Below are 129,035 nucleotides of genomic sequence, written 5' to 3' on the forward strand. Positions count from 1 at the left end.
ATGAAGGAGGGGTGAAGGGAGAGGGGGGATTTTTGCACCACTCTGCAGGGTAATGCTGGGGGAAGTGGATCTTCTGAGCTTTCAAACTGAGATAAAACCAAAGAGAGAAGTTGACTATTGCTCAGTGTCAGTGTGTGTGTTACACAAGGGATGTGGGTTGGGGAGGAGGAAGAGGGAGGGGGGAAAAAAAAAAACCAAAAACCAACCAAAAACACCAAAAAAAAAAAAAAAAAGAGGCTGAAGATTAGAAAAAGCAGCTTTTACAAAAACCACTAAAGAATGCATAAAGTGACCCTTGCACTTGTTGGTGTTGTTGGTTTTTTTCTCTTTTTTGTTCTTGCAAACAGATGAGGTGCTGCAGGGCAGTGGCCACAGCACTGATGTAAGACTTGTGTAGTTGCATACAATGTTGGACTCCAGATCTGGAAAAGAGCAAATGGATTAAAAAAAAAGGAGTTAGAAACAAGGATCATGGAATCCCAGACTGGTATGGGTGGAAAGGGACCTTAAAGATCATCTGGTTCCATCCCCCCTGCCATGGGCAGGCAGGAGGTGAACTCCATAAAGGATCTTCTGGAGACAAAGCATCACCTGGACAAAGGGATTCAGCAGCTTGGTTGGAAGGAGAGAAGCCATGGCAATGCTGGGGGTGGGTAATCATTCATAGAATTAATTAATCATAAAATGTGAGGGGTTGGAAGGGAGCTCTGGAGCTGATCCAGTCCAACCCCCCTGTCCCAGCAGGATCCCCCAGGGCAGGACACACAGGAACACACCCAGGGGGGGTTGGAAAATCTCCAGAGAAGGAGACTCCAGAACCTCTCTGGGCAGCCTGGGCCAGGGCTCCCTCAGCCTCACAGGGAAAAAGTTCTTCCTTCTCTTTCTGTGGAACTTCCCATCTTCCAGCTCCACCCCATTCTTCCTTGTCCTGTTCCTGGGCACCCCTGAACAGAGATTGTCCCCTTCCTCTTGCCCCCCAGCCCTCAGCTATTGATGGACATTCAGCAGATCCCCTCTCAGCCTTCTCTTCTCCAGCCTCAACAGCCCCAGGGCTCTCACTCTTTCTTCCCAGCAGAGATGCTCAAGTCCCTTCAGCACCCTCCCAGCTCTCCCTTGGCCTCTCTCCAGTAGATCCCAGTCTCTCCTCAACTGGGGAGCCCCAAACTGGAGCCAGGATTCCCAGTTTGGTTCCCTAAGGCAGAGGGGGAGGAGAACCGCCCTGGATCTGCTGGACACACTTTTCCTGATGCCCCCCAGGATCCCACCAGGACACATTGCTGAGCCCTGGGGAATTTCCTCTCCACTGGGACTCCAAGAAGCTGCTTCCCAGCAGGATATCCCTGGATTTGCACTGGTGGTTGGAGTTATTCCAGCCCAGGTGAGGTAGGGCAGAGTAAAAGCAGCACTTACATGAGTTGGCATGTGGATTTACCAGTGGGGGGGGACATAGCTGTAGGTGGGGGTTCCTTGAGCCCTGTACGTTGGCACAGAAACTGGATGTGCTCCGATGGCAGTGTGTTGTGGGGTGGTCAACAAGGTTCCTGCAAGGAGCCAGAGAAAGAAAGTTAGCAAAGGTGAGAGCTCAGTCAGGAGGGGTTAAAGAGTTCTAAACCCACCTGAAGCTCCAGGATGTTTTCCAGGCTACTTTCAGCCCTGAACTCCTCTTTTTCCAACCTGCCTTCTCCCTAAAGACCAACCTGCTGACACCTTCCACCTGCTGAAGGCACCAGGCTAAACTCACTGCAACCATCTGAAGTGTCTGGGGCCCAAAGTGGAAGGAATGAGAGTTATAAAAGATCAGGAGAAATCCCCAGACTTCCATGGGGAAATCAAGATGAGCTTTGCCACTCATCTCCCAAAAGCCATGGGAGATCTTTCCCTTCGTTTGAAGCCTCAGAGCTGAGAGCTTTGGGATGCAGGAGAAGGAGGGATCCTCTCCCAGAAGATTTGCCTGGTGAAGATTCTCTTTTTCATCTGCAGCTGATACCAAGAGAGATTTCAGGTGAAAATTATCATGGTGCCATCAGCAGATGAGGGAAAGGAGAACACAGCCCCAAACGTGATGGGTGCTATCTGGGTGCTTGAAGCAACCCAGAACCACAGAATATTTCAGTTGGAAGAGACCTCCAAAATCATCCAGTCCAACCTTTGACCCACACCATCATCTAACTACTAAACCATCTCCTTAAGGACCAGCTCCAAATGCCTCTTAAATGCCTCCAGGGATGGTGACTCCACCACTGTCCTGGCCATCCCAAGGCCTGACAACCCTCTTAGTGAAAAAATATTTCCTTAAATCCAGCCTAAACCTCCCCTGGTGCAGTTTCCATCCATTCCTTCTGGTCCTCTCACAGTTTACTAAGGAGAAGAGGAATTTTCCTCCTTGCTCCAACCTCCCTTGACGTAGTTGAAGAACCATAAGGTCTCATCTCAGCCTCCTCTTTTCCAACCCCAGCTCCTCAGCTCCTCATAGGACTTGTGCTCCAAACCCTTAATGAGCTTTTTTGCCCTTCTCTGGACAACTGTACACTCCATTTCTGGGTAACTTTACAAATCATACAACCACGGAATCACAGAAGGGTTTGGAATGGAAAGGATCTCAAAAATCAACCCTTTTGCAGTGAGCAGGGACATCTTCAAGCAGACCAGGTTTGCTCAAAACCTCATCAAGCCTGACCTGGAATGTCTCCAGGGATGGAGCCTCCAACAGCTCTTTGGGAAACCTGTTCCAAGGTCTCACCACCCTCATTGTAAAGAATTTCTTCCTAAAATCTGATCTAAGTCTCCCCAGCTCTAGTTTAAGACCCTTCCCCCTCATCCCATCACTCCATGTCCTTGTCCAAACTCCCTCCCCAGCTTTCCTGGAGCCCCTTCAGGCACTGGAAGATGCTCTAAGGTCTCCCTGGAGCCTTTTCTTCTCCCAGACACCCCCAAATCTCCCAGCCTGGCTCCAGAGCAGAGCTGCTCCATCTCTCCCATCATTTTTGTGACTTCCTCTGGACTTGCTCCAACAGGTCCCATCTTCTGGTGTTGAGAGCTCCAGAACTGGACATGGATGATACTCTAGGTGAGACCTCATAAAATCAGAGGGGCAGAATCACCTCCTCCAGTCTGCTGGCCTCATTTCTATTGATGAAGCCCTAAGGCAATTCTAAGCCATCCCATGTGGTTTGATTTTCAGTATAAGCCCCAGGAAATCTCTCAGAGTGGTTCTTGTCCCAGCCAGGCTGCAACATCTCTACTTGCAACAGGGATTTCACCCCATGCCAGGATCCTACTTCACAGCTCAGGCAGGCACAGAGAAGGTGGATGATGGATTTCTGGGCATAATTCAAGATGTAAAAGTAACAATTTTTAAAGAGAGAAACACAGGGCTGGGAAAAAAAAAAAGCCAACCCATATCCTCACTTAATGTCCTCTCAATTAATTGCAGGTTGAAGCAATCCTGCCCATAAACTGCAGAAGATTTGGGATATTACAAATCGTGGTTAATGTTCAGTTCATCAAACGAAAGCAAGACCATAAGTATGGCAAAAAAAGGAGCCTGAGAGTAGAAATACAACAAGATTTGAAGAAGGACAAACCTGGTGTCCTGGTTTGGGCCAGGATAGAGGTGATTTTCTGTCCTGTACTTTTGCTTTTAACTGAGTCTCTTTAAGTAGTTGCACTTGCTGAAATGAACAGCAAGTTTCTCAGACAGTGTGTGCTTCTGGGATTGATAACACGATGTTTATAGTTACTGCTAGAGACTGGTGTGCAGAGCCAAGGACACTGCTCAGCTCTGAGGGAAAACTTTTACCCTCCAGAAGGAGTAAAGAGATCCCACCTGAGCCCTCCTTTGGGGAGGAACAGACAAAATAGATGCCAGAATCAACCAAACAGACTATTCCATCCCATATACATCATACTTAGTATAAATTTGAGGGATCACAAGGGCCAAGCCAGACTTCTGGATTTCCGGATTTCCTGATTTCCTGCTTCCCTTCCTTCACCCAGCATCCTGGGAGGATCCCATCCATTCCTCTGCCTCTGCTCCTGATCCATCCCAGCCTGAATCTGTGTGTTCCTGCCTCCAGCTCCCAACTGCTGCTGACTCCAGGATTCCAGCCTGGATTTTCCCAGGGCTGCCCTGCAGCCTGGGTGGTGCCGTGAGAGTTATTGGGGAAAAAGGGAGGAGGAATGTGGTTTCCATTTTCCTGTCTATTTGTATAGATTGAGTCATTTTTCCTATTTATCATTCCTGTTTCATTAAAGTTGTGTGGTTTAGTTCCCAACCCATCAGTCTCTCTCCCTTATTCTCTCTCCTTTCTTTATCAAGGAGGAGAGAGACATTAATAGAGAGCAGCTGTTATTTGGTTTAATTGCTGTCAGTGTTAAACCCTGACACCTGGTTAATCCTCTACCTATGGAACACCCAGATAAAAGAATAATAGCTTTAAGGATGTGCATCCCTCTGGAGTCAGCCAAACCAAAGGTCTCCTCTGCTATCCTGAAACCTGAGCTAGATCAGCAGCAAATTCATTGATTTTTGCCCACAAAGAGGTGGTAACCAGCCAGAAAAAAACTACCAGAAGCAGCTGCAATCAAGGCTGCAGGCAGGATGTTGGATACACAGAGAATTTTTCATCCAGAACAAGTCTCTTGCCTGGGTTCTTTGGACCCATCCCACCCAAAAAGACGAAACCACGGTTCAAAACTTGGAAAGATTTAATTTTTTTGTTTGTTTGTTTGGTGGTTTTTTTTCCTTCTTACCTGCTGACATTGCCATGGTGGTCCCAGCAACCATCCCCATGGCCACACCATTGGTCCTGGGTGCAGCAACTGGGGCTGGGTAGATGGCTGAGGGGATGCTGTTGGGCTGCACCACGGTGGTGTGATGGATAACGTGAGGCTGAGCCGCGTACACGGGTTGGGTGTAATAAGCTCCCTGTTGGAAAAGGGGGGAAAAAAAAGAAAACCAAACCACATCATCTTGGGCATTCAAAAGCATTCAAAGCACTGATTCAAGCCTGGGTTTTGTTTAGAGACAGCCAGAAGCAGGGATCATACCATCAGCAAGGAGTGGAGATGCAGGTCCTGCTGTGGAAGGAGCACTGGGGGATTTTGGGGATGGTTTTGGGGTTGGTCCTGCTGGCAGCACAGCCCCACACCTTCCTCTCTCTGCTCCAGGTGGGAAATTGGAGCTTCCCAAATCCAAACCACAAGCCCAGAGCAGCTCCACTGTGACAGTTCTTCACTTTTTGACTTCATAGAATCATGGAATTGGTTGGGTTGGGAAAAAAACCTTTAAGATCATCCAGTCCAACCATTAACCCAGCACTGCCAAGGCCACCACTGCCCTGGGAAGCAGAAATGAGGCAACACCAAGTCCAAGGCTTCCTCCACCTCAAGCTTGCTGCTGGCCACCACTACCAGGTGGCAACCTCCTGCTGGGGCTGGGATCAGAGAGAAACCAGGGATGGGTTTGGACCACGACAGCTTATGCAGCTCTCACTTGATAGAAGTGGAAGGAGAAGAAAAAAGGTAAGAAAAAGGAGATGTTTTGGTCTCAGAGAGGCATGGAAAGACCTCTCCATGAGGTTGCAGTTGCTGGAGAAGTTGGTTATTTGGCATTAAATAGGAGGGGGAAAGCCAGACTGCTCCAAAGAGCTTATGATCTTCAGTGGCAAGGGGCATCAAGGTGATTTCCAGAGGACATCTGCCCTAAATTGCATCCCTGTGGAGGATCATGGCCCCAGCATGTAGCTGGAGGTGGTGGCAATGCAGGAGCAGAGAAGATGGTGCTGGAAACCCATCCAGGTTCTGGAGGAGGAGCTGCTCCATGAGGACACGGATCTGGATCATCCCTGGGGTGAAGTGACACAGGGGATTTTCCAGAGGAGGTGGCAGGAGGAGGATGCAAGTCAAGTGAGATGCCAGTGGCCACCAGTGAGTGGACCTTGTGGTGACCCCGAGCCATCTGGGGCTCTGAGGAAGAGGAGTTCTGAGAGCTGGTGAGAGTGGGGAAGAGATGGGGGCAGGGACCATCCAAAAGCCAGCAAGCCCTGGCAGTCAGGTGTGGGATTTTGGGGGAAGGGACCTGATTCCCAAGCTGACCAAGCCAGAAGGATGTCACCATGTTGACTCCATATCTAGACCATGCTAGACTCCAACCCCCATGCTAGGGCAGGTCTCATCCAGAGGATCCAACCCTTGGCATCCCAAAGCTCCACCACGTGCCCCTCCATCTCAGCAGGACGTGGGTGCTCAACCCCAGGAGGTAACAAGGAAGCCCTGCAGGAATTTTGGGCTGTGTTTCCACATGGCTGAGCAAGGCAGGGAGGTGCTGTGGTGGGTACCTACCTGGGTGTACAGGTTCTGCTGGGGATAGGCACTTCTGATGGGGTACATAGCAGTTTGGTACGGATTCGGAGACGGCGAGTAGGGAGGAGGGGCATTGTTACTCTGGGTTGGTGGGACCTTGTAGGGAGTCCCTGCAGTGTACCCTGGAAAAAGAGAAGAGCAAGTTAGGGTGAGGATTGACCTGCAGAGCTGGTGAAAGAATCCCAGAATGGTTTGGTTTGGATTGGATTGGAAGGGATCTTCAAGATCACCCAGGTCCAACCCTCCCGCCATGGGCAGGGACACGTTCTCATGGTTGCTCCAAGCTCCATCCAACTTGGGCCATCCCACACATCAGCATCCTGAGATGCTGATTCCCAAGCTGACCAAGCCAGAAGGATGTCACCATGTTGACTCTACTGCACACCAACCCCCATGCTAGACCAGGTCTCATCCAAAGGATCCAACTCAAAGCATCCCAAAGCCCTACCACGTGCCCCTCCATCCCACCAGGACATGGGTGCTCAACCCCAGGAGGTAACAAGGAAGCCCTGCAGGAATTTTGGGCTGTGTCTCCACGTGGTTGAGCAAGGGTTGCTTGCTGGGCATCACTCAGAAGGGAGGAGATGCCTCAAAATACACTTGCATCTACTGACATGCCATGAAACCCACCAAGTCCTCCAAGTCCAGCATCCAGCCCCTGGTTAAATGAGGTTTAGGTTGGATATTAGGAACAATTTCTTCCCCAGAAGGCTTGCCAGGCCCTGGCCCAGGCTGCCCAGGGCAGTGGTGGAGTCACAAACCCAGGAGGGATTTCAAAGCCCTGGAGCTGTGATGCTGAGGGTGATGTTTTTTTCCTGAAATTCCAAAAATTTAAATCTTGAAATTCTGAAAATTAGTTGTGGCCTGGGCAGTGTTGGGTTAACACTTGGCCTTGATGCCCTTAAAGGTTTTTCCCAACCAAAACAATCTTATGATTCTAGTTTTTTCCTTCTCCTCCCCATATTTTTGTCATGCCACCTTTACTCATGGTGTGATCATAGAATCACAGAATGCTCAAAACTGAAATTTAACTGCTGGGTGCTCTAATTTCATAGCATGTTTTGGTTGTCCCCTGCCTACATCCCCAAGGAATGACCAGGAAACAGCAACACTGATGATCCAAACCTTCCTGTGAGGTTGAAAATGATGGATGCCTTTAAATATAAATATTATATATTCATTTATTTCATCAAAGTGGACATTGCCAAGCAGTCTCCTCCCCTGCAGAGGAAAACTGAGCCCATCAGCTCACCTTGCAGGTGGGACAGACAACCACAAATGATGCTCAAGCACCTTCCCTCCCATCCTGCCACTAAGAGAAGCTCCTCAACCCAGCATCCCACCAGGCTCCTTTGCTGGAGCTTCCAAGTCCCATTTTGACACTTTCCCAAAAGTCTCAAGAAACTTTCACTTTTCTTGCAGCATTTGGGAGATGCTGAGTTTATGAGGACAAAAAAAAAAAAGGAGGAATAACTTCCAAAATGTGGAAATTTATCCCCCAAAATAAAACCTACCCTCATAAAAACCAACCTCTGGGATAATGTGTGGTCTGCTGGCTCTGGAGGTCTCTTGGGGGTTTTGCTGCTGTTTCCATTAAGTTCTGAGCTCTCTGGTGTTTCTATAATTATACTGTCCTTCCAGGAGGAGCCAGTGGTACCAGTTCAAGCTTCCCTAATGCAAGTCTGATCATATTTATCTTTCTTTTTTAAAGGCTTTCCCTGGAGTGAAGACATCCCCTAAGGATCTCTTCTCCTCTGCATCCTTTCAAGGTACCCTTTTACCTGTTGCCTTGAATATTGTGTTGACTTCTATCCCCTCCACTAATTTTGCTCTCCCAAATAACAGAATCATTGAATTGGCTGGGTTGGAAGGGACCTCAGAGATCATCAAGTCCAACCCTTGATCCTCTCCCCCCGTGGTTCCCAGCCCATGGCACTCAGTGCCACATCCAGGCTCTTTGGAAATAGCTCCAGACACGGAGAATCCACCCCTTCCCTGGGCAGCCCATTCCAATGCCTGATCACCCTCTCCAGAAAGAAATTCTTTCCAATCTCCAACCTAAACCTCCCCTGGCACAACTTGAGACCATGGCCTCTTGTCTTGCTGAGAGTTGCCTGGGAAAAGAGACCAACCCCCCCCTGGCTCCAACCTCCTTTCAGGGAGTTGCAGAGAGTGAGGAGCTCTCCCCTGAGCCTCCTCTTCTCCAGCCTCAACACCCCCAGCTCCCTCAGCCTCTCCTCACAGCATCTCTGCTGGATCCCTTCACCAGCCCACTTGCCTCCTTTGGACCTGCTCCAGCACCTCAATATCCTTCCTAAACTGAGGGTCCCAGAACTGGACACAGGACTCAAGCTGTGGCCTCCCCAGAGCTGAGCACAGGGGCAGAATCCCTTCCCTGGACCTGCTGGCCACGCTCTTCCTCAGCCAGCCCAGGATGCCATTGGCCTTCTTGGCCACCTGGGCACACTGCTGCCTCCTCTTCAGCTTCCTGCCAATCCCAGCTCCCTTTCTGCCACTCTGTGCCCAGCCTGCAGCTCCCCATGGGGTTCTTGTCTTGAACCTCATCCCATTGAGATCAGCCCAACTCTCCAGTCTCTCCAGGTCCCTCTGCAGAGCCCTCCTGCCTTCCAGCTGATCCACACTCTCCCCCAGCTTGTGGTCATCTGTGAATTTGCTGATGATGGACTCAATCCCCTCATCTAAATCCTCACTCAAGATATTAAACAGCACTGGGCCCAACACTGATCCCTGGGGGACACCACTAGTGACGGGCCGCCATTTTGATGCAGCCCCGTTCAGCACCACTCTCTGGGCCCGGCCCTCCAGCCAGTTCCTAACCCAGCACAGAGTGCTCCTGGCTGATCCATGGGCTGACAGCTTTTTCAGGAGAATCCTGTGGGAGACGGTGTCAAAGGCCTTGCTGAAGTCCAGGTAGACCACATCCACTGCCTTCCCCTCAAATGAAGGGTTTTAAGCAAGTCTGTCATAAAACTGTGTGATTCACTTTTTGTTACCTGGCAGCAAAGCACCAGAAGAGCAAACACAGCACCTCAAGGACCAAACCTACCCTGAGGTCCAGGGATCCCTGCCCCAAGGACGTGTGGTGCCTGAATTCACCACAGGAGCAGAAGTGGAGACTCCTCCATCACCAAGTCACCCAAGGAAGTCACCTCCAGCCTCACCACCCTCCTGTTTTTCACTCTTATGGATGAAGTTTGTTTTTTTTCTGTTCTGAACTCATTTTTTTTTCCAAACCAAGCCCTTGGAGGCTGCCAGCTCCCAGCACCCCAGCTCCATGTCCTTCTGAGGAGCACCTGGAGATGTGGAGCAGCTCAAGGCCACGTGGTTTTCCCTTTCCCTGAATGTTAACACAGGCTGAGGTTTCCCAGCTGCTGAATCTTGGACAATTTAGCTACAATATTAAAAAAGGTATTAAACATCAGAGTCCAGACAGATGTCATCTGCCATGTTTATAAATTAGGGGAGGGAGGGAAAAAAAGAAGAGAACAATTTGCTGATAAAAACGAGGCGTAATCAAGTTTTAATGACAGGAGATGATGGATGCTCCTCTAGGAAAAAAATGTTTGACAGCTAATTTTAGAGCCTGGTTATGACTATCTAACACCTTATCAGGATTAGGAGGTTGGCCTGCCTGAGCTTCCCCCACTCTGCAGTTCAGCTGGGGTTTTAAAAAGCAATAGTGAGCCTTTAAGCTCCAACTTCTATTAAAATTGCTGATTAAATGCCTCGTGCCCCTCTAGAAAATCTCAGCCTTCTTGATCCTGCAACACAGAAGTGCCCTGAATTGCTCAGATAAAATTTTCTACCATAGCACAAAGGCTTTGGGGGCAGGGGGTGGTGTGTGTGCAGGAAGGGCTGAATTCTGCATCACCATCTCAAGGTCTTCAGCCTGGGGACACATCACCCAGGAGTGCAGTTCAGGCTGGGAATGAAATGTCCCCAAGCCCATCCTCTGGAAGCAAGACCAAGCTGCAGGGGTCTGGTTGAGGGAAGTGTGGATCAGCTGGAAGGCAGGAGGGCTCTGCAGAGAGACTTGGACAGACTGGAGAGTTGGGATGATCCCAATGGGATGAGGTTCAAAACGGCCAAGTGCCGGGTCCTGCACTTTGGCCACAACAACCCCAAGCAGTGCTACAGACTGGGGACAGAGTGGTTGGAGAGCAGCCAGGCAGAAAGGGACCTGGGAGTCTGGATTGACAGGAAGCTGAAGAGGAGCCAGCAGTGTGCCCAGGTGGCCAAGAAGGCCAATGGCATCCTGGGCTGGCTGAGGAAGAGCGTGGCCAGCAGGTCCAGGGAAGGGATTCTGCCCCTGTGCTCAGCTCTGGGGAGGCCACAGCTTGAGTCCTGTGTCCAGTTCTGGGCCCCTCAGCCCCTCAGGAAGGAGCTTGAGGTGCTGGAGCAGGTCCAAAGGAGGCAAGTGGGCTGGGGAAGGGATCCAGCAGAGATGCTGTGAGGAGAGGCTGAGGGAGCTGGGGGTGTTGAGGCTGGAGAAGAGGAGGCTCAGGGGAGAGCTCCTCACTCTCTGCAACTCCCTGAAAGGAGGTTGGAGCCAGGGGGGGGTTGCTCTCTTTTCCCAGGCAACTCTCAGCAAGACAAGAGGCCATGGTCTCAAGTTGTGCCAGGGGAGGTTTAGGTTGGAGATTGGAAAGAATTTCTTTCTGGAGAGGGTGATCAGGCATTGGAATGGGCTGCCCAGGGAAGGGGTGGATTCTCCGTGTCTGGAGCTCTTTCCAAAGAGCCTGGATGTGGCACTGAGTGCCATGGGCTGGGAACCACGGGGGGAGTGGATCAAGGGTTGGACTTGATGATCTCTGAGGTCCCTTCCAACCCAGCCAATTCTAGGATTCTATGATTATCAGCCTCCTTTAGAACACACACCCTGGGTGAGCACGGGCAAATTTGGCCTAAAAAACCCTTTCCTGCCCCATATCTGCTGATTTGGAGATGTGAATCTCACCCAAGCAGAGAGGTGCAATGAGGAGAAGAAATCCCATCCAGGCATGGGTTGAACTCCAAGGAGATTTTGCCAAATAATACCTAGGTTTCTCGGAATGACAAACTGAGGCTTTTCAAGTATTTACAACTTCTTTACATCTGGCCTGGCATGAAATGAAGTGTGATGTGAAGCCCATGCACCACATCTGGGGTTGAGCCTCTCCTTTATAGAAAGCCTGGGACATCCCTCTCCCAGGATCAAGTCTCTGGGAGGCTTATAATAGGTTTATTTTTAATCATTCTATTAATTAAAAAAAAAAAAAAACAACAAAGGAAATATTTCTTCCCTCTCTCATTCTCTAAATGATTTAATTTAGCAGCAAAAAGGCAGCCTGGAGCAGGTAAATGCTGAGGAACTCTTCAACCCAAATGCTCATGCATGAGTGCTCTGGTCCCTGCCTTGCAAAAACCGTGGGTCCTGGAGAGTTATTTTAATATCTCATATTTTTTTTTTGTCTCCATACATGAATTTCTCCAGATTCCAGGGGTGTTTGGAAGCTTGATTTTACCATTTTGAACCCAGCAGCACTCCCACCCCAGGCTTGCAGCACATCTCCCACTAACCATGCTCCAGTTTTAGCAGGCAAAGTGAGGGCAAGAATAGGCAGGAGCAGCTGGGCAGAGCCAGAAAACACCCCCCATGCCAGGGGAAACACCCAGAGCCTTATCAGGGAGTTTATCACCCCTCCTAGAGGCACTTTTTGGGCATAAGATTACAAGGTTCCACCTGGAAAAGCCTGCTTGACTGCTATCCCTAAGCAGCATCTCCTCCTCCTGCCTCTCCTCAGCCAGTTTGAGTTAAAAGGTGGGAATTTCACTCAGGGTTCTTGAAAATAATAATTTTTTAAAATTATTTTGGGATTTTTTCACCTTCAAGGGAAAGAGAATCTCATTTTTTTTCCCTGCACTCAACCACAGACCATCACCACTGCAGACATAAACCTGCAAACAACCTTGGGTTGCTCCTGAGGACCAAACCATCAGCTTAAAAGAAGCCTTCACCCTTCTCCACTTGACTTCCACCTCTGAAGGAGCTCCAGGAGGATTGGTGTTCTCCTTTTCCTGCTCCTTCATGGTTACAATCCATGGAACCAGAAAGAAACAGGGATGATGCTTTGTTGTCAGAACTAAGAAGGAAACTGCAGCAACACAACACTCCCACCAGGCAGTTCTGGCAGCAGAAAGTGATGGATCTGCTACGTGGCACCCCTAAAATCTCCAACACCCTCAATGAGTACCCCTAAAACCTCCAACACCCTCACCTGCACCTCCACGACCACCGAGGATCTCACGCCTGATCCCAAAGAACCCCATCCCCCCGAAAAAAAACCCAAAACCCACAGGAAGGGAAGGCCGAGGGGCAGGAAACAACCAAGTAAAACCCCAGAAGAAAAAGGTTTATTTACTGAATGCTGCAGAAGAAGCCTGATAAGTTCTGTTCTCGGTCCCGGTGTCCACCGGGAGGTGGAAGGTGCCCTCCGTGGCACAGGAGGAGGAGGTCTGGGGCCAGGCTTGCTTCATCAGAAGTGTAGCTTGAGTGGAGATAGAGAAGAAATGTCACACACAGAGCAATGAAGAGACAACTTCCCCCATTTAGGTCACATTTAAACCCCTTTTCCTGCCCTCTTCCTTTCCCCTCCCTGCCCCCCCGTGCTTTTTCCGGACAAATCGTTGGGAATTTCATACCCTAGGTCCTCTCTCCCCCCATCCATGGAGGGGATGGTTTGCAGAGGGCATTGCAGCAAACCAGTTTCCTGCCCCAAATGACTGGTTTGCTGAGCTAAGGGACCTGTAGGAAGATCTACACCTGGAGGATGTGGCCAGCAGAGCCACCACTCCCCCCTCAGATGTCACTGTCAACCTCTGTCCATAGGGACCATCCACATGGATCTCCTTTTTCTCAGCTGGAAAACAAGCTCAGCTTGGTGGGCAAGGCCTTTTATGGACAGTAAAACCCTCTGAGATGCTTGCATGGCAGGTACCACCAGTAGGCAAGGTACTGGTGGTTGTCACCATCCCATCACAGTCTTGGGTGATCCTTAAAAAAACTCTGGAAAAGACAGGCAGGAGAAGAAGGCTTTGGGCAGGTCACCCTAATTCCCAGTTTGCAGGAAAAGTATTCAAGGAAGCCAAGCCAGAAGAATCTCCAAAGCCAAATCTCACGGGGTAGGAGAAGGGAACCAGCAGAACTGAGTCACTTTGTGGGTCTGAAATCTTCTGAAAAAAGGAAAAAGGGCTTAATTCTGACTTCCATAACCATCACCACACCAAAAACTTTCTGAAGCATCTCTATGGAGAAGGCAGATCACTAACACAAGCCTTACAACCAGGTTACTCCTTGGGGTTGGAGCCTCTAAGCCTCTTTTTCTTTCTCTTTTCCTTTCCCCTGAAGCCAGGAAACTCCTGACTTTGTTCCAGACTGATCTCAGTGGTGGATCTCACCATCCTTGGTTTAAGTCCCACCACCTCCCAACTTTTGAAAGCCTCAGCCAGTTCTTCCTGCTTATTAAGAGCAATTAAGAGAGAAATTAACTCCAGGTTTCCCATGCAGGATGTGTTTTGCACACCTAGCTACTAAGGAAAGAAAACCAAGACAGGGTTGGTCAATCCTCAAGAAATCACCTCTTGATTAAACCTTGGTGTGAAGTTATGGAGGGTAAAGGAGGTCAAGTCAGTGCCATGGTCTAGCAACCGCAACGGTGGTTCAAGGGTTGGACTTGATGATCTCTGAGGTCCCTTCCAACCCAGCCAATTCTATGATTCTATGATTCTAAGTGATGCAGCTGTTGGAATCCAAGAAAATCATTGATTCATGGCACCTGTAAAGGAATTTTTTGTGAACACAGAAGGTGGAGTTTTGGTGTGCCCTCCCTGCACCTCTTTATTGATCTCATCAACATCTCCAGAAGGTTGGAGGGCAGGGTTGTTGTCCCCTTGTCCCCTTTTCCCTGCTTGGGGGGCACAAGGGGAAGGCAGGATTTTCCTAGAAGTATGGTAAAGAGATGTGGGATCAGATCTGCCAGCTCAAGAGAATTCAGAGAAGCAAAAAGAGAAGGACTTTTGGGCAAGAGCAGAAGGGAGGTCTGATTTTGGGGGGTAAGAAACTGGTTCTGACAGCAGAACCAGCCAAGCTTGGACAAGGTCATTTTGGGGCAGAAAGAGGAGGTTTTTGGGAGGCCTGCAGGAGGACTCAGTGGGTTCCTTGCCCTCCCATCACCACCACATAAAGATATTTTAAAGCTTCATTTCCTAACATCTTCTCCCAGGCAAAGGACTGAATGCTAAACCCCACAGAAAGGACTCCATGACTTGGTCAGGGCTTGTAAATCCTTTTTGCATCCCCCCCCAAAAAAGGACAATGATATTTCAACCCCCTCCAACACTTTCTCAGACTCTGGATTAACCATCTTTGAAAACACCACTCTAAATCTGGAGCACCACAGGGCTGGAAGTTGGGGACAAAGGATTGAAGAGGCCATGGAGGGATCAACCCAGAAGAAGAAACCCTGCTCTAGGTTTGGTGCTCCAGGAAAACCTCCTGAGATCCCTCTTGTAATGAGGGACAGAAATAAAGGAGCATGGAGGAAACCCAGCAGTGATGTTTGACTGGATGGTAGGGCCTCCATCAGCTCTCTGGAGATGTTTCTGGGTGCAGGATCTGGCTGGATGATGCTCCACAGACTGCTGGAGACATGGAAGCTCCCAACTTTTTTCAAGAGAAAATGAGATTTGTGAGCTGGGAGAGATTGAGAGACCAATTTCTGCTTCAATCAAGCACTGAGCACGTTCTGCTCCAAGCCTGTGCTCCCTCCTGAAGGTTTATGGGTTATTAAGGATTTCCAGGCTGCCTTGCTTTATTTTCCATGGTACATTGAACTCCTGAACATCACACTGGAGAGCCAAGCCCCAGCACTGAGACAGAAATATTCCCTCACTTACATCACTCTTCAAAATCAGATTTATTTTTGCCTTGGAAATTCAGCCAGGTTTTCATCTCCCAGATTGATGAGACAATTTATTGTGAGGTGAGATGAATCCTTCCTCTGTGGTTTCTCCTCTCCACATTAGACCTGACCACAAAATTGAGGCAATTTGGGTCTGAGATGGAAGGAGCTTTCCACAGCCATGCATGTCCTGTACATTAAATCCTGGATCCTTGGAGAATCCATCACTTAAAATCACACCAAAGGTGACCCAAGGAGGATTCTAGGAACATGAACATCTCCTGCTCCTTTGCAAGGGCTACAATTCACAGAGGTTACAACCCAGCAATGACTATCACAGAAAGTTTGGGTTGGAAGGGACCTTCCAGCTCCTACAGTTCCAACTTACATGGGCAGGGACCCCTCCCTCCCTCTTTGTTGATTTTTCTACAAAGGAGGGAAAATCAGAGCCATCCAGTTGCTGGAATGTTCAAGGACACATGGGAGAACATATTGCCTGCTCCTTGCTAGATCATAGAATGGTTTTGGTTGGAAAGGACCCAAAAGCTCCTCCAGTTCCAACCCCTTCCATGGGCAGGGACCCCTCCCACAGCCCAGGTTGCTCCAAGCCCCATCCAACCTGGGCTGAGACACTGCCAGGGATGGGGCAGCCACAGCTTCTTTGAGCAACCTGGGACAGGGGCTCAGCACTCTCAAATTCAAGAATTTCTCCCTAATGTTTAACCTGTATCCCCCTTCTTTATGGTTTAAAACCCTCCTTGTCCCATCACTCCATGTCTTTGTCCAAAGTCCCTCCCCAGCTTTCCTGGAGCCCCTTCAGGCACTGGAAAATGCTCCAAGGTCTCCCCAGAACCTTCTCTTCTCCAGACTGAACACCCCCAACTCTCTCCCCCTGGCTCCAGAGCTTCTCCAGCCCCTGGATCATCTCCATGATGTCCTCTGGACTCCCTCCAACACCTCCATCTCCTTTTTTGTGCTGGGGATTCCAGAACTGGACACAGTATTCCTGGTGGATAGTACTACCTAATATCTGATATTACTACCTAACATCATTTAAGGTCTCCATCCAACCAGGGTCTTCTGGGTTTGGTTTAGACTCTCACCTCTGCTGCTCATTGAAAAAAAAAAATTAAAATTAATTGAAAAATGCAATGGAGTTTTTATCCATTATCTGTGGGACAATCCGGTGGTGGGAACTGGGTGAGCAATGGGTCCCTGCAGCACTGGGACTGGTAATGTTCAGGACAAAATGAAGTGGAAAAGAGAAAGAGCAGGAACCAGATGTGACTGAAGAAAATTCCATGAATTAACTGGAGCACAGAATCACAGTGAGAGGATGCAGGAGATGATGCAGTGTCCAGGACACAGATGCTTCTTACTTCCATCTGCCAACCTTTTGGTGGTGGATACAGCCTCAAGACTCATATAAACTTTGAAATAAACTTAATCCCTCAGGTAGCCCCATTCCTCTGTGCCTCAAAACATCAGTGCATAGTTCCTAGAAATAAAATTCCTAGAAATAATCCCTATCCATGCAGAGTTCCTAGAAAGCTTTAACAACCCCATGCAGTGCTACAGGCTGGGGACAGAGTGGTTGGAGAGCAGCCAGGCAGAAAGGGACCTGGGAGTCTGGATTGCCAGGAAGCTGAAGAGGAGCCAGCATTGTGCCCAGGTAGCCAAGAAGGCCAATGGCATCCTGGGCTGGCTGAGGAAGAGCATGGCCAGCAGGTCCAGGGAAGGGATTCTGCCCCTGTGCTCAGCTCTGGGGAGGCCACAGCTTGAGTCCTGTGTCCAGTTCTGGGCCCCTCAGCGCCTCAGGAAGGAGCTTGAGGTGCTGGAGCAGGTCCAAAGGAGGCAAGTGGGCTGGTGAAGGGATCCAGCAGAGATGCTGTGAGGAGAGGCTGAGGGAGCTGGGGGTGTTGAGGCTGGAGAAGAGGAGGCTCAGGGGAGAGCTCCTCACTCTCTGCAACTCCCTGAAAGGAGGTTGGAGCCAGGGGGGGGTTGGGCTCTTTTCCCAGGCAACTCTCAGCAAGACAAGAGGCCATGGTCTCAAGTTGTGCCAGGGGAGGTTTAGGTTGGAGATTGGAAAGAATTTCTTTCTGGAGAGGGTGATCAGGCATTGGAATGGGCTGCCCAGGGAAGGGGTGGATTCTCCGTGTCTGGAGCTATTTCCAAAGAGCCTGGATGTGGCACTGAGTGCCATGGGCTGGGAACCACGGGGGGAGTGGGTCAAGGGTTGGACTTGATGATCTCAGAGGTCCCTTCCAACCCAGACAATTCTATGATTCTTTGATTCTATGATATTCACCCCACCTCAGGGGACCCACTCATGTCCCTTAATACTCAGTGGGCACCTACAACAGAGGATATTTCCGAGCAGTTCTGCATGGAAATGGGATGGACTGTCCAGGGAAATGATGGAATCATCACCCCTGGAGGTGTTTAAGGAGAGGTTGGATGTGGCTCTTAGGGCCATGGTCTACCCAACGGGGTGGTTTTAGGTCACTGGCTGGAATTGATGATCTCAAAGGTCTTTTCCAACCTCAATAATTCTGTGAAAGATGCTCATGCTTTCCCCCTGCAGAGCATCGTGTCCTCCAGGGAAGCAGGAATGGAGGCTCAGAGCCTCTGTCCCACAGCCTTGAAAAACCTTGGAATGTCCCAGGGTCACTTTAAAAGCATCCATCCCACTCCACCAGGGCACTGAAGCAATGGCTGCAGAAGCTGCTTCTCTTCTGCATTATTAATAATGCAGTTACAGCCTGAGCCAGCCATCCAGCTAAAGAGTGAGTGCCCTACTTTCAGGAAAAAATAAAATAAAATAGAAAAAACCAGAATAAGCTGTAATGAAGGAAGCTAAAACAAAACAACCAGCTCAGGAAGACAGATTGCCTGGGAGGTAACATAATTATATATATATTATGTCTCTTCTTAATGAAGAGACATATTATTTTCTAGTATTTTATTTTTATATTATTTTTTCAGCTGGCTTGCCTTGTGTCTCTGGGGGCTCATTTTCACATCCTTGAAAGGTGTTTGGTTTTTTTTGGTTTTTTTTCCTTAACACTGTCCTGAATAACCAGGGCTTCCTGCAAGCACCAACATTTGTGATGCTTTGTGTCTCCTCCTCTTCACAAATTTGGGAAAAGGCAGCAGGAAAACGACACAAGGCAGAAACTTGGGCTTGGAAACGACCTTTAAGATCATCCAGTTCCAACCCTCTGCATGGGTAGGGATCCCTCCCACAGCCCAGGTTGCTCCAAGCCCCATCCAACCTGGGCTGAGACACTGCCAGGGATGGGGCAGCCACAGCTTCCTTGGGCACCCTGGGACAGGGGCTCAGCACCCTCACCCCAAACAATTTCTCCCTCCCATCTCCTCTCCATCTCCCCTCTTGCAGCTGGAAACCCTTCCCCCTCATCCCATCCCTCCAGGCCCTTGTCCAAAGTCCCTCCCCAGCTTTCCTGGAGCCCCTTCAGGCACTGGAAGATGCTCCAAGGGCTCCCCAGAACCTTCTCTTCTCCAGACTGAACACCCCCAACTCTCTCAACCTGTTCCAGGCTCTCCCCACCCTCAGATTCAAGAATTTCTTCCCCATCTCCAACCTCAATCTCCCCTTTCTCTCCAACTTTTAACCTATTTCCCTTCTCCTCTCCCTACCCCCCCGTGTCCAAAGCCCTCCCCCAGCCTTCTTCATAGAATCAGAGAATTTTCAGGGTTGGAAGGGACCTTCCAGCTCCTCCAGTCCCAACCCCTGGATGGGCAGGGAACCCTCCCACAGCCCAGGTTGCTCCAAGCCCCATCCAACCTGCCCTTACAAACTTCCAGGGATGAGGAATCTTCCACCACCTCTCTGGACAACCTGTGCCAGGCTCTCCCCACCCTCATGGTGAAGAACTTCTTCCTAACTTCCAATCTCCATCTCCCCTCCTCCAGTTTGAATCCATTCCCCATGTCCTATCCCTCCCTGACATCCTCTCAAGTCCCTCCCCAGCTTTCTTGCAGCCCCTTCAGATCTCTGAAGGTTGCTCTGAGCTCTCCTTGGAGCCTTCTCCTCTCCATCCTCTCTCTTTCATCCCAAAAAGATGAAAATTCGGTCTGTGATTCATTTTCTAATGATCCCAAAGGATTTCTGCCAGCAGGTACCATCCACCTCCACGTGGATGGATCTTGGTGGATGAGATGTGTTGGGGAGCAGCAGTTCTGCTGGGACCATCCTTTCTGCAGCAGGGAAGCTAATGGATCACCATCCAGAATTCCCTAAAAATACATTAAAAATTAAGTTTGCTGTACCCCAAAGATGGAAAAATTCAAGCTGATTCTCTCCAATTTGGGGGTTGTTTGATGGATGGTGTGAGCCCCAGCAGTACATTCTTCTCCCCTGGAGATTTTTTTCATATAATCAGAGAATGGCTGAGGGTGGAAGGGACCTCAGAGCTCATCTCCATGCCCAGGGACACCTCTCATCCAGACAAGGATGCTCCAAGCCTCATCCAACCTGGTCCTGAACACCTCCAGGGAGGGGGCATCCGCAACTTCCCTGGGAAATCTGTTCCAGAGTTATTTCCATCCTCCTCTATGACAGGAGCTGATTCAATTTGAATAAAGGTTCCCCACAAGGATACAGGTGACTGCTTTGAACTCACCCACTGAACCACAGCATCACTTCACCTCAATTCCATTTAACACCATCGAGGATGCTGCCCCCTCTTCACGTGTACCCATTGCTGGCAGATTTTATGGAGTTTGTTTTGCATTTGTTGCATTTAAACCAAAAAAAAAACCTATTAATTTTTCTCCTTGAACTCTGTTTTCCATAAAGAAGTGATCACTGGAAGTGGGAAGTCCTGAGTGCTGCAGCCCCTGTCTCCTCCCCAGAATTATTAATGTGGCATCAGGCCTGCAGCAGAATCAGGACCTTAAAAAAAAAGAATTAAATAAAAACTGGCAGGAGAGTGGAAGAAGCTTGAAAAAGCCTCTAAAGCACCAGGATTCCTTCTGCAGCCTCTGCTCTCCATTTGAAGATCACTGAAACATCAAATGTTGGAGAAGGATTCTGAGATGCTCAAGTCCAACCATGACCCCAGCCCTGCTGAGCCCACCCCTAAACTGCAGAACCAGAGAATGGTTTGGGTTGGAAGGGACCTTCAAGATCACCTGGTTCCAGCCCCCTGTATGATAAATCTGTTTGCTCAAGGTCTCATTCAACCTGGCCTTGAAAATTTCCAGGCAGAGGGAAACCAAAGCTTCTCTGGGCAAAGGACCCATCTGATGGCTGTCTCACAACTCCTACTCCAGTGAATTCCTGGCAGGAAGGGGTCCCTGCCCATGGATGGGTTGGAACCAGATGATCTCTAAGGTCATTTCCAGCCCAAACCATTCTGTGATTCCATGATTCTATGAGTTGCCTGCCATACATAGAATATTGGGGTGTCCTTTTCATAAAGACCAAGATGGACAAACACTTGTCCTGTGCCATCAGGTAACACCTGGCCAAACATCAGCTTTTGTTTGATGCTTCTCTAGACATAGATAGAGTCATTCATAGATCATCCAGTCCAACCCTGAACCCAGCACTGCCAAGGCCACCACTGCCCCATGGCCTCAGCACCACAGCTCCAGGGCTTGGAAATCCCTCCAGGAATGATGGGGACTCCACCACTGCCCTGGGCAGCCTGGGACAGGGAATGACAACCCTTTCCAGGGAGAAATTGTTCCCAATATCCAACCTAAACCTCCCCTGGTGCAACTTAATGCCATTTCCTCTTGTTCTATCACTTGTTCCTTGGGAGAAGAAACCAACTCCATCTCTCTCCATCCTCCTCTCAGGGAGTTGTAGAGAGCCAGAAGGTCTCTTTTGGGGAAAAAATTGTTCCCAATATCCAACCTAAACCTCCCCTGGTGACACTTGAGGCCATTTCCTCTTGTTCTATCACTTGTTCCTTGGGAGCAGAGCCTGACCCCTCCTCACCCCAACCTCCTCTTAGGGAGTTGCAGAGATCCAGAAGTTCTCCCCTCCTTCTCCTTTTCTCCAGGCTGAACACCCCCAGCTCCCTCAGCTGCTCCTGCTCAGATTTCTGCTCCAGACCCTTCCCCAGATCCATTCCCCTTCTCTGGACACACTCCAGCCCCTCAATGTCCTTCTTGTCACAAGGGACCCAAAACTGACCCTGGGTCAGAAAACTCCGTTGAGATCACCAAGTCCAGATAGGGTCATAGAATTGTTTTGGCTGGAAAAAACCTTTCAGATCATCCAGTCCAACCCTGAACCCAGCACTGCCAAGGCCACCACTGCCCCATGGCCTCAGCACCACAGCTCCAGGGCTTGGAAATCCCTCCAGGAATGATGGGGACTCCACCACTGCCCTGGGCAGCCTGGGACAGGGAACGACAACCCTTTCCAGGGAGAAATTCTTCCCAATATCCAACCTAAACCTCCCCTGGTGACACTTGAGGTCATTTCCTCTTGTTCTATCGCTTGTTCCTTGGGAGAAGAAACCAACCCCTCCTGACTCCACCCTCCTCTCCGGGAGTTGTAGAGAGCCAGAAGGTCCCTTTTGGGGAATAAATTGTTCCCAATATCCAACCTAAACCTTCCCTGGTGAAACTTGAGGCCATTTCCCCTTGTTCTGTCAGTTGTTCCTTGGGAGCAGAGCCCAACCCCTCCTCACTCCAACCTCCTCTCAGGGAGTTGCAGAGATCCAGAAGTTTTCCCCTCCTCCTCCTTTTCTCCAGGCTGAACACCCCCAGCTCCCTCAGTCATTCCCCATAAAATTCCTGCTCTCTCCTCACTCCTGGCATCTCCCTGCTTTATTTTCTCCTCTCCCCTGGGCATCCCTGAGCCTCTGGGCTGAGCCTCTGCCATCTTTCTCCTTGGCTGCACACGAACAAGCTGAGGGCTCTGAATGTGCCTCCTACGAGATAAATCTCCAAACAGCAGGCAAAAAAAAACCCTCTAAAACAACCCCAAACAAACCAACAAACCACCACACAACTAAACCCCACCATGCTGTTAAATTGCACTGATTTCCAGTGAAATTGTGCCCAGGGAGGATGGAGGTTTCTGCACCAGAGGAGTGGGGTCGTGGAGCAGCAGTTTTAATCTCCATCATTTCTCAGCTAATTTAGTGCTTCTGTTGTGTTCCACACTGGAAGGTTTTTGTTCTCAGTGCAAAATGACCATTCAGCTTTCTTGGACAATAGGAAATTATTAAAAGCTTTTTTTTTTTTTTTTTTTTTTTAAGGAATTATCAACAGGGAAATGAAATGTAAACGTTGAAGGCTTAAGCCTTGAGCTGTGTAACAAAAAGATCTGGCACAAGGTTTTGGGGAGGGGGGAAAAGACACAAAAATGATCAGAGGATTTAATTTATTTTTTTTTTTAAAAAAAAGAAGCAAGTCAATGAAGATTAGGATAGCACTTCAGAAGGGAGAGTGGGGGGGAAAGTGAACAAAAGGCTGCCTGGCACAAAGAAAATTGACCAAGGGCTTAAGTTTCCCCTTTCACAGCGTGCAAATGGAAAGCACCAGACAATTATTTGCATTGCTTTGAAAAAAAATCGTAATAATAATAATAAAAAAAATTTAAATCAGGATCTTGAGCCTTAATTAATCTGCAGAACTGCTTGCTGCAAAGAATTGTAGGGAGAAAATCTAGTAGGAATCAAAGCATGGGGGAGGTTAAGCATCTTTAATGAGAGAGAGGACACCCACAGCCACAGCTGCCAGGACAAAGTAGGGGAAAAAAAAAAAAAAATCAAAGTCTTGGTGGGTTTGTGTTCATAAAAGCTGCTGACTAACGAGGTTTGGGGAGGATTATTCCAGAGCAAACAATCAGGAGGCAACTTCTGAAGGTCAAGCTGGCTGTGTAAAGGGAGGAGAAAGCAGGGATGGATGGACAGACTGGAGCTGATTGATTTTTTGGGGCTTGTTGTTGTGAGGAGGAGGATGCAGGATGGAGATGCTGTCCAAAGGAGGACAACCAGGCTGGTGAAGGGACTCGAGCACAGACCCCATGAGGAGAGGCTGAGAGAGCTGGGGGTGTTCAGCCTAAAGAAGAGGAGGCTCAGGGGAGAGCTCATCACTCTCTGCAACTCCCTGAAAGGAGGTTGGAGCCAGGGGGGGGTTGCTCTCTTTTCCCAGGCAACTCTCAGCAAGACAAGAGGCCATGGTCTCAAGTTGTGCCAGGGGAGGTTTAGGTTGGAGATTGGAAAGAATTTCTTTCTGGAGAGGGTGATCAGACATTGGAATGGGCTGCCCAGGGAAGGGGTGGATTCTCCGTGTCTGGAGCTATTTCCAAAGAGCCTGGATGTGGCACTGAGTGCCATGGGCTGGGAACCACGGGGGGAGTGGATCAAGGGTTGGACTTGAGGATCTCTGAGGTCCCTTCCAACCCAGACAATTCTTTGATTCTATGATTAGGAGAGACCCAGAGTCCACTAGTGCCACAGGAAAGCAGGGGACAGTAAAGACACAGATGGCATGGGGGATCCAGACACTCAAGAGGACACAGCTGATGGCATTCTACCATCTACATCTACATCAGGAAAGGAGGAGAGAAGGCCAAGCAAGGGGAAGGAGAAGGGAGAAGGAGCATGAGGTATTCAGAAAATATTAAAAGCCACCAATGCTCAGAGACCACAGCAATGAGGACAATAAAATTCCTGGGATTAGGATTAAGACATCGTTTGAAGTGCTTTGCAACGTGGAGAAACCATCCCCAGTGGAGAGGGTGAAGTGAATGGAAGAGTCAGATAGGAAAAAACACAACACAGGCCCCTTCCCTGGAAATTATTTGCCAACAAGCACATGGGAACTGTTGGATTTTGTACACCAAAGCAGCAAAAGGCAAATCCTCCTTTTCAGCATGATCCATTTTGTCTGGATTTTTACCTGGGGCGTAGCCGGGGCTGCTGGTTGGATACATGTTTGGGTTGTAGGCTGGGGCAGCAGTGGGATAACCCGTTGGATAACCTGCAAAGAGAAAGAAAAAAAAAACAGAAATTACCCTTCCATCAGCACAGAGAGAGAAGAGGATCCCTGGAAAGGAATAAACCATGTTTGTGAGCAAAATGCTGGATTCTTAGGTGGCCAAGGCACTGGTAGGACCATGCACGTGTCCTACAGACTCACACATCATCAATGCTTCCCCTTTATTCCTCTAGAAAAAAAGGATGATAAGCAGAACACAGAATGAAGGAATGGTCAATGAGGTCTGAAGAAAAGACTCAAGAAAAATACAGACCCTGAATGCAGAACTCAGCTCCACAACCCCACCAGCACAGCTCAATTGGAAAGGTTCTTCTGGGGTCCCCTTGCAGCCATCCTAGCGTGGGCATCACAGCACTTTGCATCCTAAGAGCAAAGCTCAGCACCCAGCCTGAATCCTTGGTGCTCAGCACTTCCACAAACCACAACGTTTTAGAGGCACAGAGTCAATGGTTTGGGTTGGAAGTGACCTTAAAGATCACTTTCCAAAGTTCCAATTCCTCTGCCATGGGCAGGGACACGTCCCACCAGACAAAGGTGCTCAAGGCTGCATCCAACCTGGCTTTGAACACTTCTAGAAACTTTTCCTGCCTCTTAGGGACTATTTAAAAGATAATTTATTAAATCACAGATTAATTGCTTCAATTTTTCCCACCTAAATATAATCCAGTGTCCTATCTGATAGATAGCAGGCATTTTTGCCCCATCACTTCAGATGTTCATAGAAACCCAAATGGGTTTGGGTTGGAAGGGACCTTAAAGATCATCCAATTCCAACTTCCATGCCATGGGCAGGGACCCCTCCCACAGCCCAGGTTGCTCCAAGCCCCATCCAACCTGGGCTGAGACACTGCCAGGGATGGGGCAGCCACAGCTTCCTTGGGCAACCTGGGACAGGGGCTCAGCACCATCACAGTTAAGATTTGCTTCCCAATTTCTTTCCTCCACTCTAGGTGCTCAGCCACCCAATTAAAAGAACAGAAAAGACCTTTCAGATCATCCAGTCCAACCCTGAACCCTGCACTGCCAAGGCCACCACTGCCCCATGGCCTCAGCACCACAGCTCCAGGGCTTGGAAATCCCTCCAGGAATGATGGGGACTCCACCACTGCCCTGGGCAGCCTGGGACAGGGAATGACAACCCTTTCCAGGGAGAAATTGTTCCCAATATCCAACCTAAACCTCTCCTGGTGACACTTGAGGCCATTTCCTCTTGTTCTATCACTTGTTCCTTGGGAGAAGAAACTAACCCCTCCTCATCCCTTGGGAGCAGAGCCCAACCCCTCCTCACTCCAACCTCCTCTCAGGGAGTTGCAGAGATCCAGAAGTTCTCCCCTCCTCCTCCTTTTCTCCAGGCTGAACACCCCCAGCTCCCTCAGCTGCTCCTGCTCAGATTTCTGCTCCAGACCCTTCCCCAGCTCCATTCCCCTTCTCTGGACACACTCCAGCCCCTCAATGTCCTTCTTGTCACAAGGGACCCAAAACTGACCCCAGGATTTCAGGTGCAGCCTCCCCAGTGCCCACCCCAGGGGGACAATCCCTGCCCTGCTCCTGCTGGTGGCCACACCAGTGCTGATACAAGCCAGGATGCTGGGGGCCTTCTGGGCCACCTGGGCACACACTGGGTCATATTCAGCCACTCTTGACCATCACCCCCAGCTCCTTTTCCTCCAGGCATTTTCCAACCACTCTTCCCTAAGCCTGGAGCATTGCCTGGGGTTGGTGTGACCCAAGTGCAGGAGGTGACACTTGGCCTTGCAGAACCTCAGACAATTGCCCTATGGATCCAGTCTGTCCAGGTCCCTCTGCAGAGCTTCAACCCATCAATCCAGCTCATCCACATCCCTCTGCAGATCCTTCCTCTTTTCTTGGCCACTTGGGCACACACTGGGTCATATTCAGTCACTCTTGACCATCACCCCCAGTTTCCTTGGGGCACTTTCCAAGTTTCCTAAGCCTGAAGCATTGCCTGGGGTTGGTGTGACCCCAGTGCAGGACCCATATCAGAAGTTCTCCTCCATGAAGACCACAGAAAAAAACCTCCACACCATGGTCTGCTCCCTTCTGCTTTTGGTTACTCTTCTCCCTCCATTTCTTGGAAGTCTTCCTAAGGGAAAACAACAACTCCCAAACAACCTCCTGGCTTCTTCCTTGCTTCTGGGAAGAGAAGCATCACCCTTCCAATAGACCAAAAAGGACATTTTAGCTTTTCCCTGCTGGAGGAGAGTTTGGTTTTCCTGTTTCACAGCCACCTCCCTGGTTTATCCATGCATCTCCTTGGCCTTGGTCCCAGAGCAAACCCAACCACAGACAAAATGACCCTTGGAGAGGTTTTTTCCATGCTAAGCTCCACTGACACTGCCTGCTGGTTGCCAGCAAAGGCTGGAAAGAGGTAATTAGCAATCAATTCACACTCCATCTTTTTATTATTATTATTATTATTATTATTATTATTATTATTATTAATCTTATTGTTATTTATTAAATAAAATAGTTGGGTCTTTCCTCCCCCTTTCTGAGCAATCTCTTTGCACGTTTCTAAAACCTGGCACCCAAAGACTGCAGCAAAAACTTGAGGTTCATTGGAATAAACCTCATTCAACACTCATGACCACTGTACTGGAATAAATGTCTGCATGTTCTACCCTCTCATTTTCATCAGTGATATATTTGGCTTCTAAATCAGGTTAATTAACAATTGCTGTAGTTAATGCTGGGTAAGCAGCAGTTCAACAGATTTGTTTTATGCTTTTTTCCCTACATAAAACTGTGTTGTTGTTGTTGTTGTGCTCAGGAATTCCCACAGCCTTTTAGCAATCAAAAAGCTCCTCAGAAAGTTATTTGCAGATCCTGTGATTGCAAGCAGCACATCAGTGATGAAGATCTTAAATGCCAAATATCCCTGCCTACTCTCCACTTCATAATATAACTTAATTATTTCTTTTCCAGGACTTTTATTGCTTTGGAGGTCCCCATAGCCCTCTCAAGCTCCCACTTTGCCTCCAGACCAACCTGGACAGGGGTGTTAAACCAACCCCATAATTCTGTTTCTACACAGATTTTACCTCCTTGGCACACAGGAGCTGATGGCTGTGTCCATGCCATGATGTTGGGAAGGAAGTCAACCACTGAAAATCACAGAATCATGGAATGGTTTGGGTTGGAAGGGACCTTTAAAGCTCATCCAGTCCAACCCATAGGCAGGGACATCTCCAACTGGATCAGGATGCTCAGAGCCCCATCCAACCTGACCTGGAATGTTTCCAGGGATGAGGTTTTCTCATGGAAACCTGGGCCAGTATCTCACAACCCTCATTATAAAAAAAATTCTTGCTTGTATCTGGTTCAAATCTCCCCTCTTTTAGTTTAAAATTATCCCCCTTGTCCTATCACAGCATCTTCCCTGATGGCATCTTGATGACACCCTCTTGGGGCACCAAGAGCTCCTTCTGGTCCTTGCTGCTGTTTCATCTCCCCACAGAAATCCTGAACCACAGAATCTTCACCATCATGGTTGGAAAGGACCAAAGGATCTTCAAGATCATGAAATCCAACCATCAGTCCTACACCAAACCACTAAATCATCCCCCAAAGTGCCACGTTCCCCTCTTCTTTGATACCCAGAAGGATGGAGACTACACCACTACCCAGGGCAACCTCCAATAATCCCATGAACTGCTTCAGAAGTCCTGGATAACCCCTAAATAATAGTCCTCCTATCAAAACCTGTGACAAATAGAGTTCTGTGCCCTCTGAGATATCACCAGCACTTAACACACCATCAAACTCAGGAAAAAAATCCCTTCTCTTTTACTGGGACCAACACTTTCAGCACCAGGTTTAGATGCTCAAAACCAAGCCTGAAATAAATCAAACCACAGGAAAACTGTGGCTTGGGGGAAGTTTTTCCCTCCAAAAAAAAATTCTTGAAAGATGTCACTGTTATTCCAGGCAGAGGAACCATAAATTTAAGTTTCCTTTCTCTTTTTTTTTTTTTTTTTCTGGGGTGGGGGTAATTTTTAACCTGCTAGGGCTGCATCTTGCTTATTGTGGTGGCTTTTGCTGTTTTGAATGAAAGTTATGGCCATTGGCTGAGTAGTTTCAGATAAAAACTGTTGCTATCAAGGAAGATTTAATAGCTTCAGATCCACTCTGTCTTCCCCTCTGATCTCAGGCACTTTGATAAGTGCTGACCTCCAGCAAGAAACCTTCTCCTTTCTATTTTAAGGGGAAACAGAGATGGGAAAGGTGCAGGGAAATTAATGTGGTTTAGTCCTTTTTTGGATGTACTGAAAGATAAGGAAGTAGCAGAATCTGGGGCAATTTGTGCCAGGGGAAATGGGCTTGTAAATTTAAAACTTAATTTTAATTTAACCCCACTGGGTTTAAAAATACACAAGAAGTGTTTATACCTTAGATTGGCTTCTGAGGTATAAGGATTTATGTTTGTTGGCTCTTCATAGAGAATGGTTTGGGTTGGAAGGGACCTTAAAAATCATCCAGTTTCAACCCCTGCATGGGCAGAGACCCTTCTCACAGCCCAGGTTGCTCCAAGCCCCATCCAACCTGGGCTGAGACACTGCCAGGGATGGGGCAGCCACAGCTTCCTTGGGCAACCTGGCACAGGGGCTCAGCACCCTCAAATTCAACAATTTCTTCCTAAGATCTCATCTAAATCTACGCTTTTTCAGCCTGAAACTGTACCTCCTCATCCCATCCCTCCAGGCCCTTGTCCAAAGTCCCTCCCCAGCTTTCCTAGAGCCCCTTCAGGCACTGGAAGATGCTCCAAGGGCTCCCCAGAACCTTCTCCTTCTCCTTCTCCTTCTCCTTCTCCTTCTCCTTCTCCTTCTCCTTCTCCTTCTCCTTCTCCTTCTCCTTCTCCTTCTCCTTCTCCTTTCTCCTTCTCTTCTCCTTCTCCTTCTCCTTCTCCTTCTCCTTCTCCTTCTCCTTCTCCTTCTCCTTCTCCTTCTCCTTCTCCTTCTCCTTCTCCTTCTCCTTCTCCTTCTCCTTCTCCTTCTCCTCCTTCTCCTTCTCCTTCTCCTTCTCCTTCTCCTTCTCCTTCTCCTTCTCCTTCTCCTTCTCCTTCTCTTCTCTCTCCTCTCCTCTTCTCCAGACTGAACACTCCCAACTCTCTCAACCTGTTCCAGGCTCTCCCCACCCTCAAATTCCAGAATTTCTTCCCCATCTCCAACCTCAATCTCCCCTTTCTCTCCAACTTTTAACCCAGTTCCCTTCTCCTCTCCCTACTCCCCCGTGTCCAAAGCCCTCCCCCAGCTTTCTTGGAGCCCCTTCAGATATTGGAAGGTTCCTCTGAGCTCACCTGGGAGCCTCCTCTTCTCCAGCCCCATCCAACCTTTTCTCCAACACTGCCAGGGATGGGGCAGCCACAGCTTCCTTGGGCAACCTGGGACAGGGGCTCAGCACCCTCAAATTCAACAATTTCTTCCTCATATCCAATCTAGACCTCTTCTCCTTCACTTCAAACCACTTTCCCTTGTCTGGTCAATGCAATAAACCCTTCTCCACCTTTCTCAGATCCCCCTTTATGTACCGAAAAGCCACAAAAAGGTCTCTCTGGGGCCTTCTCCAGGCTGAACACCCCCAACTCTCTCAGACCACACAGCAGAGCTGCTCCAACCCTCTGATTATTTTTATGACCTCCTCTGGACTCATTCCAACACCTCCACATCCTTCCTGTGCTGAGGACCCCAGAACTGGACCCAGGACCCCAGGGGGGTCTCACCAGAGGAGAGGAAAGGAGGAGAATCCCCTCCCTGTCCCTTCTGCTCACACTGCTGGGGATGCATCCCAGGACATGGTTGGTTTCTGGGCTGGCAGCACACATTGCAGGTTCATGTCCAGCTTTTCATCCATGAGCACCCCCCAAGTCCTTCTCCTCAGGGGTGCTCTCCATCCCTTCGTCCCCCAGCCCTTTGTGGGTACCAAAGATTCCACCCACTTGGGTGAAAGACTTTGAACTTGGTTTTGTTGAACCCCATGAGTTCCTCAAAGCTTCCCAGATCCCCCTGGGTGTCACCCCTTCCCTCTGGTGTCCCCAGATTTGAAAAAATTGATTGAATTTATAGAAGACAAAGCTGGAGATGCACCATCAGAGTACTCTTTGTCAGGGAAAATCCTCCTTTGGTTCACCAGCATCCTCACCAGGCTGCAAGGTTGTAGATGAGGTTCAACACAGCCAAGTGTTGAACTTTCAGATCATCCAGTCCAACCCTGAACCCTGCACTGCCAAGGCCACCACTGCCCCATGGCCTCAGCACCACAGCTCCAGGGCTTGGAAATCCCTCCAGGAATGATGGGGACTCCACCACTGCCCTGGGCAGCCTGGGACAGGGAATGACAACACTTTCAGGGAAGAAATTGTTCCCAATATCCAACCTAAACCTTCCCTGGTAGAACTTGAGGCCATTTCTTCTTCTCCTACTGCTTCTTACTTGGGAGACCATCCCTCCCCTGGCTCCTATGATCCTATCTGGTGGAAACAACACCCCCTCCATTCACTCTTGATGTCTTACAGCTCTTTCAGCTCAGCCACTGATGTCTCCCTTTCCAAGCCCACATTTCCCTTCTCCCTGCTGCTCCTCTCCCCTCATCACCCACAAAACCATTTCTTCTTTTGATTCCTCCATTAGTTGTGATTTTTTGGGGACAAAAACCCATGGCCAACCAGCCTGTCATGGATCCCTTCCCTTGCCTGCTGTTGGGCACCTGGATGAGTGGGAGATGCCCATGGCAGAGGGGTTGGAACTTTGATGAACTTTGATGTGAACTGTGATGATCTTTGAAGTGCCTTCCAGCCCCAACCATTTTATGCTCTCTCCTCATTCCCTTTCTTTTTACCACTGTTGTCTCTTGACCAAAATAAATACCAACCCCTGGAGCTGGTTGGTTGCTCTGTGGTTGCAAAGATCCCAGAGCTCCTTTCCAACCCAAATGGTTCTGGGATTCTGGTCCACCTGCAACTTCATGCCATGAACACAGTGAGATTCCAGCTCCAGATCACAAACAAAATAATCAGGAGCATCTCAATAACACCCCAGCCAATGCAGCACTAAAAAACCCAGGAGCACCAACCAGGTCTCTGCAGGACTTGGGTACTCTTGAAACTCTTGAAGAAGAAAGGAAACTCAATTTGCTGCTTTCAGCTGGAAAACCCACGTGGCTTGGCCCACGTTTCAGCCTCCCAGCAGTGCTGGGGTGACTGAATTGTCACTTCTGACACTTGATTTTCAACACGTGGCATTTAATTTGTTCCCACAGAGTTTCTGCTGCCTGCTATCTGATTAACACTTCTATTGCTACAAGCAGCCTAAATTAATTTACAAGACAAAATACTCTTCTTTTTTTTTTTATTCCTAGCAAATCTCCAGCAGTGATAGACTCCTAATAGCAGCCCTATCACCAGGACTTCTTCAGGGACAGATAATAAAGTCCTTTATCTAAGTGCAGGACACAGCTCTGTAAAATCAGCCTTCGACCCAATGAACACCAAGGACTCCAGCTCAGACACTGGCTGCAATATCTCAAGAGCTCATTAACCACCCCCATTCCATGGATTAAAAGGCAACCACATAAAATTGTCCCTGTTGTGTCCAAGATGGATAAATCCAAATCATAAAAATCATGATTAAAAAATTTCCTCTTTGTGTCAGACCTGAACCTAACCTCTTTCTGTTTAAAACCCTATGTTCTATGTCCTATGTCCTACAACAAATATCCCTGTTTAAAAGTCTCTCCCCATTTCCAGGACTGTGAAGATTTTATGGGATGGCAGGCAGACGTCCCAGGAGGGGAGGCAACTCTGAACCTGCAGAGGAAAAGATGAGGAAGGAAAACTTCTTTCAGTTTTGGGGTCCTCATGGACATTGAGGGGCTGGAGTGTGTCCAGAGAAGGGGAATGGAGCTGGGGAAGGGTCTGGAGCAGAAATCTGAGCAGGAGCAGCTGAGGGAGCTGGGGGTGTTCAGCCTGGAGAAAAGGAGGAGGAAGGGAGAACTTCTGGATCTCTGCAACTCCTTGGGAGGAGGTTGGAGTGAGGACAGGTCAGGCTCTGCTCCCAAGGAACAAGTGATAGAACAAGAAGAAATGGCCTCAAGTTGCACCTGCAGAGACCTGGTTGGTGCTCCTGGGTTTTTTAGTGCTGCACTGGCTGGGGTGTTATTGAGATGCTCCTGATAATTTTGTTTGTGATCTGGAGCTGGAATCTCACCCTATTCGTGGCATGAAGTTGCAGGTGGACCAGAATCCCAGAATCATTTGGGTTGGAAAGGAGCTCTGGGATCATAGGAGCCAGGGGGGGTTGGTCTCCCAAGTAAGAAGAAGTAGGAGAAGAAGAAATGGCCTCAAGTTCTACCAGGGAAGGTTTAGGTTGGATATTGGGAACAATTTCTTCCCCAAAAGGGACCTTCTGGCTCCCTACAACTCCCTGAGAGGAGGTTGGGATGAGGAGGGGTTGGTTTCTTCTCCCAAGGAACAAGTGATAGAACAAGAGGAAATGGGCTCAAGTGTCACCAGGGGAGGTTTAGGTTGGATATTGGGAACAATTTCTTCCTGGAAAGGGTTGTCATTCCCTGTCCCAGGCTGCCCAGGGCAGTGGTGGAGTCCCCATCATTCCTGGAGGGATTTCCAAGCCCTGGAGCTGTGGTGCTGAGGCCATGGTTATGGTTAATAGTGCTGGGTTAACACATGGTCTTGGTGACCTTAAAGGTCTTTTCTAGCTGAGAAAAACTCCATTATCCTGCTGAAAATAACTTTCTTTTCATGACCATTTCCTTTGGATTGCACAGACTCCCAAGGAAGCACCATTGGAACTCATGAGAGTGGGAGAGGCAACTTGGGAATGAGAGGGGATGAAGAGAAACCCCTCAGCTGAGGCTTTGATGCCCTGGGCATGTGCTGTGGTTTATTTGTCTCCATTTCACAGGCTCACAATATTGACAGAATGAGGTCCTGTCTGCCTGGAAAGATTTTCCCAGCTGGGGCTCAAAGTCAAGGGATGGCTCCTGGGACCTCCCTGCCCTGTGGGGCTGGGGAATTCTGCTTCCTTGGGAAGCAGGTCACAGTCATAGAATTAGCCGGGTTGGAAGGGACCTCAGAGATCATCTAGTCCAACCCTTGACCCACCTGAGCAGTTCCCAGACCATGGCACTGAGTGCCACATCCAGTCTTTTTTTAAATGTCTCCAGGGACGGAGAATCTACCACCTCTCCGGGCAGTCCATTCCATAGCCTGATCACCCTCTCCGTGAAGAAATTCTTTCTAATATCTAACCTAAACCTCCCCTGGCACAACTTAAGACTGTGTCCTCTTGTCTTGTTGAAGGTCGTCTGTGAAAAGAGTCCAGTTCCCACCTCGCTACAGCCTCCTTTCAGGTAGTTGTAGACAGCAATGAGCTCTCCCCTGAGCCTCCTCTTCTTCAGGCTGAACAGCCCCAGCTCTCTCAGCCTCTCCTCATAGGGCCTGTGCTCGAGTCCCTTCACCAGCCTGGTTGCCCTCCTTTGGACCTGGTCCAGGACCTCTACATCCTTCTTAAACTGAGGGGCCCAGAACTGGACACAGGACTCGAGGTGTGGCCTAACCAGCGCTGAGTACAGGGGAAGAATCACCTCCCTGGACCTGCTGGTGACGCTGTTTCTGATCCAGGCCAGGATGCCATTGGCCTTCTTGGCCACCTGGGCACACTGCTGGCTCATGTTCAGTTTCTTGTCAATCCAGACTCCCAGGTCCCTTTCTGCCTGGCTGCTCTCCAACCACTCTGTCCCCAACCTGTAGCGCTGCATGTGGTTGTTGTGGCCAAAGTGCAGGACCCGGCACTTGGCCGTGTTGAACCTCATCCCATTGGGATCATCCCAACTCTCCAGTCTCTCCAGGTCCCTCTGCAGAGCCCTCCTGCCTTCCAGCTGATCCACACTTCCTCCCAGCTTGGTGTCATCTGTGAATTTGCTGATGATGGACTCAATCCCCTCATCTAAATCCTCACTCAAGATATTAAACAGCACTGGGCCCAACACTGATCCCTGGGGGACACCACTAGTGACCGGCCGCCATTTTGATGCAGCCCCGTTCAGCACCACTCTCTGGGCCCGGCCCTCCAGCCAGTTCCTAACCCAGCACAGAGTGCTCCTGGCTGATCCATGGGCTGACAGCTTTTTCAGGAGGATGCTATGGGGGACAGTGTCAAAGGCTTTGCTGAAATCCAGGTAGACGAAATCCAGGTGATGGATTTCCAGAGAGCTCTGAGCTCTTACATGGAACCTGGGGGTTGCCTGATGCCATTCATGAGCTTAAAGCTGTCTGGGAATCAAAAAAGATTCCAAACCAAAAAAGATTTAAGAAATTGAGGGCAGCTTTGGACATGTTGTCTTCATTTTGTCTTATTTAGAGAAAACCTCCTTTCTGACCATTTAAAAGCCCAATCTAGTTCCAAGCTATTAGCCAAGAGCCACAATTCCAATAAAGCCCCAAATCCAATTTCCATTCTTAGCTCCATCTCAATTTTACTTCCTTACCAATATCCAAAAGAAACCTCCCAGGTTCTTATTGGAGCTGTCTGTGTTCAGGACACATCTACATAACCAAAACTCATCTTGAAAACTCCAAGCAACTGTCCAAAAATATTAGTGAGATTGTTTGATTACTTAAAGGCATGTACTAGAAATAAACCCCAGTGACAGAACTTGACAGATTGTCAATCAAAATAAGGCAAGAGACAAGTGACATCTCCTCTCCTAGGCTGAGACAAGGCTCTGTGGGAAAGAAGTTCTAGAAAACTGCTTAAATCACTCAATCTTAATAGTCCCAAGAATTATTTACTTCATTCTCTATCAGACTAACCCAAAGAAAGACACAAAATTATAAAATAAGATTTTTTTGTTGCTCTGAAGAAAGCATAAATCTTATGTACAGAAGACACCACAGTTGTGGGGTTTTTTCCTGAAAACACTGAACTCTGGCTCTATTTTATCCAGTAATGTTCCCCAGGGAAATACATAGCTGGAATTTAATTTCTTTATTCATTTAGAAGGAATTTAAAATAAGTTATGATAGGAGAAGATTGCTAAGCTTCCAGCAGTCCAAGTCATATTCCTCCTATTCTCCTTAAGAAAAGACCTGAAGAATTATTCTTATTCTTCCTCCAAGGGATTCCACTTGTGGGAAGAATCAGCTGCAGCCAAAGTCAGGCATGGAATCCTAGAATCCTAGAATGGTTTGGGTTGGAAGGGACCTTAAACATCATCTACTTCCATGTGCAGGGACCCCTCCCACAGCCCAGGTTGCTCCAAGCCCCATCCATCCTGGGCTGAGACACTGCCAGGGATGGGGCAGCCACAGCTTCCTTGGGCAACCTGGGACAGGGGCTCAGCACCCTCACATTCAGGAATTTCTTCCTAAGACCTCATCTAAATCTCCCCTCTTTCAGCCTGAAACTGTCCCTCCTCATCCCATCCCTCCAGGCCCATGTCCAAAGTCCCTCCCCAGCTTTCCTGGAGCCCCTTCAGGCACTGGAAGATGCTCCAAGGGCTCCCCAGAACCTCCTTCTCCTTCTCCTTCTCCTTCTCCTTCTCCTTCTCCTTCTCCTTCTCCTTCTCCTTCTCCTTCTCCTTCTCCTTCTCCTTCTCCTTCTCCTTCTCCTTCTCCTTCTCCTTCTCCTTCTCCTTCTCCTTCTCCTTCTCCTTCTCCTTCTCCTTCTTTCTTCTCCTCCTTCTCCTTGGTCTTAGCTTGACTCAGTCCTGCCTCTGGTTTTCTGTGACCACAGATGCCATGGGCAGGGCAGGAGAAAGGGCCTGGTGGTGCCACATGCCATGGAATCATGGAATGGGTTGAGTTGGAAGGGACCTTCAGGATCATTTAATTCCAACCCCTGGATGGGCAGGGACCCCTCCCACAGCCCAGGTTGCTCCAAGCCCCATCCAACCTGGGCTGAGACACTGCCAGGGATGGGGCAGCCACAGCTTCCTTGGGCAACCTGGGACAGGGGTTCCTCAGTCCCACAGGAAAGAACTTTTTCCACAGATCCCATACCCATCTCCCTTCTTACAGCTTTAAACCCTTTTCCCTCAGCAAGAACCAAAGAGATGCTCAAAACTCTACTGGAATGTTCTGGTCTCTTCAGCTGCTTTCCCAGTTTATTCCTTCCATAACATTTGTATTTTCAGACAGGGGGTAAGCACAGCACTAAATATTTCCATGGCACAGGACCCTGCTCCTGAGGAGGAACACTCAGCTCAGACCCAAAACACCTTAAGATGTGGGATGAAAACTCCTTTTCCTCACATCAGTGACTTCACATTCACTCAACCTGAATTCCATCTTTATTCTTGGTTCCTCAAACCTCACCAGAAAACTCTGCAAACCTTAGCACCCAGCCCTCACCTTTATTGCACTGAATCATTTCAAATTATCCCCATGCTTGGCCTCCTTCCCTTTCCAAGGTCACTTCTGAAAGTCCTGAACAAACCCAACTCCCACCAATGCCCTCTGCCAAACACCAGGACCCCCTTCCACCAGCAAAACCTTCCATTTTCTCTTCAAACCCCTCTTTTTATCTTTTCATAAACTACTTCTCCTGAAAGGACCTTCCTTCCCCTCCTGTGATGTTTCTCTACAGATCTTTGCTGAACCCCTTGGAAATTCCAACTCCTCCTTCCAGGGCTTTCTTTGGAGATCAGCAGGAGGTTTGTGAGGCTGCCCCAAGACTGATCTGCTTCTTCCCTTCTTAATCTTTGTTAGTTTTAATACTTTTACTTCAAAAAACGATGAAAAATATGTCATGAGGATGAAGGACAACGACTTCATTAAGCCCTGAACTCAGCCAGTATCTTCAATTTAAAGAAAAAAAGGGAGTAACTCTTCCTCTTGTTGACCACAGTGACTGCACCTGACTCCTTTTTCACCCTGCCCAGAGGTTTCTTTCTCTGTCTCCTCTTGAATATTGTAGTAAACATTTTCTGAGGCTGTGATAACATTTGGAAGGGCAGCAGGGGAGCACTGCAGGTGAGGAGATGCCACAGCACAGCTTCTGAGATGGCAGCTGAGCTGATCCAGGATGACAAACCAAAGGGATGCTATGGGCAGGGAAGTGATGGGGTTGCCTATTTTCTCAGAAAAATTCTGTTCTCCTTTGTGTACTCGAGTCAAAACCACTTAGCTCACCAGCAGAAGTTGCCTTCTGCTCTTGCTGGCTTGCAGATGTGCTCAGTCCATCTATTTTTAATGGAATAATTACTTATATTCTCAACACTGAACCTGAATTCCTTGATCTGACCTGAAAGCTGCACTGAGGTGCAGAGGATGGGAGGAAAAAAAACTGCAGGAAACTGAGATTTGAGGAGCTGGACATGAAAGAGGTCATCATGTTCTGGGAGGTGTTTCTGGAAGGTGTTTCTCCACCTTCAAGTGAAGGTTTTATGCTGCAACCCTGATGCAGAGATGGCTTCACCCTGGTGAATTTTAAGCACCCCTTGAGATCCTTCCTTACCCAAGGAGGACACACAGCATCCCTGTGGCCCCAGAAACAGCCCTTCTGCTCTGACAAGCCAGGAACCCAACCAAAAAAAAACCCCACATGGTTTCTTACACGATGCTATGGAAGTCCAAATGATTTTCCCCCAAATTCTCCATCTCTCTGCAACCTTGCAGAGGGTGAGGAGAGCCTCAGGCTTTGAGAAGCTGCTGCTCCTGGTCCCCTCCTGCTCTGGCAGAGTTTCTATGGCAACTCTGGATGGGTTTGGAAAGGAGGATTTCTGGCAGGCTCTTTCTGGAGGAGTTGGTGATGGAAATGCAGGCAGGCAGAGGAGCAAGTCCGTGCTCTCCGTGCCTTCAGGTTATAGGGTATGGAAGAGAATTTACAGCAACTGCTCAGAAAACAGCCCTTTGTGATTTCCAAAATGCACTTGTTCATCTGGCTAATCTTCAATTCATCCTTTTCAGCTCTGCTCCCAAGCCAGGAGGAAAAAAAAAAATAATAAAAAAAAAAAAAAGAAAGCATTTCAAGCCTTGGTGTTTTGTTCCAGATGTAATTTCTGCTCCATCCCAGTCTGGTGTGTGCAAAACCTCCATGCTTCCAGCTGTGGAAAGGGAACCAGTGTGCATCTCTGATGCTTTTTTGGACTTGGTAAATGGAAATTTCCTCCTGTTTCAGATCTATCCTGATTTCTTTCTTCATCCTGGCTTGTGTTTGTGACAACTGGGTCCAAAATATTCCTTGTTTCAATGCTGGCACCATCTGGAAACAGCTTCTCATGCCCCAGGGTCCTACAGAAATGTCAGAAATCAATCTGTCCCTGCAACTTTGTGATGTGAAGAACTTTGCCATGGGAAGAAATGGCTTAAAAGGCTGGAAGAAGAAAAGGAAAACCCAGTTTCACAGCCAGAGAAGCCAAGACAGCAAGTAATGGGTTAGATCACCAGAAACTGGAAGCTGTGCAGAAGATGCCCCTGTTTGGGCTCTTTGGCACAAAACCATCCTCCCACTTCATTTCTCATCCCTCAAAGTGTTGTAGAGGTGTATTTGGGATGTCTTTTTGGGCAAATCACCATGTTCTGCACAGGAGGGTTTGTTGCTACAGACCTTATGGAGCTGGGACTGTGTCTATCAGAGGAGGTGAATGTTGAGTAACCACAGATCAGAAGGTTGGAAGGGACCTCAAAGATCATCTGGTCCAATCCTTCTTTTCCCACAATCCTTCCTTTCCCACAGGATTCTCCTGAAAAAGCTGTCAGCCCATGGATCAGCCAGGAGCACTCTGTGCTGGGTTAGGAACTGGCTGGAGGGCCGGGCCCAGAGAGTGGTGCTGAACGGGGCTGCATCAAAATGGCGGCCGGTCACTAGTGGTGTCCCCCAGGGATCAGTGTTGGGCCCAGTGCTGTTTAATATCTTGAGTGAGGATTTAGATGAGGGGATTGAGTCCATCATCAGCAAATTCACAGATGACCCCAAGCTGGGGGGGGAGTGTGGATCAGCTGGAAGGCAGGAGGGCTCTGCAGAGGGACCTGGACAGACTGGAGAGTTGGGATGATTCCACTGGGATGAGGTTTAACATGGCCAAGTGCCGGGTCCTGCACTTTGGCCACAACAACCCCATGCAGTGCTACAGGCTGGGGACAGAGTGGTTGGAGAGCAGCCAGGCAGAAAGGGACCTGGGAGTCTGGATTGGCAGGAAGCTGAAGAGGAGGCAGCAGTGTGCCCAGGTGGCCAAGAAGGCCAATGGCATCCTGGGCTGGCTGAGGAAGAGCGTGGCCAGCAGGTCCAGGGAAGGGATTCTGCCCCTGTGCTCAGCTCTGGGGAGGCCACAGCTTGAGTCCTGTGTCCAGTTCTGGGCCCCTCAGCCCCTCAGGAAGGAGCTTGAGGTGCTGGAGCAGGTCCAAAGGAGGCAAGTGGGCTGGTGAAGGGATCCAGCAGAGATGCTGTGAGGAGAGGCTGAGGGAGCTGGGTGTAGCGGGAGGAGCCCTTCTTGCTCCTAGGGCTGATCCTGAGGCCTCGGGGCTTAGCCCATTCCTGGACGATGTCCTAGGGCTGTTCCTGGGGCTCCGGGATCTACCCCTTCTTGCCTGCTCCTGGGGCTCCTTGAGCTGTGGGCTTCTCCATCCTCACTGAAGAGTGAGAGCTCTCTCTGTGGGTGTCAGCTGCTCTCTTATTGGCCCCCTGCTCCTGCACATGCTCAGGAGGGAGGCCAGACACAGGTGAACCCACACCCACTCATCAATAACTCAGGGCACCTGGTCCTGTCTCACTACAGCTGGGGGTGTTGAGGCTGGAGAAAAGGAGGCTCAGGGGAGACCTCATCACTCTCTGCAACTCCCTGAAAGGAGGTTGGAGCCAGGGGGGGGTTGGTCTCTTTTCCCAGGCAACTCTCAGCAAGACAAGAGGCCATGGTCTCAAGTTGTGCCAGGGGAGGTTTAGGTTGGAGATTGGAAAGAATTTCTTTGTGGAGAGGGTGATCAGGCATTGGAATGGGCTGCCCAGGGAAGGGGTGGATTCTCCGTGTCTGGAGCTATTTCCAAAGAGCCTGGATGTGGCACTGAGTGCCATGGGCTGGGAACCACGGGGGGAGTGGATCAAGGGTTGGACTTGATGATCTCTGAGGTCCCTTCCAACCCAGACAATTCTAGGATTCTATGATTCTTGGCAAAAGCACAGCAAGAGGTGTTAGAAATGCTTCTTTCAGGCAGTAATGTCAAAGGATGAACAACAAGGTGTTTGCTTGGAAGAGAAGAGATGGCAGGAAGCTCTTCACCTGGCCAGGCAATGCTTAGGGTTCCCTTATTCAAGGTGTTTTGAGTTTAAATCTACACACCTTAAAAATTATATTCATGGTGCCCTGTCAAAGCCAAGGTCCCAAGCATGGGGGGTCTGGTGTCTCCAGAGGGTGATAAAGTATTAACACAACAAAAACTGCCCAGTAATTGAGTCTGTCCAATAGCACAAGCTTTGATTCATTTCTTATCTCAGCTTTTATCTCCATATTCTCATTCAACATTGGCAGCATTCTCCTGATTTCAGCATCTGCACCCTTAAAAAAAGATCTTGGGGGGCTCCAGGAAAGCTGGGGAGGGACTTTGGAAAAGGACCTGGAGGGATGGGATGAGGGGGAAGTGTTTTAAACTGGAATGGGGGAGATTTAGGTTGGATATGAGGAAGAAATTCTTGAATTTTAGGGTGGGGAGACCCTGGTTGCCCAGGTTGCCCAAGGAAGCTGTGGCTGCCCCATCCCTGGCGGTGTCTCAGCCAAGGTTGGATGGGGCTTGGAGCAACCTGCGCTGTGGGAGGGGTCCCTGCCCATGGAATTTGGAACTGGAGGAGCTGGAAGGTCCCTTCCAACCCAAACCAGTCTGGGATTCAATGACACTGAATTTCCTCTTTCAACTAATTCTAGAATCATAGAATCATAGAATTAGCCGGGTTGGAAGGGACCTCAGAGATCATCTAGTCCAACCCTTGACCCACCGGAGCAGTTGCTAGACCATGGCACTGAGTGCCACATCCAGTCTTTTTTTAAATGTCTCCAGGGACGGAGAATCTACCACCTCACCGGGCAGTCCATTCCATAGCCTGATCACTCTCTCCGTGAAGAAATTCTTTCTAATATCTAACCTAAACCTCCCCTGGCACAACTTAAGACTGTGTCCTCTTGTCTTGTTGAAGGTCGTCTGTGAAAAGAGTCCAGTTCCCACCTCGCTACAGCCTCCTTTCAGGTAGTTGTAGACAGCAATGAGGTCTCCCCTGAGCCTCCTCTTCTCCAGGCTGAACATCCCCAGCTCTCTCAGCCTCTCCTCATAGGGTCTGTGCTCAAGTCACTTCACCAGCCTGGTTGCCCTCCTTTGGACCTGTTCCAGGACCTCTACATCCTTCTTAAACTGAGGGGCCCAGAACTGGACACAGTACTCAAGGTGTGGCCTAACCAGCGCTGAGTACAGGGGAAGAATCACCTCCCTCTAGTAATAAGCAATTCCCTGTTGATCACAACAAGGTTACAGCATCAAAACATTGTTCAAAAGAGGCAGTTTTAAAGGATGGACCTAGAGATTTTTCATCCTTGAAAGCTAGAAAAGATTTTTTAAAAATATTATAAAATATTTGGGGTTGCAAGAAGAGGCCAAGCTTGATTTAAACTTGAGTTTAGGGCTCACAGCATCCTTCATTTGGATGTGGAATTTAAAACTGCTAATTAACTTTCAAATGTCCATATGGTCTTTTGGACATTTTGGACACAGACCAGCCAAGTGAGTTGCTCTCAAACACATTAGTTTTAGACAAACACAGCAGCAGATGGAACACACAGAGAATATTAACAAACCCAGGTTTTGGGTGTTAAAAGGCTTAATGGGTCTCTCACACATCTTTGGGCCAGGAGATTAGATTCAAATTGTGCTTGGGGGAAGCTGAGAATACATAATATTTGAACTGGCAAAACTCCACAGCAGTGTTTAAGAAAAAGCTCCAGTGAAAATAAAATCTCATTTCACCAGCTCAAAAGTGCAAAGGTTTTTTTTTTTGTCTCAGAAAGAAAGGAAAAATCCAGTGATCCCACAAGGACCCCTTACTCCAAGGTCTTTATTCATCTTCCTCACCACCACCCCAATGAAACCCAGCACCAGATGTAGCTTCTGCCCAGCCCAAAAAAAGCCAAGGAGGAAGAGCAAAGGCACTGAAATCAGAGGGTTAGGCAGCATTTCTTGTTCATAAAGTCAATTTTTCAATCCTATTACATCCTAAAGGAGTGTATCTCAACCATCCTCTTGCCCTACATTCCCTCTCCTAAAAAAAGAAACTCATTTTAGGAAATGTTTTAATTAGACCTATGTTTTTGCACCAGCTGTTCTGGTAGAGCTTAGAATAAAAATATAAATATATTTAAAAAAAAATAAATAAAATAAAATACCTCTTCCCACATCTTATAAATATTTCAGTCCCTGCAAACAAAACTTCTCCCCAGAAACTACCAACATGTTAAAACCCAGAGCTGTGGGGGTGACAGCCCAGGGATGTTTGAGCACAGTACAGTTTTCATTTCCTTGCCATAAAACAATGATTTCTGTGATCGTCCAACTCAGCAAAGCAATTACAGCTAATTAAGGAGATTACGTTTTATGGTTGAGGTGCATTCTCCTGCTTGCTCAAGCAAATGTGATGAATTATTGGCAGCTCTTCTTCTGCTTGCTTTGGACAGGGGGAAGCAGTCAGGGCTTGTTGAAAAAAACATCATGGAATGGGTTGGAAGGGACCTGAAAAATCATCCAGTTCCAACTTCCATGGGCAGGGACCCCTCCCACAGCCCAGGTTGCTCCAAGCCCCATCCAACCTGGGCTGAGACACTGCCAGGGATGGGGCAGCCACAGCTTCCTTGGGCAACCTGGGCAACCAGGGTCTCCCCACCCTCAAATTCAAGAATTTCTTAATAAAAATTTCTAAATCTCCCCTTTGGCAGCTTAAAACTCATCCCATCCCTCCATTCCCTTGTCCCAAGTCCCTCCCCAGCTTTCCTGGAGCCCCTTCAGGCACTGGAAGATGCTCCAAGGGCTCCCCAGAACCTTCTCCTTCTCCTTCTCCTTCTCCTTCTCCTTCTCCTTCTCCTTCTCCTTCTCCTTCTCCTTCTCCTTCTCCTTCTCCTTCTCCTTCTCCTTCTCCTTCTCCTTCTCCTTCTCCTTCTCCTTCTCCTTCTCCTTCTCCTTCTCCTTCTCCTTCTCCTTCTCCTTCTCCTTCTCCTTCTCCTTCTCCTTCTCCTTCTCCTTCTCCTTCTCCTTCTCCTTCTCCTTCTCCTTCCCCTTCCCCTTCTCCTTCTCCTCCTTCTCCTTCTCCTTCTCCTTCTCCTTCTCCTTCTCCTTCTCCTTCTCCTTCTCCTTCTCCTTCTCCTTCTCCTTCTCCTCAGCACCCTGAAATTCAAGAATTTCTTCCTGATATCCAACCTAAATCTCCCTTCTTCTGGTTTAAATCCATTCCCAATTGTCCTATCAGTCCCATCAGGAAAAATCCCAAGGCTTGATTGACATTATCCAGGTGCAATATTTGATAGGGATAAATGGAAAACCTTGGCAAACTCTTGGGATGGGTGATGGACATGGAGACATGAAGGAAGAACTCCTCCAGCATCATCCCCCAAACCCATAAACTTGGCCAGCAAGGCTGAGAAATGTTACCTGAAAAGCTAAGAAATCATTAAAAACCCCAACACTCTCTTTTGGGATCTAAATGGGTGGTTCCAAACCCACATTCCAGAATGGTCCCACCTATGGGAAAGGATCCAGGCACTTATTGTGGTTCTCTTTTCCACTAAGTGCAGGAGGAAGGTGAAGTGGGAGATTAATGGTAAAAAAAAAGAAAACACAAAATGCTTTGTGTGGGGTTTATCAGCTGGAGATGTGGAGAAGGGAGGAGTAGAGAGCACACAAGGTGTGGGAAGCTTCACCAAAAGCCATGGGATGAAATCCATGTGGAAGAACAGGAGAGCTTTTAGTAACAGCCCTTGAAATATTCACAAAAAGGAAAACAACCTCTCCTAAAATGCAAAACACACCCATGGGTGCTGCAGAGGTGGTAGATGGGTACCCATGATGCACACAAACCCAGCAGCTCAAACCAAGCAAGAATTAAGCAAATAATTATCCTGGTTCTGCTGTCATATGCAGTTCACATTTGTTGCAGTCTTTTGACACCAAAACTCAAACCTCAGAGGCACCAAAACAGTCCCCAGGATCCAGATTTCCAAGAATTTTTGGTTTCCCCATTCCTGGCAGTGTTGGAGGCCAAGCTGGATGGGGCTTGGAGCATCCTGGTCAAGGAGAAGTTGTGTCCAGGGCAAAGGGGTTGGAACTGGATGAGCTTTGAAGGTTCCTTCCAACCCAAACCATCCCAGGATTGGGTTGCAGTTCACGTTTTTTGCAGTCTTTTGACACCCAAACCCAAATCTCAGAGGCACCAAAACAGTCCCCACGATCCAGATTTCCAAGAATTTTTGGTTTCCCCATTCCTGGCAGTGTTGTTGGCCAAGCTGGATGGGGCTTGGAGCATCCTGGTCAAGGAGAAGTTGTGTCCAGGGCAAAGGGGTTGGAACTGGATAAGCTTTGAAGGTTCCTTCCAATCCAAACCATTCCAGGATTGGGTTGCAGTTCACATTTTTTGCAGTCTTTTGACACCCAAACCCAAATCTCAGAGGCACCAAAACAGTCCCCAGGATCCAGATTTCCAAAATTTTTGGCTTCCCCATTCCTGGCAGTGTTGGAGGCCAGGCTGGATGGGGCTTGGAGCATCCTGGTCAAGGAGAAGGTGTGCCCAGGGCAAAGAGGCTGGAACTGGATGAGCTTTGAAGGTTCCTTCCAACCCAAACCATTCCAGGATTGGGTTGCAGTTCACATGCAGTCTTTTGACACCCAAACCTCAAAGGCTCCAGAGTAGTCCCCAGGATCCAGATTTCCAAGAACTTTTGGCTGCCCCAACCCTGGCAGTCTTGGAGGCCAAGCTGGATGGGGCTTGGAGCATCCTGGTCAAGGAGAAGGTGTGCCCAGGGCAAGGGGGTTGGAACTGGATGAGCTTTGAAGGTTCCTTCCAACCCAAACCATCCCAGGATTGGGTTGCAGTTCACGTTTTTTGCAGTCTTTTGACACCCAAACCCAAATCTCAGAGGCACCAAAACAGTCCCCAGGATCCCGATTTCCAAGAACTTTTGGCTGCCCCAACCCTGGCAGTGTTGGAGGCCAAGCTGGATGGGGCTTGGAGCATCCTGGTCAAGGAGAAAGTGTGCCCAGGGCAAGGGGGTTGGAACTGGATGAACTTTGAAGGTTCCTTCCAACCCAAACCATTCCAGGACTGGGTTGCAGTTCACGTTTTTTGCAGTCTTTTGACACCCAAACCTCAAAGGCTCCAGAGTAGTCCCCAGGATCCAGATTTCCAAGAATTTTTGGGTGCCCCAACCCTGGCAGTCTTGGAGGCCAAGCTGGATGGGGCTTGGAGCATCCTGGTCAAGGAGAAGGTGTGCCCAGGGCAAGGGGGTTGGAACTGGATGAGCTTTGAAGGTTCCTTCCAACCCAAACCATTCCAGGATTGGGTTGCAGTTCACATTTTTTGCAGTCTTTTGACACCAAAACCCAAATCTCAGAGGCACCAAAACAGTCCCCAGGATCCAGATTTCCAAGAATTTTTGGTTTCCCCAACCCTGGCAGTGTTGGAGGCCAACCTGGATGGGGCTTGGAGCATCCTGGTCAAGGAGAAGGTATGTCCAGGGCAAAGGGGTTGGAACTGGATGAGCTTTGAAGGCTCCTTCCAACCCAAACCATCCCAGGACTGGGTTGCAGTTCACATGCAGTCTTTTGACACCCAAACCTCAAAGGCTCCAGAGTAGTCCCCAGGATCCAGATTTCCAAGAACTTTTGGCTGCCCCAACCCCAGCAGTGTTGGAGGCCAGGTTGGATGGGGCTTGGAGCATCCTGGTCAAGGAGAAGGTGTGCCCAGGGCAAAGGGGTTGGAACTGGATGAGCTTTGAAGGCTCCTTCCAACCCAAACCATTCCAGGATTGGGTTGCAGTTCACATTTTTTGCAGCCTTTTGACACCCAAACCCAAACCTCAAAGGCTCCAGAGTAGTCCCCAGGATCCAGATTTCCAAGAATTTTTGGCTTCCCCATTCCTGGCAGTGTTGGAGGCCAGGCTGGATGGGGCTTGGAGCATCCTGGTCAAGGAGAAGGTGTGCCCAGGGCAAGGGGGTTGGAACTGGATGAGCTTTGAAGGTTCCTTCCAACCCAAACCATTCCAGGATTGGGTTGCAGTTCACATGCAGTCTTTTGACACCCAAACCTCAAAGGCTCCAGAGCAGTCCCCAGGATCCAGATTTCCAAGAACTTTTGGCTGCCCCAACCCTGGCAGTGTTGGAGGCCAGGCTGGATGGGGCTTGGAGCATCCTGGTCAAGGAGAAGGTGTGCCCAGGGCAAGGCGGTTGGAACTGGATGAGCTTTGAAGGCTCCTTCCAACCCAAACCATTCCAGGATTGGGTTGCAGTTCACATGCAGTCTTTTGACACCCAAACCTCAAAGGCTCCAGAGCAGTCCCCAGGATCCAGATTTCCAAGAACTTTTGGCTGCCCCAACCCTGGCAGTGTTGGAGGCCAGATTGGATGGGGCTTGGAGCATCCTGGTCAAGGAGAAGTTGTGCCCAGGGCAAAGGGGTTGGAACTGGATGAGCTTTGAAGGTTCCTTCCAACCCAAACCATTCCAGGACTGGGTTGCAGTTCACATTTTTTGCAGTCTTTTGACACCAAAACCCAAATCTCAGAGGCACCAAAACAGTCCCCAGGATCCAGATTTCCAAGAATTTTTGGTTTCCCCATTCCTGGCAGTGTTGGAGGCCAGGTTGGATGGGGGCTTGGAGCATCCTGGTCAAGGAGAAGGTATGTCCAGGGCAAAGGGGTTGGAACTGGATGAGCTTCGAAGGTTCCTTCCAACCCAAACCATTCCAGGATTTTGTGATGGCTCAGGACCACAAAGCACACCAAGAAATCCCAAAACACCTGAAATACTTCACTTAGGTTTTCAGAAAAAGGATAAAACTGAAGGGCATTGCTGTGTTCTCCCATCAGCCTGCCTGAGGCATCACTTTTCCACCAGAAACCCAAGGCTCATCCCAGAAAATTCCCAGTAATTCCCTCTGGCCCAGGAGGCAGCTCCTGACACAGCCCTTGGGTCCCTCTCTGCATCACTTTTAGAAGGGCTCAGGGTTGATGTTGAGGGAAGATTTTGTGACTTTAACAGCTTTGGGGGATTTTATGCCATGATCCCAGCTGATGTCCTCTGAAGAATTAAATCCAGAAGTTGAGTTCTTGGCAAAAGACACAAGAGACTTGGGAAATCTGTACTGAGTCATGGAGCTGCAGGTAGGGAGGGTGGCTTAAAAATAACACAGCCACCAGGCTGTCTGGGAACTAAGATAAAAAAGTCACCAGTTCCCTCCAGGAATAGCAAATTATAATGGAATAGGATGGAAAAGGGAAGGAAATGAAACCAAGAAAACATCCAAAGTTTGAGGAGTGGAAGGCATCATGTCAAGCAAAATAAAAATCAGATGGTTCACGTCAGGTCTGTGAGCTGCTGAGGAGAGAAATGAGCTTAAAAAAAACAAGAAGAAGGAAAAAAAAGCAAAAAAGAAGAGTAGTTATGGTTTGGGGCTCAAAATAGCAGCAAACTTTGGTGTACTCAGCAGAACCTGAGGGGTTTAAATGAGGAGCATAGGGGAGGACAGGAAGGAGCTGTCTGGAGGAATCTTTCAGGTGGTATTAAAAATTGCTACCAAAAAAAAAAAGCCAGGAGTAGAAAACTACCATTAATTCACCACACAAAAAATACATTTCATAAGGAAGAACTGGAGACACTTGAAACTGAGAAAATATCAACACAGCTCCGTAATTATGACTTTCTCCTACAGCACTTGATGTGGGAAGCTCCAAAGCATGACTCCTTTTCCATGTCCCTCTCCACACCTCCATCCAGGTGAGGATTATCCCAATCCATGGATTTGCTGGTTCATCATGGTTAACCCCACAAAACCATCCTTCAGCTCTGGACACCAGGACCATCAGCCTGACCTCAGTGCCTGGCAGGGTCATGGAACAGATCATCCTCAGTGCAATCACACAGCACCTGCAGGATGGGCAAGGGATCAGACCCAGCCAGCACGGGGTGAGGAAGGGCAGGTCCTGTCTGACCAACCTGAGCTCCTTTTATCATCAGGGGACTGCCTGGGGATGAGGGGAAGGCTGTGGATGTGGTCTGCCTGGACTTCAGCAAGGCCTTTGACACCGTCTCCCCCAGAATTCTCCTGAAAAAGCTGTCAGCCCATGGATCAGCCAGGAGCACTCTGTGCTGGGTTAGGAACTGGCTGGAGGGCCAGGCCCAGAGAGTGGTGCTGAACGGGGCTGCATCCAAATGGCGGCCGGTCACTAGTGGTGTCCCCCAGGGATCAGTGTTGGGCCCAGTGCTGTTTAATATCTTGAGTGAGGATTTAGATGAGGGGATTGAGTCCATCATCAGCAAATTCACAGATGACACCAAGCTGGGGGGGAGTGTGGATCAGCTGGAAGGCAGGAGGGCTCTGCAGAGGGACCTGGAGAGACTGGAGAGTTGGGCTGATCCCAATGGGATGAGGTTCAAGACAAGAACCCCATGGGGAGCTCCAGGCTGGGGACAGAGTGGCAGAAAGGGAGCTGGGATTGCCAGGAAGCTGAAGAGGAGGCAGCAGTGTGCCCAGATGGCCAAGAAGTCCTGTGAGGAGAGGCTGAGGGAGCTGGGGGTGTTGAGGCTGGAGAAGAGGAGGCTCAGGGGAGAGCTCATCACTCTCTCCAACTCCCTGAAAGGAGGCTGGAGCCAGGGGGGGGTTGGTCTCTTTTCCCAGGCAACTCTCAGCAAGACAAGAGGCCATGGTCTCAAGTTGTGCCAGGGGAAGTTTAGGTTATATATTAGAAAGAATTTCTTTACGGAGAGGGTGATCAGCCATTGGAATGGGCTGCCCAGGGAAGGGGTGGATTCTCCATCCCTGAGGTATTTAAAAAGAGACTGAATGTGGCACTCAGTGCCATGGTCTAGCAACCGCAACGGTGGTTCAAGGGTTGGACTTGATGATCTCTGAGGTCCCTTCCAACCCAGCCAATTCTATGATTCTATGATGAAATCCCAATGAGACCCCACTTGAGGGTGGTCCCCAAGGACCAGGTCATCCTCCTGGCTTGACCTCTGCTTGCAGACATGCCCAGAGCTGCAGACCCTTGAGAATCACCAAATCATTTTCGTTGGAGAAGACTTTTCAGATCATATAGTCCAACTGCTAACCCAGCAGTAAAAATCCACCACTAAACCCTTTAAATCCCACCAGGGATGGGGGCTCCAGCACTGCCCCAGGGGCCAGGGCTTGACAACCCTTTTGGGGGGAGTTAATGAGAAATGAGTTAATGATGCTCAGAGCCTGAAGAAATCAAGATTTCTGGAGGTGTTCAAGGCATGGTTGGGTGGGACTCTGAGGAACCTTATGGAGTGGGAATGAGATGATCTTTAAGGACCTTTCCAACCCAAACCATTCAGTGATTCTGTGATTCAAGATTAAAACAAGGTACAGGAGGGTCCAGTGAGTGCAGGAGGGCCCAGTTATAGGGATTGACCAATCTCCAGTTCAGATGTTTCTTCCTTGATGTATTTCTTCTTCTTCATCTTCCTTGATGTTCAGGATAGATGTTAGGAAATACTTTTTTCCCTGAGAGGGTTGTCAGGATGGCCCAGGACAGTGGTGGAGTCACCATCCCTGGAGGGATTTAAAGGCATTTGGAGCTGGTCCTTGAAAACATGGTTTAGTAGTTAGATTAAGTGTTGGTCAAAGGTTGGACTCATGAGCTTGGAGGTCTCTTCCAACCTAAAACATTCCATGATTTTGTATTTTTCAAGGGATCAGCAGCAAAGACTCAAAGGAACCAGCAGTTTGGAGAACTGGAGCCAAAGGAGGTGTCTTAGGGGCATCCGTGCTCCATACAGGACTTCATGAGGACCTGTTCACCATTTTTTTTTCACTTCAGCTCTAGAAGTTGTGAGATACTCAATTAATATATAAAAAAATCATGCATCAAGCTAGAAATTTATATAAGGGATTTATGTGGAATTCTTTTTCACAGGGTTAGAAATTGCACATTAAAAAAATACCTTCATGCTAAATTATTTCCCCTGCAATATTTTTTTAAGCACCATTATACAAAGCAATTGGTGGCTTCTCAACACATATTTCAAGGGATTGACTCCAGGAATGATGTTTTGAATTAACATTCTTTTAATCAGCAAAAGGGGAGCTCAGCCTCCAGGTTACCAAATTAATTCAGACAATAATAATAATAAAAAAAAATAAATCCAAGTTCTGTGGAGACTTTTCCTTCCAACCCAAAGGGACATTTCCTTCACTAAGTTCAAGCTCACCAAAAAATAATGAACAGCTTTAGCAGCTGCTAAAGAAAACTCAGAAAGAAAACCCATCACCTGGGAGCTATTATGGGATGGCAGAGGAAGCGTTTCCCTGCTCATTGGGCACTAAGGGGATCAGCAGCCACATTTCCTCCAGGAATCTGATTTTCTGAGGTTGATTTGAGACAGAGCATCCCTATGAAACATCCTTAAGAGATTTTTCTCCTTCTTTTCAGCACGAGCAAAGTGTCAGCTAGAGGTCACTTGGCAGACATCAAGTAGGCCACACCAGAGGCTGTTCCGGGTACACGGTGACACCTTGGATGTCCTTGCTGGAATTAGGAGGCTACAGCTCAAAAGCACCACCAGGCACCTGGTCAGCTGGTGTTCCTGCAGCCCCGTTCAATACTAATGAACTTCTGTAGATTTACAAGTACCAAATGGATGCATTACAATTAATTTCCAGTGAGTCACCTTCCTGCAGCATCGCCTTGGAGGGAAAAGCATCACTGAGGGAAAGCTTCATTTCCCAGGTGAAACTCTAAAAGTAACCCCCATCCCCTGCCTCCTCATGTCAGCAAAGAGCCAAATCATTGCTGACAGCAAAGTGAGATCTTCAAACACTCAGCAAAGCTCTGAGATCCTAAATAGAGATGATGATGAGTCCTAAGATCTTCAAACACTCAGCAAAGCTCTGAGATCCTACATAGAGATGATGATGAGCCCTAAAATTGCTTTCAATAGAAGCACAGAATCACTTGGGTTGGAGAAGACCTTTAAGATCATCAAGACTTAAGGGTTAACCATTAAGACCTTGACCCTTAAAGTCTTAAGGGTTAACCCAGCACTTGTTCCTTGGGAGAAGAAACCAACCCCTCTGGTTCCAACCTCCTCTCAGGGAGTTGTAGAGAGCCAGAAGGTCCCTTTTGGGGAAAAAATTGTTTCTAATATCTAATCTAAACCTCTCCTGATGCAACTTGAGGACCTTTCCTCTTGTTCTATCACTTGTTCCTTGGGAGAAGAGCCTGACCTGTCCTCACTCCAACCTCCTCTCAGGGAGTTGCAGAGATCCAGAAGTTCTCCCCTCCTCCTCCTTTTCTCCAGGCTGAACACCCCCAGCTCCCTCAGCTGCTCCTGCTCAGATTTCTGCTCCAGACCCTTCCCCAGCTCCATTCCCCTTCTCTGGACACACTCCAGCCCCTCAATGTCCTTTTTGTCATGAGGGACCCAAAACTGACCCTGGGTCAGAAAAGTCCTTTCAGATCACCAAGTCCAGACAGGGTCATTCATAGGCTTGTTTTGGTTGGAAAAGACCTTTCAGAGCATCCAGTCCAACCCTGAACCCAGCACTGCCAAGGCCACTGCTGCCCCATGGCCTCAGCACCACAGCTCCAGGGCTTGGATGTAGAGTAACAAGGCAACCAGGTGTCATAATAGAGACTTGCGAGTGGTGCTCACAGAGCAGAACTAGCCTAGATCGGTCCTATGGCTTGAAGAGCTACTGGCCTCTCTGGTGCCTCTCTCTCTGGTGCCTCTCTCTCTGGTGCCTCTCTCTCTGGTGCCTCTCCTCACCCTACCCTGGGGGCGTGAGCCTCACCTTTTATTGGCCCCCTGGTCCTGCTCATGCTCAGTAGGGGGCCTGCCCTAACCAGGCACAGGTGGACTTGATACAAGCTCACACTCACTCCTTGGCAATTAGAGGCACCTGGTTGCCTTGTTACTCTACACTTGGAAATCCCTCCAGGAATGATGGGGACTCCACCACTGCCCTGGGCAGCCTGGGACAGGGAATGACAACCCTTTCAGGGAAGAAATTGTTCCTGATATCCAACCTAAACTATTGTCTGCTCCACCTTCCAAGGTGGTTCTCACACATGAAATTCATTTATAAATGAGCTGAGGAGGCTTCAGAATGGCTGCAAGCAACATGAGCATCTCACACACACTTCTAATCCAGAGCAAATGTAATTAAATGGGGAAACAACCCAAAATGACCCAGAAAAAGGCAGATCTTCAAAAGGACACATCAAAATAGTGACATTTAAAGTCCTTCTCCAATGTGGTTTCAAGGCAAGGCAGCTTGGTTAAGGCACCTAAAGCTCCTCAACTGGCCAACTTGCCAAGGTCAAGGTGAAGAAATGACCCAAGGCCAGTTTGTCACTGGCACAGGTATTGGAATTGGATGGAAAGGGAAATGAAGGGAAGGGAAGGGAAAATGGAGAGAGGAGAGGAGAGGAGAGGAGAGAAAAGAGATGAAGAGAAGAGAAGAGAAGAGAAGAGAAGAGAAGAGAAGAGAAGAGAAGAGAAGAGAATTGTTCATGCTGAAGGGACGTACAATAACCATTTAATCCAAGTGCAAACTGGGTTCAATAATTATAAAATTCTACCTGCAGTGCCTTGTCATGTCATGTACTACACGATAAATTCAGACTATAATCTCCAGTAAGATGGAAAGATGGAAAATAAATGATGTTTATGAGAACTGCTTCAGGAAACCTCTCCCTCAAGGGTCAAGGTCAACAACCTGCTCCTGAGAAGACAGATCTGAAACATGCAGAGCCCACACCACAACCACATACAGTGACATCCACCTCTGTCTCTTCCACAGCATCCCCAGCCCTTCCACAGATCCCTCCTGGTCCCTTCTCCTCAGCTTCTAAACCTTCCCTTTCCATGACTTCATCTAAAAGCTCAAATCTCTTTAGCACCTCTGGTCATGTTACCCCTACATTCCCAAATCATTCCCAAACTCTGGATTGTCCACAGGACCTCTGATGATACCCAAATGTCTGACACCTGAGAGATGGTCAGGTTTTGAGGTCAAACACATCCCTACCTCCATAAGAACCAGTCCCATCCCATTTTTTTCCCAGTTTTTCTGCAGATCACCATGACCTTCCTGTCCTCCTCAGATAGGATGGGTCTTGTTTCTCCAGATGACACCCACATTTTCCAAACTTTTCTGCTGTTCAGAACCTGCTCCTGAGAAGATAGATCTGAAACATGCAGAGCCCACACCACAACCACATACAGTGACATCCACCTCTGTCTCTTCCACAGCATCCCCAGCCCTTCCACAGATCCCTCCTGGTCCCTTCTACTCAACTTCTAAACCTTCCCTTTGCATGACTTCATCTAAAATCTCTTTACCACCTCTGTTCATGTTACACCTACATTCCCAAACTCTGGTTTGTCCACAGAACTCCCTGATTATACCCAAATAATACCTGAGAGATGATCAGGTTTTGAGGTCAAACACATCCCTACCTCCATAAGAACCAGTCCCATCCCATTTTTTTCCCAGTTTTTCTGCAGATCACCATGACCTTCCTGTCCTCCTCAGTTAGGATGGCTCTCGTTTCTCCAGATGGCACCCACATTTTCCAAACTTTTCTGCTGTTCAGAACCTGCTCCTGAGAAGATAGATCTGAAACATGCAGAGCCCACACCACAACCACATACAGTGACATCCACCTTTGACTCTTCCACAGCATCCCCAGCCCTTCCACAGATCCCTCCTGGTCCCTTCTCCTCAACTTCTAAACCTTCCCTTTCCATGACTTCATCTAAAAGCTCAAATCACTTTAGCACCTCTGGTCATGTTACCCCTACATTCCCAAATCATTCCCAAACTCTGGATTGTCCACAGGACCCCTGATGATACCCAAATGTCTGACACCTGAGAGATGTTCAGGTTTTGAGCTCAAACACATCCCTACCTCCATAAGAACCAGTCCCACCCCATTTTTTTCCCAGTTTTTCTGCCACCATGACCTTCCTGTCCTCCCCAGCTAGGATGGCTCTCGTTTCTCCAGATGGCACCCACATTTTCCAAGCTTTTCTGCTGTTCAGAACCTGCTCCTGAGAAGATAGATCTGAAACATGCAGAGCCCACACCACAACCAAATACAGTGACATCCACCTTTGTCTCTTCCACAGCATCCCCAGCCCTTCCACAGATCCCTCCTGGTCCCTTCTACTCAACTTCTAAACCTTCCCTTTCCATGACTTCATCTAAAAGCTCAAATCTCATTAGCACCTCTGGTCATGTTACCCCTACATTCCCAAATCATTCCCAAACTCTGGATTGTCCACAGGACCTCTGATGATACAAAAATGTCTGACACCTGAGAGATGTTCAGGTTTTGAGCTCAAACACATCCCTACCTCCATAAGAACCAGTCCCATCCCATTTTTTTCCCAGTTTTTCTGCAGATCACCATGACCTTCCTGTCCTCCTCAGATAGGATGGGTCTTGTTTCTCCAGATGGCACCCACATTTTCCAAACTTTTCTGCTGTTCAGAACCTGCTCCTGAGAAGATAGATCTGAAACATGCAGAGCCCACACCACAACCACATACAGTGACATCCACCTTTGACTCTTCCACAGCATCCCCAGCCCTTCCACAGATCCCTCCTGGTCCCTTCTCCTCAACTTCTAAACCTTCCCTTTCCATGACCTCATCTAAAAGCTCAAATCTCATTAGCACCTCTGGTCATGTTACCCCTACATTCCCAAATCATTCCCAAACTCTGGATTGTCCACAGGACCCCTGATGATACCCAAATGTCTCACACCTGAGAGATGTTCAGGTTTTGAGGTCAAACACATCCCTACCTCCATAAGAACCAGTCCCATCCCATTTTTTTCCCAGTTTTTCTGCAGATCACCATGACCTTCCTGTCCTCCCCAGCTAGGATGGCTCTCGTTTCTCCAGATGGCACCCACATTTTCCAAACTTTTCTGCTGTTCAGAACCTGCTCCTGAGAAGATAGATCTGAAACATGCAGAGCCCACACCACAACCACATACAGTGACATCCACCTTTGTCTCTTCCACAGCATCCCCAGCCCTTCCACAGATCCCTCCTGGTCCCTTCTCCTCAACTTCTAAACCTTCCCTTTCTATGACTTCATCTAAAAGCTCAAATCTCATTAGCACCTCTGGTCATGTTACCCCTACATTCCCAAATCATTCCCAAACTCTGGATTGTCCACAGGACCTCTGATGATACCCAAATGTCTGACACCTGAGAGATGTTCAGGTTTTGAGGTCAAACACATCCCTACCTCCATAAGAACCATTCCCACCCCATTTTTTTTCCAGTTTTTCTGCCACCATGACCTTCCTTGGATAGGATGGGTCTTGTTTCTCCAGATGACACCCACATTTTCCAAACTTTCTGCTGTTCAGAACCATCAAACCACAGCCTGTGGCACCCAGCTATGTAGCCACGTGTCTCAGATGCCATCTCCACTCTTTCAATCCCTTTTTTTTCCAGGTTGCAGCCTCACCCCAGCTGCCACTGCCAGCTTCTTTTTCTTAGCTCATCATTAAGATCTGCAGACAGAGCTATAAATAGTCACTTACCTCCCCAACTGCAAATTCAAGGCTCTTTGTAGCCAATTCCCACCCTCCTTAAAATGTCCCTTCTCATCCCATGGAACCCTCTCAATTCCACTGAAATGCCAACATTTTAATCTCTGAATATTCCAGACTTTTCTCTCTCTCCTCCCTTCAGAAGGAAAGGAGCCAACGAGAAAGAAACAATTTGAGGTCTGGGGATTTCCCTGCTCAGCTCACAAAATCAAGAGGTGATGTTCCTCACCCCCCTCCCACCCCTTGTGTGCACATTTTAATTGCTTTTCTGACATCTCCAGACTGTAATCTTCTCTCTGTGTTGTTCTGAGGATTAGGGCAGGACGAAGGTAAAGCTATTTTTGATTAATATGGAAATCAGAAATTACTTGCAGGAGAAAGATTGCTCCTAATACTGCTTTATCTTTGGGGAATTACAAAGCTAAAGAGTAACAGGAGAGAGCTGGCAGCTCGTGAAGTCTCCCAACCTGTGCAAAAGATGCTGAACAAGATCCATAAAATCCGTTCTGATGCAGCCACTTTTTCTGGCTGCACACAAAGGAGTCAGAGCTGCTTCAGAAGTGTTGGGCCCAGTTCTGTTCAATATCTTTAGTGATGATTTAGATGAGGGGATTGAGTCCATCATCAGCGAATTCACAGATGACCCCAAGCTGGGGGGGAGTGTGGATCAGCTGGAAGGCAGGAGGGCTCTGCAGAGGGACCTGGAGAGACTGGAGAGTTGGGCTGATCCCAATGGGATGAGGTTCAAGACAAGAACCCCCTGGGGAGCTGCAGGCTGGGCACAGAGTGGCAGAAAGGGAGCTGGGATTGCCAGGAAGCTGAAGAGGAGGCAGCAGTGTGCCCAGGTGGCCAAGAAGGCCAATGGCATCCTGGGCTGGCTGAGGAAGAGCGTGGCCAGCAGGTCCAGGGAAGGGATTCTGCCCCTGTGCTCAGCTCTGGGGAGGCCACAGCTTGAGTCCTGTGTCCAGTTCTGGGCCCCTCAGCCCCTCAGGAAGGAGCTTGAGGTGCTGGAGCAGGTCCAAAGGAGGCAAGTGGGCTGGGGAAGGGATCCAGCAGAGATGCTGTGAGGAGAGGCTGAGGGAGCTGGGGGTGTTGAGGCTGGAGAAGAGGAGGCTCAGGGGAGAGCTCATCACTCTCTGCAACTCCCTGAAAGGAGGTTGGAGCCAGGGGGGGGTTGGTCTCTTTTCCCAGGCAAACTCTCAGCAAGACAAGAGGCCATGGTCTGCAGTTGTGCCAGGGGAGGTTTAGGTTGGAGATTGGAAAGAATTTCTTTCTGGAGAGGGTGATCAGGCATTGGAATGGGCTGCCCAGGGAAGGGGTGGATTCTCCGTGTCTGGAGCTATTTCCAAAGAGCCTGGATGTGGCACTGAGTGCCATGGGCTGGGAACCACGGGGGGAGTGGATCAAGGGTTGGACTTGATGATCTCTGAGGTCCCTTCCAACCCAGACAATTCTATGATTCCATGATTCCCACCTCTCCTTGGGCTGGCATGGACATTGGTGGCTTGCTGCTCCTTAGGAAACCTTTTTGGCTATTTTTTGGGGGGCTTGGATTGGCTCAAAGCAATCCTGGAAGTGAAGGCCAGGAAGGTGATGATGGGGGTCACCTGTTGTGGGATGATGCTGATAATGAGTGTTCAGTGTTGATGAGGCTGAAACCTGTGCTGGAATCCATCCCTCCCATCACACAAAGCCTCTTGGACTCCTCAGGCCTGGATTTGGGCAGGATTATCCCTGCTGGGTTGCAAGTTGGGTGGTGATCCAAGGAACTACTGGGAGAAGGGTGTGGAGCTTCCCAGCTTGAGTCTTGAGGAATAAAACAGGTTTATGAGAAAGGTGGGGACAGAGTTTTTCGGGGGGCTGTAGCACCAGACAAGGGGAAATGGTTTTAAATTAAAAAGGGGAAGGTTTAGACAAGGTATAAGGAATATAAGGTGGCCCAGAGAGGTGGGAGATGGCCCATGCCTGGCAACATCCAAGGGATGGGGCTCTTGATCCAACTGAAGATGCTCCTGCTCACTGCAGGGGTTGGACAGGATGGGCTTTACCTTTCCAACCTTAACTCTTCTGTAATTCTATTCCTGCTGAAATTCAAGTTTTCCCCATGACCATTTAGCTACTGGGTGAATATTTGAGGAATAGGGAGGCAACCAGCTCCTCCTGTGCAACAGGAAGAATTTGGAGATAAATGCCAGGCTGCCTTGGATGGAGAACCTTTACATTCTGGGCCATTTTATGGCAAAACAAGATTAAAACTGTGGCTCAAGTTTGAGGTCTCATAAGAGCTCCTCTTCATTCATTACTGTCAAATAAGACACTAAATGAAGTGTTGATAACAAGGATTCATCTTCCCAAAGATATTCATCCATGAATCCAGGTGACTTCACTTAACTACTGAGTTTTGTGGTTATTTCCCATCTCCAGCATCCACACCTTGGCATGACCATGGAAATAGGGAGGTGACAAGTGAGCACTCCTGGTTTTGTCCAGAAAAGTTGTGGATGTCCCATCACTGGAGTGCTGAAGGGCAGGTTGGATGGGATTTGGGGCAGGTTGGATGGGGTTTGGGGCAAGTTGGATGGGATTTGGGGCAAGCTGGATGGGATTTGGAGCAACCTGGTCTAGTGGAAGATGTCCTTGCCCACAGCAGGAACTGGATGATGTTTAAGGTCCCTTATCTAAACCAGTCTGGGATTTTATGCTTGGAGATCGGGACAAAGAGCAAATGCCCTGGAGCAGGAGCAGAAGACAGGAGATGATTTAGAAGGTGTAAAAAACCAAGGTACATCCCAGCAAGCTCAAGCCTGGAAAATTTTACTCCATTTCTCTCTGAAGTACCTGTACACTGAATAATAGGAAGAACCATTGATTGTACTAAATTTCTGATGTTTCTTTTTTTTATGTTATCATCAGGTGCACGAGATTAATGGGATTTTCAAATGGAGTTGTCTGGAGTTTGCCTGGAAACAAAGGCATTTACTGTGACTACCACAGGAGTGAAAAGGAGACAAGTATCTTATCTAGGAAGCCCTCAGACACTTTCAAACAGAGAGGGGAATCAAATGGCTCTGTGTAAAGACAGAAAACCCTCGAGGACCCATTGGGCCCAGCTCCCATCTTTTAAATTGACAGGATGTGGGTGGGGGTTATTTAGGAGAAAGAGGAAACGTGGGAGTATAAGGCTTGGTGGTGGTGAAAAATTGATTTAGAGATGGGAAAACACTGAAGCCTTGCAAAAAGCAGAGGGTTGTGTGTGCCAGAGGAAAAAAAAAACCAAAAAAACCCAACAGGTATCCAGTTGTAGAATGGTTATAGATATATTTACTCTGGTGCCTTGAGAGGTATCAGGTTGAAACTGGAATTTCTGCTGTACAAAAGACAATGCTCTCAACTCTGCTGACAGTGAGGAGAAGCCTGAAAATCACAGACAAAGGTGTAACATATTTCTTGCTCCTTCCCTCTGGCCATTTCTTCCTATATTTCATCCCACGGAAGATTCTGCAGGAAGGTTTGGGTGTTTTTTTTTTTTTAACACTTTGTAGCTCCATTGCCATATCCTTGTCACAGCACTATTTTATTATTATTAATGGCATTTTGGGGAGGGGAAATAGATGATTTTTTTTTTCCACAAGACAATATTCATCCTCTTAAAGACATCCACTTGATTCCCCATTAATTCTTGGTCATCAAGAGCAGTCAGCATGGTTTTATCAAGGGTAAATCATGTTTGACTAACCTCATAGCCTTCTATGAGGAAATGACTAGGTGGATAGATGATGGAAGAGCGGTAGATGTGGTTTATCTTGATTTCAGTAAAGCATTTGACACCGTCTCTCACAGCATCCTTGTAGATAAGTTGACCAAGTATGGGTTTGGTGATCAGGTAGTGAGGTGGATCAGGAACTGGTTGAAAGGAAGGAGTCAGAGAGTTGTAGTCAATGGGGCAGAATCTGGTTGGAGGTGTGTGACTAGTGGAGTCCCTCAGGGGTCGGTACTGGGACCGGTGTTGTTCAATATCTTCATCAACGACTTGGATGAGGGTATAGAATGTACCCTCAGCAAGTTTGCTGATGACACTAAGCTGGGAGGAGTGGCTGACACACCAGAAGGCCGTGCTGCCATTCAGAGAGACTTAGACAGGCTGGAGAGTTGGGCAGAGAGAAACATGATGAAATTCAACAAGGGGAAGTGTAGAGTTTTGCATTTGGGGAAGAACAACACAATGTCCCAGTATAGGTTGGGGGCTGACCTGCTGGAGAGCAGTGTAGGTGAAAGAGACCTGGGGGTCCTGGTAGACAAGAGGATGACCATGAGCCAGCAATGTGCCCTTGTGGCCAAGAAGGCCAATGGCATCCTGGGGTGCATTAGAAAGGGTGTGGTTAGTAGGTCAAGAGAGGTTCTCCTCCCCCTCTATTCTGCATTGGTGAGGCCGCACCTGGAGTATTGTGTCCAGTTCTGGGCCCCTCAGTTCAAGAAGGACAGGGAAGTGCTTGAAAGAGTCCAGCGCAGAGCTACTAAGATGATTAAGGGAGTGGAACATCTCCCTTATGAGGAAAGGCTGAGGGAGCTGGGTCTCTTTAGTTTGGAGAAAAGGAGACTGAGGGGTGACCTCATCAATGTTTTCAAATATGTAAGGGGTGAGTGTCAGGGAGATGGAGTTAGGCTTTTCTCAGTGATGACCAGTGATAGGACAAGGGGTAATGGGTGTAAATTGGAGCATAGGAGGTTCAAGTTGAATATTTGAAAAAATGTTTTTCCTGTAAGGGTGACAGAGCCCTGGAACAGGCTGCCCAGAGGGGTCGTGGAGTCTCCTTCACTGGAGACATTCAAAACCCGCCTGGACACGTTCCTGCACGATGTACTCTAGGTGGCCCTGCTCTGGCAGGGGGGGTTGGACTAGATGATCTTTCGAGGTCCCTTCCAACCCCTAGGATTCTATGATTCTATGAATTCTCTTTGTTTCCAGCTTCCTGAATTCTCCCACGGGAATACAAATGATATAATTTTTATATATATATATTTTTTTAATGAGTATTATGACATTTCCTGCCGTGAGGTGGCTTTGGTCCTGCCAGGATAAATTAACAAGGCTCCTCAAACATTTTGTTTGGGTAAGGAAGAGCTTAAGGGCATCACCTCCACGTTCTATTAACAGCGCCGCAGGAACTGGGTAACATTTTCCTGTTGATCCCAGTTGGTTGATAAATGGAGACCTCATCCATTCCTTCAGGAAGAGAGGAGACATTTTTGGGAAGGGGAAACCATTTCATTTCTGTGTTATTGAGTTAAACACAGTAGTTAACTTCTCCAAGGTATTAAGGTCATTTTGTTGTTCTTCCAGCGGGCGCTCGCCGAGCCCTTGGATCAACCTCCAGGAATGGAGACAAGGAAAAAAAAAAACAAAAACTTCAGCTCCACAGGCAAATTCCTGCAGATCTTGAGCTCCAGCAGTGAGGGGATGGTCAGTACATATATACTGACAGTGAGGAAATAGATCTGAAGGCACAGAGCTCAGGGCAAGGACTGCTGAGCAGCCTTCAGCACCCCATGAGTGAGGGAAAGGGGGGGAAAATTAAAAATAATTCAAAAATTTTAAATATCTTTAGGAAATAACAATACTTGTTATCAAGACTTCATTTAGTGTCTTACTTGATAGTAATGAATGAACAGGAGCTGAGCAACCCCAGTCCATGGGACAAGATAAAATAAAATCCCCACTCCAAATGAACTGGTTTGGCATTCATCAGCCTCCCAGTAAGGAGCAAACACTGATTTCAAATCTAAATTCCTGTCAAATCCTTCTGGATAAAATGAACACTCAAGTGGAATTCCAAAGCATCCATCCAAAGTGGAGCTGTTGGTTTCTCCATCCTCCTCCAGCAGACCCTGTCCCCTTCCATAGCTCCTGGTGCTCCCCGTTCCACCACTTGCTCCATCGTTTAGGGCTCTGTATCCTTCCCACTTCACCCCAACTTGAAGCTCATTTTCCACGCTGGTCCCAGCTCTCAGGACAGGTTTCAGCTCCCTTTTAAAAGCCTGTTTTTAGAGAAACTCAAAATGGGTGGAGTGATGGTGCTGAAAGATATAAAAACCACAGAGGACTTCCAAGAGAGGTCCCTGACAGCCCAGGACCATCCTGGCTCCTGTTGGCCAACTCCCTGCTCAGCAGATCAGAACCCTGATGGTGAGTTAGCCCAGGAGCACATTTTAATGACCTGATATTCAAATCATAGAAACACAAAATGGTTTGGGTTGGAAGGGACCTTAAAAAACATCCAGATCCAACCCCAATTCCATGGGCAGGGACCCCTCCCACAGCCCAGGTTGCTCCAAGCCCCATCCAACCTGGGCTGAGACACTGCCAGGGATGGGGCAGCCACAGCTTCCTTGGGCAGCCTGGGACAGGGTCTACAGCAGATGGTGTTGTCCCCAAAAGGGGCTCTGTCTGTCCCCTGGTGTGCCAGGAGCTGTGCCACACACAGTGCTGAGGTATTTGCCCATACAGGGCCTTGGAAATGGGAGATCTTGGAGGTCCCTTCCAACCCAAACCATTCCATGATTCCATGAATATCCATTTCTGCTCAGAAAACAGCAGTGTGCTATTCCCCAATGCAAACTCATCTTCCTGAAGCACAACTGCTGCTTTTGTACCCCAAAATGTCAAAAATAACTTTGTAGGAGAGAATCCCCAAATGGGTTGGGTTAGAAGGGACCTTCCAGCTCCTCCAGTTCCAACCCCTGGATGTTCAGGGACCCCTCCCACAGCCCAGGTTGCTCCAAGCCCCATCCAACCTGGGCTGAGACACTGCCAGGGATGGGGCAGCCACAGCTTCCTTGGGCAACCAGGGTCTCCCCACTCTAAAATTCAAGAATTTCTTCCTAAGATCTCATTGAAATCTCCCTTATTCCAGTTTAAAGCCATTGCCCTACTTGTCCTACCCCTCCAGGCCCTTGCCCAAAGTCCCTTCCCAGAGCCTTCTCTTCTCCAGGCTGAACAATAATTTGCTTCTTTCCAGGAAGTCAAAAACTTGTCATTATTTGTTCCTTTTCTATTAAAAAAAGGAAAAAAGGGAAGGGAAGGGAAGGGAAGGGAAGGGAAGGGAAGGGGAAGGGAGAAGGGAAGGGAGGGAAGGGAAGGGAAGGGAAGGGAAGGGAAGGGAAGGGAAGGGGGAAGGGAAGGGAAGGGAAGGGAAGGGAAGGGAAGGGAAGGGAAGGGAAGGAAGGGAAGGGAAGGGAAGGGAAGGGAAGGAAGGGAAGGGAAGGGAAGGGAAGGGAAGGGAGGGAAGGAAGGGAGGGGAAGGGAAGGAAGGGAAGGGAAGGGAAGGGAAGGGAAGGAAGGGAAGGGAAGGGAAGGGAAGGGAAAATCCCATCTCCCCATAACAGGCATGAACTCCTCTGCTGGTGGAGCAGGTGTGTGTGTTAGCAGGGGACTGAAAAAAAAAAAAAAAAGGAGGAAAAAAAATCTCCCCTGTTTCTGGCACCAGTAACAACTCCTCCAGTGAGCTTCAGCTGCCTCTGATCCATCACTCCCTTTACTCTTTGGCCTTGTTTTTTTTTTATATATGACTGTAAAATCAGTGCCAGGCTCTGATCTGGTTTCAGCTGCTGTTTTTCTGCTCCCCAAGAAACTGGCAAGGGAGGAGAATTCATCACTGATGGTAGCAGGGAACAGATCCAAACCCATTCCTTCTGGTTTGTGGTCACTCCAGATCCTTGATGGATGGGAGGAGGTCACCTAAAAGCAACCTGCTCAGGCAGGAGATGTCCATCCCTGGATAAACATGCCTGAAAAGCTTCCTGCCCACCATGAACCCCATTCCTTCACAACAAAAGGCAGCATCACCCTGAGGAGTGAGAGATAACAGTGGTAACAGCTCCCACCCCCACCACAAAAGGACAAAAGTACATCAAAAGTGGTCTGAAAATACTAAAAAACCCTTTTATAATCAAAAGGCACCTTCGTTTCTACCCAACAAAACATTCCCTTCCATTAACTCTAGCAAAAAAAGACCAAAAAAAAAAAAAAAAAACCAGCCCACAAAAAGAAAATAAAAATATATAAACCATTCTACAAACCTAAAAAAGTGCCAGTAGGAAAGGATTAGAAGAACAAAAAACGTAGTAGGCCAAGTGTTGAAGTCAGAACTCAAAGCAAGAAGCTCCTCTGGGCCTCCAGAGGAAGCTTCAGTGCCCTTGTTCCAAGCAGCTCTACACAATTTAACTACTTTGTGACCTTAAAGAACTTTGAAGCTTGTGGCTAATCCAGCTGTGATGAGATTTCATGTTCCTTGATGAAACATTTGAAGCTGCTGCTCAGTTTGCTGATGGAGCCTTTTATACATCCGTGTGCAAGGCAGAAGCTGCTTCTTTTCTTCTTCTTTTTATTTTTTTTTCCTTCTTTTTGAAGATGAAGGGCACCCAGTGAGCACCAGGCAGAGATGGTGCAAGCTTCAAAATAATTGTTCTGCCCATAGCAGAAAAGATCTGAAAACAAAGGCTACTTCTCCCTCTCCATCTCGAGATGTCTCTGACTTTGGTACCAAAAAGTGAACTCTCCTGATTTCCCCAACTTCAGCTCTTCCCCCTAAAATTAAAGCTTTTGAAACCCATGCAGAAAACTCAAGCAATGTCTAATGAAGACCTGACCTCCCCTGTCCCAGTCATATTTCAGCTCTACATCTCTTCATGGATGTCAAGGATCCCACCTGAGGCTTTCCAAGACCTATGTGAGGTTTTTCCACAATCTCTTGCACAGAATTTGCCCTCCAGCTTCTCTGTCACTCACACTTTGATCTCCATCACTGCCTTCCACAAACTGGGGTGGATCCTTCTTCAAAGGATCTCATTTTGGGTGTCATCATCCTATAAAACAATAATCCTCATCCATCTGGGCACCCATGCCCTTAGCAGCTCACATCCCAGCTATCCCATTCGTTTTCCTCCAGTCTTAGAACACAGAATCCTAGAATTGGCTGGGTTGGAAGGGACCTCAGAGATCATCAAGTCCATCCCTTGATCCACTCCCCCCGTGGTTCCCAGCCCATGGCACTCAGTGCCACATCCAGGCTCTTTGGAAATAGCTCCAGACACGGAGAATCCACCCCTTCCCTGGGCAGCCCATTCCAATGCCTGATCACCCTCTCCACAAAGAAATTCTTTCCAATCTCCAACCTAAACCTCCCCTGGCACAACTTGAGACCATGGCCTCTTGTCTTGCTGAGAGTTGCCTGGGAAAAGAGACCAACCCCCCCCCTGGCTCCAACCTCCTTTCAGGGAGTTGCAGAGAGTGATGAGCTCTCCCCTGAGCCTCCTCTTCTTCAGGCTGAACACCCCCAGCTCTCTCAGCCTCTCCTCATAGGGTCTGTGCTCGAGTCCCTTCACCAGCCCACTTGCCTCCTTTGGACCTGCTCCAGCACCTCAAGCTCCTTCCTGAGGGGCTGAGGGGCCCAGAACTGGACACAGGACTCAAGCTGTGGCCTCCCCAGAGCTGAGCACAGGGGCAGAATCCCTTCCCTGGACCTGCTGGCCACGCTCTTCCTCAGCCAGCCCAGGATGCCATTGGCCTTCTTGGCCACCTGGCCACACTGCTGCCTCCTCTTCAGCTTCCTGCCAATCCCAGCTCCCTTTCTGCCACTCTGTGCCCAGCCTGGAGCTCCCCATGGGCTTCTTGTCTTGAACCTCATCCCCTTGGGATCAGCCCAACTCTCCAGTCTGTCCAGGTCCCTCTGCAGAGCCCTCCTGCCTTCCAGCTGATCCACACTCCCACACTTAGAATCACAGAATCATTTTGGCTGGAAAAGAACTTTATCAGCATCAAGTCCAACCCTGAACCCAGCACTGCCAAGGCCACCACTGCCCCATGGCCTCAGCATCACAGCTCCAGGGCTTGGAAATTCCTCCAGGGCTTGGAAATCCCTCCAGGAATGGGGACTCCCAGCCTGGACCATTGTGACCATTGCTGATGCTGACTCAATTTCCTTCCCAAATTGTTTTGAAGCTGGCAGGGATAAAATCCCAAATCATCCACACTTACATCATGAGCACCCAGTGCCTCCTGGCTGGAATTTTCTGGTAAAAGCAGGACAAGGGTGGGTTTGGTCATTTGTGCAAGGAACAAATAAATCCCTGAGTAAATCAAGTGCAGCCTTTGTGCTTCTCTCCACACCCAGCTCGTGGTGAATTTAAACTTTGGTGGTGAAAATAAATTAAGACAACAGTGGCAACAAACAATCCAGAAATCCAATGAATGGGAGAAAATCCCAGAGCAAGGGATGTCTGAAGTTTGCTACAGGCACCCTCATTTCTCATGGGCTCAAACATCATTTAAATCCACCCACCAAAGGCTTGGAGGGGTAAAAGGATCTGGAAAATGCAGTCAGGAACAAAGATCTGAGCTGAACCTCAGTCCAGCATCCACCTTCCCCTGCTCCTCTTGCCAAAAAGGTCTTTTTCTACATGAAATGGTTCTTTTTCTTCCCCAGCATCAAAGTACTGCAGTGAAAGCAACAATTCCCCATGTACTGACAGCATCCAGGAGGAAGCACTCCTGAGATCCATCTGCTTGGATGTGAGTCTGGGACTGATTGTTCACTGGTGCCCAGGAGGAAGTCAGGGTCAGGCCCATGAATGCCAAAAAAAAAAAGAAAAAAAAAGGGGGAAAAATAAAGTAAAGGAAGAGAAAGTAGGTCAAGCAATTCACATTTGCTGGAAAGGACAAAGACGACTGCAGATTTTTTTTATTACCTTGTGCAACTGCTCCCAACTATCTGCAACATCCTTTTTATCTGATTCAAATCCCACACGAGTAATCCCTGATTAAATTCAGTGGGTGTGAAATTTCATTAGATCGTTCAATTTTAAGCAGATTGGATAATGAAGTTCCAGTGTCCTTCAGAATTAAGAAAGAAAAAAAAAAAAAACAGGGAAAAAAAATGAATACTGTAATTTTTAGCTCACTTCCAGCCTTCCCCCATCTCTGAGATGAGTTTCATTCCTGTCACCCACCAGGGTCTTACAGCCCCAACTTTGGACTTTGGGCTTTGGACACGGGGGGGTAGGGAGAGGAGAAGGGAACTGGGTTAAAAGTTGGAGAGAAAGGGGAGATTGAGGTTGGAGATGGGGAAGAAATTCTGGAATTTGAGAGTGGGGAGAGCCTGGAACAGGTTGAGAGAGTTGGGGGTGTTCAGTCTGGAGAAGAGAAGTGAGGAGAGGAAGAGGGAGAAGGAAAAGGAGAAGGAAAAGGAGAAGGAGAAGGAGAAGGAGAAGGAGAAGGAGAAGGAGAAGGAGAAGGAGAAGGAGAAGGAGAAGGAGAAGGAGAAAGGAGAAGGAGAAGGAGAAGGAGAAGGAGAAGGAGAAGGAGAAGGAGAAGAAGGAGAAGGAGAAGGAGAAGAGAAGGAGAAGGAGAAGGAGAAGGAGAAGGAGAAGGAGAAGGAGAAGGAGAAGGAGAAGGAGAAGGAGAAGGAGAAGGAGAAGGAGAAGGAGAAGGAGAAGGAGAAGGAGAAGGAGAAGGAGAAGGAGAAGGAGAAGGAGAAGGAGAAGGAGAAGGAGAAGGAGAAGGAGAAGGAGAAGGAGAAGGAGAAGGAGAAGGAGAAGGAGAAGGAGAAGGAGAAGGAGAAGGAGAAGGAGAAGGAGAAGGAGAAGGAGAAGGAGAAGGAGAAGGAGAAGGTTCTGGGGAGCCCTTGGAGCATCTTCCAGTGCCTGAAGGGGCTCCAGGAAAGCTGGGGAGGGACTTTGGACAAGGGCCTGGAGGGATGGGATGAGGGGGAAGGGTTTCCAGCTGCAAGAGGGGAGATGGAGAGGAGATCTTGGGGAGGGAGAAATTCTGTAATTTGAGGGTGCTGAGCCCCTGTCCCAGGGTGCCCAAGGAAGCTGTGGCTGCCCCATCCCTGGCAGTGTCTCAGCCCAGGCTGGATGGGGCTTGGAGCAACCTGGGCTGTGGGAGGGGTCCCTGCCCATGCAGGGGTTGGAACTGGAGGAGCTTTTGGGTCCCTTTCAACCCAAACCAGTCTGGGATTCTGGGATTCTATGAAACAGACTTCACCCAAGGCTTGTTTAGGGGAAATCCAGACCAGAAACAGAATTTTCTTTGAACAAAGCTACAAAATGTCCCTTTAAGGTTCATGGATTCTGTCAGGGGTGTTTTCTAAAAGATGGGGATTTCTCAGAAAAATCTTTGGACTAATTCAATACTATCACACACGATCACGTTTCTGTTGGTATGGGAAAAATGTTAATAGGGAGCAGATGCCACATTAAATCTTTATTTACCAGTCTAAAAAGCCAGGCAATTCCAAGAGAAGCCACTGGCTGGCTTTGTATGGAAAAGGCTCCTGGCTAGGAGAAAATAAGAGAGGTGGGGAGGTTTTTTTTGGGCCCTAAAATCCCCTTTTTTCCAAACCAATGAGTTGAACTCAACATTTATCTAAGGAAATGCTGGTGGGATATTAGAAGAGCAGTGGTGCAGGGACAGGGAGGGCAAGCCAACAAGAAGACACTGAACAACAAGCAAGACACTGAACCCCCCATTACTCTGAGTTTCCTAAGGAGGAGCAATAACTTCTGATTATTCCCCCTAGAAAGAGCAGACAAGGAAATGTGGCCCTTTAATTGTATCCTTCATGGGAAGAGGTGGGGTGAGGAAGAGGTAAAACAACAGCCAGGATTCACCTCGTTGCATTTTCAAGCAGATGAAGCCACTGTAAGCCAGTCCAAAGAAATCTTCTCTACATCCCCATCCAAACAATGTCTTTTCTTCTTCAAAGCATGATGACAAATAATGGGTGGTGAAAGGAGTTGTCAATTCTGCCTTAATCATCTGTTTACTTTCCCCTCTCCACAGAAGTTGCAATATTTCTCCCATTCTCCTAAATGGCTACCAGCTGTTTTCAGCAAATGAACTGAAAAGAGCAAACACCAATCTGTAGTCAGCTGGGCTTTAGTGCTGGAGAGTTTTCTTATGTAAGAAAAAAAGAAAAAAAAAGGAAGAAAGAAAGAAAAAAGACAGAGACATCATGAAAAAAACAGCAAAGAAGCTGAAGGTTCACACCTTGAATCCTGGGGTCAGTTTTGGGTCCCTCGTGACAAGAAGGACATTGAGGGGCTGGAGTGTGTCCAGAGAAGGGGAATGGAGCTGGGGAAGGGTCTGGAGCAGAAATCTGAGCAGGAGCAGCTGAGGGAGCTGGGGGTGTTCAGCCTGGAGAAAAGGAGGAGGAGGGGAGAACTTCTGGATCTCTGCAACTCCCTGAGAGGAGGTTGGAGTGAGGACAGGTCAGGCTCTTCTCCCAAGGAACAAGTGACAGAACAAGAGGAAATGGCCTTAGGTTGTGCCAGGAGAGGTTTAGATTAAATATTAGAAACAATTTCTTCCCCAAAAGAGACCTTCTGGCTCTCTACAACTCCCAGAGAGGAGGCTGGGGTGAGGAGGGGTTGGTTTCTTCTCCCAAGGAGCAAGTGATAGAACAAGAGGAAATGGGCTCAAGTTGCACCAGAGGAGGTTTAGATTGGATATTGGGAACAATAAGAAGGGCAACAAGGCTGGTGAAGGGTTTGGAGCACAAATCTTAAAAGGAGAGGGTGAGGGACCTGGGGGGTTGGAAGAGTCTGAAGCAAAGGAGGCTGAGGAGAGACAACTCCCTGAAAGGAGGTTGGAGTCAGAGGTCTCTTCTCCCAAGCAACAAGTGATAGAACAAAAGGAAATGGCCTCAAGTTGCCCAGGGGAGGTTTAGGTTGGATACTGGGAACAATTTCTCCCTGGAAAGGGTTTTCATTCCCTGCCCCAGGCTGCCCAGGGCAGTGGTGGAGTCCCCATCATTCCTGGAGGGATTTCCAAGCCCTGGAGCTGTGATGCTGAGGCCATGGGGCAGTGGTGGCCTTGGCAGTGCTGGGTTCAGGGTTGGACTGGATGATCTATGAATGACTCTATCTATGTCTAGAGAAGCATCAAACAAAAGCTGATGTTTGGCCAGGTGTTCCCTGATGGCACAGGACAAGTGTTTGTCCATCTTGGTCTTTATGAAAAGGACACCCCAATATTCTATGTATGGCAGACAACTCATAGAATCATGGAATCACAGAATGGTTTGGGCTGGAAATGACCTTAGAGATCATCTGGTTCCAACCCATCCATGGGCAGGGACACCTTCCTGCCAGGAATTCACTGGAGTAGGAGTTGTGAGACATCACTTGGGCATCAACAGCAAAACAAATGAAAACACCACAAAATAGCAAAAAAAAAAAAAGAAACCCCACAAACCAACCTGCAACTTGAAATAGCACCGATGAGTTTTTTCCTCTCAACAGCTATTTTCTGGCCAAGCTCCACCACATCCTCCCTCAGCTTCACCCCAACCTCTGTTTTACACAGCCCTAAAATCCTCATCCAAGTCTGGATCAGTGGCATTCTCAGCTTGCTTATCCCTCACACAGCTGCACCCACACTTGCTTTATCCCTCCTGCCCTCCTGCCTATTTTGGGTGTTTTCCCTGATCTCTTGTCCAGGTCTGGAGCCCTGAGGACAGAAAGGACGTGGAGCTGATGGAGAGAGTCCAGAGCAGGGCTACAAAAATGATCAAGGGGTTGGGAACACCTCTCCTGGGAAGCCAGAATGAGGGAGCTGGGGTTGTTCAGCCTGAAGATAAAAAAAATATTCCATGGAGACCTCAGAGTGACCTCCAGGTATCTGAAGGGTCCTCCAGGAAGGCTGCAGAGGGACTGTTTGCAAGGGCCTGGAGGGATAGGATGAGGGGCAATGGCTTTAAATTAGAGGAGATTTAGATTGGATGTCAGGAAAAAGTTCTGTACCAGGAGGGGGGTGGAAAACTGGCAGAGGTTGCCCAGGGAGGTGGTTGAGGTCTCATCCCTGGAGATGTTCAAGGTGAGGCTTGAGGAGTCTCTGAGCACCCTGAGCTGGGTGAGGGTGTCCCTGAGACTGCAGGGGTTTTACTGAATGACCTTTAGAGGTCCCTTCCCACCCAGATTATTCTGTGATCTCCTCCCTCATGGGACTGAGGACCTTCACACATCATGTTAGCAGCCACCTCAGGAGTTCCAAGGGCAGAAGACAGACACTGTAGGAAGCAGGAAAGCCAACAAGGCTGTGACTTTGAATACCACAAGGAAAACCTAATGGTTCAACTGGGGTCAGCCCTGCTCCTCACACCTTAATGGCCCAAGGTGGTGCAGGTTGCATGGATGGCATGGAATTGGGAGGAGATGCTGGAGGAGGACCAGGAAGGTGAAATTGTCTGATGATGCAGGCAACACGATGGGACTGAATATATTATTATCTTCTCATGAAGATGCTCAGAGGGCTGGAGCAGCTCTGCCCTGGAGCCAGGCTGAGAGAGTTGGGGGTGTTCAGTCTGGAGGAGAGAAGGTTCTGGGGAGCCCTTGGAGCATCTTCCAGTGCCTGAAGGGGCTCCAGGAAAGCTGGGGAGGGACTTTGGACAAGGGCCTGGAGGGATGGGATGAGGGGGAAGGGTTTCCAGCTGCAAGAGGGGAGATTGAGGTTGAATATAAGGAAGAAATGCTTAAATCTGAGGGTGCTGAGCCCCTGTGCCAGGTTGCCCAAGGAAGCTGTGGCTGCCCCATCCCTGGCAGTGTCTCAGCCCAGGTTGGATGGGGCTTGGAGCAACCTGGGCTGTGGGAGGGGTCCCTGCCCATCCAGGGGTTGGAACTGGAGGAGCTTTTGGGTCCCTTCCAACCCAAACAATTCCATGATTTTATTTTATTATTCTATGACTATCAGAAAAAGGAAAGCAAAGGTAAGGGAGAAGACACAGTGCAGTGTGGAAGGGTTAGAGGGGTGGCTTCTAAAAGCTTCCCCCATTTTTGAGAGAGCAGCTGGGCAAGGCTGAACCTGCCAGGGATGGGGACAGCACCTCTGTGATAACAAATTTCAGAATTAGAGGAGAGATGTGAGAAGATGTGTGAGAAGCAGCTCTGCTCACACCAAGGTCAGGGAAGGAGGAGGGGGAAGAGGTGCAGGAGGTTTCCTTGTGGTGCTCCATGGAGGTCACATCTGCAGCCTCTGGACCTTGTCAGAGCAGGGAGATTCCTGAAGAAATGGCTCAGGAAAGAGCATGTGATGGAGAAGGTTCCTGACAGGGCCCATGGGGGTTTTCTGGCAGGAATGTTTGACCCCATGAAGCTGGAGCACTCTGTTCCACATGGAAAGGGACCCACAGTGACACAGTTCTTGGAGAACTGGAGCTCCTGAGTAGGATTCACATTGGAAAAGTTCTTGGAGAAGTGTCTGTCATGGGAAGGACCCCATGATGGAGCAGGGAAGAGCTGGGGGTAGGTGTTTTAAGATCCATTTTTTAATTTCTCCTTATCTTTCTCTGGTTTGATTGCTGATAAATGAAACTCATTTGCCCACATCAAGTCTAGTGGTAACAGGTTAAGGATCTCCCCTTGTCCTTATCTCAACCCAAAAGCCTTTTCATTGTATTTTCTCTCCCCTGGGCAGCCATGGAGAAGTTTTGGTGGGCACTTGGCCTCCAGCCAGGGTCAGCTCACCATGAGACAGCCATAAAAATGAGAAATGCTTGGGTTTCCACCTTAGCTGACTTGCTGAGTTGGTGGGATCCCATGGGATGCTGCCCTTTAGCAGGGCTGGGAGCTGAAAAGCCAACACTTTGCTGGAGCTGAGGGGGTCAAGAAGGTCAAGAAGGACTTGGGAAGGAAAAGGAGAAGGAAGGGAAACATGGGCTGGATGAAGGAGGAGGCAAGGGACCAAGCAGCAAAGGACACCAAAGCAACTTGAGATCATTCAGCTCCTTCTCTGCTTTCTCTTCACTGCTCCCACGTGTCCCAGAGCTGCCTGTCTGGGCAAAAGCTGAAGAATCCTCTCTCAACAACTCTTGATGAGGACAGATGAGTTACAGATCACTTAAACAACCTGGACATACACACTGTGCCAGACAAGATGTCTCTGAGGGTGCCAAAGGAGCTGCCTGATGTCACTGTCACCTCTGACATCTCTGCATGGTGGTGGCACTGGGGCAGGTCCCTGCTGATTGGAAAAAGGGAAACATCACCCTCACCTTCAAAAAAGGGTGAAGAGGACAACCAGGGGAATGCCAAGCCCAGTCAGCCTCACCTCCCTACCCAGGAGCTGATGCAGAACATCCTGGGGTGGAAACCAGAGCCAGGCATGGGAAGGATAAGGAGGTGATTGGGAACAGCCACAATGTGAAGCAGAAATCCTGCCCAACCCCCCTGTCCTGGGCTTGCAGCCCAGAAACCAACCCTGTCCTGGGCTGCACCACCAGCAGCATGGCCAGGAGCTCAAAATAAGGGATTTTCCCCCTCTGTCCCACTCTGGGGAGTTCTGGGTCCAGTTCTGGGGTCTCCAACACATGGAGGTGTTGGAGTGAGTTCAGAAGAGGTCATGGAGATGCTGGGAGGGTTGGAGCAGCTCTGGAGCCAAAGGGAGAGAATTGGGGTTGCTCATTCTGGAGAAGAAAAGGTTCCAAGGGATCCTTTGAGTATTTGAATTCCTTTGAATAATTCAGTGGATCTCATGAGAAAGATGGGGACAGAGTTCTTGGAAGGGCTTGTGGTGAGAGGACAAGGGGTGATGGTTTTAAACTAAAAGAGGAGAGATTGAGACTGGATGTAAGAAGAAGCTTTTGAGGATGAGCCATTGGCCATGGTTGCCCCAAGAGGTGGTAGATGGATGCCACATCCCTGGAATCATTCAAGGTCAAGTTGGAAGGGGCACTGAGCAAACTGATCGAGCTGAAGGTGACCCCAAGTCATAGCAAGGGGGTTGGATGAGATAAATTTTAAAGGTTTCTTCCAACTCAGACCCTTCTGTGACTCTGATGACCTCATTAAGGAGAGCACCAGCTCAGCAGCTGATGACAAAGACATGGATATCATGGATATCATGGATGTTATGGATATCATTTCCCCTGATCCCAAAAGCTCTCAGTGTGGTCTCCCCCAGGACCAGGGCATTAAATAACTGGATGGGTGGAAAACTGGTTGGGTTATTACACTGGGAGGGTAATGGTTGGGAGTTTGTGGTCAAACTGGGACTCCTAAGGAACATCCAAAGTGTGAGGGGAGGAGAGGAGCTGGGTTTGCTGAGGCAGGAGAAGAGAAGAGACCTTGGATGTCACCTGCAGCCACCTGCAGATGGGTCAGGAGGGAGATGAAGCCTCAGCTTGGAGGGGCAGAGTAAAAACATGATGTGCAACAGGCAAAAGTGTCAGGAAAAATTCAGCTCAGGTCTGGGGGAAAAGAAAATCCCTGAGGAGGGTGGAATTGGGGCCTTGGGAGGGGATGGAAATATCTTTTCTTGGCTAAAATTGAAACTCTGTTGGCCATGACTCTACATTGAAACCTTGGAGTTGGCTTTGATTTGAGCCAGGAAAAAAAAAGGTCTGCAGAAAGCCCTTCCAAATGAAATTATTCTAGGATTAATATGTCAGCCAGAGAGTTTCTGACACAGAATTATTTAATAATTGGTATTTTGCTCTTTCTCTCCTGCTCTCCATCTTCTGCTTCCTCTATCTCCCCTCTCCTGAAATGAGAACTTTTTGTGCCATGCTTGCAATTATTAGGAGGATGGCTTTAAATGAAATGTATCTGAGATAAGAGTCCTATTTTTCACCTGAATTTGGATGCTCAGAGGTGCTGGGTTCATTTTGGGCACTTTGCCTCTTGAGGTGTCAAGTACCTGCTGTTATTAGAAGCAAAGCTGGCAACCAAGAGCATGGTGGAGAGAGAACAGAAAGCCAGCATGTGCTCATTTGCCTGATAATAGGTGATAAATTAGAATATGCTAATAGCTTTAATCATTCCTCTTGAAGCTAATTGACTTTGTATTTTATTTTTTTTTCCTTACCTGGGCAGTTCTATACCAAAGCTTAATAAAAAAGGTAAATAAACCTGAGGGGTGTAAAGACATCTACAGCCTGGGCTCTCAGTCAGGAAGAGAATTCCTGTGTTGTGTGTTGATGATTTATAGGATTTATAGGAGAAAGCTGCCTCAGACCCAAGGATCTGAACCACAAATGTCATTCAGACCATGAATTACATTTGCCAAAAACAAAAAAACCAACAAAAAAAATGAAATAGAGCTTTATGATTCAATGCAAGAATCACACACCAGAAGGGTTTATCCAAGGAGCTGCATGCACCCTGGAAAATGAACTGCAAATTGAGGCAGTCTGGCAAGAAGGAAAAGGAAAAAAGGTAGGGAAATGAGAGTGCCTTTAAATTAAACCTTTTGGCAAGGGGAAAAAGGGAAAGACATGGGAACAAAACAAGGTGAAAAGGGTCAGCCTCCAAACTCAGCACACAGGGGAGGATCTGCCCTCTGCAGCATCCTCATCTCCTCCCCCAGGGTCCAAGCTACCAAATGTCCCAGCACAGGCACTGCTGCTATCTCTGAGCACTTCAATTAAAAGATAGCAGCTTAATGTCACTTTAAACAAGGGGAAAAAAAAAAAGATTGGATGCCTGGGCTGGGTGTCCTGGACAGGGTGTACTTTGTGTCTCCCCCTCTGGAACTGTTTGGAGCTGTGGCTGTGATAAAGGTGTGGATAAGGGGCAAGAAGGGACATTGGGTCTCCTTGTTCTGACCCATGGGGTGGGATGGGGGTGGTTGCAGCCCTTGAAGCCAGCAAATGAAACCAGACACATTGCCCTGTGAGAGCTGGCTCATGAAACATGGGAAAGGTAAAAATATTCCCCCCTTCCAGCTGCCTTGGCTCGTGGAAGGGGGCAGTGATTTATTTTGGGTGAATTGACTTCAGCATCCCTCCTCTTGTGACTTAGGGAAGCAAAACAAAGCCATTAGCAGTCCTTTGAGGTAAGTGTTAATAAGGAACAGTGAGTAGTAAAAAAAAGAAAAAAGAAATGTTCTAAATTAATTTAATAACCCAGCCAGAGGAAAGAGGAGAAACAGGAACTGGAGGTGGAAAAAGCCCAAACGTACACACTGACACCCAATAAACCCCCCCATGGGTAAGTGTAAAACAACTCATGTTGGGGAAAAAACATCAGAGAATCCCAGACTGGTTTGGGTTGGAAGGGACCCAAAAGCTCCTCCACTTCCAACCCCTGGATGTGCAGGGACCCCTCCCACAGCCCAGGTTGCTCCAAGCCCCATCCAACCTGGGCTGAGACACTGCCAGGGATGGGGCAGCCACAGCTTCCTTGGGCAGCTTGGGACAGGGGCTCAGCACCCTCAGATTCAACAACTTCCTCGTAATATCTCATCATTTCTTCCCATCTCCAACCTCAATCTCCCCTCTTCAAGTTTTAAACCATTTTCCCTTGTCCTCTCCCCACACCCCTGTGTCAAAAGCCCTACCCCCTTCCTTGAGTAACCTGGGCCAGGGGCTCAGCACCCTCACAGGAAAGAATTTCTTCCTTATATCTAATCTAAATTTCACTTTTACACTTTCAAACCCTTCCCCCTCATCCCATCCCTCCATTCCCTTTTCCCAAGTCCCTCCCCAGCTTTCCTGGAGCCCCTTCAGGCACTGGAAGATGCTCCAAGGTCTCCCTGGATCCTTCTCTTCTCCAGGCTGAACACCCCCAACTCTCTCCCCCTGGCTCCAGAGCTGCTCCAACCCTCCCAGCATCTCCATGGCCTCCTCTGGACTCACTCCAACACCTCCATCTCCTTCTGTTGTTGGGGACCCCAGAACTGGACCCAGCACCCCAGGGGGGTCTCCCCAGGGCAGAGCAGAGGGGACAATCCCCTCCCTGTCCCTGCTGGTTATGATGCTGGGGATGCAGCCCAGGACATGGTTGGTTTGGGGCTGCAAACACAAATTCCTGGCTCATGTTGAGCTCCTCCTCACCCAACATTCCCAGATCTTGTCCTCAGGGATGCTGAGGGATACACCCAGCCTGTATTTGTGCTTGGGATCTTGTCCTCAGGGATGCTTTCAATCCATTCTCCACCCAGCCTGTATTATTATATATTATATTATTATATATTTTATTTCTGAGCATCTTTGTTCTCTTCTATGGACTCACTCCAACACCTCCTTCTTGTGATGGGGACCCCAGAACAGGACCCAGCACCCCAGGGGGGTCTCCCCAGGGCAGAGCAGAGGGGGACAATCCCCTCCCTGTCCCTTCTGCTCACACTGCTGGGGATGCAGTCCAGGACATGGGGGGTTTCTGAGCTGCCAGAGCCTAGAAATGTTTCCTACAAAGAGAAACATCTGCTCAGTGAGCAGCTGGGGTCCAGGAAAGCCAAACAGCATGTAAGGCAAGTCAGGGAGAACTCATCTTCATTAATCAGTGATTTGCTCCCTTCTGGATGCTCTGCGTGGTGCCAGGCTCTCCAGCTTGAAAAAAAAGTATTGCAGAAATTAACAGGGAGTAGAGATGAGCAAGTTCACTTTAGAGAGGAGATGAGAAAGGCATAAAAGAAAGATAAAATTTAAGCCATGGCCTGCAGGGAGGAGGCAGGGACAAGAGCTGGGAGTGAGAAGCCAGGAAATTCCCAGTCTGGCACCAAACAGAATCACCAAATGGTTTGGGTTGGAAAGGACCTTCCAGATTATCTGGTCCAACCCCCTGCCACCAGCAGTGACATTTGCCACTAGACCAGGTGGAATAAAACAGCATTTAATAAAAATAAAAGCTGATTAACAGCAAACCAGGTAGAAGAAATACATGGTTTTCAAAGGCCTCATCAGAGCATGTCACTGATGTGCAAGATTTAGAATCATAGAAGCACAGAACTTTCAGGGTTGGAAGGGACCCAAAAGCTCCTCCAGTTCCAACCCCTGCATGGGCAGGGACCCCTCCCACAGCCCAGGTTGCTCCAAGCCCCATCCTTAAAAATTCCCAGGGATGGATGGGGAATCTTCCACCACCTCCCTGGACAACCTGTGCCAGGCTCTCACCACCCTCATGATGAAGAACTTCTTCCTAACTTCCAATCTCCATCTCCCCTCCTCCAGTTTGAATCCATTCCGTTTAGTTTGTATCTGATGGATCTGGGACAATAATTAGCAAAAAATAACTCAGTTATAGAAGGAGTTTATTGGGCCTGGAAGGTACTCCAAAGTCTCTCCAAATCTTCCTCTACTCCAGCTTGAACACCCCCAAAGAAAGCTGGGGGAGGGCTTTGGACACAGGGGGGTAGGGAGAGGAGAAGGGAACTGGGTTAAAAGTTGGAGAGAAAGGGGAGATTGAGGTTGGAGATGGGGAAGAAATTCTGGAATTTGAGGGTGGGGAGAGCCTGGAACAGGTTGAGAGAGTTGGGGGTGTTCAGCCTGGAGGAGAGGAGAGGAAGAGAAGGGGGAAGAGGGGGAGGAGGGGGAAGAGAAGGTTCTGGGGAGCCCTTGGAGCATCTTCCAGTGCCTGAAGGGGCTCCAGGAAAGCTGGGGAGGGACTTTGGACAAGGGCCTGGAGGGATGGGATGAGGGGGAAGGGTTTCCAGCTGCAAGAGGGGAGACGGAGAGGAGATCCTGGGGGGGGAGAAATTGTTTGGGGTGAGGGTGCTGAGCCCCTGTGCCAGGTTGCCCAAGGAAGCTGTGGCTGCCCCATCCCTGGCAGTGTCTCAGCCCAGGTTGGATGGGGCTTGGAGCAACCTGGGCTGTGGGAGGGGTCCCTGCACATCCAGGGGTTGGAACTGGAGGATTTTTCAGGTCCCTTCCCACCCAACCCTTTCTAGGATGAAGGTGCTGGGCCATCTCTTCTAAACAGTGTTCCTACATGGAAAGCTTGGACCAGATGATTCTTGAGGCCCCTTCCAACCTGGAATTCTGTGTTCTATGACTCTATGAAGTGCAGCCTGACCTCAGCCAAGCATCTCACCCATCCATACCTGCTGGATCTGAAAATGGATGTACCTGACCTAAAGCCTGGAGCTTTCCCATTCCCCATCTCTCCCTTGAACAAAACTCATTAAGAGCTCTGACATCATTCCAGTTTCAAGGAGTGTTTTACAACATCCTGGAGCCTTGGAAGGTGCTGTCCTTTCCAAACCTGGCACTAGAAGCAGGAGAACATTATTTTTATTTTTTCAGTTCAATTTGCAACCCTGCCAAGGCACGTGGCTTCAATCATTCCAAAAGACCTCATTAAATTCTCTCAGCTGGACAAAGCTCTGAAGATCCTGACTCAAGTTGGACCTGATGACTTCCAGATGCCCTTTCCAACCTGAGTTATTTGGTGACTTCCCTTCAAATTTATGGGACAATTTCAACTGGAAAAAGAATCCTGAGGACTGGACCTGCAGGTTAGGACGTGCATTTGGACACTGATCCCATTCCAGCATTAATGCAAAATGCAGCAGGATTAGAAATGAAGTGGAGAAGAAATAAGAAATATATATTTATTATTAAGAAATATATATTAAGAAATATATATTAATATCTATACTATTAAGAAATAATCTTAAACCTTGTGGAACAGGAGCACAAAGGTTCAAACCTTCTCAGGCAGAACTCAAGATGGTTCTTCCACAGCCCTCCAAAGAAAAAAAATCTTAACCCTGAAAAAAAAATCCTCACCCTGGAACTAGGGGGTTGCAGGGAAAATTAGCACCTCTCTTTCCTCTTTTGTTTGCTATAATATTCCCAGAACTGACTGAAATGAAATAGTTTGGGTTGCATGAAAAAGCTGTCTTAAAAGCAAGCAGACTGCCTGGCAGGCAAAGGGAGTGTTTGGAGAAGAAGAAGTATTTATTATTATTATTATTCTTCAAACTGAGCAGAATTATTTTGATGTTTTTAGTTGGTTTGCCAGGTGAAACACAGCATCCCTGCCACAGCCCAGGCTGAAGGAGGCAGAACTGGGAGTGAAGAATTTGGGACATTTAAAGACAGGATGGATGGGACTTGGAGCAACCTGGGCTGGTGGGAAAGATCCCTGCAGGAGGGATCTTGAAGGTCCCTTCCAACCCAAACCACTCCATGTTCCTAGGATTCTGTGAAAACTGGGTGATGCAGGAACCCAAGCCTGGAGCTGAGACCCAAACCTGGAGGAAGCCCAAGGAAAGGTGCCAAAAGCATCCCAAAAAAGCAACAAAACCATCCTGCAAGAGGTGGCATCTCCAGGTCCTGTCCTGTTGGCACTCTGGGCTTTTTTTGAAGATAAATCCATGCTTCTAATTTCCACGTGAAAAAAACCCAAACTCTGCTATGTTATCCTAGATTTGGTTCCTCCTGGGGTCCTAATGGAGTGGGAAGTTTTCAGGAGCAATTTGGAAGCAATTAATAATTTCAGGGATACAGTGGGAGGTGTTGGTCAGTCAGTCCCTTCCTAGAGGGACCTGGACAAGCTTGAGAGGTGACCCTGAGCAAACTGCATGTAATTCAACAAGGTGCAAGGTCCTGACCCTCAGTGGGGGTAATTCCAAGCATAAAATACAGGCTGGGTGGAGAATGGATTGAAAGCATCCCTGAGGACAAGATCCCAAGCACAAATACAGGCTGGGTGTATCCCTCAGCATCCCTGAGGACAAGATCTGGGAATGTTGGGTGAGGAGGAGCTCAACATGAGCCAGGAATTTGTGTTTGCAGCCCCAAACCAACCATGTCCTGGGCTGCATCCCCAGCATCAAAACCAGCAGGGACAGGGAGGGGATTGTCCCCTCTGCTCTGCCCTGGGGAGACCCCCCTGGGGTGCTGGGTCCAGTTCTGGGGTCCCCAACAGCAGAAGGAGATGGAGGTGTTGGAGTGAGTCCAGAGGAGGTCATGGAGATGCTGGGAGGGTTGGAGCAGCTCTGGAGCCAGGGGGAGAGAGTTGGGGGTGTTCAGTCTGGAGAAGAGAAGGATCCAGGGAGACCTTGGAGCATCTTCCAGTGTCTGAAGGGGCTCCAGGAAAGCTGGGGAGGGACTTGGGAAAAGGGAATGGAGGGATGGGATGAGGGGGAAGGGTTTGAAAGTGTAAGAGTGAAATTTAGATTAGATATAAGGAAGAAATTCTTTCCTGTGAGGGTGGTGAGTGGCTGCACAAGTTGCTCAAGGAAGGGGGTAGGGCTTTTGACACAGGGGTGTGGGGAGAGGACAAGGGAAAATGGGTTAAAACTTGAAGAAGGGAGACTGAGGTTGGAGATGATGAAGAAATTCTTGAATTCGAGGGTGGGGAGAGCCTGGAACAGGTTGAGAGAGTTGGGGGTGTTCAGTCTGGAGAAGAGAGGAGAGGAGGGAAAGAGAAGGAGAAGGGGAAGAAGGAGAAGGTTCTGGGGAGCCCTTGGAGCATCTTCCAGTGCCTGAAGGAGCTCCAGGAAAGCTGGGGAGGGACTTTGGACAAGGGCCTGGAGGGATGGGATGAGGGGGAAGGGTTTCCAGCTGCAAGAGGGGAGATGGAGAGGAGATCCTGGGGAGGGAGAAATTGTTTGGGGTAAGGGTGCTGAGCCCCTGTCCCAGGTTGCCCAAGGAAGCTGTGGCTGCCCCATCCCTGGCAGTGTCTCAGCCCAGGTTGGATGGGGCTTGGAGCAACCTGGGCTGTGGGAGGGGTCCCTGCACATCCAGGGGTTGGGACTGGAGGAACTTTTGGGTCCCTTCCAACCCAAACCAGTCTGGAATTCTGTGATTATAACAGCAAAGGTCCTGGAGATGCTCATAAATAAAACATGAAGTACTTTGTAATATCCCCTCAATGGGGGAGATGGGGCAGAACAGGGAAGAAAGGTTGAATAAGCAAAAGTCTCAGAGATTCTCAAGGGGCTTCTACATAAATAGAGAGGAATAAACTATAAAAGTTTAAACTATATGAATAAACTATAAAAGAGCCCCGTGTAAAAGGCTCTTTACTGCAACACATTAAATCAGGAAATATTTTCTGCAACAACTACTACAGCACAGCTCATAAAAGCACAGAGGCCACCATTTTACTCATAAAAAAGCTCAAGATTATGTGGGTTTTATTAGGAACACTTGGCCAGATCGACACATGCCAGAGCCTGCACCACTTTTCCTTTCCTTCCCTAAGAAAACAATAAAGAAAAATCTTAAGGATGACAAAAAGTGCTCAAGAAAAAGGAGAGAATTTTGCAGGAAGGACACGGAAGGCTGAGATGATCCCAGCACCAGGGGAGGAGATGGGGAGAGATGGGTGGAGAGGTGAGGGTTATGTTTGAAAAAGAGAAGGGGAAGAGGGGGCTGTGTTCCTGAGTTACCCATGAGACAGGAAGGGACATTTCTTCAATATGCTGAGAATAAACTGATGCTCATGACTCTGCTTGGAGAGTATTCCACCTTTTCAGGAGTGGGGAACAGGTTCTGGTGAGTGGCACAGCCAAGAGTGGGAGCAGAAAGAGAATTTAAAAGCAGGCAAGACAAGAGGACAAGTGAGTGAAACCCCAGAATTCAAAGCCCTGAAAAAGTCAGTGAAGACACTTGGTTTCCAACAGGATTCCCTCCAAGATGCATCCTTGGTGCAGTTTGTTGACCCCTGAATCCATGTTCCCCTCCTGGCAATGTTTCTACCTCATGAGATGAGATCTTAGGAGGAAATTCTTGAATTTGAGGGTGCTGAGCCCTTGTCCCAGGTTGCCCAAGGAAGCTGTGGCTGCCCCATCCCTGGCAGTGTCTCAGCCCAGGTTGGATGGGGCTTGGAGCAACCTGGGCTGGGGGAGGTGGGAGAGTTGGGGGTGTTCAGCCTGGAGAAGGCTCCAGGGAGCCCTTGGAGCATCTTCCAGGATGCTCCAGGAAAGCTGGGGAGGGACTTTGGACAAAGACATGGAGGGATGGGATGAGGGGGAGTGGTCTGAAAGTGTAAGAGTGGAAGTTTAGGTTTGATATAAGGAAGAAATTCTTTCCTGTGTGGGTGGTGAGTGGTTGCCCAGGTTGCCCAAGGAAGGGGGAGGGCTTTTGATATAGGGGTGTAGGGAGAGGACAAGGGGAAATGGGTTAAAACTTGAAGAGGGGAGACTGAGGTTGGAGATGAGGAAGAAATTCTTGAATTTCAAGGTGCTTTGGACACGGGGTGAGGTGTAGGGAGAGGAGAAGGGAAATGGGTTAAAACTTGGAGAGAAAGGGAAGATTGAGGTTGGAGATGGGGAAGAAATTCTGGAATTTGAGGGTGGGGAGAGCCTGGAACAGGTTGAGAGAGTTGGGGGTGTTCAGCCTGGAGAAGAGGAGGTTCTGGGGAGCCCTTGGAGCAGCTTCCAGTGCCTGAAGGGGCTCCAGGAAAGCTGGGGAGGGACTTTGGACAAGAGTCTGGAGGGATGGGATGAGGGGGAAGGGTTTCCAGCTGCAAGAGGGGAGATGGAGAGGAGATCTTGGGGAGGGAGAAATTGTTTGGGGTGAGGGTGCTGAGCCCCTGTGCCAGGTTGCCCAAGGAAGCTGTGGCTGCCCCATCCCTGGCAGTGTCTCAGCCCAGGTTGGATGGGGCTTGGAGCAACCTGGGCTGTGGGAGGGGTCCCTGCCCATCCAGGGGTTGGGACTTTAAAGGTTCCTTCCAACCCAAACCATTTGGTGACTTTATGATTCTGCTGATGAAAAAACAAACACATCATTAAGTTACTGAATTAATTTTCCCTCTGGTTACTTTTTGCCTTCACTGAAATACTGCAGAAAGGGAAGAAGACTTCAGGAGCAACACAACCCTGAGAAGAAAGTAGAAGAGGAGGGGAGGAAATAAAAACAAATATAAATTTCATCAGAGCTGAAGCTCATGGCAGGCTTGAAGGAAGGTGAAGAAGAACCATGGTTTTCTTTCCTCTCCACCAGCTACCTGCCAAACTTTGGGATGCAATGGATGTGCTGCTCTGCTGGATCCAAGTGAAGCTGAGGTGAGGAACCCCAACTGTGTTCCTGGTGTCCTGGAGGAAATCTCCTTGGTGGGAAGAGGAAAGGAAAAAGATGTGATGAGAAAACTGGGCAGAGAGGCAGAGACCCTGTTGTAGCCAGGAGCTGCATTCAAGGAGGGGGAGCTGGTGCCTCCAAAGGCAGTGGGGATGAGCAGACCATGACCAAAATGTAATTTATATGAAGATGTTCTGAATTTCTTCCAGCTACTCAAAAGTCAATAAAGCATAACAGCTCCTTGCTGCTTGAGCACAAAGGTTTCTGCAGGGAATAGAGTTTGATTATCATTACAGGACAGCATTTACCATTAATCACTGGGATAGCCCATGTCCAGGTGCAATTTAATTATTCCACTCCTGGATGTCCAAAGTGAAGTTCTGCAACCTGTAGCCTGCAGAATTTCCATGCTAGCAATAGATGGCAAGATAAAATATATCTGAGGAGGTTATGGCTTGGGTTTGGTTGTGTTTGGTTTTTTTTTAATATGACTTCAGCTTTCAGAAGACAGAGTCAGCATAATAAAACTGTCAGAGTTTCTGTGTGGGCAGCAGGAGCAGGGCAGGGATTGTCCCCATGGGGTGGGCACTGGGGAGGCTGCACCTCAAATCCTGGGGTCAGTTTTGGGTCCCTTGTGACAAGAAGGACATTGAGGGGCTGGAGTGTGTCCAGAGAAGGGGAATGGAGCTGGGGAAGGGTCTGGAGCAGAAATCTGAGCAGGAGCAGCTGAGGGAGCTGGGGGTGTTCAGCCTGGAGAAAAGGAGGATGAGGGGAGAACTTCTGGATCTCTGCAGCTCCCTGGGAGGAGGTTGGAGTGAGGAGGGGTTGGGCTCTGCTCCCAAGGAACAAGCGATAGAACAAGAGGAAATGGCCTCATGTTGCACCAGGAGAGGTTTAGATTAAATATTAGAAACAATTTCTTCCCCAGAAGGGACCTTCTGGCTCTCTGCAACTCTCAGAAAGGAGGTTGGAAAAAGATGGTCTCTTCTCCCAAGGAACAAGTGATAGGACAAGAGGAAACAGCCTCAAGTTTCACCAGGGGAGGTTTAGGTTGGATATTGGGAACAATTTCTTCCCTAAAAGGGAACTATTGGCTCCCTACAACTCCCTGAGAGGACATTGGGGTGAGGAGGGGTTGGTTTCTTCTCCCAAGGAAAAACTGATAGGACAAGAGGGAATGGGCTCAAGTTGCACCAGGGGAGGTTTAGGTTGGATATTAGGAACAATTCCTTCCTGGAAAGGGTTATCATTCCCTGTCCCAGGACAGTGGTGGAGTCCCCCATCATTCCTGGAGGGATTTCCAAGCCCTGGAGCTGTGGTGCTGAGGCCATGGGGCAGTGGTGGGTTCAGGGTTGGACTGGATGCTCTGGGAAGTCTTCTCCAACTCAAGAGACTCTGAGATTCCATGATCTACACCTGCAGTTGGTGACATCACTACAAGGATCTGAATCTCATGCCAAACATGGAACATGCAAAAACTGATGCTGTGCCCTCCCTGCCTCCATCCAGGCTGAGCAAGCAGAACCAGAACCACTGGAGCAGAACCACTGGAGTGGGAACGTAGAATCATAGAATCATAGAATTGTCTGGGTTGGAAGGGACCTCAGAGATCATCAAGTCCAACCCTTGATCCACTCCCCCCGTGGTTCCCAGCCCATGGCACTCAGTGCCACATCCAGGCTCTTTGGAAATAGCTCCAGACACGGAGAATCCACCCCTTCCCTGGGCAGCCCATTCCAATGCCTGATCACCCTCTCCAGAAAGAAAGTCTTTCCAATCTCCAACCTAAACCTACCCTGGCACAACTTGAGACCATGGCCTCTTGTCTTGCTGAGAGTTGCCTGGGAAAAGAGAGCAACCCCCCCCTGGCTCCAACCTCCTTTCAGGGAGTTGCAGAGAGTGATGAGCTCTCCCCTGAGCCTCCTCTTCTCCAGCCTCAACACCCCCAGCTCTCTCAGCCTCTCCTCATAGGGTCTGTGCTCGAGTCCCTTCACCAGCCTGGTTGCCCTCCTTTGGACCTGCTCCAGGACCTCGATATCCTTCCTGAACTGAGGGGCCCAGAACTGGACACAGGACTCGAGGTGTGGCCTCACCAGAGCTGAGCACAGGGGCAGAATCACTTCCTTGGACCTGCTGACCTTAGATCTTGGCTCCTGGATCACCTTCAGTCACAAAACCATCCTAGAAATGGCAGTGGTGTGAATGCTGAAGGCACCACTCCTCCAAACCCTTTCTCTGAGTGTCAAGAAACATCTCCCTCAATTCCACTCTTTCAAATCTCATTTTTATTGGTGAACCCAATCATGAGGGTCACTCCAAAACGACAAAATTCCATGTTTTGTTCCTTGAAGTAAATAAATTTCAACACCCAAAACATTTTCTCCTTTTGAAGAGTAACAAGGAATACATGGGGAAAAAAAGCTGATGATCAAATACTCAACAACAACAAGAAAATGCAGAGAAATACCAAAAAATTCCTGGTTAATTGATCTGATAATCAAAATTCTGCCATTTTGCCACCTCAAGGACTAATAACCTCTTCTGGAATAAACTCCAGAGGGAACAGGGTGGGTTTTACAGCCATGTGTGTGTCCCTATTCCCAATCAGCAGCCTCCCCCCCCCCAAAAAAGCACAGAAATTCTCAATAAAAATGCAAATATTTAAACGTTTGTTAGAAAATTATTTCCAGGAGATGAAAAACCTTCATCCTGTTTGTGTAACTAATGAGTTTATGAGCAGGTAACAAAAAAGCCTGCTGGCTTTCCTTATTTTAACCATTCCTTGAAGGTCATTTCTACTCAGGAACTTGTATTATTATTTTTTTTTAAGCCCTCAGAACTTGTTATATAACAAAGACTGAGCTAAACACATGGCCTTGGGCTGGTTTGAATTAGCTGCCTTGTATCAACCCCATTTCATCAGTCCACACTGCCAGAGGAGCTGCTTCCTCAGCTGGAATGCTGATTGCTCCCCTCTGCTTCCAGGAAAACAAGAGCATCAGGACCTGAACACACACAGAAAAAACAAAGAGGTTCCTTTTTCCTCCTCTCATTAAACAGTTTTTCCTTGCTCTGCACACTACAGCAGAGCTCAGGATGATCAGGTGGGTGATGCTGGAAGGAATCAGAGAATCCCAGACTGGGTTGGGTTGGAAGGGACCTGAAAAATCCTCCAGTTCCAACCCCTGGATGTGCAGGGACCCCTCCCACAGCCCAGGTTGCTCCAAGCCCCATCCAACCTGGGCTGAGACACTGCCAGGGATGGGGCAGCCACAGCTTCCTTGGGCAACCTGGCACAGGGGCTCAGCACCCTCACCCCAAACAATTTCTCCCTCCCCAAGATCTCCTCTCCATCTCCCCTCTTGCAGCTGGAAACCCTTCCCCCTCATCCCATCCCTCCAGGCCCTTGTCCAAAGTCCCTCCCCAGCTTTCCTGGAGCCCCTTCAGGCACTGGAAGATGCTCCAAGGGCTCCCCAGAACCTTCTCTCTTCCAGGCTGAACTCCCCAAACTCCCTCAACCTATTCCAGGCTCTCCCCACCCTCAAATTCCAGAATTTCTTCCCCATCTCCAACCTCAATCTCCCCTTTCTCTCCAACTTTTAACCCATTTCCCTTCTCCTCTCACTACCCCCCCGTGTCCAAAGCACCTTGAAATTCAAGAATTTCTTCCCCATGCCCAACCTCAATCTCCCCTCTTCAAGTTTTAACCCATTTCCCCTTCTCCTCTCCCTACACCCCTATATCAAAAGCCCTCCCCCTTCCTTGGGCAACCTGGGCAACCACTCACCACCCACACAGCAAAGAATTTCTTCCTTATATCAAACCTAAACTTCCACTCTTACACTTTCAAACCCTTCCCCCTCATCCCATCCCTCCAGGCCCTTGTCCAAAGTCCCTCCACAGCTTTCCTGGAGCCCCTTCAGGCACTGGAAGATGCTCCAAGGGCTCCCTGGAGCCTTTTCTTCTCCAGGCTGAACACCCCCAACTCTCTCAGCCCTCTTAGAGATGCTCCAGCCCTCAGTTCATCTTTGTGGCCCTTTTGTGGACTTGTTCTAAATCCAGAGGTCCTCACTGGTTCCTGTTGGGAATCAGATGGGAGAGCATCATCCCAGCCCCAGGCAGCAAAGGCAGGGACTAAACTGGAACTCTGCCATCACTGAGGCTTGTTCAGGGTCAGGGTTAGACCTTCCCTTTCTTAATAATAAATTTGCCACCAGTGTTAAAAGGCAGGCAGGTCTTCTGCTCACCTAAAGGGTTTGGATTTATAACAATCAAGTAAATACAGGCAGGACATGGGCAGAGTTTTTATGTTGTAGATGTATGGAAGCACCTGGAGTCACCTCCCTCTGAAACCTCCTGATTTATGCCAAGAGCAAAGCCCTAAAAATTCTCTAAAAATAAGGAATAAAAAGGATCTAACTGTGCAACTTGTACCACTTGCCAGCAACATGACAAGCTGTAAATGCCATCCATCAAATCTCCCCATCCTGCTTGGCAGGGGTGGATACAGGTTGAGGTTTCTTGTCTTTTGAAGATGCTCAGATGGGGAGCTGATCAGAGTGGACAGGCCAGGAGTTTGAACATCCAGTTCCCTAGGACCACACTTTTCTTCCTAAAATCTGAGCTGGGGGTCTCCCAAGAGATGATTTTTGCTCCTGCTTTTTCTTGTGCATGATTAAAAAAGCCAGGAGCAGAATTCAGCTTGTCCTCTCCACAACCACCAGAGTTCCTGCTCGTAGCAGGATCTTGTTTTGTCCCTTAAAGACTTCTGAAAGCAAAGAGTTTTGGGGGATAAACATCCCAGAGAAAGCAGGAGAGGTTTCTTCAAGGCCAAAGCAGGGCCAGATGGGTTCAGGTTGCTGCCAGCTGGATCTGCAGAGAACCACCTGGACCACCTTGAGTGCTCAATTAGTCAAGGAAGCCCCAGGGATTTCTAGGGATGATTTAACTATTGCTTAATGTCAGAGCTGGAAGGCAAAAAGTGGACAAGTTGGTGGCTCATCAATCACAGAGCATTTGCTGAGTCAGTGGCTTGGCAGCACTTGATCCTGAACTTCCAGCAAATGCCTCCTGAATTTCCCTTCCTTGTTTCAATCACCAACTCCTTTTGCTCTTTTACACCACACAAGGATATTGAATCCATATTTTCAGATGAATACAAAGTCCTTTCCTGCTTTAGGATAAAAGCCAGAAGCTCCAAACACTCAGTTCACAAAGGCCAAGAACCACTTCTCTGATAATCCTGATGTTGGAAGCTGAAAAAAAAGCTTCATCTCCCATCATTAGTTTTGCATCTCTTTCCCCAGCTCTATTTTTTGATTAAGTGCCCCAAGGCTGTGTGAGCTGCCCTCATCCATCTCATCAAACACTTCCCTGGCAATTAAACCCAGGTTGTATCTCTCTCTTGCAAGAAATTTCAGCCTTCAAAAGTAATTTTTGCCCCCCATTCCAAGGCTCTTCTGCAAGCTCTGGGAGATCCTCACTGAATCACAGAATTATTGAGGCTGGAAAAGAGCTCTGGGATCATCAAGTCCAGCCTAGGAGCACATCAGCCTTTCCTTAAACACCTCCAGGAATGGTGATTCCACCACTTCCCTGGGCAGCCCCTTCCAAACCTTCCCCAAAATTCAGTCAAAACCAGTGATGGGAAATCTCTCTCTGAGCTGGAAATTTCATCTCTTCTCATTTTGCTAAAATATTAAAAAAAGGTGAGAAAACCACGTCATATATTCATTATTTAAGCTGATGAAACCCTGGAACAGGCTCCTCAGAGAGGTTGTGGATGCCTGAAGCCTCTCAGCATTTCAGAGGCATTTGGACAACGTCCTCAATAATTTTTTTAACTTTTGGTCTGAAGTGGTCAGAGGAAAGTGCTAGTTTAGTTTGAGTAGACTGTAAGTGCCTCCTAATTAAATAGTTCTATTCTGTTCTGTTCTGTTCTATTCTATTCAGGTAGATTGAGATGAGTTTGCACAGGTGGCCAAGAAGGCCAATGGCATCCTGGGCTGGCTGAGGAAGAGCGTGGCCAGCAGGTCCAGGGAAGGGATTCTGCCCCTGTGCTCAGCTCTGGGGAGGCCACAGCTTGAGTCCTGTGTCCAGTTCTGGGCCCCTCAGCTGAGGAAGGAGCTTGAGGTGCTGGAGCAGGTCCAAAGGAGGCAAGTGGGCTGGTGAAGGGATCCAGCAGAGATGCTGTGAGGAGAGGCTGAGGGAGCTGGGGGTGTTGAGGCTGGAGAAGAGGAGGCTCAGGGGAGAGCTCATCACTCTCTGCAACTCCCTGAAAGGAGGTTGGAGCCAGGGGGGGGTTGGTCTCTTTTCCCAGGCAACTCTCAGCAAGACAAGAGGCCATGGTCTCAAGTTGTGGCAGGGGAGGTTTAGGTTGGAGATTGGAAAGAATTTCTTTCTGGAGAGGGTGATCAGGCATTGGAATGGGCTGCCCAGGGAAGGGGTGGATTCTCCGTGTCTGGAGCTATTTCCAAAGAGCCTGGATGTGGCACTGAGTGCCATGGGCTGGGAACCACGGGGGGAGTGGATCAAGGGTTGGACTTGATGATCTTTGAGGTTCCTTCCAACCCAGCCAGTTCTATGATTCTATGAGTTTTTAGGGAGAAAGTGTTGAATTTGAGGGTGCTGAGCCCCTGTCCCAGGGTGCCCAAGGAAGCTGTGGCTGCCCCATCCCTAGCAGTGTCTCAGCCCAGGTTGGATGGGGCTTGGAGCAACCTGGGCTGTGGGAGGGGTCCCTGCCCATCCAGGGGTTGGAATTAAATGATCCTGAGGGTCCCTTCCAACCCAAACCAGTCTGGGATTCTGGGATTCTGTTCTTCAAGTCTTTCAGAATAAAATGAGAAAGAAAAGAAGAGAGAAGCAAGCTGGAAACCTCAATAAAGCCCTGGGGTAAAGATAAGCTGGAGTTGTCCAGCTTTGATGGGAGATGAAGCACTTAAGTGCTTTCCATGGGAATCCAGAAAAGAAAAAAGAGGAAGAGATGGAAAAGCTTTGGTGGGAGAAAGATCCTGAGCTGCAAGCATACAAAAAGACAGATGAGGAAAGCTGGGTTTTGTAGAGCTCAAGAAGAAACAAGTCTAAGCTGAAAACCCACAAATTGTCAATTTGAAGCTTTCAGTTTAATTTGTATCCATTTTCTATATTTTCTGCAACTGAAGGAAAAACAGAACAAGGCCACATCCCCATGGGAACCTCACAGAAAGCTGGGAGAGAGCAAAAGCAAAACCTCTGGAAGAGAAAGGGTGACAAAGGCTCCTGCATTGATGGAGGAGATGGAACTCAAAGTCACATCCAGGAGGCTGAAGGAGCTGGAAGTGGAAAAAGATGATGGAAAACTCAGCTGAGGTTTTTCAGTAGGCAAGGAGCTGACACTCTACTAAAAAAGAGCTCAGATGGGGTACAGGAGGGAAACACTGCTGGGAATTCAGGGCTGGGAATTCACCTGGCAAAAAAGAAATAAAAAAAAATAATACATTCAGTGCTTGAGGAGAGGAAATTTAAAGCTCTGAACTCAAGACCCACCTTGATACTCAATATATTTCTAAACCAGAGCAAAATTCCTTTACATGGACAGGACCTGGAAGTGTCACTGAGAAGAAGCCAGGAACCAACCCAGCAGCAGCAGACCCAGTGAGATGGAAAAAAGTCCCCAGATTATCACAAGATTATTATAATAAATACCAGCAATATTTTTTGAGGGTCACAAACAGCATCATACTTTCAGAAGTTATTGCTCTACATTGTTCCTTGCTCTCAAGGCTTCCAAGATTTATTTATCATGGTAAAAAGAAATATTTAAGAACAGATTCTTGCACAGGATGACTTTATATCCAAGGAAAAAAAATGCACCAGCTGCCTGGAGCTGTTTGCCATGCTTATTTGCTGATAGAATGAGCTCTTCCACTTTACTGTGAGGTTGTTTCTTTAACAAGAAATCTTGGGAATAGCTGCAGATATTTTACACTTCTGCAAAATCTTTACAAGCCCACTCTCCAAGGAACTGCCAATGCAGAGAGAAAATTTCCTGGAGATGCCTGGGTTTTACACAGCTTGTTTTCTCTCTCTTTGTTTAGTCCTAAAACCACTGGAATGCAACCAACATGAAGGAGAAATCACAGGATAATAGAATAGCTTGGGTTGGAAGGGACCTTCAAAACTCATCTTATCCAAACCACCCCTTGCCATAACCAAGGACATCTTCAACCAGACCAGGATGCTCAGAGCCCAACCTAACCTGACCTTGGATGTGGTCCCCACCACCTCTCTGAGCAACCTGTGCCACTTTTTCCCCACCCCAGAGCATCCCCTCCCTGCTCTCCTCTCTCCATCACAGCACAAGTGATGAGGCCACTTCAGGTTTCCCATTTTTTTACTCCAGAGAAATCCTTCCTAAATAAAAATCCTTCCTAAATAAAAAGCAGTTGACAACCAGCCTTGCCCAGATTTTAGGAAACAAACCCAACCTGCTTTTCTGCTCTCCCACTTACTCCTTTTTCATTTTTAATCCCTGATGATGAGGGGGAGACTCCCATGGATCACCTGAAGTGGTTACTTGGGGAGAAGAGGAAAGCAGAGGAAAAAGAGAGGATGGCAAAGTAGTTTTATTTTCTTAAATATTGCTTCCTGATAAACTAGTTATTTTTTAGCTGATTGAGCAGATGTTAATCCATAAAACTGCCTTTGTGAACTGTTAGAGAAAACCTCATTTCTCTGTGATTTTTTTTCTCCAAAAAACCCACAGAGCAACAAAAATAAATTACCATTTTAAGTGCAATGCTTACTCCTATAACTGTTGGGGTTTTTTTTATTCTTGTACATTTTTTCCCATGTCCTAGGCAGAACCTGAAGGTTTCAAGGCAGAATTTATTGCAACCAGTGGGGTGACATGCAAAGAACAGGAATGCTCAGGCAACTGCAACAAAGGTGGAGATTAAAAATCAGATATCAAACAAACAGAAGCAGAAATGCACATAATAGAACAAAACAGGAGAAAAATGCACTGTCCAGACCATTCCTGGAAGGGAATGATGGAGGGACAGGTTGACCTCTGCCTTTCCTGACTTGCATCCTTCTGGGAGATCTCAGGAAAAGCTCCAAGCACAAAGCATCAAAGACTTCAACTGAGAGTTGGTCTCCATGGGAATGGAGGCCAAGCTAAAAATAACTGGAAGAGGACATTTTTAACAATTTTGCAGGAGATTGTCATGGCAATGAAGGGAGTTGTAACCTGTTGTCATGATCACCAAAGTTGGAAATTAATGGGAAAGCATTTGGCTTCCACTTCATCTTTATTCATCACAGGGCCAACATCCACAATGGGAAAATTTCACATTCCTGCCTGGAAGGAAGGAGACAGCTGGGGAAAAGCAAAGCAGGGATAAAGTGCTGTCTGCTGGAAAAAAAAAATTAAAAATTCTACAGCCAGCACGGGTTAAGAAAGGGCAGGTGATGCCTGACCAACCTGAGCTCCTTTCATGATCGGGTGACCCGCCTGGTGGATGAGGGGAAGGCTGTGGATGTGGTCTGCCTCGACTTCAGCAAGGCCTTTGACACCGTCTCCCACAGCATCCTCCTGAAAAAGCTGTCAGCCCATGGATCAGCCAGGAGCACTCTGTGCTGGGTTAGGAACTGGCTGGAGGGCCGGGCCCAGAGAGTGGTGCTGAACGGGGCTGCATCAAAATGGCGGCCGGTCACTAGTGGTGTCCCCCAGGGATCAGTGTTGGGCCCAGTGCTGTTTAATATCTTGAGTGAGGATTTGGATGAGGGGATTGAGTCCATAAGTCCACCCCCGGTGGTTCCCAGCCCATGGCACTCAGTGCCACATCCAGGCTCTTTGGAAATAGCTCCAGACACGGAGAATCCACCCCTTCCCTGGGCAGCCCATTCCAATGCCTGATCACCCTCTCCAGAAAGAAATTCTTTCCAATCTCCAACCTAAACCTCCCCTGGCACAACTTGAGACCATGGCCTCTTGTCTTGCTGAGAGTTGCCTGGGAAAAGAGACCAACCCCCCCCTGGCTCCAACCTCCTTTCAGGGAGTTGCAGAGAGTGATGAGCTCTCCCCTGAGCCTCCTCTTCTCCAGCCTCAACACCCCCAGCTCCCTCAGCCTCTCCTCACAGCATCTCTGCTGGATCCCTTCACCAGCCCACTTGCCTCCTTTGGACCTGCTCCAGCACCTCAAGCTCCTTCCTGAGGGGCTGAGGGGCCCAGAACTGGACACAGGACTCAAGCTGTGGCCTCCCCAGAGCTGAGCACAGGGGCAGAATCCCTTCCCTGGACCTGCTGGCCACGCTCTTCCTCAGCCAGCCCAGGATGCCATTGGCCTTCTTGGCCACCTGGCCACACTGCTGCTTCCTCTTCAGCTTCCTGCCAATCCCAGCTCCCTTTCTGCCACTCTGTGCCCAGCCTGCAGCTCCCCATGGGGTTCTTGTCTTGAACCTCATCCCATTGGGATCAGCCCAACTCTCCAGTCTCTCCAGGTCCCTCTGCAGAGCCCTCCTGCCTTCCAGCTGATCCACACTCCCGCCCAGCTTGGTGTCATCTGTGAATTTGCTGATGATGGATTCAATCCCCTCATCTAAATCATCAATATGCCTTGTCCTGAGGGGATGTTTCAAGCAGTGACAAAATCTCCCTTCCAGTTAAAGAAAGATCTGCAGGGTACCAGAAGCTCCATGGAAAAACAACGTTTTCTGAAATCCCCAAAAACTCACAGCAAGGTAAAATATTCCCCTGGAGATCTCAGCTCCAGGCTCCAGTGTCCCCCATGCCACCCCAAAGAGGTGCTGAGCTGGTGGCACTTTTTTGGCCACAACAAGAACCAGGGGGACACCAGGATGCTACAGATCCTCCAGCTCCTCACCAGGAGCCCAACCTTTCCCTCTGCATCAAAAGTTTCACTTTTTAACTTGAAGATGACAGCTCCTGCTCAGCCCCACCACAAAGGGACTCAAAGGGTTTTATCCAACGAGGATGCTGACTAAAATATCCCAAAGAAGACCTGGAGATGGCAATTCCTGCAAGGAAAAAAGCAGAACCTGAGGGGTCAGGGATGGGGGAAGGAGCAATGGGGGTGAATTTAAAAAAAAAAAAAAAAGTCCCTAAGACTGAAGAGTCTTTCAGGACTTGTTTATTTGAGCAGTGCCAAGGCAGCTCAACTGATGCAACATTTTCTTCCTGCACTCTGAGCCAGGGCTTTGGGATCTAATAAATCATCACTGGCTGCAGAGACATTAAAATTCTAGCCCAGTGCTGCATTAGATGAAATGAGGCTGAATGCCAGGGAGAGAGGAGAGTGGAGAGGCTTTAAAATAAGTCTACCAACACGTTTGCATGTGAGCAGCTCTGGGTTTGGGGCTCAGTCCAAGGCAGCAGTAAAAAAAACCCAGATAAAGAAGCCCAGAGCTCAACCATGCCACTCTGGGGAACCTGATCCCCACTAAGAGATTTTAGGTGTAAAGCACAGTCCAAAAAACCAGACTTTAGAATTCAGAGATCTGCTGCAAACCAGGGAACCTTTCCTGAAGCTGATCCAAGTCTTTTTTTTTTTCTTTATGACCCTGTAGCACCTCACGTTTCTCCACGTCCAGGCTCCTGCACTCCACCACGTTGAGTGAGCATGGTGTAAAAAAATAATTGCGTGCCAGGAGAGGGGAAAAAAATTCAATATTTAATCTAGAAACGTGTTTCCAGAAGTCCAGCTGTGAGATTTTAATTTGTTACCTTCAGAAGGCAAAAATACCACAAGCATCCAACCCCTTTTTTGCTGGGCGAGACATAAGAAAAAGAAAAAAAAAGGAGGGGAGGGAAGGCAGGGAGGAAAGGCAGCAAAGAGGAAGGGTTTTCAATGGTGAGGCAGCACTGGAGTTTTATTTTCATCATTTAATTGAAGCACCTGGGGATTTCAGAGGTAGTGAGAGTGTGGTGTGCAAGCATGCACAGAAAAAACCAAGCCAGGGTATGGATTGGAGCAGCAAGTGAGAGGAAAAAAAATGTGCAGAAAAGCCCATTTGTTTTGGTCTTGGTGAGGTTTTAACTTTCAGCTGAGAGATCCTCAGCAGGAGTGGGGTTGCAGAGCTGGGAGAGATTTTAATTTTTTTTTGTGAGCCTTTCCCCATCCCCAACTCACAGAAAGCCAAGGTCAGGCTCCAGCTTCGTGGTACCCGTGGCAGAGGTTCCCCAAGAGCTCTGCAGAGAAACACTGACCCATTTAGGCACTGCTGAGAGACCTGTGCCAGCTGCTGCTGGGGCTTTTCATGGCCAGGAGGAAGGATTTTTAAAAAGTGATCTAATTTCTTTTTTTCTGTCACTGGAAGAGAGACCACAAAGCGTCGTGAAAGGAGATGCGGGAGATTGGGACTTAAAGAAAGTCCCCAAAATCACCTTGGGAGACAGGGGATTCATGGCAGGACCACCACCCACATCAGGAAATGTCTCAAAAGGGGCAAACTGGACATTCAGAGATAGGTATGGGGTGGGAAGAAAATAACCACAGGGGGTTGGAAAGCAACAAGGCCAAAATAAGTTTAAGATTTGATGGATCACGAGCAGAACTTTCCTAAGCTGAGCAAGAAGTGTGAAGAACCAAAGTAAAAGATGACACCAAGATGATCAATATGATCTTGGAGTGCTTCTACAGAGGCAGAGAAGTAAAGGCAACATGTAGGAAAATCCATGGAAGTAAAGAAATCTATAGGAAAAGAATCAGAGACTGGTTTGGGTTGGAAGGGACCTTAATGATCAATTAGTTCCAACCCCCCCTGCCATGGCTGGGGACAAAGTTGCTCCAAGCCCCATCCAACCTGACCTTGAACACTTCCAGGGGTGGCTTAGCCACAATTTCCCTGGGTACCCTTTCAAAAGTTTGTAAAACCAGTGTAAAACCAATGTAAAACCAGTGCAAAACAACAGGGCCATGGCTAAAAGAAAGAAAGATGGCTCAGGAACATGCTGTAAAAGAACAAAGCCACCAAAAAGGAGATTCAATCTATGCCACACAGAGACCAAGAATGAAAACAAAAAGGAAAAGAAAAACACCCAACACATTCAGCAATTTCAGGTCTGAGCATTTTAAAAGCCCAACTCGTTGGGCAGAATTTGTCTGCTTGCTACATAAGGCAGAGCTTTGGTAGGGTTCATGCTTAAAAAGAAAGCTTATTTCTTCTCCAGGGGAGTGCAAAATTTCAGGTTATGTGCCCATGCTGTGCCAAAGTCACCACCACAAAAGAAAATTCTCCCATCACCTTTAATTTTCTTTAAATCAAGGAGCACTTTCCCCTTCAAAACACATTTCCAAGGCCATCTCTTTATTTCCATCAATTTTTTTTCTTCTTCTTCTGTGCCTTATCCCCATTTTCTCCAGCCTTAGTCATTTAATCTTTCTATTTCTTTGCCACTACAGGGAAAAACAAAATCAATATTGTAGCCAAGAAATGAGGCAGAGCAGAAAGCAGCCCCACGTACCAGCTGAGCACCAAGGATTAAAAGGCACACAATGGGGTCATTCAGGAAAACAGAACAGGAGTTTTGTTTGCTCTTAAGATCTGAGACAATTCTGTGGATTTACAAGGCAGGGAAAAAAACTCAAAAGCCTGTAAAACCTTACACAAACAGTTCTAAAACAAGGGGTGAGGGATGTCCCTCCAGTTTTCTGTGAAACTCCTGGGAAGGTTGGCAGCAGCTGAAGCATCCTCCAAAACCCAGCTGAGCCTACGAGCAGCTGTCAGGAAATGTTGAGAATTATTTTCTTCAAAGAAGCCCTCCAGTTCTCACACTAAACTGGAAGATTTTTGGTCTTGAACCACAGGTAAACATCCCCCAGCCTTCTGGGCACCACGATGAATGTTGCAGAGTTACCTGAGTCCAACCTGGAGGGGCTTGGAAAGATTTGGGGGGTTGGAAAAAACCCTTAAGAGAACTGAATCCAACCATGAACCCAACACTGCCAAGGCCACCACTGCCCCATGGCCTCAGCACCAGTGCTACATGGGCTTGAAATCCCTCCAGGGATGGGGCCAGGGAATGACAACCCTTTCCAGGGAGAAATTGTTCCTAATATCCAACCTAAACCTCCCCTGGTGCAACTTGAGGCCATTTCCTCTTGTCCCATCACTTGTTCCTTGGGGCAAGAGACCAATGTCCCCCAACCCTGGCTCCAGCTCCCTCAGATTTCTGCTCCAAACCCTTCCCCAGCTCCATTCCCCTTCTCTGGACACACTCCAGCCCCTCAATGTCCTTCTTGTCATGAGGTTCCCAAAACTGAACATCTGAACCTCCATGCCCACTGTCCAATGGTGCTGCCATTGGCAGAACCACATTAACACAGCCTACAACTATTGCATCCTCTCCTAAATACCCCTCATTTCACCCAAACCCCCTCTGTTTCTTTCTCCCCAGCTCTCCAAAGCAAAAAAACCAACTTGTCCCTCCTGTCCTCAGGGGTTTTGTGCTTTTGATGACTTTGAGAAAGTCCAATTTATTAGGGAGATGGTGAATTACCCATCACTGGCCAACCAGGGCACTGAAACACAAACAGCTTCCAACATTGAGAAATGCCCTAAGTTGCTTGGAAATATTCCTGTACAGAAGATAAATATGCATTTAAGCATAAAAATACCAAGAGTCTACACAAGTCAGAGCTCATTCTTCTCCCAGCCAAGTCTGATTTTCCTGGCTGCTCTATAGACACCAATTCATAAACATGAAGAACCATCAGAGGAAAAAATATTCACTGCACCCACTTCATCCATTTTTAATCACCCTGAAATGAATTCAACACCCTGAACACGGTTTAAAATTCCTGTTTTACAGAACTGGGAAGCAATGGATCACCTCATTAAATCCAGAAATTGCATTTCCCAGTCAATGGAAGGGGATGTGCATGGAAATCCTCCACCAGCATGGGAAGGGGAGGGGGAGAGCACTTCAGCATCAGTGCTGATGTGCTGAGGAATGCCAAAAAGAAAAAAAAAGGAAAAAAAAGTCTAATTTATCCTCTTGGCTCACAGAGGTTCTGAAGGAACTTGGTTTCCTTGGCCAAAGAGCTAATCTGTTATCAAAGGCCCAGACTTTCAAGGAAATAATCCAGCAAAATTTTCATTTTAAGTTAATAAGAAAGGCTGAAATCAAGCCTGGAGTTATCTCTGTCCCACAAAGAGTATGCAAAGGAGGATTAAAACTTAACTGCAGAAATCCTATCAGAACATCCTTCCACCTTCTACAAAATTGGAGGCTGGCAGCTTTAAAATCAGCAATAAATCAAATGAACAGCCCAGCAGAAATCAGGTCAGTCCTCAGGTGTGCAGCTGATGTCTGAGGTTCAAAGAGGAATAAAAATGATCCAGATTAGGACAAGAACCCACGTGAGAACCCAACACCTCCTCTCCTGCCAACAATCCCAATGGCCAGAGGGCAGGTGATGTCAAGTCCTGTGGTTAATCATTATCTAGGAACAAATGTTGAGGTTTCACCTGGCAAAAAAACCCCAAAAAAACCTTCTCACTCTTCTGGAGGGTGTGGGGGATCCTATGGAGGATCCCAGGGAACATAAAGCAAAGAATCAGAGAATGGGTTGGGTTGGAAGGGACCTTAAAGATCATCCAGTTCAGGTTAATCATGGCTGGGAGGGGTTGATGTGCCAAAGGAATCAGAATGGTTGGAGTTGGAAGGGATCTACAAGATCATCTGGATCCAACCCCCTCCAAGGACACCTCCCAGTAGATCCCTGTCTCTCTGCAATGAGAGGAAATGGCCATAAGTTGTGTCAGGGGAGGTTTGGATTTGATATTAGAAGAAACTTCTTCACAAAAAGGGTTATTAAGGGGTTGAATCACCAGCTCTGGAGGGGTTTAAAAGATGTGGTGCTGAGGGACCTGGTTTGGAAGAGTTAAATGATGGAAGAGTTAGGACTCAGTAGAGTTAGGTTGATGGTTGGACTTGATCTAAATTGTCTTTTCCAACCAGAATAATCCCATAATTCTGTGACCAGGTTGCTCCAAGCCCCATCCAACCTGGGCTGAGACAGGGACAGGGATGGGGCAGCCACAACCTCCCTGGGCATCCTTGGAGCAGGATAGGAATTCTAAGAACATTGATGCTGGGAAGGGTGGTGTGGCTGGGGTGATGCTCAGCAGATGAATACTGACAATCCTACATCCCAGACTGGTTTGGGTGGGAAGGGACCTGAAAAATCATCCAGATCCAACCCCTGGATGTGCAGGGACCCCTCCCACAGCCCAGGTTGCTCCAAGCCCCATCCAACCTGGGCTGAGACACTGCCAGGGATGGGGCAGCCACAGCTTCCTTGGGCAACCTGGGACAGGGGCTCAGCACCCTCACACCAAACAATTTCTCCCTGGACTCCTGGAAGTCCTGAATCATAGAATGAAAGAATCCCAGACTGGTTTGGGTTGGAAGGGACCTTCCAGCTCCTCCAGTTCCAACCCCTGGATGGGCAGGGACCCCTCCCACAGCCCAGGTTGCTCCAAGCCCCATCCAACCTGGGCTGAGACACTGCCAGGGATGGGGCAGCTTCTCTGGGAAACCTGGGACAGGGGCTCAGCATCCTCCCTTTAAAAATTTCCCCTAATCTACTAAATCAAAGCTTTTACCTTCAATAACTGTCAGGAGCAAGAGAACCTTTGCTTCATGACATGCTGAAAATAAACCAGAAAAAATCCCTCTCTTCAGAGCACGGATTCTCCAGAGCCTCCTGGTGTAGCAGGGCCTGGGAAGTGCTGTGCACTGGAGTGGGGTGACACAAACTCTTAGGGGATTTACAAACCTGCTTCACATCTTTGGGCTCTTGGGTGTTATTAAAATTTATTATTTTGTAAGAACTAGGATGAAAATCAAGCCAGGCTGCTGGAGGTTCATGAATCACAGCATCTTATCAGCATATTAATCAGCAGCTGGTAGGGGAAATGATAACAGGGTGAGTGGTAACAAACACTTTTATAGTTTCATGCTTGAAGTCAAACAGGCTCCAAGAGAGGCTGATTCTTCATCCCTGATTCCACACCAACGAGCTGATCTGTTTGCTGCAGGGCTGGTGCCTTACTGAAAGTGGATGCCAGAAAATGGGAAGGATAACATCCCAAAGGACAACCAGGAGGTTCAGCAGCTCACATTTGGAGCAGGTGAAGTGATTTCTGCTACTAATAAAAATGCAAACAAGAGCCTTTAAATACGTTTTAAAGTTACCCCCAATTAAACCGACAGCTTCCATGAAGCTCTGAGTTAATTATAGTCTGGTTTAATTAAATAGTAAACAGCACTCAAGCACTCTTTGCTCCTGATGTGATACAATACATTGAATCATAGAAATACAGACTGGGTTGGGTGGGAAGGGACCTTCCAGCTCCTCCAGTCCCAACCCCTGCATGGGCAGGGACCCCTCCCACAGCCCAGGTTGCTCCAAGCCCCATCCAACCTGGGCTGAGACACTGCCAGGGATGGGGCAGCCACAGCTTCCTTGGGCAACCTGGCACAGGGGCTCAGCACCCTCAAATTATAGAATTTCTCCCTCCCCAAGATCTCCTCTCCATCTCCCCTCTTGCAGCTGGAAATCCTTCCCCCTCATCCCATCCCTCCAGGCCCTTGTCCAAAGTCCCTCCCCAGCTTTCCTGGAGCTCCTTCAGGCACTGGAAGATGCTCCAAGGGCTCCCCAGAACCTTCTCCTTCTCCTTCTCCTTCTCCTTCTCCTTCTCCTTCTCCTTCTCCTTCTCCTTCTCCTTCTCCTTCTCCTTCTCCTTCTCCTTCTCCTTCTCCTTCTCCTTCTCCTTCTCCTTCTCCTTCTCCTTCTCCTTCTCCTTCTCCTTCTCCTTCTCCTTCTCCTTCTCCTTCTCCTTCTCCTTCTCCTTCTCCTTCTCCTTCTCCTTCTCTTCTCCTTCTCCTTCTCCTTCTCCTTCTCCTTCTCCTTCTCCTTCTCCTTCTCCTTCTCCTTCTCCTTCTCCTTCTCTTTCTCCTTCTCCTTCTCCTTCTCCTTCTTCTCCTTCTCCTTCTTCTCCTTTTCCTTCTCCTTCTCCTTCTCCTTCTCCTTCCCCTTCCCCTTCCACTTTCCTCCTCTTCCCCTCCTCACTTCTCTCCTCCAGACTGAACACCCCCAACTCTCTCAACCTGTTCCAGGCTCTCCCCACCCTCAAATTCCAGAATTTCTTCCCCATCTCCAACCTCAATCTCCCCTTTCTCTCCAACTTGTAACCCATTTCCCTTCTCCTCTCCCTAACCCCCCGTGTCCAAAGCCCTCCCCCAGCTTTCTTGGAGCCCCTTCAGATATTGGAAGGTTGCTCTGAGCTCCCCTGGGAGCCTCCTCTTCTCCAGGCTGAACAACCCCAATCCCTCAGCCTGGCTTCATGGGATGGGTGCTGCTTTTTTTTCTGTATCAAAGTGTGGGTGTCAGGAGGATGGGTTCAGACTTTTTTTCAGTGGTGCTCAGTGACAGGACAAGAGGTAACGGGCACATATTTGATCACAGGAAGTTCCATCTAAACATGAGGAGGAATTTCTTTAATTTTTAGGGTAGCAGAGCCCTGGCCCAGGCTGGCCAGAGAGGTTTTGGAGTCTCCATCTCTGGAGACATTTCCAACCCACCTGGATGCCATCCTGTGCCACCTGCTCTGGGTGATCCTGCTCTGGAAGGGGTTTGGACTCAATGATCTCCAGAGGTTCCTTTCCAACCCCTGACATTCAATAATTCAGTTTTCACAGCAGGGTTTTGCTCCTGCAGTGTCAATCACCATCCCCTCCACACCAACCTTGCTGCATGTTTCAGCAATTATCAAAGTGATTTGAGAAGGAAGCATGTCCAAAGCTTTTACCTTTATGCTCCTCCCATGAAAAGTCTATTTTGTTTGTCTCTGTGAGTTTAAATAATCTCCAGACTAGCTTGTGGCTGCCTGAGAAACTGGTAGGTACCTAAATGATGTGATTTCAAGCCATGTAAATGAAGCCCAAGCATCAAAAGCAAGAATTATGTAGATGGAGCCTGCAGGAGACACAACAGGTTTCTAATAACTGTTGAGGTCACCCTCTGGAGTATCCTGTCTTTTCCACAGAATCATAGAATCCTAGAATTGTCTGGGTTGGAAGGGACCTCAGAGATCATCAAGTCCAACCCTTGATCCACTCCCCCCGTGGTTCCCAGCCCATGGCACTCAGTGCCACATCCAGGCTCTTTGGAAATAGCTCCAGACACGGAGAATCCACCCCTTCCCTGGGCAGCCCATTCCAATGCCTGATCACCCTCTCCAGAAAGAAATTCTTTCCAATCTCCAACCTAAACCTCCCCTGGCACAACTTGAGACCATGGCCTCTTGTCTTGCTGAGAGTTGCCTGGGAAAAGAGAGCAACCCCCCCCTGGCTCCAACCTCCTTTCAGGGAGTTGCAGAGAGTGATGAGCTCTCCCCTGAGCCTCCTCTTCTCCAGCCTCAACACCCCCAGCTCCCTCAGCCTCTCCTCACAGCATCTCTGCTGGATCCCTTCACCAGCCCACTTGCCTCCTTGGCAAGGATAAAATTTATATTTTCTCCTCCTTTTTTGCAATAAAACTTGAGGTCTTTCATTAAATAATCCACCAAATGCATATTTAAAAGGCTCTGTGATACTGTTTGCCCAGCAAAGAAAGCAGCTCTTCATTTCAACACTTTTTTAACTATTAGCTAGTTTTGGGATGTCAAGCTCCTTCCCTTGCACCTCTGTAATGCCAAAACCAAGCATTAATATGGGGTTTGCAGCATGCTGGGGTCATGTTTGGACCTGATGATCTTCAAAGTCTTTTCCAACCAAAATGATTCCAGGATTCCATGGCTCAGCTTCTGCTTTGATGTTCCCCCATCAATACTCCCTTCAATCTTCCCATCCTTTTTCACTGACAAACTGTTAGATTTTTTTTTCCAGTCTGTTCTACTTCCAGCTTTTTCCTCCAAAATCATCCTGCACATCTCCTTACTCTTCATTCACCACCAATTCTGGAGGAGAAATGCTTGAAGTCCAATGGTTTGAGGTCCATGATTCCTACCAGAGTTGGCCCAAGTTGGCCAAGGTAGAAAACAACTTTATATATTTAAACTTCCTGGTGATTGGCCAGCAGATTATTTTAGAAGATAACACCCTATGGATGCCATCACATAGAATACATTCAAATCAAAAAATCACCCTTTGAATCAAAAATCACCTCAAATCAAAAATCACCCTCTGAAAATCCCCTTCCATAAAGGTCAAGGTACAAAATCCACTCAGCCTGCACCTCAATATTTAAATAAAATTGCCTTACCAAGTGCCAGAAAGCAGCCTCAAAAGCATTCAGGGTTGGATGAAAGGAAATAAAAACCTACATTGAGTGGACACGAAGGTGGAACACGCCAAAAGAAAAAAAAAACAAAAACAGCAAGGTGGCTGAGAAGCAAACTCTTGTCCAAACCCATCCTTGTGCTGGAAAGCACAAAATTGCTGTGATTTCCAGGGCAGGAAAATAACTGTGCACTTAGCAGCTCATTCTACCACTCAAGCACTGCTGGAGCTTGCAGTCCTCTCACAATGGTGGTGGTTTTGAAGAGACTTTTATTCATAGAGATTAATTTGTATCCTTTTTTTCCAAGCTTCTAGTGCTTTGAGTCTGAGACCAAAGTCATCCCAAGCTCCAGTATCTCCAGCAAAGCAGAATGCATGGATTTGATGGGGAAAAAGAAAGGGTGAAGAAAAATGGGGCAAAGAAAAGCCTTTGAGGGGCTCAACAGAGCATCAGAAAGGTCTTCTCCCAGCCAGCCCTAATGTCCTACCAGCTGAAACATCCACCAAGTCAAGGAGAATATTTTGGCACTGAAGCAGCTGAAGAATATTTGATGTTCATTTCCATCTGCTGAGGGTCATTCTCCTCCAAGGAAAGCCCATTCCCAAGGAATTCCACACCTGAGGTGAAATTCCATGTGTGCAAGCACCACATCCAAGGGAAAGAAGGAAACCTGAGGGCCAGGGGACACTTCAGAGTTAAGGAGATGCAACAAAATGTATGAAGAAGGAGTTTTCCAAGCCTGGTTTTGTAAGGTGCTTATGAGATCAGAGGAACTCATGGTAAAGGTAATCCAGGGAGAAAACCACAGATACACAGAAGCTGAGATTTCTTTTTTCCAAAGCACTAATTCCCCCTGAGCTGAATTCTTTCCATCTCAGTTCCCCAGGAGTTACATAATTATGGCCAACACTTTTTTTTTTCCAAGTATTAAAAATGACACCTTTCAACAACTCAGCTCCAAAGATCAACTTCAAACAGACATCAGACTTGCTGTTCACATAAGATTAGCTCAACAAACAGACAAACTCAGTCAATAAAGCACCTTACACCACCACCAATAATTGCACTTTCTCCAAAGAATGGGCTCCTGTTTGTGGGATCCTCATTTCCAAGGCAGGATTATTCCAGCACGAGCACCCAAATCACTTGGTTCACTTTAGGAGCCAAGCTCTCTAATGCTCAGCTGACTCCCTCAACACCTTTTTCTAAAGAAATCCCCTCTTGATCCTTTTCTTTAAAATTTCCAGGGTGTCCTCTTATGAATTCAGACCTGTTTCTCCTCCCCAACCTCTCTGCACTGGCCTTGCTCAAGACTTTTTCCTTCAAGTCATGGCCCCATGAAGCTCCTTGATGGGAACTTCATTAAGGGATCAACCAACAATCATCCAACAACCATCCAACAACCATCCAACAACCATCCATGACGACACCTGGACACCCACACAAGAACCACGAAGAGGGGTCCTACCTGTATATGCCATGTTCTTGGGGTTTCCATAGGGAGCCCCAGGTTGGACGGGGCTGTAAACAGGGTTCATGGTGGAAGACTGGGAACTCTGAGGACAAAAAGAAAAAAGGAAATGTGAGACCATTGCCACATGTTAGCTCCAGAGTCATCTCCTGTCAAGAGTCTTCTGCTCCCTGATGGCTTCGCCACGTTACGATTGAAGGCACTGAGAGCTGGGAAGGGAAGGATTTACACCAAGATGTTACAACAGGACAATATATTTCATAATTCAGGTTTTAGAGCTCCCAGGTGATCCCCTAAATTCATATTTTGCTTACAGATGGACCCAGAGCAGCTTAACCTGACACATTCCTGCCTTTGGAGGGACCCAGGACTCCTGACCCCACTTCAAAGCCTCAGTGAAGAGAATTTGGTCATTCAGTGACCAAAGAGATGCCAGAAATTCTGACAAGGACTCCTCCCCCTTGGAGGAGTTCATGGTTCTTGGGTGAGAAAACACCTACAATGAAAAAAACCTGACTTTTCAGGAATGAGAAGATAAAGGACCATTTGCTGCTGCTGAGATGGAGAGCAGCAAATATTTGTGAGCTTCCAATGACAAAAACCAAGGTTTGGGGCCAGGGCCACCCAGAACATCCCAACACTGTCCCCAGTATGGATCTGATGCAGTCATGGACCTAATGTGGGCCAGGAGATTTTAATAGTCCTTCTATTTCCCCAGCAGTGCTGGGTTAGTGAGTTTTATTCAGAGGAAAGCAACTAACTGGGGAATTTGTGTCTACTGTCAGTTAAGCAACTGGCTCAGTTAATTATCTTAATGAAGCACATTCTTAATTCTGATTAATGGGAAAATCAGTCATTAAGCTTTATTAGGCAGTGCATTTGTCTCCACAGCTACCTGGTGACAATTTCACAAAAAGCAAACAACCAAACAAAAAACAAACCTCAATGATCTTTCTTCAAAATATGTTGGGTTTGGGGTTTTTATTGAGGGAAAAATAAAAAAAAAAGGAGTCTTTTACAGTTCATAAATACTGTTCTTTCCAAACAAGTCTCTCATGATGGATGCACAATTTGTTAGATCATTAACTCCTTCCTCTTTCCTTCAGGATAGTAAACAAGTCAAATGTTCAATGGTAGCACCAATTGACTTGACAACAATTACTGCTTAATTAATTAGCCTTCCCTCCACCCCCGAGTTAGCACAGAAGGAGCAATTCTTCAAGCAAAGGAAATCAGGGTTATAAAGCTGGAAGAGAAATCCCCACACAGATTTCCACCAGAGCCTTCCCTAAAGGATGGTGGAGTTCTGAAGAAGATCAACAGGAAAACTGATGCAAAACTTTACATCCATGAGACATGGCAGCTGGAGATTTCCATCCAGGCACAAGGGGTTTATGGCCATTTGGTTCTCATGGCCCCAGGCAGTGCTGTGAGGGGCAAGAATCATAGAATCATAGAATTGTCTGGGTTGGAAGGGACCTCAGAGATCATCAAGTCCAACCCTTGATCCACCCCCCCGTGGTTCCCAGCCCATGGCACTCAGTGCCACATCCAGGCTCTTTGGAAATAGCTCCAGACACGGAGAATCCACCCCTTCCCTGGGCAGCCCATTCCAATGCCTGATCACCCTCTCCACAAAGAAATTCTTTCCAATCTCCAACCTAAACCTCCCCTGGCACAACTTGAGACCATGGCCTCTTGTCTTGCTGAGAGTTGCCTGGGAAAAGAGACCAACCCCCCCCTGGCTCCAACCTCCTTTCAGGGAGTTGCAGAGAGTGATGAGCTCTCCCCTGAGCCTCCTCTTCTCCAGCCTCAACACCCCCAGCTCCCTCAGCCTCTCCTCACAGCATCTCTGCTGGATCCCTTCACCAGCCCACTTGCCTCCTTTGGACCTGCTCCAGCACCTCAAGCTCCTTCCTGAGGGGCTGAGGGGCCCAGAACTGGACACAGGACTCAAGCTGTGGCCTCCCCAGAGCTGAGCACAGGGGCAGAATCCCTTCCCTGGACCTGCTGGCCACGCTCTTCCTCAGCCAGCCCAGGATGCCATCAGCCCCAGGGCAAGTGATGGTTTGCCTTCTGAGCTGAGATGTGGATTTACAGGGGAAAAAAAACCCAATGCCTGCTGTCTCTGAGATGGAGAATCACAGAATTTAGTCCCAACACACCTCCCATGGGCAGGGAAACCTCAAACTAGAGCAACACCAATCCCCCACCCAACCTGGACTGAGACACTGCCAGGGATGGGGCAGCCACAGCTTCCTTGGGCAGCCTGGGACAGGGGCTCAGCACCCTCAAATTAAAAATTTCTTCCCAATTTTTCTTCCCATCTAAGAGCATACAATCACAGAATCACAGCAGAGCTTTGGTTGGAAAAGTCCTTTAAGATAATTGAGTCCAACCCTGAACCCAGCACTGCCAAGGCCACCACTGCCCCATGGCCTCAGCACCACAGCTCCAGGGCTTGGAAATCCCTCCAGGGATGGGGACTCCACCACTGCCCTGGGCAACTTTGGTCTGACAACCCATTTAGTGAAGAAATTATTCCCAATATCCAATCTAAACCTCTCCTGGTGCAACATGAGGCCATTTCCTCTTGTCCTATCACTTGTCCCTTGGGAGCAGAGCCCAACCCCTCCTCACTCCAACCTCCTCCCAGGGAGCTGCAGAGATCCAGAAGTTCTCCCCTCATCCTCCTTTTCTCCAGGCTGAACACCCCCAGCTCCCTCAGCTGCTCCTGCTCAGATTTCTGCTCCAGACCCTTCCCCAGCTCCATTCCCCTTCTCTGGACACACTCCAGCCCCTCAATGTCCTTCTTCTCACGAGGGACCCAAAACTGACTCCAGGATTTGAGGTGCAGCCTCCCCAGTGCCCACCCCAGGGGGACAATCCCTGCCCTGCTCCTGCTGCCCACATAGAAATTCTGACAGTTTCATTATGCTCTTTCTTCTAAAAGCTGAAGTCATATTAAAAAAAAACCACAACCAAACCCAAGCCATAACCTCCTCAGATATATTTTATCTTGCCATCTATTGCTAGCATGGAAATTCTGCAGGCTACAGGTTGCAGAACTTCACTTTGGACATCCAGGAGTGCAACACTTAAATTGCACCTGGGCATGGGCTATCCCAGCTCCATTCCCCTTCTCTGGACACACTCCAGCACTTCAGTGTCCTGGGTCAGGGCATTTTATTCATGTCCATGTCCCACTTTCTCTCCTTTTTTCCCTTGCCTGTGCCTCTAGAAGCTCCAGGACAAGGATGGAGTCAGAGCTGCATTTCAGAAGTGCCTCATCTGACACAATCATCACTCCATTTGCACTTTCTTCGGTACAAATAAATTATAAATGGGTGAAAACTGCTGCCTGTGTCTGGCTTGCATTAGGTGTTGGACCAAATGGTAAAAAGAAGCACAGTTGTTGAGAAGGATGAAAGAAAAGAGAAGTTAGAGGTTTAAGTGGACTTAGAGGAAGAGGTTTGTGCATCCTCCCTGCTTGGTATTCAGGGTGCTCTCTCCAGCCAGAGTACAGGAGACCCCAAAAATGGCATTTCAGGGGGATGATTTTCTTTCTTTCCAGCACTCAAACACCTTCAGAGGAGCCTGCAAGACAATCCCACCCCAACTTGCATTTTGAATTCACTCCAGGCACTCAAAAAGCTGCACAAAAAAAAAAAAAAAATGGGAACAGAGCAGGATTAGGAAAATGAAACCTCCCTCACTGCAATAAGTTGCAGCACTTGCTCGTGGCCATGAATGCACAACAAAAAAGAGTCACAGAAATGAATTATTAACAAACACCAGTATTGCTCCAGTGCACAGAGCCTCCTAATTCCCACGACAGGGATGCTCAGTGGTTTAAAAGACTCCAGCAAGGATCTGGAGGAGTAACTCCAGCAGGAATGTCATGGGAATAAGCTTCTAGCAACCAGTCTGAGAATCCTTCCTGGTTGTAACCTGGTTCCATTTTCATTTTCTCAATCTTTCCTGACTTGGCACGCTTGCCTCAGGCTAAGGAAATGCCTTTGGATGAAGGATAAATGCCATTTGGTGGCCACCAGACCACCAGTAGCCCAAGGTGATGCTCAGTCAGCCAAATCCCAGTGGCACAGGGGATTTCCAAGCAGCAGGAGAAGGGAGATGGAAATGTTCCTGCTGTGAAGGTCGAGCTGGAAGTTGCTGTGCTGTGAAATGGCTGTAGGGTTGGCCTCAGGGGCTGGTGGACCTGCAGGATGCTCTCCTCCTGCTTGGCTTCCATCAGCACTGGTGTGGACACCAGAAGGAGCAGGGCAGGGATTGTCCCCATGGGGTGGGCACTGGGGAGGCTGCACCTGAAATCCTGGGGTCAGTTTTGGGTCCCTCGTGACAAGAAGGACATTGAGGGGCTGGAGTGTGTCCAGAGAAGGGGAATGGAGCTGGGGAAGGGTCTGGAGCAGAAATCTGAGCAGGAGCAGCTGAGGGAGCTGGGGGTGTTCAGCCTGGAGAAAAGGAGGAGGAGGGGAGAACTTCTGGATCTCTGTAACTCCCTGGGAGGAGGTTGGAGTGAGGACTGGAGCATCTTCCAGTGCCTGAAGGGGCTCCAGGAAAACTGGGGAGGGACTTTGGACAAGACAATGGAGGGATTGGATGAGGGGGAAGGTTTTCAAACTGAAAGGGGGCAGAGTCAGATTGGATCTTTAGAATAAATTCTCTGCTGTGGGGTGCTGAGCCCCTGTGCCAGGTTGCCCAAGGAAGCTGTGGCTGCCCCATCCCTGGCAGTGTCTCAGCACAGGTTGGATGGGGCTTGGAGCAACCTGGGCTGTGGGAGGGGTCCCTGCACATGCAGGGGTTGGAACTGGAGGATTTTTCAGGTCCCTTCCAGCCCAACCCAGTCTGGGATTCTAGAATATACACAAATGTAGGTGTTTCCCCCTTGCATCATACAAAGACAGAAGAAAAGAAAGCTGACACTGAAGGAGATATCAAAAATTCCTAAAAGAACAAACCTGGCAGGCAGCAAAGTTTATGAAGTTATTTTTCATTTTCTTTTCAGACTAAGGATTTCATCTTTAGAAACAGAATGCTACTCAGAAATAAATCTATTTTACGGGCTTCTTAAAACTGTGACATCGAGAGGTGCAATTTGCAGGTTCTCCAAAAAATGTAATAGTCCCTCTAAACTTCAGTCCAACTGTGAGGCACTGAGGAAATTCTGCAAATGGAGCTTTCCAGGTTGGCAGAGCTTTCTTCAGCTTTTTTCATCTTAGTCCTTGAGTCAAGGTGACTTCCTTTAGCTTCCCATATCAAAGGATTTGCCTTTGTCTTTGCTGACACTGGGATGTAAGATCTTTTGAGAGACCTGTTCCTTACACTTTGCTTTGGAAAACAAGGGATTATTGGATTATTTTCTCCTCTGGATGTCTGCATCTCTCTATCACAACTCATTTAGCTCAGAGAAAATGGGAGAGAATCAAAGGGGAGGGAGGGTGAACAAAGAAGGCAAAGCAAAAAGAGACATTTCCTCCTCAATCTGCACATCCCCTCTTGATATTCATTTTATACAAATCACATGCTAATAATATTCAGCCAAAGCCTCCTTGAACATGAAATGACCTCCTGACCTTACTCTCCATTCAAATTCCAATAATTTTCTGACAGTTTTTTAAGTTCAGTCATTTGAAGCTTGGCTCTCACTTGGGATCTGCCAAACAATAATTGAATTACTTTCCATTTCATCTACAAAAGGTTCATTTGGGCAAGCTCCAAGTCTACATCCCACCTTTCACCCCCCACCCCCCTAAAAAAAAAACCACCAAAAAACTATGCACAGGATTCAGAACATGATGTAATTGTCCACAATTAACACCTCCACTTTAATTAACTTCTGGGTTAGCTACATCTAAACTAAAAGCTGATGGAATGTACCTTACTTAAAGCAAAATATTTTACCTGGATAAAGATCCTGTAAAAGAATCAGGTCAAGGTTGACCCAATTCTAGTTAATCTTTTTTCCTGTTAATAAAATAAAACAGTTTTTTTTTTAAAAAAAATCAGTTCAAAGAGGGAAACCTAAGAAAGACCAGACTGGAGAAGAAGTTCAAGGCTTCAATTAGTAGTAAATTCTTCCTGGCAGCTTTTGTTTGGACAATAGAATGCTCCTTTTTACAGCATAATGTTCACTTTATACTTCAGCTATACCTTGATGTTTAGATCAATCCAGGGAATCATTCCACAGCCTGAATATTGCATTTTTTTTTTTCTTCTTCCTGCAGTTCTTTTCATTTTTCACTTTCAAAGAAAACTTCATTTATTTTTTTTTTTACCTGGATAACTAAAAGCTGTAGGGCAAAAAAAGCAGCTCCTTCAAACTTGAAGAATGCTCATGGTGCTCCTCAAACCATCCCACTGCTACAGCTCTTGGTTTTCATCTTCCTATTTTTATTGCTAAAATAAAGATCCTGAGAATTCCTGAGGATCTCAGCAAGGGCTAAGCAGGCAGATTTTCTTCTCACCTGAGGAAGTGGTTGCTCTTTCAAAGAACATTTCCAGATGACAAAAAGCACGTTGGATTTCAGGCTTGCTCACAGCCATGTCTTGGAGTTTTTTCTTCTGGAGGATTTCCAAAGGCAACGAAGATGTGGAGAGGTTGAGGGATGTTACTGAATGATGGTACCAGCCTGAGGATGGCAAATCTGCATCCCTCAGGGGGTGAAGCTTGGGGACACCTTGGGTGTCCTCCAGCAGGGAAGTTCTGCTGCAGTGTTACTCCCAACCCAAGTTTTGAGTTAAGATTTCAAGATTTAGAGATTAAAGAACAGTTTAAAGAACAGTAGGAATGAGGGGGAAAGGTTTCAGGCTGGAAGAGGAGAGATTTAGATTGGAACTTAGGAAGAAATTCTTCCCTGTGAGGGCATTCAATAAAATGGAAAAAAAAATAGGGATCCCTTTCCACCTTCACTCATCAAAACTTGGTTATTTATAAGGCCATGTAGTGATTGGACAAGGGGCTACATTCTTCAGTTGAAAGGGGGAGATGAAGAGGAGATCTTAGGAAGAAATTCTTGAATTTGAGGGTGCTGAGCCCCTGTGCCAGGTTGCCCAAGGAAGCTGTGGCTGCCCCATCCCTGGCAGTGTCTCAGCCCAGGTTGGATGGGGCTTGGAGCAACCTGGGCTGTGGGAGGGGTCCCTGCCCATCCAGGGGTTGGGGCAGATGACCTCAAAGTCCCTTCCAATCCAAACCAATCTGGGATTTTCTGACTCCCTCCACTCAAGAGACTGTTTCTAGATGTGTATAAATACATCTAAAAGAGATGTTTATAAATATGTAAGGGTGAGTGCCAGGAGGATGGGGTGAAGCTTTCCTCAGGGGTGAACAGCAACAGGACAAGGGGCAATGGGTACAAACTGGAGCACAGGAGGTTCCACATAAATATAAAGAAGAATTTTTCCCTGTGAGGTTGATGGAGCCCTGGCCCAGGCTGCCCAGGGAGGTTGTGGAGTCTCCTTCTCTGGGGACATTCAAACCCCCCCTGGATGTGTCCCTGTGTCACCTGCTGGAGGTGACCCTGCTCTGATCATTGCACTCAATGATCTTTTGAGGTCCCTTCCAGCCCCTCACTTTCTGTGATTCTGTGTTTGGGAGAACAGATAAGAAGCAGGAGATGCCAACACCTGCTGGGCAGTCACCACCCAACCCAACCCAACCCAACCCAACCCAAGAGGTTCAATGTTGAATTCAGCTCCATGGCAGCTGCTGATGAACACAACGTCCCCAGTGGGCACAAGGTGCTCCTGGAGAGATCCCAGTTGAACATAAGAGGACAATTTTTCACTCTGAGGACAGTCAGACACTGGGATGGTCTCCCAGGGGAAGTGGTGGATTCCTCTACTTAAGGAAGTTTGAAGTCTCAGCTCCATGGGGTGCTGGAGCAGCTCAGGATCAACAATAATATCAGAAGGGTTGGAGCAGAGGGGCCTTGAGGTCCCTTCCAAGCAATCCCATAGATTGTGGGATGCTGTGGTTCACCTGTGTATGGTCTTTCATGAGGCTCTGCAGTGATTGAATTGCATTACTCATTAATTACACTGAGGTTGTATTCTCCTTGTGGATGCTTCATGTCCAGCAATAAGAAAGCCAAGAAGGTTTTGAAGCAGCTGCTCCAAGGGTCAGCAATGAGCTGCTGTCCTCCTCTGCAGGGATGTCACCAGCTGGGAATACATCCACAGGGAGCAGCAGTAGGGACAGGAAGATGTTCCTGACCACCATGGCCCAGAGCATGGTTCCCACCAGAAGAAACCCAACCTGTGCAGCTGGAGCTGATCCTGGTGGAGGAAAGAATGAAAACAATTGGAAATGCTGTGGCTTGAGGGTTTTCCAGACAGCACTTTGACCTTCTCAGTCTCACAGATTCAGGGAAAACAGAACCAAATTGGATGATTTACCCTCCTTCAGCAGGTTCCATACCTCCAAGCCAGAGCAAGTAGCACCCATGTGTTCAATGGGGACACACACAAGGGGGCGGGAGACCCAGAACCACAGAACGCTTTGGGATGGAAAGGACCTTAAAGATCATTCAGTCCCAATCCTACCTCCCATGGGCAGGGACCCCTCCCACAGCCCAGGTTGCTCCAAGCCCCATCCAGCCTGGGCTGAGACACTGCCAGGGATGGGGCAGCCACAGCTTCCTTGGGCAACCTGAGACAGCAATAAATTTCTTCCTAATATCCAGTCTCAATCTCCCATCTTTCAGCTTCAAAACCTTTCCCCCTTTGTCCTATCACTCCATGTCCTCATCACAAATCCCTCTCCAGTTTTTCTGTTCCTTCAGGCACTGGAAGATGCTCCAAGGTCTCCCTGGAGCCTTCTCTTCTCCAGGCTGAACATCCCCAACTCTCTCAGGATCCTCTGAGCCTCTGAAGACAGGAGAGATGCTCCAACCCTCTGATCATCTCCGTGGCCTCCTCTGGACCTCAGCCAAGCTCAGAAGAAGCCACATTCCCATCCACTTATTGCCTCTTCTCAGATAAATAACCACACAAACCCACAAACCTTTCATTTGAGGGAAGTTTTGACATCTCTAACCAGAACAAGTACTGGTGTCTTCATGCTATGACAAATAAAGGGTTCATTCCCAAGCACAAAGCAGCTCTTGACTTGGGAATCTGCTGATCTCAGGCTGCCCAAAAATCAGTGCTGAGGCAGGAAAAATCTCAACCTCTTGCTGAAGTTTATGATCTACTTGAAAGCCAGAGGGTTCCAAGAATTTGATGATTCAATTCTGTGAGACAGGGTATTAAAAAGCAGCAAAGGAAATCCTTGTCCCAGCCTGAGAAAGCAATAGATAGGCAAGGAATTCAGGACCACTTCTTGCCCTTGGTGGCACCAAGAGGTTGTTCAGTGAGCCTGAACATGGCAAAAGATCTTTATTTCATATTATTTGAACAAGGTAGAGCTCATGAAAATACCTTTATGGGCTTCAGTAAATGAGCAATCAGTTTCCCTACAAGAAATGACAGCAGTGAGAAAACGAGAACAAAATAAAACCAAACTAATGATGTTAGCACAGTAATGTTATAGCAGGTTGTTTCCAGAGGAGAGAAGATCTGTATGGAGATGAATCTTGCACTGTCAACTCCTTGCTTTGTAGCTGCAAGACTGATGGGTGTCCCCAGCAGGTAACCAATAAATAAATGTATTTTTTAGAATACCTGATGGATCTGTCCCTGCGTGTCCCAAACCCTTCTGAGCAGTTCTTCAGTGTCTTTCCTGATATATCCTTATTCATTTCTTTAACTTGAGGCCCTGCTGACTTTTCCTTTTGAAATGAACTTGCTGTACTCCTGTATTTAGTGCTCTCCTTCTCCTCTCCAGCTGAGCCACATCCTCCTCCAGCTGATTACCTTGATTCTTTCATCCTCACAATCTCACTCCCCAGTGTTTTGCTGCCAGAAAACACAGCTTGAAGCTTCTTCTCTCTGCTCCTTGCTTCTCCCAAATGATGGCTTTGGAGACCCAAGTTGGCCATTGGGAAAAAACTTTGGATTGGGCAACAGGACCAGGTTGACCTCTGGAAGTCTAAGCAAGACCATGGTTGACCTAATTTGATGCTCATGGAAGCTCTACCTGGGAGTTTGAGGTTGGGATGGCTCCAGGCATCCTTCCAGCCCCCATTTCATCTCTGGCTCAACATAACTTGTGCTGAAACTCAGTTCTCTGACCTCCATCTCCTTCCACAGTCTCAGGTTGCAACTTCCTTGCTGTCAGGTGTCAGGGTTTTCTGAGGAGTTTGGCTTTTCCTAACAGCATCCAGGCAGAAGTTTCCTTGGTAGGACACCAAAACCTTGGAGGGATGAGGCAGAGGAAAGAGGACAGCACACACACCTTTCCTCTGATGGGTCTCTGTACTGATGCTCACAGCCAAACAGATGCTATGATCCCTCACACCACCATAAAAATTGACTTATCACACCAGCTATGATGCTAAACAAACACTAAATAACATCAAAATGACTTTTTTTTATTATTAACTTAGTGCAGAAATTGTCCTGCCATAAAATTATTGAGGCTTTGGTTGGGAACTGCCCTGGGCTATAAACATCTATCCTCTAAAGTCAGCCAGTCACTATAAAAGAAAAAAAAAAAGCAGAATAACATTCTTAATTATCTTTCTCCTGAGGTTTCTTGAGCTGTATCAGATCTTTCTCTTGGGCTGGAAAGGACCTTTACAGCTCCTCCAGCCTGTCATGGGCAGGGACATCTGCATCTCCATAAGGTTGCTCAGAGCCCAGTCCAACCACACCTGGAATCATAGAATTGGCTGGGTTGGAAGGGACCTCAGAGATCATCAAGTCCAACCCTTGATCCACTCCCCCCGTGGTTCCCAGCCCATGGCACTCAGTGCCACATCCAGTCTCTGGAAATATCTCCAGGGATGGAGAATTCACTTGTAGTGGAACAAAGCAATCAGACACCTCTGATTACCGAGAAGTGGGTGTGAGCCGGTATCAAATCCACCTGTGCCCAATTAGGGCAGGCCCCCTATTGAGCATGTGCAAGACCAGGGGGCCAATAAAAGGTGAAACTCACAGCCAGAGACTAGCTCACTCTCAAGCACTTTATTACCTTTATTGCACCACTAGTGCTCATCACCTCCAAGGTGAGGCTCTCTGTGGAGTCTTGAATCTGGGGACTTCAGCATTGCAGTACTGGGTCTTAACCAGCTCCACCACGAGAGCCTCACCTTGGAGGCAATGAGCACTAGTGGCGCAATAAAGGTAATACAGTGCCCAGCAGTGAGCTAGTCTGTGGCTGTGAGTTTCACCTTTTATTGGCCCCCTGATCTTGCACATGCTCAATAGGGGGCCTGTCCTAATTGGGCACAGGTGGATTTGTTACCGGCTCACACCCACTTCTCGGTAGTCAGAGGTGTCTGATTGCTTTGTTCCACTACATCCACTACTTCCCTGGGCAGCCCATTCCAATGCTTGATCACTCTCTCTGTAAAGAAATTCTTTCTAATATCTAACCTAAACCTCCCCTGGCACAACTTGAGACCATGGCCTCTTGTCTTGTTGAAAGTTGTCTGGCAAAAGAGCCCAACCCCCCCCTGGCTCCAACCTCCTTTCAGGGAGTTGTAGACAGCGATGAGGTCTCCCCTGAGCCGCCTCTTCTTTAGGCTGAACAGCTCCAGCTCCGTCAGCCTCTCCTCATAGGGTCTGTGCTCGAGTCCCTTCACCAGCCTGGTTGCCCTCCTTTGGACCTGCTCCAGGACTTCAATATCCTTCCTAAACTGAGGGGCCCAGAGCTGGACACAGGACTCGAGGTGTAGCCTCACCAGCGCTGAGTACAGGGCATCCATGTTTCCATGGATGGGGGATCTCAACCTGGACCCTCATCCTCAAACATTTTGTCCTTCTATCTAGTCTAAATCCCTCCTCTTTTGGTTTAAAACCATCCCCCCCTTGTCCTATCACAAAGTTCTGCTCCTTCTCCTAAGAGCAGCCACACTTCAGTGCTCAGACACAAAAACCAGGCACAATAATATTCATAAGAAGAAAATTTATGTAGTAAATAATAGTAATTAAATAGTAGTAGTAATAAAGGTAGTAATAAAGACAAGTTTCCCCTCTTCCAAGCTCTCTAAAAATATTAAATAATCCATCACTGCTGTAGCTCTGGATTAGAGCTGCTGAGGACCCTCCAGGAGAGCAGGGAGCTGAGGGACTCAAAATACCAGGACCAAGATTCACCTCCTGAGCATCCCTGGCACTGGGATATTGTTCTCAAAGAGGAAGATTCAAACACCTGAGCATGTCTGGGAGGTGAAGGATCTCATCTCAAAGGGTTTAAAGTATAATTTATTACTGGGATGTGGCTGAACACGAGCTAGCCCAGGTGCAAAGGGCCCAGTGACATCTGGCTTGTGGAAGGTGGGAATTGTAGGTTCAGTGAAGTATAAGTGACAGGACAAGAGGTCATGGCTCAAGATGCTCCAAGGAAGGTTTAGATTGGATATTAGGAAGAATTTCTTCCCTACAAGGGTTTGTCAGCCCTGGCAGAAGCCACCCAGGCAGTGGTGGAGTCCCCATCCCTGGAGGATTTAAGAGGCACAGAGATCCATCCAGTGCTTAAGGAGAGGGGCCCATGAGGGTCTTGTTAGGGCAGGTTTCTGGTTGGACTCAATCAATCTTGAGGTCTTTTCCAACCAAGGGAGATTCTGTGATTCCTGAGACAGAAAATATATATGGGAAAAAAAGAGTTGAAGGCCACAGCAATGAAGCTGCAGGCCAACAGCTTCTGTCACTACACCCCATGCAAATCACACTGGATTTTGTGGATTTTCTTTCAGGCTCCAGCATCACTTTCTTCTTTCTTTGCCTTTCCACTGGGTCAGGCTAAAATTCTATTAACACAATTTCTTGCAGAAAAAAAATTCCAATAGCAGAAGAAAGTGCTGTTACCCTGACAGGATCATGATTTTCATTTGTATTTTGCTTCACAATTTCCACAGCAACTACCACTAATGACCTCCTTCATTATTGTAATTGCTGCCCTGGGTATGGAAGAATCACTTCCTAACCTAGTCCTGAACATAGAAAACATTTCTCCTTCCACACACTGCAAGGGTAAGATCTAAATTCACTTCTTGAGTGGATTAAACTGGCATTGAAGTTGAGGACACCAGAAAGACAAAACTCCTGGAATTAAAATCAAAGTGGGACAGAATGTCCTTTAGCAACAGATGCCTGCAGAATCAGCTTTATTTGGTGGGTGTTCAAATCCATGATACTGCAGGTTTTGAATGGTGTGATTCTGAGTGACCAGAGGAAAAGGATTTGGGGGGTGTTGGGGTGATGAGAAGCTCAGCATGAACTGGTAATAGGTGCTGGGAGCTCAGAAACACCCATGTCCTGGGCTGCATCAGAAGAAATGAGGCCAGGAGGTCAAGGAAAGGGATTCTCTCCCTCTGCTCAGTTCTGGTGAGACCCCCCTGGGGTGCTGGGTCAGTTCTGGGGTCTCCAAGACAAGAAGGAGATGGAGGTGTTGAGTGAGTTCCAGAGAGGCCATGAGATGCTGGAGGGTTGAGCAGCTCTGGAGCCAGGGGGAGAGAGTTGGGGGTGTGTCCGGTCTGGAGAAGAGAAGGCTCCAGAGAACGACCTGGAGCTATCTTCCAGTGCCTGAAGGGGCTCTCAGGAAAGCTGGGAGGGACTTTGGACAAGGCCTGGAGGGATGGGATGAGGGGGAAGGGCTTCCAGCTGCAAGAGGGGAGATGGAGAGGAGATCTTGGGGAGGAGGAAATTGTTTGGGGTGAGGGTGCTGAGCCCTTGTGCCAGGTTGCCCAAGGAAGCTGTGGCTGCCCCATCCCTGGCAGTGTCCTCAGCCCAGGTTGGATGGGGCTTGGAGCAACCTGGGCTGTGGAGGGGTCCTGCCCATGCGGGGTTGGAACTGGAGGAGCTGGAAGGTCCCTTCCAACCCAAACCATCTGGGTTCTTTCATTCTATGATTCAGGACTTCCAGGTGTGGCTGTTCCTCCAACAATCTCCTCCCCAGCTCTTGTTTTCTGGTCACAGGCAGGGAAGGGATCAATCTCCCCTCAAATGGAGGGGATCCATCTCCCATAATAGTCCTTTCTTCCCTTAAATATTTCCCAGTCTTTATTGTAAAACCAAAGTGCACCAGGGAGGAAAAGCTGTCAGCAGAAAGGGAGCTTTGGCAAGAGGCTTTGTTTATCATCCTCTTTTTGTCATTTTGCATTTGCCAAGAGGTTCTGTATGAACAAGCCCAGGAGACTCCGAGGTTTTTCCCAGCCACAGGACAGGCAGATCCTGGAATTTGTTCACTACATTTGGAAACCAAGTCTCCATGGAAGGAGAACATCAACAACAGAGCCCAGATTTGTGCCAGGTTTGGTGTGCCTGGTGCCAGTGAGGACCCAGGACTGCTTGTCTAACAGAGGAAGCAACTTGTTGCCACTTGTTTGACAAGTGTTGGGCTTTTCCAGGTGAAAGCTGCCAAGTGGTGAACAAGAGAAAATCAAATTAAGAAATATGATATTCACAACCATCACAAGCAGAGCTCGGGCTGGGTTTAAACTCCCTAAGGGAACATGGGACAGTCTGAGCTAAAAAAATAAAACAAAAACCAAAAGCAGAGGGCTGCACACCCAAAGGCAGTGGTGTTGCAATTATTATTACAAGGCATCAAAATATGGATGATTCAAACTGCAAACATGGCATTAATTAGTGACTGAAATGCTAAAGTCTGACTTAAATTCCCATCTCTCAACATCAAACTGGAGTGGGAGGCTGAGGGGTGATTCCCTCCCTGTGCCTCACAATTTCTTCCTCTTAGCTCATCTCAATCTCCCCTCTGAAAGTTTAAAAACTCTTCCCCTTGTCCTATCCATCCATTCTCATGTCCAAAGTCCCTCCCCAGCCTTCCTGGAGCCCCTTCAGGCACTGAAAGATGCTCCAAGGGCTCCCCAGAACCTTCTCCTCTCCAGACTGAACACCCCCAACTCTCTCAACCTGTTCCAGGCTCTCCCCACCCTCAAATTCAGGAATTTCTTCCTCATATCCAACCTCCCTCAGCCCAGCTTCACAAGAAAGGTGCCCCAGGTGTCCTAAAACATCCTCCACATCTCACCTGCTGCCCAAACCCAATCAGCTCCATGACCCTGGGGTCCCCAAGACAAGAAGGAGATGGAAGTGTTGGAGTGAATCCAGAGGAGGCCATGGGAGATGCTCAGAGGGCTGGAGGCAGCTCTGGAGCCAGGGGAAGAGAGTTGGGGGTGTTCGGTCTGGAGAAGAGAAGGTTGACAGGGCCCTGGGCACCTGCAGGTGAGTGATGGAGCCCAACTCCACATCATTCCCACGTTTCTCATGAGTGCACAGCTCCTCCTGCCCTGCTCCTTCCTCTCTACTACTTCCCAAATCACATCACATCCAAATTCTTTACTACTTGGCATTTCTTTCTACAGACTCTGAGCTTCTATGGGTGGATGCTACAAAAAAAAACCAACCAACCAAAAAAAAAAAAAACCGTGGTAAAATAGTATTGGAGCACAAGAAACACACAGACATGTTGGAGAAGGTCCAGAGAAGCCACAAAGATGGTCAGAGGTTTGGAGCAGCTCTGGAGCCAGGCTGAGAGTTGGGGGTGTTCAGCCTGGAGAAGAGAAGGATCCAGGGAGAACTTGGAGCATCTTCCAATGCCTGAAGGGGCCCAGGAAAGCTGGGACTTTGGACATGGGAATGGAAGGATGGGATGAGGGGGAATGGGTTTAAACTGGAAGAGGGGACATTGAGATGGCATTTTTAGGAAGAAATTCTTGAATCCTGAGGGTGCTGAGCCCCTGTGCCAGGTTTGCCCAAGGAAAGCTGTGGCTGCCCCATCCCTGGCAGTGTCTCAGCCCAGGTTGGATGGGGCTTGGAGCAACCTGGGCAGTGGGAGGGGTCCCTGCACATCCAGGGGTTGGATCTGGATAATCTTTAAGATCCCTTCCATCCCAAACCATTCCATAATTCTATGATAACCAGAGTAAGAGAAAGAAAGTTTGCATCAGTTGACCACAATCAATCACTTGAAATCTCTAAAGGAAGTCTGTTAAAGCTGTCTCAGGTCTCAAACACACATTAATCATTCAGCACAGGAATTCCTGAAGGTTCAAGCAGACGTGATAAACAGAAACAAGAGACCAAGAGCTGCACAAGTATGAGACAGCTCCACCATGCATGCAATATGCAGCCTATTAGCAGATTCATTTCATAAGCACTGTAAATCAAAATTTTTGCAGCCTGCCACAGAGGAGGATTTTGCAGTCCTTTTATTCACCTTCCCACTCATTTAGGTTTCCTGTGAATATCCCCAGCCCAGGAGGCCAAACCCAGGGATGCTTTTGCAGGACAACACAAAGCAGAAAGGTTGAAAGGCCTCCAGCAAGGCAACAATTACACTTTGCATGGATTTCTGGATTTCCCTTCCCAAATAAAGAGTGGAAAGAGATTCAGTGGAGGCTGAAGAGCTTAGAGCTTGCAGTTTGTAACGGGAAAAAAAGAAAAAAAAAAACTCATAAAAAAGAGGAATTGCTAAAACCCCCAGCTGATGATTCAGGCTGGGCAGAGAAACCCAGCTTTGATTTCTTGTTTTCCATCTGGAGGGGATAAGTTTGGGACAGCAATGCAGGGCAGGAATTATTCGGAGCAGGAAAACTCACTTCTGCCTTGAAATAACAGGAAAAAAATAAAGAAAAAAAAAGGCAAGCGTGGAAGTGTCCTGGGCAATGTTGAAAAAGGGAAAAGTTTTGCTCTGAAAGCAGCTAAGCAAACATTTGGTTTTCACACACAAAGCCTTTCCCTTCAACCACAAATTGATTTCTCCCTGAGCAGAAAACATTTGAACAACCACAAGCTTCAGCATCCGTGTGGAAGGCAACAAAACTCTTGTGTTTTGCTTATACTATATACTAACAAAGTGATGCTTGCACAAATATCCAACAGGACGGTGATGCTCTGGGTGTCCCAGAGTCAGGCAAGGACTTCCAGTTGCCACCACAATCTTTTCAATGAAAAAAAAAATCTTTTTAATAAAAAATCTCTCCAAAAAAAATCAACACATCCATGTCTGACCAACCTGATCTCCTTTTAATGATCAGGTGACCCCGACTGGTGGATGAGGGGAAGGCTGTGGATGTGGTCTGCCTGGACTTCAGCAAGGCCTTTGACACCGTCTCCCCCAGGATTCTCTTGAAAAAGCTGTCAGCCCATGGATCAGCCAGGAGCACTCTGTGCTGGGTTAGGAACTGGCTGGAGGGCCGGGCCCAGAGAGTGGTGCTGAACGGGGCCTGCATCAAAATGGCGGCCGGTCACTAGTGGTGTCCCCCAGGGATCAGTGTTGGGCCCAGTGCTGTTTAATATCTTGAGTGAGGATTTTAGATGAGGGGATTGAGTCCCATCATCAGCAAATTCACAGATGACCCCAAGCTGGGGGGGAGTGTGGATCAGCTGGAAGGCAGGAGGGCTCTGCAGAGGACCTGGAGAGACTGGAGAGTTGGGCTGATCCCAATGGAATGAGGTTCAAGACAAGAACCCCATGGGGAGCTCCAGGCTGGGGCACAGAGTGGCAGAAAGGGAGCTGGGATTGGCCAGGAAGCTGAAGAGGAGGCAGCAGTGTGGCCAGGTGGCCAAGAAGGCCAATGGCATCCTGGGCTGGCTGAGGAAGAGCGTGGCCAGCAGGTCCAGGGAAGGGATTCTGCCCCTGTGCTCAGCTCTGGGGAGGCCACAGCTTGAGTCCTGTGTCCAGTTCTGGGCCCCTCAGCCCTGCAGGAAGGACTTGAGGTGCTGGAGCAGGTCCAAAGGAGGCAAGTGGGCTGGTGAAGGGATCCAGCAGAAGATGCTGTGAGGAGAGGCTGAGGGAGCTGGGGTGTTGAGGCTGGAGAAGAGGAGGCTCAGGGGAGAGCTCATCACTCTCTGCAACTCCCTGAAAGGAGGTTGGAGCCAGGGGGGGGTTGGTCTCTTTTTCCCAGGCAACTCTCAGCAAGACAAGAGGCCATGGTCTCAAGTTGTGCCAGGGGAGGTTTAGGTGGAGATTGGAAAGAATTTCTTTCTGGAGAGGGTGATCAGGCATTGGAATGGGCTGCCCAGGGAAGGGGTGGATTCTCCGTGTCTGGAGCTATTTCCAAAGAGCCTGGATGTGGCACTGAGTGCCATGGGCTGGGAACCACGGGGGGAGTGGATCAAGGGTTGGACTTGAATGATCTCTGAGGTCCCTTCCAACCCAGACAATTAAAAAAAAAACCCAAACCTAAACAAAACAAAAAAAAACCAAAACCAAACCTGTTGGAAGGATTTTATACAATTAAACAGAGGGCACCCAGCAAGGACATGATTAGTTTAATTTGCTCATCTGTCATTCAGGTTTGCTTTGGCTTGAAGGATGCTGGAAGCCTCCACACCAAAGCACAATGAAAGCCTTTGGACACAGCACTGACAAAACTTTTATTTTCTCTCAGCCACTCTCCCCAGTTTCATGATTATTACAATGACAATATGAAAATGTGGAAAAGTTTCCATTTGCCACAAAATGGCTTCACTTCATGGTAGTCCCTATCCTAAGAAATCAATTCTAAGGAATTATTAAGAACTCAATATTGCCACTTAACAGATTAAATGAATTTCTGGTTTGGTTTTGGGGTTTGGTTTGGGTTTTTTTAATATCCTAGAATGACTTTGATTGGAAAGCCCTTTGAGATCATCACATCCAACCCATCATCTCCAGTCCACAGCTGACCCCAAATCTCACCCCCAGGCTGCCACCACAACTCAAAAATCTGTTTCATTGTCAGCTTTCTGCTATTTTAGGTACAAAGGCAAAACTGAAGACTAAAATATACTCTTTGGGTGATGGCCCTCTCCAAAATAAACTGAAATTAAACCTCAACACCCACCTACTTCTTCACACCATAAATAATGTGACAGGAGGAAGACACCAAAACACACACTGGTACCAAAGCCAAGACCAAACCAAGCTCTTGTCCATGTCCTCAGGGAGTTATCACCCAATAATTTGATATTGTGAAAAGAGAGAAAAAGAGAAGAAAGAAAAAAAGGAAGGAAGGGAAGGGAAGGGAAGGGAAGGGAAGGGAAGGGAAGGGAAGGGAAGGGAAAGGGAAGGGAAGGGAAGGGAAGGGAAGGGAAGGGAAGGGAAGGGAAGGGAAGGGAAGGGAGGAAGGGAAGGGAAGGGAAGGGAAGGGAGGAAGGGAAGGGAAGGGAAGGGAAGGGAGGGAAGGAAGGGAAGAAGGGAAGGGAAGGGAAGGGAAGGGAAGGGAAGGGAGGAAGGGAAGGGAAGGAAGGGAAGGGAAGGGAAGGGAAGGGAAGGGAAGGAAGGGAAAGGGAAGGGAAGGGAAGGGAGGGAAGGAAGGGAAGGGAAGGGAAGGGAAGGAAGGAAGAGGAAAGAAGAAAGAAAAAAGAAAGAAAGAAAGAAAGAAGAAAGAAAGAAAGAAAGAAAGAAAAGAAAGAAAGAAAGAAAGAAAGAAAAAAGAAGAAAGAAGAAAGAAAGAAAGAAAGAAAGAAGAAAGAAAAGAAAGAAAGAAGAAAGAAGAAGAAAGAAAGAAAGAAAAAGAAAGAAGAAAGAAAGAAAGAAAGAAAGAAAGAAAGAAAGAAGAAAAGAAAGAAAGAAAGAAGAAAGAAAGAAGAAAAGAAGAAAGAAAGAAGAAAAGAAAGAAAAGAAAGAAAGAGAAAGAAAGAAAGAGAGAGAAGAAAGAGAAGGAGAGAAGAAAGAAAGAGAGAAAGAGAGAGAGAAAGAAAGAGAGAAAGAGAAAGAGAGAAAGAAAAGAGAAGAGAGAAAGAAAGAGAGAAAGAAAGAGAAAGAGAAAGAAGAGAGAGAAAAGAGAAAGAAAGAAAGAAAGAAAAGAGAAAAGAAAGAAAGAAGAGAAAGAAAGAAAGAAAAGAAAGAAAGAAAGAAAGAAAGAAAGAAAGAAAAAAAGAAAGAAAGAAAGAAAGAAAGAAAGAAGAAAGAAAGAAAGAGAAAGAAAAGAAAGAAAGAAAAAAGAGAAAGAAAGAAAGAAAGATAAGAAAGAAAGAAAGAAAAAATCAGGCCTTTGATTTGCAACCAATTTCTTGCCACGTTAATTTTCATGCTCTCAGCATCATCTCACTCCATAAAAACCTTTTTGCCATCATTCTTCAGAACAATTCAATTCCTGGCTTGAATTCCCTCCATCCATCACACCACAGGTGCCCCCCCACCTACTTGAAGAGATTTCTTCTCTCCCATTTTTCTCTGCTCTGACAATGCCCAACTTGATCTTACCTGTGGTCTAAAACCACAGCCTGGCAGGGAAAGATTTGGGGAAGATTCACTCTGGTTTAAGGAATTCACAGGTTTGTTTTTACACTCTCAAAAAAAAAAAAAAAAAAAAGCTCAATATTGCCATTTGTAAAATATCAGAAAAAAAAGAAAAAAGAAAAAAAAAGCCAGAAAATGAGGTTTTTTCAGTTTGAAAATTAATTCAGTTTTAACAGAAGATTCCACCAGCAAGGAAGAATGATGCTTGTAGAATTAAGAAGGAATTGGGACTGAGGAATAATTGAATGTATAGGTAAGGGTAGGAAAATCCCCCTGTAGCCCAGCACCCCCCATTTTTAAGCCCCCCCAGGTTGGATTTGCACCCTCTGCAAGCTCAGTTTTAAGCAGCTCAGCAATGAGAGTGGCCCAGAAAGGAGAGCACAGGGCAGGACCTAAATGATCCTCACATGAATGCCAGGCAACACTGGGGGAAAAAATGTCCTTGCTGGAAAGGAGAGGAGGGCAAATCGTGAGAGTAATTGTGACCTCTACGATCTGGAGAGCCTGGGAATATCCACTTCATAAAGAATGAGCATTACACAGCATACACTTCCCCAAGGTGTCCCCATCCTCCCCTTTTCTTCTTCTTTTCCCCCAACAGACTTTCAATAACCACAAAACGACCTGGTTACACCTTTTCCACTGACATGAAATGAATATATTTTATCTAGCTGAAGATGCCCCTGTTTGTTGTAGAGGGGTTGGAATTAATGATATTTAAAGGCCCCCTCAGCCCCAAAATATTCTGATTTAAATGTATTATATTTCAATTTCTTTATATACATGAATGCCTTTGAACTGCATGCTGCCTGCACTGCAAAGTCAGAGCAAAGGGAATGACACCCCAGAAAGAATCTCAATATAAATTTCCCAGGGGTCCTCTATTCCTGGGGCTGTGCTTTGCACCCCCCAATGTGGAAAAAAATGCTCCCAGCCCAATTACAGAGAAAGATTCCAGAGGCACAGAGAGAAAAATTCACTTCACCTCCCTCCCTTTCCTGCAGAAATAAAATAAAAACAGTGCCTAGATTGAGATATTGGCACAATGGCATCAGATTTATTTTTTTTTTCCTCTTAATGTGGCTGAAGGCTACAGAAATGTAATTAGAAGCTTTTTAGGAATGGGACTTTAATTTCACCCTTAGGCAATCTTTTGCCACAGGCAGCAATTAAGCCCCTGTGTCCCTCCAGCAGTTTGAGCCCTTGAGAGAAAACTCAGGTTCCCCCCAGCTCCTTGCTGCTGGTTTTCAAATTACCAGGCTGAGCACATCCCAAAGCAGAGGAATTTCAGCTTGGTGCACAGGAGGGGATGAGCAGGGCCTTGCCCACCTCTTTGGTGAAGCAGCCACTGATCCCTCCTTTTGTTCAGAGCAGCTGATGCAGAAAGCATTCCCTAAAAAGATGAAGCATGTACCTCTACTGCTATTTTTTTAATTTTATTTCTTTTAATCTGATGCAAAATACCTGTTATTGGCTGAAAAGGAAAGAAAATGTTGGTAATGATTGTTTTCTTTTTGTTTTCTTTTTTTTTGAGGGATTATATTCTGCAGAGAGAGGTGAAAACCTCCAAGTGTTGCTATAGAGAGCACCAAATCCTGGCAGAGGTAAAACACCTCTGTCCCAGCAGCCTGGGAGCAGGATGTGAACAGAATGTCAGGAGAACATCACTGAACTCTGCTCCTTCTCATCCTTTCAGCAGCTCTGCTCCTGAGCCCTTGCTAGCAGCCGAACCCAAAACTTGGCATCTCCTTCTGCTGAGCTGTGTTTGATCCAGGCATTAATCCTCCTGATTTGCAGGTCACTGTTGCCATCTGATTTGGAAAAAAACTTCTGCAGATATTAGAGGGGAGAAGCAGGAAACTGAGTGTGCTCAGTCTGTGCTGCCAGCTCAGAGGTGAGAAAGAACCTGAGAATCACAGAAAAATTTGGGTTGGAAGGACTTTCAGAGATGATCCAGCCAGGATATCTTCTCCATGACCAGGATGCTCAGAGCCCTGTCCAACCTGACCTTCAGTGTTTTCAGGGATTGAAATGTTCCAGGGTTGTTCATCTTATAGAATCATAGAATCATAAAACTGACTGGGTTGGAAGGGACCTCAGAGATCTCAAGTCCAAGCCCTTGATCCACTCCCCCCGTGGTTCCCAGCCCATGGCACTCAGTGCCACATCCAGGCTCTTTGGAAATAGCTCCAGACACGGAGAATCCACCCCTTCCCTGGGCAGCCCATTCCAATGCCTGATCACCCTCTCCACAAAGAAATTCTTTCCAATCTCCAACCTAAACCTCCCCTGGCACAACTTAGACCATGGCCTCTTGTCTTGCTGAGAGTTGCCTGGGAAAAGAGACCAACCCCCCCTGGCTCCAACCTCCTTTCAGGAGTTGCAGAGAGTGATGAGCTCTCCCCTGAGCCTCCTCTTCTCCAGCCTCAACACCCCAGCTCCCTCAGCCTCCTCTCCCACAGCATCTCGCTGATCCTCACCAGCCCACTTGCCTCCTTTGGACCTGCCTCCAGCACCTCCAGCCCCTTCCCTGAGGGGCTGAGGGGCCCAGAACTGGACAGGACTCAAGCTGTGCCTCCCCAGAGCTGAGCACAGGGGCAGAATCCCTTCCCTGGCCTGCTGGCCACGCTCTTCTCTCAGCCAGCAGGATGCCATTGGCCTTCTTGGCCACCTGGCCACACTGCTGCCTCCTCTTCAGCTTCCTGCCAATCCCAGCTCCTTTTCTGCACTCTGTGCCCAGCCTGCAGCTCCCCATGGGTTCTTGTCTGAACCTCATCCCATTGGGATCAGCCCAACTCTCCAGTCTCTCCAGGTCTCTGCAGAGCCCCCGCCCTTCCAGCTGATCCACCTCCCCCCAGCTTGGGGTCATCTGAATTTGCTGATGATGGACTCAATCCTCCTCTAAATCCTCACTCAAGATATTAAACAGCACTGGCCCAACACTGATCCTGGGGGACACAACTAGTGACCGCGGCCGCATTTTGGATGCAGCCCCGTTCAGTCACACTCTCTGGGCCGGCCCCCAGCCAGTTCCTAACCCAGCACAGAGTGCTCCGTCCAACCTGCGGCTGACAGCTTTCTTCCACCAACCCCCA

At 48.1% G+C, this 129,035-nt stretch overlaps 1 protein-coding gene across 1 annotated transcript; it reads right to left on the minus strand.

The window, feature by feature from the left end:
* Positions 1-327: 327 nt before the first annotated feature.
* Positions 328-105,704, minus strand: FAM168A (family with sequence similarity 168 member A). Its single transcript, XM_008495793.1, has 7 exons — positions 105,621-105,704; positions 24,216-24,296; positions 12,786-12,911; positions 6,343-6,485; positions 4,753-4,927; positions 1,411-1,541; positions 328-422 (listed from the first exon to the last, which is right to left on the minus strand). The coding sequence occupies exons 1-6, from the start codon at positions 105,688-105,690 to the stop codon at positions 1,429-1,431; spliced, it is 708 nt and encodes a 235-aa protein (XP_008494015.1). The 5' UTR covers positions 105,691-105,704; the 3' UTR covers positions 328-422; positions 1,411-1,428.
* Between the last annotated feature and the right edge of the window lie 23,331 nt (positions 105,705-129,035).

The sequence above is a fragment of the Calypte anna genome, chromosome 1 (genome assembly GCF_003957555.1).
Source record: "Calypte anna isolate BGI_N300 chromosome 1, bCalAnn1_v1.p, whole genome shotgun sequence".
NCBI classification, from domain to species: Eukaryota; Metazoa; Chordata; class Aves; order Apodiformes; family Trochilidae; genus Calypte; species Calypte anna.

Bases quoted from the DNA above. Each gene is read 5' to 3' on its own strand.
- FAM168A (XM_008495793.1), bottom strand. From the start codon at position 105,690: ATGAACCCTGTTTACAGCCCCGTCCAACCTGGGGCTCCCTATGGAAAC. The intron at 12,912-24,215 runs GTAAAAATCCAG...TCTCCACTCAAG, and splicing joins CAGCCCCGGCTACGCCCCAG to CTACACTTCTGATGAAGCAA. The intron at 4,928-6,342 runs GTAGGTACCCAC...CTTTTCCAACAG, and splicing joins AGCAGAACCTGTACACCCAG to GGAGCTTATTACACCCAACC.